This window comes from Phoxinus phoxinus (assembly GCF_949152265.1).
Source record: "Phoxinus phoxinus genome assembly, chromosome: 5".
NCBI lineage: Eukaryota > Metazoa > Chordata > Actinopteri > Cypriniformes > Leuciscidae > Phoxinus > Phoxinus phoxinus.
The window spans coordinates 40,285,638-40,429,816 of NC_136880.1; the positions used below are offsets into that span (position 1 = coordinate 40,285,638).

A 144,179-nucleotide genomic window follows, 5' to 3' on the forward strand; every position below is an offset into this window, starting at 1 on the left:
TTACACCACTGCATCCCACGCTTTACACCACTGCATCCCACGCTTTACACCACTGCATCCCACGCTTTACACCACTGCATCCCACGCTTTACAGCACTGCATCCCACGCTTTACACCACTGCATCCCACGCTTTACACCACTGCATCCCGCGCTTTACACCACTGCATCCCTCACTTTACACCACTGCATCCCTCACTTTACATCACTGCATCCCACGCTCTACACCACTGCATCCGTCACTTTACACCACTGCATCCCTCACTTTACATCACTGCATCCCACGCTCTACACCACTGCATCCCTCACTTTACATCACTGCATCCCACGCTTTACACCACTGCATCCCACGCTTTACACCACTGCATCCCTCACTTTACACCACTGCATCCCTCACTTTACATCACTGCATCCCGCGCTTTACACCACTGCATCCCTCACTTTACATCACTGCATCCCACGCTCTACACCACTGCATCCCTCACTTTACATCACTGCATCCCACGCTTTACACCACTGCATCCCACGCTTTACACCACTGCATCCCGCGCTTCACACCACTGCATCCCACGCTTTACACCACTGCATCCCACGCTTTACACCACTGCATCCCACGCTTTACACCACTGCATCCCGCGTTCTACACCACTGCATCCCTCACTTTACATCACTGCATTCAACGCTTTACACCACTGCATCCCACGCTTTACACCACTGCATCCCACGCTTTACACCACTGCATCCCTCACTTTACATCACTGCATCCCGCGCTTTACATCACTGCATTCCACGCTTTACACCACTGCATCCCACGCTTTACACCACTGCATCCCGCGCTTCACACCACTGCATCCCGCGCTTTACATCACTGCATTCCACGCTTTACACCACTGCATCCCACGCTTTACACCACTGCATCCCACGCTTTACACCACTGCATCCCACGCTTTACACCACTGCATTCCACGCTTTACACCACTGCATCCCACGCTTTACATCACTGCATCCCGCGCTCTACACCACTGCATCCCTCACTTCACACCACTGCATCCCGCGCTTTACACCACTGCATCCCACGCTTTACATCACTGCATCCCGCGCTCTACACCACTGCATCCCTCACTTTACACCACTGCATCCCACGCTTTACACCACTGCATCCCACGCTTTACACCACTGCATCCCACGCTTTACATCACTGCATCCTGCGCTCTACACCACTGCATCCCACGCTTTACACCACTGCATCCCTCACTTTACATCACTGCATCCCACGCTTCACACCACTGCATTCCACGCTTTACACCACTGCATCCCACGCTTTACATCACTGCATCCTGCGCTCTACACCACTGCATCCCTCACTTTACACCACTGCATCCCACGCTTTACACCACTGCATCCCTCACTTTACATCACTGCATCCCACGCTTCACACCACTGCATTCCACGCTTTACACCACTACATCCCACGCTTTACATCACTGCATCCCGCGCTCTACACCACTGCATCCCTCGCTTTACACCACTGCATCCCACGCTTTACACCACTGCATCCCACGCTTTACACCACTGCATCCCTCACTTTACATCACTGCATCCCACGCTTTACACCACTGCATCCCACGCTTTACATCACTGCATCCCGCGCTCTACACCACTGCATCCCTCACTTTACATCACTGCATCCAACGCTTTACACCACTGCATCCCGCGCTCTACACCACTGCATCCCTCACTTTACACCACTGCATCCCACGCTTTACATCACTGCATCCCACGCTCTACACCAATGCATCCCTCACTTTACACCACTGCATCCCCCGCTTTACACCACTGCATCCCGCGCTCTACACCACTGCATGACGCACTCTACATCACTGCATCCAACGCTTTACACCACTGCATCCCTCACTTTACATCACTGCATCCCGCGCTTCACACCACTGCATCCCATGCTTTACACCACTGCATCCCGCGCTCTAAATCACTGCATCCCACGCTCTACACCACTGCATCCCGCGCTTTACATCACTGCATCCCCCGCTTTACACCACTGCATCCCCCGCTTTACACCACTGCATCCCACGCTTTACACCACTGCATCCCACGCTTTACACCACTGCATCCCACGCTTTACACCACTGCATCCCACGCTTTACACCACTGCATCCCGCGCTTTACACCACTGCATCCCGCGCATTACATCACTGCATCCCGCGCTTTACACCACTGCATCCCACGCTTTACATCACTGCATCCCGCGCTTTACACCACTGCATCCCACAGTTTACACCACTGCATCCCGCGCTTTACACCACTGCATCCCGCGCTTCACACCACTGCATCCCACGCTTCACACCACTGCATCCCACGCTCTACACCACTGCATCCCACGCTCTACACCACTGTATCCCGCGCTTTACACCACTGCATCCCACGCTTTACACCACTGCATCCCACAGTTTACACCACTGCATCCCGCGCTTTACACCACTGCATCCCACGCTCTACACCACTGCATCCCGCGCTTTACACCACTGCATCCCACGCTTTACACCACTGCATCCCACGCTTTACATCACTGCATCCTGCGCTCTACACCACTGCATCCCTCACTTTACACCACTGCATCCCACGCTTTACACCACTGCATCCCTCACTTTACATCACTGCATCCCACGCTTCACACCACTGCATTCCACGCTTTACACCACTACATCCCACGCTTTACATCACTGCATCCCGCGCTCTACACCACTGCATCCCTCGCTTTACACCACTGCATCCCACGCTTTACACCACTGCATCCCACGCTTTACACCACTGCATCCCTCACTTTACATCACTGCATCCCACGCTTTACACCACTGCATCCCACGCTTTACATCACTGCATCCCGCGCTCTACACCACTGCATCCCTCACTTTACATCACTGCATCCAACGCTTTACACCACTGCATCCCGCGCTCTACACCACTGCATCCCTCACTTTACACCACTGCATCCCACGCTTTACATCACTGCATCCCACGCTCTACACCAATGCATCCCTCACTTTACACCACTGCATCCCCCGCTTTACACCACTGCATCCCGCGCTCTACACCACTGCATGACGCACTCTACATCACTGCATCCAACGCTTTACACCACTGCATCCCTCACTTTACATCACTGCATCCCGCGCTTCACACCACTGCATCCCATGCTTTACACCACTGCATCCCGCGCTCTAAATCACTGCATCCCACGCTCTACACCACTGCATCCCGCGCTTTACATCACTGCATCCCCCGCTTTACACCACTGCATCCCACGCTTTACACCACTGCATCCCACGCTTTACACCACTGCATCCCACGCTTTACACCACTGCATCCCACGCTTTACACCACTGCATCCCACGCTTTACACCACTGCATCCCACGCTTTACACCACTGCATCCCGCGCTTTACACCACTGCATCCCGCGCATTACATCACTGCATCCCGCGCTTTACACCACTGCATCCCACGCTTTACATCACTGCATCCCGCGCTTTACACCACTGCATCCCACAGTTTACACCACTGCATCCCGCGCTTTACACCACTGCATCCCGCGCTTCACACCACTGCATCCCACGCTTCACACCACTGCATCCCACGCTCTACACCACTGCATCCCACGCTCTACACCACTGTATCCCGCGCTTTACACCACTGCATCCCACGCTTTACACCACTGCATCCCACAGTTTACACCACTGCATCCCGCGCTTTACACCACTGCATCCCACGCTCTACACCACTGCATCCCGCGCTTTACACCACTGCATCCCACGCTTTACACCACTGCATCCCGCGCTTTACACCACTGCATCCCGCGCTTTACACCACTGCATCCCGCGCTTTACACCACTGCATCCCGCGCTTTACACCACTGCATCCCGCGCTTTACACCACTGCATCCCGCGCTTTACACCACTGCATCCCGCGCTTTACACCACTGCATCCCACGCTCTACACCACTGTATCCCGCGCTTTACACCACTGCATCCCACGCTTTACACCACTGCATCCCACAGTTTACACCACTGCATCCCGCGCTTTACACCACTGCATCCCACGCTCTACACCACTGCATCCCGCGCTTTACACCACTGCATCCCACGCTTTACACCACTGCATCCCGCGCTTTACACCACTGCATCCCGCGCTTTACACCACTGCATCCCGCGCTTTACACCACTGCATCCCGCGCTTTACACCACTGCATCCCGCGCTTTACACCACTGCATCCCGCGCTTTACACCACTGCATCCCGCGCTTTACACCACTGCATCCCGCGCTTTACACCACTGCATCCCGCGCTTTACACCACTGCATCCCGCGCTTTACACCACTGCATCCCGCGCTTTACACCACTGCATCCCACGCTTTACATCACTGCATCCCACGCTTTACATCACTGCATTTAACGCTTTACACCACTGCATCCCACGCTTTACACCACTGCATCCCACGCTTTACACCACTGCATCCCACGCTTTACACCACTGCATTCAACGCTTTACACCACTGCATCCCACGCTTTACACCACTGCGTCCCTCACTTTAAACCACTGCATCCCACGCTTTACACCACTGCATCCCGCGCTTTACACCACTGCATCCCACGCTTTACACCACTGCGTCCCTCACTTTACACCACTGCATCCCACGCTTTACACCACTGCATCCCACGCTTTACACCACTGCATCCCACGCTTTACACCACTGCATCCCACGCTTTGCATTGCACTTGATGTTAGGCTGGGATGCAGCTGCTTGGCCATGGAAACCCATTTCATGAAGCTCTCTACACACTGTTCTTGAGCTAATATGAAGGACACACAAAGTTTGGAGGTCTGTAGCTATTGACTGCAGAAAGTTGGTGACTTCTGGGTACTGTGTGCCTCAGCATGCGCTGACCCCACTCTGTGATTATACATGGCCTACCACTTTGTGGCTGAGTTGCTGTTGTTCCCAATTTCTTCCACTTGGTTATAATACCACTGACAGTTGACCGTGGAATATTTTGTAGTGAGGAATTTTCACAAATGGACTTTTTGCACAGGTGGAAACCTATCACGGTACCACGCTTCACTGAGCTCCTGAGAGCGACCCATTCTTTCACAAATGATTTTATACAACTGTGACCATGGAAGTGATTGGAACACCTGAATTCAATGATTTGGAGGGGTGTCCCAATACTTTTGGCGAAATAGTGTTTACTAATTATTTTACACTCATTACTAATATTTTTTTCATAAATCAAGACCAATATCTTATGTCATTTTACTTCTCAGGTAGCAAAAATGTATTGATTTAAGTATGTTTAGATATTTGTACTGGGGGAAAAAGACAAAAATTCCAGATCAGTCTTTTTTCTTTTTTTGAAAATGGTTTAAAAGTAAATCCTACATCGATTTTATTCGATATATAAAAAAACCTCCTCAACTGACACAAATAGAGGCCGAAACACAATTAATTATTCATCAAAATCACTATAGTATGACCATGACTGAGAAAATGACATGTGAGTCATTAATGCATGCACCTATTTAAATGATCTTGAGTGAGAAATATGCGTTTCTCCTCTTTAACTCAAAACACAAATTGTTTTTAATACCGCATCCCCAGATACGGTGTTTTATTACGCGCCTCTCGCTCTCTCTCTCTCTCTCTCTCTATCTCTGCCTCTCACTCTCTCGCTCTCTCACTGTCTCTCTCTTGCTCATCTGCTGTCTGAGCTTAACATTAAAATGCAATTAACTAATTGCCTGGAGAGGTGAGGAGCATTATGGCTATGGAAGTACCATGATGATCACATTCACTCTAATTTCCCAGGATGCATCATGGGCCGAGCTACTGTCACGCAGTATGCTTTAATTTCTAGTCCATCTAAAAAGTCTTCATCATGTGCATACAAATGCCCAGATGATCTTGCAAAAGCAGATCAGTGGTTTTATCCACAGTGCTTTCTAACAATTAGTAAAAATAGAGGGGTCCAGGCATTAATTATAGACTGTACTTTTATCTACGGAATGTATTATGCACATCTGAGATAATGTAATTTTAACTGTCGCATAACAAAAGCTGATTTCCAACTGCGGCACATTAAGCAGTGATGATAGTGTTTACAGATCTAAAGTCTATCATCACAGAGAGGGGTGACGGCTTCAGACCAATTCAAGACAACGATCAGAAACATCCAAATATGGACATGTCATTGTTTTTATACTTTGTGTACAATGTTCTGTTCAACAGCAGTGTCCACACTACAGGAATACAAATCAATAGTAACACTTTACAAAAATGTCTCATCTGTTAACATCTGTTAATGCATTAGCCAACACAAACTAACAACAAGTAATATTTGTATGTTGAGTGCTTGATTCTGATTGGTTGATGGACGTTCTAAGGTGTGCAATTATTTTCAAGGAAATGCATAGTTAAAGGTGCAGTACTCGATTTCTGAGAAATGCTGTTGAAAGTGCATTGCACTGAACAGCTCAACATACAACAGCCAATCAGCAGTAGGGGGCGTGTCCAATCATGATGGGGGAGGAGAGAGAGTGAGCCAATCAGCAGTAGGGGGCGTGTCCACTCATGATGGGGGAGGAGAGAGAGTAAGCCAATCAGTAGTAAGAGGCGTGTCCATTCATGATGGGGGATGAGAAAGAGTGAGCCAATCAGCAGTAGGGGGCGTGTCCACTCATGATGGGGGATGAGAGAGAGTGAGCCAATCAGCAGTATGGGGCGTGTCCACTCATGATGGGGGATGAGAGAGAGTGAGCCAATCAGCAGTAGGGGGCGTGGACACATGATGTGGGAGGAGTGAGACTGAGCCAGTCAGCAGTAGGGGGTGTGTCCACTCATGATGGGGGAGGAGAGAGACTGAGCAATCAGCAGTAGGGGGCGTGTCCACTCATGATGGGGGAGGAGAGAGACTGAGCCAATCAGCAGTAGGGGGTGTGTCCACTCATGATGGGGGAGGAGAGAGAGTGAGTCAATCAGCAGTATGGGGCGTGTCCACTCATGATCGGGGATGAGAGAGAGTGAGCCAATCAGCAGTAGGGGGTGTGTCCACTCATGATCGGGGATGAGAGAGAGTGAGCCAATCAGCAGTAGGGGGTGTGTCCACTAATGATGGGGGGAGGAGAGAGACTGAGCCAATCAGCAGTAGGGGGTGTGTCCACTCATGATGGGGGAGGAGAGAAACTGAGCAATCAGCAGTAGGGGGCGTGTCCACTCATGATGGGGGAGGAGAGAGACTGAGCAATCAGCAGTAGGGGGCGTGTCCACTCATGATGGGGGAGGAGAGAGACTGAGCCAATCAGCAGTAGGGGGTGTGTCCACTCATGATGGGGGAGGAGAGAGACTGAGCCAATCAGCAGTAGGGGGTGTGTCCACTCATGATGGGGGAGGAGAGAGACTGAGCCAATCAGCAGTAGGAGGTGTGTCCACTCATGATGGGGGGAGGAGAGCAAGAGGGAGATTGGAAAAAAGACTGTAGAAAAGAGAGATGGCTGAGAGACATTGCCAAAGAGAAAAGCTCAGAGGAATATCACTGGACAAAGGAGGGTTATGATCAGGCAAGAGCGTGTCCAATAAAGAGCGTAGGATAAAGAGACATCCACTCTTGCATTGTGTGTTTGTGTTTTGCAGAGCAATGAAGTGAGGGGCGTGTTTGTTTGGGTTGATTTCAAATATCAACAGTGTTTCTCAGAAATCACTTACTGCACTTTAAAAGTGGTTCCAGTCGGGTTTTGGCCGCATTACAGTTCCAATATCACTTTGCCATGAAATTTCAGTTATTTGAAAGATCCTTACAGCCTAAACAGCAAAAGAACAAAAACCTACAAAGACATTGACCAGGCAAATACATATAACAAACAATAAGATAAAGATGACAAACTATTTCCATGTATATTATTGACACTCCCAGTTTCTGTTGATAAAAAGTTTGAAAACAATCACTTTATCATAATTACAGTGGAACATAGCAGATAAAATATAAGCTCAGTCTTTGAATATTGAGTTGTTCAAGACGAAATCGTTGGCAACCACTGATTAAAATAAAGGTTATAGCTCTTGTAATCCATAGGCATCACAGGAATGTGCTCTGCCATTTGGAAACCTTTATTTTAACAAGTGCAGGTGGCACCAAACATGTTTGAGAAAATGTCACGGAATGATATTTTAACAAGCAGTGTAAACAACAGGTCTAATGATCTCTGCCGGGTTATTCTCTCACTTACTGAACTCAGCTGAACAGGAAGACGAAGAGGAAGAGGAGGGATGAAGCCACTGCTTCCACATACATCTACAATGACAGAAACTAAATGGTTACTGCCATGAAGCACACAACTCTATTTTAACATCCATTCACACCACTGTGCAAAGATTCACAATCAAACTCATTCAGTGACCTTTTTACTAAAAGCAGAGCTCAGACTAAAATAGAGGCATTTTTTCCCATGTACTTTGAGGTAGAAAAGGAGTCATTGCGCACAAAGACAATAACATGTGAACCCGTCGTGAAATCATCTCAGGAAACCGCAGACACTGCGCAGTGAAAACCTGCTTCCCTGTTGTTGTCTCTTCCCAGCTCGTTCCCATGGTGATGCGGGCTACACCATTTACTGACATTTGGCCACAAGTTATTTTGTTCCGCTCTCCTCTCTTGAATCGCCCACTTGTCTCCTCGGTGAGAAAGTCCAGGCTAGCAGTGGGCGTCCGCACGTGGATCTGTTAAACACAAGGAGAAGCGTGGAGAAGAGTGTAATATACCCAAACGTCAACCTGTCACAAACGCCCACCGGCAAAGGACACCTGCGTCACCTTTGGCCATCACAAAGGTCAGTCGGGTATTACGAGCGTTTTGCCTGAGATGAGAGAGAGTCTGCGGGGTCAACCAGAGAGTTAGCTGAGCTTAGAGAGTAATTTACACAGAATAAAAGCCTTTATTTTCCTGCCAGAAACAAGACAATGGCAAGAAAATGTTCCATTTCCTTTCCTTTTCAAGTGTTTTCCAAAGGTTTCTAGTCAAAACAATACTTGAACTTTAGATCAAGTTGTGCTTGACATAGCGTTGACCTAGCAGACGAAGAAGTAAAGCCCTTCAAATATCATGCCCACAAAATCACAATCTAAAAATGAATGGAACTTCAAATAAACCATCCGCCTTATTTTGCACCGTGAAGGTAAGGCATGGAAGCCCATTTCTGCTACAAGAGAACACAAAAAGTCGAAAACATGACATGCTAAGTCGTATTTATGAGATGAAACGTGACCCTGGATCACAAAACCAGTCACAAGTCGCACGGGTATATTTATGTCAATAGCCAACAATACATTGTATGGGTCAAAATGATTGATTTTTCTTTTATGCCAAAAATAATTAGGATATTAAGTAAAGATCATGTTCCATGAAGATATTTTGTAAATTTCATACTGTAAATATATAAAACATGTATTTTTGTTAGTGAATGCAGCACAATCGAGAACATAAATGCAAAAGTTTAAAGGAGATTTTCTCAATGTTTCGTTTTTTTTTGCTCCCTCAGATTCCAGATTTTCTAATAGCTGTATCTCGGCCAAATATTGTCCTATACTAACAAACCATACATCAATGGAAAGCTTATTTATTTAGCTCGGGGTCACAAATGTCAAAATGATGACATACTAAGTCAAAATTGTAACTTAAAGACCCCCTGTGGTGAAAATCAAGGTTTTAATGTTATGTCTATATCATGGTGTTTAATATGCTTTAAGACAAACCATGTACAAATTCATAAGTCAACACCATTGCTGAGTATTTTCTCCTTAAAACTCCTTTTACTTTTTGACCCCTGGACTTACGGCTATATGTAAATTACGATGTTATGACGAACTGTAGCCATATGCCTTTCTCCACTGACGCTATAAGTTGTTCAAAGCGTTTTCAAGGATTGTTGAGATAGTTAGAAGGCAGCTGTCTGACTCTGAGATTGTGATCAGGATCATGGTTCATGTAACTTTAGCAACACATTATTAGCTGTTTGATAACATAGTCAAGCCAAAGGCTAAATATATCAATTACCGTTCTGTGTCCGACGTTGCAAAGAGCGATACATAAAAATGCGTTACCCTTCTGATACATCTTGTATAACGACTGTGTAGGCATTGGTGGAGGCAAGGCTCATTTGTGGAGACGAGGGTCATTTGCATATTCATGGCTCTGCTTATACTAAATAAGGCAAGGGTTTAGTTACATTCAAGCTATTTTAAGGCATGAATAAAACAAATTCACAGCGGAAAAAAAACGTTTAATATGTAATTTTGGTGATCAAAGATGAGTTTAAGGGATACAAATATTGACTACAGGGGGACTTTAAAAAATAATAATTGACACTGAAAAAGTAGAAGGTGAGACAAAAATGCATAATTTAAGAGTGACATGGTGTCATAATTTCAACTTTCGAAGTCATATTTCTGAGATGAAAAGTACATAATGACATATCAAGATGAAAAGTCGAAATAACTTTTTTTTTTTAAATATGACAATCATACTAAATCAAAATTATGGCATACAAATTATGACAAAAAGTCACATCACAGACTTAAATCTCATAATTATGACTTAGTATGTCAGTCTTAGTATTGTCATGATTAAGATTTACAAAAATATTTCTCTTATGGAAATTGGCCTCCATACTATTTTCTTTGAATGTGCGAGAATTTTTATTCATCAGCCGATAGGTAGAAAAATAGCAAAAGTGCAGTTAATGATACAACTATTTGCGCTACAAACCAGTGCGTTTATAATTTTGACAATACATTAAAAATAATTTGATAATACCAGTTTGCAATAAGCAGCATTTCAAGCTGTTTTGTACAGCTACAATAACTGGAAGCAGATGACACCAAGAAGCCTTGCACATGCAAGCTTACAATTGGCCATGTCCACTCTTATATTAAAAATAAGTATAGGAAAATACTTGTTTGGCTTTCTTATTTTGGCTTCTACTGTGATGTGACAAACAAGATGGTTAAAGAAGAGTTTTCTCAATTAGTGGTGCTTACTAAGCCTAACATCTTTGCTGTTGCTGTTGAAGTCTCATGCCACACAATTTGTGCTAAAACATGATATCTCAAATTGAACAGCTTGTTGACGTGTGCAATAACTTTTCTAAGGATTAGACTTACCATTTCCACTTGGCAGATAACAACAACAACAAAAATCCCATAAACTTTGAAGAGGGGAGCCGAGCCATATCTATAGAGACCAGAATGTCATAGACTTAACCGTATAGCAACCACTCAGAACACCCTAGCAACCATATAGCAAGGTGCTAAAACGTGAAGTGTTGTCAGTGCAGCAGTAATACAAAAATTGATGTGCCTGGGACCCAATGATGCTTGTGTAAATTGTGAAGAGAAGAAGACCAAGCACCGAACCCTGAGGAACACCTAATAGTGTGATTTAGATTCCACTCGCCTTAAAAAACCCACGAATGATGTACCTGTCGAAAGCTACAGAAAAGTTCATGATATGTCCATGTATGCTGGACACTCGTTTGCTGCTCTTCCTTCATTACTTTGTCCAATTCATCCATAAAAAAATAAATAAAAAAAAGATAAATACATGTATACACACATATTCAAATATACACTGCTGTTCAAAAGTTTAGGTTTTTAAAAAATATTTTTATACTTTTATTCAGCAAGGATGCATTAAATTGATCACAATTAGAGTAAAGAAAGTTATGTTACAAAAGTTTCCTTTGAACTTTCTATTCATCAAAGAATCCTGAAAAAAATAATCTCATGGTTTCCACGGAAATATGAAGCAGCACAACTGTTTTCAACATTGATAATAATCAGAAAAGTGTATTGAGCAGCAAATCAGCATATATGAACGATTTCTGAAGGATCATGTGACACTGAAGACTGGAGTAATGATGCTGAAAATTCAGCTTTGATAACAGGAATAAATTACATGTCAAAATATATTCCAATAGAAAACAATATATTATTGTTTTTACTGTATTTTTTATTAATAAATGCAGCCTTTGTGGGCATATAAGACTTCTTTCAAAAACATTTAAAAATCTTCCCGAACCCCAAACTTTTGAATGGTAGTGTATATACAGAACATACATACATACATACAGGTGAAAAATGTGAATATCGTGCAAAAGTTCATTTATTTCAGTGATTCAACTTAAAAGGTGAAAGTAATATATTATATAGACTCATTACATGCAAAGTGAGATATTTCAAGCCTTTATTTGTTATAATTTTGATGATTATGGCATACAGCTTATGATAACCTTTTCATAATATTCTAATTTTGAATTTGGGGTTTTCATAAGCTGTAACCCATAATCATCAAAATTATAACAAATCTAAACTTGAAATATCTCACTTTGCATGTAATGAGTAATATATTAGTTTCACCTTTTAAGTTGAATTACTGAAATAAATTAACTTTTGCACGATATCCTAATTTTTCTTGTTTCACCTGTAGATAATTAATTAAAAACAGGCATAATTTCAAAAGTTTTTTTTTAAATCCTGCAAAACATAAATTCAGTCAAGTGTGTTCAAACTTTTGACTAATAGGTTAAGCCGAATGCAGTTTTGTGTAGTTTTTAACAAGCATCCACAGTCAACATGGTTGTCAATATTGAAATGTTCAAATGGTACCAGATTCAAACACCACATAGACAAAAAAACAGCATTTAACGAAATCAAGATATTTTGCTCAAGAAAAACTACTGTTGAAATACAGTAGGCATGAAGAAAAGTTTAGATCCGTAGTTCACTTAGAGGAAAAAAGACATTGGACAGCTGTAGCTGCCGGTGCTAAATGGCCCCTCAGGGATTTATAAAATCATATTGTACTGTAATCTTTGGATACGACCTATGCACTAGAAACTGTGCTTTTTATCTTCTAAAACAATATCATCTTCAACACTGTCCAAATCTGTAGCAATACTCATGAATCAAACTAATGTATTTAATACGAAGAAAATACGCAATAACATGTATTGTATACTGCATTTGTAGTTTATTGACGACATCTGGTACAAAATGTGTTGGATACCATTGTCACAACATCACATGAAAGACAAATTAAGTTAACTAACAAAAGGTAAGTTCAAAAGTACAAATTTAGTTATTTACAAAATGTATAATTGGAACCATTATGACCAGATCTCATCCAGTTCTGTCATGATTCGGAGCGAATTTGCTAGGTTAAGGCATATATGTGAATTCACAGTAAATTTGAATCCTTCTAACATTTATTTTAGAAAAGAGATATAATTATATAGATATACTCATGTTATATTGCATGTGATTCCTTATCAATGATGATTTATTAATAAACTATACACTGCATGTAATGTTATACATGTGTGGTTTTGCCAGCTGTGATTGACAGGAAAGATCATTCCGATTACAGAATTGAAAAACTAAAGGACAGGTAATCAATCCACTCACGACCACAGCGCGGCAGGCTGATTATGTAAGAGCACGCACAATTACCCTGCTTTTATGCTTTTAGCCTTAAAGGTGAAGTGTGTCATTTCTGAGGCACTAGTGTCACCAAATGGAATTGCAAAAATAATGACCCAACCAATGGCAGAATCCCTGTCAATCAAACAAATAGCCCTGTCCCAAACTCGCCAGTGGGTCAGCCAATACTGCTGTGTGAATATGGTCGAGATGCTTAAAGTAAAGTAATGTAATGACAGCACAGCCGTGATTCGTTTAAACTTTTGTGGAGGAAATTTAGGGATCAGCTAATAAGTGGACCTGTTTAACAGATGAACAGAATCGAGTCAAAACTATTGGAAAACGTATATTGTTAGACATTTTAATGGGATAAAAACAAACAGTTGAGTCAACCTTTTCTCCATTGACAGCAACAGGTAAGCAGAAGTTTGCAAAATAACTAACAAAACTGTTGTTCCCAGTAAAGTCAATTGTGCCCTCTGGTGGCTGATTTAGCACATTTTCGTTTAATAAAGGGGTAAATATTTAACTTAATACTTTAATAGATTAACAAAGCAAAATTAGAATTAATAAGTAACTCACTTTCCAGGATGCCTAAATTGGCAACACTTCATTTTACAGTGCCCATATAATGAATAAAAAAAAAAAAAAAAAACTATGTGCTATTACACACAGCACTATGAAAAAAATGACATTAAATGTGGTTTATTAGTATTATTCAGAAGTAAAACTTAAAAATAAAAGTTCCAAAAGGGTATTTTCGCAGTGATTTTGTGAGAAGAACCATTTTGTGGTTCCTCAAAGAAACTTTTAGTGACCAGTTCTGAAAAGAACCATTTTTTCTTGGTCTAAAGAGCATTTTAATAATCAGAAGTACCCTTTTCCACTATACTGAAACTTTTGTGGAATGGAAAGGTTCCATGGATGTTAAAGGTTCTTTATGGAACCATCACTACCAATAAAGAACCTTTATTTTTAGGAGAGTAACATAAACACTGTAATACAAAGTGTGACCAACATATTTGCGAATCTGTTTGTAATTTACATCACTCGATCCTATGTCATTGTAAGTGGTCATATAAAGCCAGATTAGAAATAACCAATCAAAGCTTTTGTTTTTACATCTATGTATCGAAACGACATCAAAATGGCATTTCTAAGGCACTTATTATTGTGTAAACACAGCACTAACTACTACTAGCCAGACAGCATTTAAATTATACAATATTGCACACAAAAACCCACAACATTGCATTTAAAAAACTTGATATTTCAAGTTGTGATAACTCACCTCCCAAATGGATTCTGCAATATTCAGAAAACATTATGACTTGGTATATAACTGTTCAGCTGCAGAATTGCTGTTTCCTACTGTAATGTACATGTTTGTCAGTCATTTGACTGTATCCTCATCATTAACATTAACACACCTTGATTTGTGTTTCATTTGATCCAAATCTATGCACCACATGGGTCAGATCCCACAGGGAATCATACTCTAGGGTGTGTGTAGTGACTTGCGGATGTCTAACAGCAGCGTTTGGTGGAGGGAGGAGGCTGTCGTGTCAGTTTGAAGGAATCGTGACTGTCCGCGTCTGTGTTCTCCAGCGGAGGGATCTGTCGACCTGCACACAGATGCAAGAGCATGAACAATTATGCCACATCTAGTTAGTGTGTGCGCATGTCATTGCATTAGATTAAATACAGCGGCCACTAGCATAATGAAACTCAATCTTTCAAAACACAAACTGATGTCAAATGTGACACAGAGGTGATGGAGATGACTAAGAAATATTTGCAACAAGTTAAAATTAGCGCTGTCGTCGCGGACAGCTAGAATTAAATACTCCACTAAAGGAGCTATTTTAACTTGCATAAAATTATTAATGTGCAAAGCCCTGAAATTTGGTGTCGGTAAGAGTTTCTAATGATTTTGAAAGAAGTCAAAATTTATTTGAAGAAGAAAAAAAAAATTCAGGAAAAATTTAATATTGTAATATATCATTTAAAATGTTTTGCTTTGCTGCTCAAGAACATTTTGGATTATAATCAATGTTGAAAACACTTGTTTTTGAACAGTTTATTTAAAATAGATATCTTTTATAACATTATATATGTCTTTACTCTCACTTTTGGTCAATTAAATGCATCCTCGCTTAATAAAAATATAGTTTTCTTTAAAAAAAATTAAAAACTGTCCCTAAACCTTTTCGAACAGTAGTGTAGTTATTGAGCATTCATGTGTTTTTATGTAAATTGGCATTTCACCATTTTATAAAAGCAATACATCACTCAAAGCAATGAATTAAAGCTAGTTTGACCATGTTTGAAAGGTTCATAGTGTGCCTAACAACCCTGGAAAACACCACCTTAGAAGACGAAATTGGGTCACAAACTATCCATTTGTGTTCAACAGAAGAAAGAAACTCATACAGGTTTGGAACAACATAAGGGCGAGTAAATGATGACAGTTTTAATTTTTGGGTGAACTATCCCTTTAAAGGGGACATATCATGAAAATCAGTTTCTAGTGCTATAATCTGGTGCCCGGTGCATCTACCAACCCAGAAAACGTGAAAAGTGAAACCCGGTAACTTTGTGTGAGCCTTTCTCTGCAAGCATGTCAAAAAATAAGCAGATCAGATTTCACTCCTCTTCTGACATAGGAAGGGGATCTTATTATAATATTACCGCCCCTTTAATCTGCACATTTCCACTTACGGCGCCGCCATTTGGTTTTAGCAAGCGACAGCAGTGTAACCAGTTCTAATGCAATGGCAAAAGTTTCAGCAAAGCATGAAAACTGTTCTGTCGTTGCTGCACAGACGAGCACTGAATACTATCCAGCTGTGCATTTTTTTTGTCAAATAAAGACCTCAGGGAACTCCACAACAACTACATAAATGTATCCACTAACCATTCAGAAACATCCATGTGCGTCTAAAAGTTGAACCTCTTCCTGAGTCTCTCCATAAGGATGCACTCCGCTACTGTTTCTGAAATTTGACTGAAATTCGTGTTTTGTTATTGCCGAGTATGTAAAGTGTAAAGGGTAAAGTGTAAAGTCTTCTGAACAGAGGCGGGGAGCAGCAGCTCATTTGCATTTAAAGGGACACACACAAAAACAGCGTGTTTTTTGTTCACACCCAAAAAGGGGTACATTTGACAAGCTATAATAAATGATCTGGGGGGTATTTTGAGCTGAAATTTCACAGACACATTCTGGGGACACCATAGATTTATATTACATCTTGTGAAAAGGGGCATAATGTGTCACCTTTAAGCGACTTTTCTATTAGTAGAGTAAATCACTAACTTGAGAATGCTTCACAAAATACTGGAAAAAGAGAGTAAATGAGGGAGAAGATGACACAGTGTCAAAAAAAACCCCTGCAAAAAACGTTCTCTAGCAATGCCTATAGCTGTAGTGTTTCGGGTTTGCTACGGTGGGTCAGGTGTAGCGTGGACACTTGACTAGTTTTAGTGATACTTACTGATTTTCTGGAACAGCTCCTCTACGTTAACCGCATTTCTGGCACTGGTCTCCATAAATATGGCAGCAATTGACTCTGCAAAATCTTTCGCTTCTTTAGTTGGAACTTCCCTAAAATAAAAAAATGTTTTTTATGAATATGAGTAAATAATGACAGCAGAGCGGTTCATTGAAAATAGACTGCCTGCAAATGTTGTGTAATTATACAGACGCAAAGACAGACAGTCCAGTTCAGGGTGGGAATTAGCACCCGCCACCAGCCAATGGCGGGTACTTTTTCAAAGTGGCGGGTGACTGACTTGTATACCAGCCACAGTGGCGGGTGCGAACGACTAGCGATCGTCACTTCAGTCGATAAAAACCTGAATACATGGCAATTCGAGCGTCTTTTATAGGTAGAATGTGCTCAGTTCGGCGGGCTACGCACCGATTGGTTCGTGCAGTTACGCCACTCTGCCATTGGTTCGTGCAGTTCCCACTGACCAGCCAATAGCGCGCGAGTAACGTAACATTCTCATTTTCCACTAGATATTTTCCTCTACATCTCATCAGCAATTTCGATTTTGGCACGCTCTGCATCAGCTGACCGATGTGACATAACTGCCAGATTCAAACTGTGCTTTCGCGCTATGGCTGGCGCCGGGCCAAAGACGGACGCGCTCAGTGCTTGTCATATACAACATAAATTATGTTTATTTTAGGTTTCAGACATTTAAATGCATGTAATTTATAGCAAAACAATACATTTATAGTTTGTAAAATACACAATGGTGTCTATGGAAGCAGCAATAACAATCCATTCAAATATATTTGCCGACGTGTTTTATTCATATCAGATACACAGTCGGCCATATTGGCCCAACCCTATTACTGAGAGATGAGTCAATATTTGTTTTTCATTAAACATGTAGGCCTACGTTTACTGTAGAATATGACCAAACACAATTTTTCCATGGTCTCGCAGGCTTTTTTTCACATCACTTTTTATTTGCCTACATTAATAAAATATGTGTTAATAAAAAATAAAAAAAAGATTATTGAAGCAATGCAAAACATGCTAGTGCACTTTCTTTTATAAATTTGAATTGGCTGGTAAAAAAATAATTTCCCACCCTGGTCCAGTTTATCCATTAGGATTTGACTGGATTGCAAGTTATTACATTTTGATGAAAGATTATACTTTAATTTCTTTGGAATAACCTGCACTTATGAATCATGCACATTAAGAGCAGTTTCTGTTTTAAGATTGTCAATAGGGTCAGTTTTGATTTCACGTCAACTTCAAGTACAATTATCACACAATATACATGTATAATAAGACATGAAAATCTAAGCAGGAGCGGCTGGATCGGTTTTGGAAAAAAACTTCACACAGAATATAATACGTTCTCAGAGAGAGAGAGAGAGAGAGAGAGAGCAAGAGGGTTTTATCAACCTGATGTCACCCAGATCGTTCTTATTTCCTGCTATGGCCACAACAATATCCTCTGGCCCATGTTCCTTCAGCTCCTTCACCCACTTCTTTAACGTCTGGAAAGAGTCCTGCAGAAACCAGACACATCACAACACATGCAACACAAAAAACACAAGCTGCTGTTTCATAGATCAGAGAAACAACTGAGATACAAAAGAGATCTCATAAAACCACTTTAAAAACATTTTGTTTCCTCCAACAATTGACCCTTCGCAGGGAGCTTGATTGACAGGTGATCTGACCAATCATATTTCGCCATCCGCCATTTTGTCTGACAAAGCAGTCAGGAGAGTTAGTAGATTAACATGGGAGGATTTGAACTTGAGAAGCGGAGTGTACTGACGCCTTTCCGCGGTTAAAACAACATTCCTTCTGATGTTCATTCATGTTTATTTGATGCTATAAATGAACTAGAAGGAAGAGATGATCGGTTCACGAGCAGCTTTAACTGATGCTCTACAGCGATCTGTCATGACACATTAAAGAGCCAAAAAACGCTATTTATTGTTTAAATTTCTTTAAAAAAATTACCAAATTTGAAAGGTGAGACTGTTTAAAACGTTTAATATAAAAAGTAACCGAAAAGTAAGCTGGTCTGTCCTGTCTGTCAGTGTCCTCTCTGCTCCACAATGTGTTTTTCACTGCGTGAGAACATGTGGTGTGTGTGTAAGAGTGGCGTAGCATGTCGGACATAGCAACAGTAACTAAGGGGAGCGGGTCTTCGCGAACGGTCAATTGTGAACAAATAAATGATGCATTGTAAAATGAGGTATTTCCGTAAACTGCACCTTAAACACAGTTAATCATGCTTTTTAAATAGAAACAACTCGGAAAGGAATTGCACAAACACTATGACGCAACTTACGAGCTTTGTGATGTCATACACAATGACGGCTGCCGCAGAGCCTCTGTAATACATGGGAGCCAACGAATGAAACTGGAGAAAAACAAGATACACTTTGTTAATGTTGGGAGCTTTTAAAGATTGTAAAATTTCATTTTGATTACTATATTAACATAAATGTTATGTTTTAAATGAGGCAAACATCACTATTGCTCATACTTCAGGCAAGGTTTGCACCGGAAAACACCACTCACGTTTTCTTTAAAAAAGCATGAAGTTACTGTAAACAGCATTAATGATAAATCAAGCATATTAGGATCACTTGAGCTGGCTTTGGTTCAGAAAGAATGCAGGAGATTTGCTGTAAAGAAGTAGATGGTAATTACGTCTGAGCGAGTTCAAAAGGGAACGCATTTTTTCAGAGCGATCTGAACAGATGCACATGCTATAGTGAACAAAGACGTGAACCCAAAGTCATGCCAGCACTTCTCAAACTTACACACACACTTCCACCACACCCAATGAGTCACACTTCCAGTGAACTCTGAACTGTGAGTGTATGTTGGAAACTAAATTAAATTTCTCTGAATACTAACTGATGACAAATGTCTGACCTAGAATTGTCTCGCATCCTTTAATCTTGTGTTAAAGGGATAGTTCATCCAAAAATAAATCATTTACTCACTCACAAGATGTTCCAAACGTAAATGACATAATTTTCTTTTTTGAGTAAACTATACACTGACAGAAATCCGTTGTGTGCATAATATGTGGGTGGAGAACAGAAGCTGAATGCTATGGATCATGGGATGGATGGAGTGGGAGTTATCAGCTATCTCAGAACTGAGGGTGCTTCGTTTATTATTTTGATTATTTGTGTGGTTGTATGAAGCTTTGAGACAGAAGAAGATGCATGAATCTGCTCAAAGATCAACTAAACACAAATGTATGGAATTAGAAAGAAAAAGGGTGAAATAACACATTAATGAGTAAAGCACACACATGTATGATATTGGCCACAGAGGCTGCAAAAACAAGGTCAGACACACTTTTCATAAAACATTCTAACCTCGAATTTATAAATAAAACATTCTCACCCGTTCCTGCCCTGCGGTGTCCCAGATCAGAAACTTGTGAAGTTCATTTCCACATGGGACGGTCTTAGTTAAAAATGATGCGCTGAAAAACAAATTATTATCAATATCATTATGATAAAAATATGGTAATACAGACACAAAAAAAGTCAATGTTTGGATTTAAATAGGCAAATTTGTAAGAGTCTATGATTGGATCATTATTGTCGTGATTATGTTTCATGCACCTCTTGATGGAAATAAATGTTGTGATGTTATTTCCACCAAGAGGTCAGGACTTGACATTAACTTTTTGAGGCACTAGTCCTTCGGACAAGTAAATTTATGTTTCACTTGTCCATGCACAAAAGTCACTTGTCCGGGTATAGATTTATAATTTTATCATTTATTTTTGATAAATGCCACTTTCTACCCGGCAGAGGCTGATTTACCATGGGATACTTTAAACCGTGTAGCTACTTTACATCTGAACATTAGCTAATATTTAACTATGTACATTTAACCAATACAAATACTGTTAATGCTTGTTTACAGTACACGGATGCCGACGCTAGCTAGCTAACGTCACTTACTTGTCAGCCGGGTTGGGTTTCCCCCGACAGACGCCACAGACCATTACTCCATCTTATAAATAACCCAGTCTAATTCATTTCCATTTGGTTACAAATTTTCGTTCCCGTTTTAATTCGTATGGTGCTGTTGGTGTAACTGTAAGGTGACTTGTTTTCTGAGTTTTTCCTGGCGCTTTGAGGCAGGTAAAAATGTTTCAACTTGGACCGAATCCTGATTGGCCAATCAAAGCATTCTGAGTTGGACGCTGGTTCGACGGATTGTGAAAAAAAATAAATAAATGTGTTTGTTTCAAATCGGTACAATTAAATCTGTAAAATAGACTTAATGAGTGGCACATAACGTGAAGTAACATGGCATTTTATTTTGTTTGAAATTTAACTTGTCCATTGGGACAACTAATTTTCACTTCCACTTGTCCTACAAAAATGTCGAGCCCTGAGAGGTGCATCAATATTTGGTCCAGATCTTGTATTGAGAATGCAAGAGTCCAGCACTGTGTAAAGTCTCCTCCAGCACATCCCAGAGACGTCACTGAATTTAAGCTCTGGACTCAGAGGATCATCAATTCATGTGTGAAAATAATTCTTCATGCTCCTCACAACCATTCTTTCACAGTTTGATCCTGATGAATCTTGACATTGTCATCCTGGAATATGATCATGATGTGTCTTCCTACATGGGTGTTTAAGAAATGAAAAGCTACACACTCCATCAATTAGGGTTAGAAGAACTGTTGCATGCTAGAAACATAATAATCACTGCAATAATGATCCAATCATAGACTCTTAAACATTTGCCTATTTAGATTCAAACAGTGCCCTTTTTTTGGCCGGACAGTGTGTATTAAATGCAATAATAAAAATGAACAATAATCAATAAAAAAGCAAAAATGCACAATGCCCTAAACTAATATTATACAGACATCATTCAAAGAGGAAATGACAATGTTAACCATAACTAAAATATGCACACACAAAAATCAGACAATATTTTGCAAGAGCTTCTGTGTAAAGTGCAAATGGTGCAAAACAGAAAAGCTAAAAATATTCTCTAGTCTAAAAGTAATGACTAACCCACCAGAGAAACCAGCATGTGCTGATGTAAACGAAACTGAGAGGAAACAAACAAACTGACTCGGAATCAGCTGTTCAAGACAAAACAGGACTCCGTGTTGCATCCGGAGTGTTTGACTCATAAAGGAATATTTAGACACAGATTCATCCAGCAGAGCAGAAAGTGGTGGTCTCATGCTTCACCTCAATCATGTGTAAATCCCTATAAATATGATATTTAGTAAACAGATGTCCATACCCTATCGTTGGACTGATGTTGTGGTCAAAGTGATCTTGAACGAATCGACACACAATACTTGATTTCCCGACTCCTGTGTCCTGTGAGTATGAGAAAAAGAAAAACAAACAGATATCATAAAATACCAAATACGTGAATATTGACGTCTCACTGATAAAGCGCCTCACTTTGATGTGTACTTAAAGGGATAGTTCACTTTGAAATTAAATTTTGGTATGTTTTATCTTACCTGAAGTGCATCCAAGATGTAGGTGTCTTTGTCTCCGCAGTAGTTTCAATTTTGATATTTTTAGGTCAAACCGTTCTTGTCTGTCTGTCAGTCATATAGTGCAGGTATATAGGTACTGTCTCCAAAAGCATGCAGAGATGTCTCTAATAGCATGCAGAGAAAAGTCCAAATAAAAAAATTCCCCATCGTAAGTGCACATTGATGGCCTAAGCTCGCGCGAACTCATCCGGGAGTGTTAAGTTTTCACTTATTCCCAATTTGTAAGCCTTCTATCTTGACACACTACTCGCTTCATTGTTCAGGTCAATCAAAGGCATACGTTGAGCCGTACAGCCAATCGCACGCGTTTCTGCTGAGTTTAAAAATGCAACGTCCAATCGAAGGCGGTTAGATAAGTTTCCGGGGAAGAAATCGTGTGTAAACAGATCACTTGGACGTGGTTGTGTAAAAGAGATAAAAACAATATAAATACTGTTCGTTTTATCACACAAACCGCTTGTTTCGTGTCTTAGGCCATCAATGTGCACTTACGATGGGGAATTTTTTAATTTGGACTTTTCTCTGCATGCTATTAGAGACATCTCTGCATGCTTTTGGAGACAGTTCCTATATACCTGCATTATATGACTGACAGACAAGAACGGTTTGACCTAAAAATATCCAAATTGAAACTACTGCGGAGACAAAAACACTTACATCTTGGATGCACTTCAGGTAAGCTAAAACATACCAAAATTTAATTTCAAAGTGAAATATCCTTTTAAGTAATGTGTGACTTCAAGTGACAGTAGAATGACATGTGACTTCACAAATAACATACGACTTCACAAATAACATACAGATGGTACTCAACCAGAATGAGACTTTTACCGCCGCCGTTCCCGCGGCGGTAAAATTGCGGGGGTGTATTTGCTGGCTTTGACCGCTAAGAGGCGCTACAATCGCAGACTTTGAAAAGTGTCAGTTTATTCTCTCTCTATTGTGTAATCTGCCGCCGCGCCGCGGCTCATTGAGAGTGATTGAAATGTGGTAAAACAGATCAATTCAAGTTAAACATGTAGTTAAATGAATTCATATAATCACAAGACTGAAATTAAATGTAGGCCTAATACATTTAATAAATAATGAAAACATTTCAACACAAAACATTGCAATAGAAAAATATTAGGCTACATCAATGAGGCTTTGCAAGAGCAACGTCTCATCAGCGGACCGACGGTAGCGCAGTGGACAACGCAACAGCACGAGCTTCACGGAGCTTCAAGCGATGAGAGATCGAATCTCACTAGCTTTGGCTGACAGCGTTAAATGTTTTACCATTCTTGATGCTTAGATGGGTAACTGTTTATTGAAGTCAAGCGTTTTGTTTAATTATCAATGGCACATTACAACATACATTTGCTAGATTCCAGTAGAGCCGCTGCACAGACGACAAAACTGATGAAGGAAAGATTATCAGCCGATCGCGTCAGAAAATGAAAATGGAAGCTATCTTTAATCTGCTAAATTATTGTTTTGTGAATCATCCACGAAATTGAGATGACTGACAATTGATACCCGTCATAGCAAAGGAAGAAATTTTTAAAAACAGATCCTGGACATTTCAAGGTTTAAATAAAGTGTCGGGGCAGTTTATTTAGCCTATTTAAAACAGGGTTGCATCGAGTTAGAGTTTATTTTCTAAGTAAGAAACAGAATCTTATTCTTGTGACATTTTAAATCTGTATTGCCAAAGAAATTGCAGCTAAATAAACAATTAAAACAGTAGGCTATAGTCTACAAAACGAAAATAGTTCAAAGCAACATAAATTAAGATTTTCTTTGCTTCTCTCTCGCGCTGGATCTCTTTTATTTAGTTTATGTCTCCCTGCACTGCGCGCGCCGGGTCTCTCTCGACATTAAACAAGATTTCAGGGTAAAACCCCATTATACAGCTGATAATACTGATGTCGCTGTGTGTCATCCAGACAAATCACGAAAAAAAAACTGTAACATGATTGAGTCTTGCTTCAAACAGAATGCCTGGTTGAATTCACCTTACAATAAAACGAGGTGGATCGCGAATAAGCGCTCTGTATCTGCTGCTCACTTGCATTCGTTTAGTTGGCAAGAACGCGTTTCGTCGATAGTTCATGTTTAGATAATGCCAGATTGTTGACAAACACACTACTCAAACGTGTTAAAATTCTACAAAACCAGTTGAAACAAATGGGTTGAACACTTCAACTGAAAGTGTGTGTGAAACCCCTTTAAATACAATAGCCTACATAAAACTACAATATTTATAATTTAAGGGCCTACATTTGGACACATCGAGAGATTTATCTTTAAAAGTATTTTGCCTTTGCCTGGTCATCAGGCTCACTCTGCATATGAAAGACAGAACATTTAACACCTCCTGAACCCCCAACCCCCCACAGGCGATCTGAGCTCGAGACCGACTCAAAACAAAGTCGCAATTCACACTTAATTCTAGACATAGCATTAGGCTAGTAAAGTGTTGATAATGAAATAATTTAATTATTTAGGCTACATGTAGGCTAATAGGCTAATATTTCTGTCATAAAAGTTTATTAATAAACATTTAATTATTTCAATAATTGAGGAAATAAAACGCTACCTCGGTTTGGGCAGCTTTTTCCAAGCAAGCCTAAATACAAACGCATGTTAATTTGTTCAAACGCATGTTCATTTGTTGTCATGAATACAATGTTCAACTCAATGTTAAATTCCACGGGGATCTTTGGATCAACCAGGGTGCGCGATTTGTGAATTATCTATTATTTTTTTTATATATATAAATCTCGAACCACAGTGCTTTGTGCTGCTGCTAAACTAAATAACATTTATATAATATTTATGAACTTAAATGAAACAATATCGCAACATTTCGACAAATAAATTATCTGATCTATTTTTACAATTTAATTCAGGGCGATTTAGCCTAGACTACATTTAATTATAGCGAGATTTTCACCCTTGTCCGTTCATCATTGGGAAGCGCTCACAGCTTTTGAGTAGATCTGCACCTCTCGGTTTCATACGGATCACCTAATCAGATAACATTTATTAAATATTTAGACATTTAAAAGCTTTAGACATAGCCGATTTCTTATCGTGACTGAGCGGAGGAAAGTGGCTTTCGGTTCATTTTTGTGACGCGCAGTTCCCGAGACAGAGACGACAGATACACTTTTGAATAAAAGTTTGAATATGAATACAAGTTTACAGTTTTGACCGATGTAGGCTAGGCTACTCTACTCTGATCTGTATGACTAAAAAACTACGGAGTAGCCTATTAGGGCCTAAGTTATTTTAGCTGTCTGTTATGAGAAAAATAAATCCAAATGAACGCGCAGCCGCGTCTGTCGAACACTAATTCAACATGCCAGAATAAAAGAACAATGGATAGCGCCACTCGGTGTGGTGTGCCAAAATACTTAATTAAAAACTTCAATATTTCATTCAAAATAATCTCAAAACGCTTTGTGACATTTTGAAAGCCGTGCATGCATTAAGGCACTGGAACCATGAACTGAAACTGGTTCTGATTTTATTGTTTGTCGTTTAAACGTGCCTGTTGCATATCTTTATTTTATATATTTTAAATGGTCTATTGGTGAAGTAATTTATAGCATTGGTTACTGTGGAGGGAGGGGGGATTAAAATAATTCAGCAGAAGCAGGGATGTTTAGACCAGAAGGAAATCCCCGTCCCCCCTGGCAAATCGCACCTTATTAAAACCATGTTTTACAAACTCTATATGAACCAAAAAAAAGGCTATCCTGTATAAAAAAAATGTTTTGTTTGTTTGATTGTCTGCATTAATAATAGGCTATGACATGCATTAATAGGCTAATATAAAATGTACAATAATCTTTGTTTGTACGGGATTCGAACCCGTGTCATCCATATGACCGATACGTAAGTTCTACCACTCGGCCATGAATATACTCATTTAGAAAAGCCCGGTTTATCCAATCTGTTCCAGAAAAGCGCTCATCATTCGTCTCATTCCTCAGTTGAGTAGTAAACAAATAATCAGCTTCTTTGCACCTAATTTATTTTTGTTCGTTATTTTTGTTATTATTATTATTTTATCACGCTGCTCCCAACGGGCAATAGGCTTATGTCGCCCACCGACGTCTAGGTTACAATTTGAAATAAAGGCTATATTGTTCTCGTCTCTATTTTAAAATTATGATTCTATTTTTCTGTCCTAAACAATGTTCTATAGTAGCCTATTTCATCTGTTAATTGACATTAACCCCGCTTACATTTCAAAATACGGCAATAGCTGCTGTTTTGCACAATGTCCCTCTGCGCCACCTGGCGGTCATTTCGCGAATGACTTTGAAATGCGACTGGATTATTTTTACCGCGGTAGTTTCGCCGCGGTGCCTGTCGCGGCGGTAATAGGCATTCTGGTTGAGTACCATCTGTACAACAATACTACGCAGAGTAGACTACATCTGTAGAATGCATACCTTACCCTGCAAGAAACTTTTCTAGATGTATAAAATACCTGGATGACCATAATATACAACTATAAGTCACTTTTTTTTAGAATACTGTACCCCATAATGCAATGCACCTTAAGTTTTCAGTGTGACGAGTGAACCAGAAGTAATATGAAAAAATATGAGACAACAGCAACTTGAATCATTATTTTATCTGATTGCTAGTAGGCTAAATTATATTTAGTGTGTCATAGTGTACTACTAATACTAACGGCTTACTGTATACTAGTACAGGAGTATACTGTAGCCTAATACTGCCTAATATTTTTATTTTAAAGTATGTAAAACAGTATGTCACTAAAAGTTTCAAACTTCAGTAAGATACATTGTTGACACATGACCTCATTACATCACGTCATTAGATTAATCCAGTCTTAACTTTAGGTTAATTTTAATCAAGTCATAAAGATGTTAAAAATCCGTTACAAATTAGGCCATCTGGGAATTCCATGTAAACTGAAAATCTGCATACTATGCACACACAGTATGCATACTGCAGAAACACGGTAGTGTGCTCTTACAAAGTAATGTATCCTGTTTTAGATTCAGTTTTTTAAGCAGTATGCAACATGCACTATATACTGCAGAGTACGCTAGAATTCCATTTCGAACACTGCCAGTCTCCAGCAGGCGGTGACGTCATGGCCGCAAACATTCCAAAAGAATGAATTTATGCGAAAACACTTCCAACTTTGAGAGCTCCAACTCTCTCATAAAAAAACAAAAACAAATAAGTTATTTGTGTTAGCATTACACGAAGCTTTGCGTGACGGTAAAACATCTCAACGCGTTAATTATGAGAAAAGGAAGCAGGAATCATCAGTTCCAGTCAGTCAGTCAGCCTGTTTGTGTGTGTGTGTGTGTGTGTGTGTGTGTGTGCGTGTGTCGATGGAACCTGAAGCGTTTGAAGCCGCAGACAGACATACAGACAGAGGAATCTCAACTCACCCCTAGCAGACAAACTTTCAATTCCCTGATGGCCATTGTAAAAGCACGTTATGGCAACTGAAGCATTATTCTAACAGTCTCCGGTCTTGTTCTGTCGACTCTCATCTATCCCGGTCACAGCAGTCTGTTCATCTGTAAAACACAAACTCTGACCATCTCCCTCCCAGAACTAACGGAAACCCACTGGAGAAATTCGGCTAAGCTGTCACTCACATCACGTGATGACATAAGCCCCGCCTTTAAGAGAGAGGCGCACTGCTAAACGACTCATAAGTCATAACAACAACTATTCTAATTCTAATAACAATAAAACCGAGAGTGTTCTAAACAATGATCCATAATTGGCATATAGTTTTATCATTCTAAAGTAGTCGTTTAATTATTGAAGTTTTCTCTGCACGGTAAAGTACACTGATAATTTGTGCAAATCAAACAAAACACAGTTATAACCTGTTTAGACAGAGACAACCTTCATCTCTAAGCTTCTTGTGTTCAATTATACCTCTTTCTATACATAATTGTGTTAATAAATCACTAAACACACCATACAGCATCATCGCAGGAGCAGCAAGAGGTCGATCCATGATATTCTGCATTTCAGTGAAAAACTTTCAAACTTAAGTTACTGTCCAACCTATAATTTTATTTAGATGGCAGCTTTCCGTTCGCAATGATCATGAGCTACAAAAGCTTTGTCTATAATATGAAAAACTAGGATTTCCAAAAGTAGATGAGCAGGTAGGTACGTATCTCTTTGAGATTAACTCTAGCAGAGAGACATTAAGGGGAAAAGAGCTTTTTTTTTTTTTTTTTTTTCATCTGACATAATTGACAATCAGTCCGTCAATAGCTTTGATTAGAATTATACAGTATTGAAATGCATCTCACTTACTTGACATCATGACAAGAAAGAAAGAGGGGAAAACAAACAAACAAACAAAGCAAAAATGAGGGTGGAAATGGGTTATATCTGAAAAAGAATAATAATCATACACAATCATCCAGTAGTACGTTAGCATTCAACAAGACAAAAATTATAATAATAATAATAAAGTGAAGTTGACAGAATATCAGTATTAAAAAGAAAAGAATTGGTAACAATCTAGTGCAAGTTTCCACTAAAACATCAATCAGTGTCAGAACATCTGTAACAACTGTGCCCAAGCTTCAGGAGCGGCTGGGTTGATCTCACAAAAATTCATATTCAAAAGTTCATATTTCACCCCAAATCAAAAGAAAAATAAGACCTTTTGCAGATAGAAAACAAAGCCTTTTTTAGCGCTACCTAATTGATTAATCACAATTAATTTGCATCCACACTCTAAAAAATGCTGGGTTGTTTTAACCCAATTTTGGGTCAAATATGGTCAAACCCAAATGTTGGGTTAAAAATGGAATTATAAAATGTAACCCAACAGCTGAGTTTGTCCACATTTGACCCAAAGTTGGGTTAAAACATCCCAGCAGTTTTTAGAGTGTAACATAAAAGGCTGTTAAAATATATGTGTGTACAAATCTATCTAATATATATATATATATATATATATATATATATATATATATATATATATATATATGTATATGTGTGTGTATGTGTGTATATATATATATATATATATATATACACACATACACATTATAGAAATAAACTTTTATGTCAGATGCGATTAATTGATTTGACAGACCTACTTTTTTCCATTGTGACTTTTTTTTCATGACCATTACTGTCAAAAAAAGTATTTTATTTATGCAAAATATTCTTTTGATTTTGCGGTTAAACATTTATTTTTGAGATTCAGCGCATCACCTACACTTATTAAAGCATCCCATACTACCCCTTGAAATTCATCATTAATCAAAAATATTCTTGTGCTTCGTGAAATTTGTCTTAAAAAGCAGAGTGACAACGTGAAAGCACGGAAACGAACAAAAATGTTACCAACTCCACAACAAACGTTCTAGAAGTGCACATCTGCACACTTTAGTGCAGTTACAGGCCTATATATGATGACTATTAAATAGTGAGATTTAGAATAAACGTTCAAAACGGATTCCTTTGAATATCTTAATAGGTAAAAATACAATCTGGTTGCATTACAATGTCTTCAGAGTAATTCTTCTGTGCGGCAGCACACACACAGTCACCTATGGCACAGTGGTTTCAGAACACACACTTCATTTTCACTGATCGAGGATCTAGACCTCGACCTACGACTGGAGAACTGGCAGCCCGCCAGGATATCTGCACTTTTTTCCCCACATTGGTAATAGACATCCAGGATACTTCTCTGTGTACTTTCTCATTTGAACTAAACTGCATAAATAAAAAGTGAAGCATTTGTTAATAATAACCAATAAGGTAAATCTGCATGTTAAGCCAGGCGTGTAAAAAGATGATTGCAGTTTTTGCACTGAATGTCACATAAATACAGAAGATACGGGAGCTTTCACACAGGCTGCAATTACATTTGCTGCATCATAACAACCTATTATGCTCAATATTTCATGGCTTAGTTTCTTTGAAATGCTGAGGTGAATAAAAAGATGTCCAGAGGTTACATTTAAACCCAAATTGAAACGGAAAAATATTTTTGCATGAAGAAAATACAAACTAGTGTTAGGACCATTAATTATTATTATTATTTTTTTTTTTTGCATTACAGCATTATTTTCATGACTATTAAAAACATTTTTTTTTTATTTAAATCAGTATAAAGCCAGTACAACAAATAATGCTGTTATGTTTTTTTCTTCACATTTCAGTAATGAGATTGATGTTTTATGTTCATTAAGGTAATGAGAATTATGGGAAAATCTGCTTAATTGTCATGCTAATAATTTTAGAATGCATATATATATATATATAAAATTATAGTCCTAAAAAAAGCGTAATTTTCTTCATGCAAAATATAATAAAAAAATGTTTTGGGGGATTGTGGGGTGCAACATGAGCTGGACAGATAATATTCACTTTTTTAAACAAAAACCCCTAATACTCTTAACTGTTTGGGGGAACAAATGAAGAGAATTACCCTGTCCATTTAGGCACGGGTCAAAGGGCAGATCTAATAAATCCGAGCACTCACAAAGATCTGATTGTGCTGCTGCAACTTCACACACAAACTTAAACGTGTCAAAAGAATCCAATTTCAGTCTATTGTAGATAATGACCAATCAGAAATGTTTCCAACACTCGTCTCTCTTTTGACCTACGTTTCACAGATTGAGTCCGATCACATCTTCCCTCTGTTATCTGCTGTCCAGTTTTCTCCCAGTGTAATGAACACCTTGTTGACCCTTGATGTCACAGTCATGTGATAAGCAAACACAAGAACAGCTGAAGTGTTTCATGATGGTCAGATGGTTTACAGGTTGGCCTCCCTCTTGTCTTTGCTGGGCGATGGCTTCATAGCATCTTTTCCAGGCTTCCCATTGGTCGAGGCGGCAGCTGCAGCAGCAGTGGATTCTATGGCGACTGCTGCGACACGTTTGATTGGTTCATCCGCTTTAGAGCGTTCCTCTGGGCTGGGCTGGGAGGGCGGGGCCTGTTCGGCGGAGGGCGGGGCTATGAGCTCCTGCTGTAGCTTGTGACTCTGAAGGAGGCGGAGCTGAACACGCAGTTCCAATATGGCCTCCTGTTCCTCATGGATGGCCTGATTCAGATGAGTGTTTTTATTCTGCAGAGAAAACCAAAAACATACAGCTCTCATCATGAGACTGATACACAGAATCAGTTCTTTTCTTCCCTATTGTGACAAGTGAAATGGCTTCTCAAACAAGAAAAACTGTTGATTTTCACCATGGGGAATTAATTGGATCATTGTTGTTTGCTAATTGCTGCGATCTCATATGAGTGACAGGTTGCTGGAGGCATTTCTGTCCCGCCTTCACACTGATGCACTCATCAAAAGAGAAGAGATGTCATTGTGAGGGAGAGAGGAAGTTAATATTTTTGATTAAACATTATGAGGGCACATGAACAAAAAATAATGATGAGCATGGATAAATAATATAATACTGCAATATTCCATTAAAAAAGTGTTCATTCAATTCAATTGCTTTTGTGATCACAGATGTGTTGACGTCACAGTAAGGGGACATTTGGAACGGCTTATTTTCAGGCGTATTTTTGCAAACCCCACACATGACTGGTGACGATCTGCCCTATTAGCATAGATCACACCCTGAGTGAGCCATATACAGTCTGCCATGATTATATCCTCACTTTAGCACCTATTGATATAATGTCAGCGCCACATAAACATTAAAAAAATTCTGTTTTTAGATGTACTAATGAACAAAAGAGTATCCATAGACTCCCGGCATTCCTGCCACTGAGGACACATTGGATTAAGTTTTATGAAGCAAATGTGCCGAAGAAACTAGGTAAAGTCTTTTTTACACCTGACTGCTTCGCAAACGAGGGTCAGTTTAAAGCTGGATTTGCACAAAAGTTGATTCTGAAAGATGGGCCAATACCGACATCCTACTACAGTTCCCACATGAGCACCTGTACAACAATTTATGATGGAACATGCTAATCGATAAGTTGAATAAAGTTAACTTCACACAACAACTACATAAATTCATCAACTGAACATTCAGAAACGTCCTAAAAGTTGTAACTCCTTCCTGAGTCTCTCCATCTGTGTCTGGCAATGTAGCTGAACACCACTACTGACGATTTCTGACATTTTGGCTGCGTGAGATTCTCCGGTTTTGTTGCGAATCACGAGCTGTAAAAGCTCTTCCCTCTTCTGGAAAGGGGGCGGAGAGCAGCAGCTCATTTGCATTTAAAGGTGCATACACAAAAACTATGCGTTTTTTGCTCACACCCAAATCGGGACAAATTGGACATGATATAATAAATCATTTGTGGGGTATTTTGAGCTGGAACTTCACAGACACATTATGGGGAGACCTGAGACTTATATATCTTGCAAAAAGAGGCATAATATGTCCCCTTTAAAGCTAGCAGCAGTAACTAATGTCAATTAAATAAAATGTTCACAAATCTTGTGTTCCTTCTTCTCACCTCTAGTTCTTCGTTCTGTTTCTGCAGGTCTTCCAGAATCATCTGCAGCTCCTCTTCATCTTCACTCTCGCTCTCGCTATCTGATGAATACTCCTCTGTTTCACTGCGGCCCTGCTGACGGCTGTGTGTGTGTCATTTCAAGCAGAAAAATGGAAGATAAAGAGTAATGACGACCCTTGCATGTTTCAGATCTGCTGCACAGCAGCCATAACTATAAAACCAAAACGTTGCTTCCCACAGAAATCAAATGAATACAAACAAGCATAATAATTAGCAACAGATTTCCCTGTGAGTGAACTCTCACCTTTGTATATCTGCGATCTCACCACGCAATCGTTCAATTTCTTCTTTCTCTGTGGCGATTTGCCGCCGCAGAACCTGCTCCAGAGATATCAGTTCCTCTTGCTCTGTTAGGATCTCATTCTCCTGCAGGGGGCGGCAGAGAAACAAATCAAACAACACACAGACAGAATCTTTGGCTGCATCCAAATTCACATACTACACTTTGTAAACTCTTTTTTTCTGAGTGTGTAGCAGAACAGTAGAATTTGGCCTGAAAAAAGGCCCTTTTGTCACATCCTGCTTACACGACTTACATGACTGCCATCTGTACATTTTCTGTGACTTACTGTAGGTTCATGTTACAAACGGCTGTTTAAAGGAACATGCCGACTTTTTGTGACTTTAGCTTATTCAGCGTATCCCCCAGAGTTAGATAAGTCCATACATACCCTTCTTATCTCCGTGCGTGCCGTAACTCTGTCCGACGCACCCACTAGCTTAGCACAAAGACTGGAGGTAAACGGCTCCAGCTTGTACATTGTATATTCACAGCGTGTACAAATAACAAGGTCACATGAGACGCAGCCATCTTCTAACCGTATACATACTGGGAACTGTATTCTCAGAAGGCGAAGCACTGCTACTTGGGCGGAGTGATTAGTCAAGTCAAGTCAACTTCATTTATATAGCGCTTTTAACAATGTAGATTGTTTCAAAGCGGCTTTACAGTGATTAGTGCAACACTCTGAGCGAACTTTCTGCTCCTCATCACGGGGCTTCTCAGGCGCTGAGAGCAAATCACTCCGCAGAAGTAGCAGTGCTTCGCCTTCTGAGAATATAGTTCCCAGTATGTATACGGTTAGAAGATGGCTGTGTCTCATGTGACCTTGTTATTTGTACACGCTGTGACTATACAAATCACAACATGTAAATAGGAAAATATTGGCGTTATTTTGTCACTTATTGGGATCAGTATGCTAGCTGGAGCCGTTTACCTCCAGTCTTTGTGTTAAGCTAGGCTAGCGGTGGGTGCGTCAGACAGAGTTACGGCACGCACGGAGATGAAAGTGGTATGTATGGACTAGGGCTGTCCGTTAAACGCGTTATTAACGGCATTAACGCAAACCCATTTTAACGGCATCAATTTTTTTTATTGCGAAATTAACGCCTAGCAAACTTTGTCGTTTTTTTCACATGTTTTTGCAACAACACCGGATCTAGCTAGACCAGAAACAAAACAACATGCACGCCGCACACACTTGTTTGTGCTTGCAAACCGGCCAAAGAGTGCACGAGAAGCGTCTAGGGCGACTCGTATCGCACATCGGACGCGCACTTTCTCAGTTTATGGCCAGCAATAAAAACGCAGAACGGCGCCGTCGTTGTGTGTACACTCATAGACAATAATGTGCTCGAATTTTAAATACAAGGCGCTGCGCTTCTCGTCAATGCAGCACATCCAGTCTGAAATACCACTTGATGGTCAAGCACACACACAGCTGATGCGTTTCTACGCCCACCCGTCAATATCAGTAACGTTACCTCATCAGTATTTCTTTCACCCTTTTATTGATGGACAGTGTTACATTGTGTGAGAGATTATTTGCTCCAAGTGAGAATGTTAGTGTGAAATTGAGCACAGTATATGCCAATGTTGTTTTCAATAAAAAACATTTGCACAAAGCAAGCCGATCCACTTTTCCATATTGATAAGAGCATTAAAATGAGAAAAAATAATGGGACAAAAAGAAATCAAGAGACATTTAGAATAGATAACAATGTGTGATTAATCGCGAGTTAACTATGACATTAATGTGATTAATCACGATTAAATATTTTAATCGTTTGACAGCCCTAGTATGGACTTATCTAACTTTGGGGGATACGGTGAATAAGCTAAGTCAGCGTGCTCCTTTAAAGTACAATGCAACCATTTATTGCTTATCACTGACCAGCTGATTTGTCTATCTGTCAGAGAGCTGTTTGAGTGTGGATCCAGCATCTAAAACGCAGTGAAAGTGGCAGTAGCGTCTGAACAGGTGGTCTCACCTGAGCCAGGAGAAGATTAATGACTTCCTCCTCGTTCTCAGACATCTCCTCCTTTGATACGTCCTCTTTAGACAGGCTGGCGATTTCCTGTGCGATTTTAGTCTCGCACTCCTGCAGATTCAGAAGGACAGAGAATAAATGACACATCAGGACGTTTCTGGGAGTGCGGCATGATAAATAATGTGGTTTAAATTAAAGTTTATAGTTGAAAATATTTGTTTTTAGTGGCCAGTTTCTTAAAGAAATGGAACTACAATAAAGTTGGTTGTGAGTAATCTGTTCATTCATATACACCAACATTCAAAAGTCTGGAGTCGGTAAGATTTGTTAATGTTTTTTAAAGTCTTTTAAGCTCACACAGCTTCATTTATGTGACCAAAAATACAGTAAAAAAACAAATTGTCACATGATACTTCAAATATCACTCCAATATGATGATTTGCTGCTCCAAAAACATTTCTGATTATTATTAATGTTGAAAACAGTTTTGCTGCTTCATATTTTTGTGGAAACTGTGATTATTGATGAATAGAAAGTTCAAAAGAACAGCATTTAATAGAAATAGAAACCTTTGGCAACATTATAAATGTCTTTAGTGTCACTTTTGATCAATTTAATGAATCTTTGCTGAATAAAAGTATTCATTTAATTTCTTTAAAAAATAAAAACCTCTACTGATCCCAAACTTTTGAAAGGTAGTGTAGTATAGTGCATTACTCTCAATCTCTCTCTTTCCTTTTCAAAATTATTTTATTACTGATTTTTCAACTAAACGTATTAAAGAAATATAGCAGAAAATAAAATAAAAAACAGAACAATGGCTATACATTATTTACATTACAGTACTCAATCCATTTATCCCAATAAATTATAAATGGATCCAATTTAAAGGTTCTTCCATATTGTATATTTCCTTAATTTCTACCCATTCTCTCTCTTGCTATCTCTATTTGGGTTTATAACTTTTCAAACTCTCATTTTATCTAAAACATCAAAAATATTCTCTGTAAGGATGCACATCTAGTTTTCTGCTAAACTCATCAGTTGTATTTGATGCTTCTCTTGCTCAGATTCTGTGTGTTCTGATGTGCAGTAAAGCAGGGGTCAGGGGTCAGAGTGTCGAGCTCTTGCCTGTCTCTTGGCCTCGCGGAGTTTGCGTTTCAGCGCGGTGACGATCCGCTGCACCTCCCAGAGTCTCTCCTCCTTGGACAGATCTTTCACACCGGCCTGCAGATCTCTGTGCAGACGGTTCAAGAGGAACTCCTGCAGAAAGACATGTGGACAGATGTGAAGACCCATAAGAACAAACACAAAATCACTAGTGATGCACTGAAATGTATTTTTTTACTGAAACCGAAATTAAAGCAACACCAAGGAACTTTTCCTCTTCGGTCGCCCTACAGGTTGGAAGCAGGATTGTCCATTACCGCTGTCGTAAATAATTTAGCCTACCGTCGCACGCACGCTCACTGTTTATCGGGCGCCGGCTTAGGAATGAACAATGTCCACAGACAAGGTAGAGTATGTTGCATGATTTTATGAAAGTATGATGTATTGCGACATCAGAAATGAAGAAAAACAAAATAATGACTATTGTAACGCTTGACGTAAAGCAAGTCAAATTTGTAGTTTTCTTATGTCTCATTAGAACTACAGAAACGCGACCCGATCTGGCAATCTTACAGTGTGTGTACAGTTTTCACCGTTAAGATGAAACACTGAAACGATTTTGGAAACATTATTTTAAGGTAAAACATCTTCCTTAGTGTTGCTTTAAAGTTTTCGGTCCCACTTTATATTAAGTGGCTTTAACTACTATGTACTAACATTGAAATTAATAATTTGATACAATGGACTTATTGTGTACATATATGTTTTTACATTGTACTTATATTTTAAAAATACCTGCTTGTAATTACAGCGGTAATTAATTTATGTAATTACATTTGTAATTACACTGTTGACCCTTCCTTACACCTTAAACCACCCTTAAACTTAAACATACCAGCACACCTGTCCTTAACCTTACCCGTATCACACCTCAATAGCAGCAAAAGTATTTTACAATACAACATAAACACAATAAGTACATTGTACTTATTTTTCTATGTAAGTACATAGTAGTTAAAGCCACTTAATATAAAGTGGGACCAAGTTTTCATTTAGCCGAAGCCCGAAACCCAAAACACAATTAAAGGCATCAACTTTGTATCAGATGTTTTTCCTAAAATTTTGTAGGAGAAATAAGAATAGACACAAATTAGTTACCGGTAATAGTTTTCATACAGTTAGAGTTTAGAGCTATAAAATGTGCATAACAGTTCAGATCATCTGGTATTGGAAAAATTTGATTAGAAATGTTGGAGTTTATATTGAGATATCTAACTCTTGATTGCCAGACACAAGTTGAGACATTATTGAGATCTCTTCTGAAACTCTAGTAGAGAGATTACTGATGTGTTTTTCTCAGGAGGAAAGAGAAACAGGAAACTGAGCATGAGAAAAATTGTAGCTTTAGATTCACACACTGAAGCGTCACATCAGGGCTGTTCACGCTGTTCCAACTGTTTTTATTTCCAGTCTCTCCACACTCACAGAGTTTGGATTCATCTCCTGTTTTGAATATCACGTGTGTTTCCCTGTTCACAAAGGACACATTTGCCTTTGACACATTCAAACTATTCATTTTATGTAAAGCATAAAACAAAACTTCTTCCATGTTACAGGTTCCTCTTCCAGGTAGAAGATACAATGTGAATCTATTTTTGAATGAAATTAAGTACATTGCTTTTTTAGTACTAAAAGTCTTTATGCATAAATTAAAAGCACTACAACAAATACTTCTATGTTATTTTTTAATACAGATGTTGTTGTTTTTTATTGTTTTTTTTGCATTAATGAGATTTGGAAGGAAAGCGCAAAATTGCATTTTCTGAAAAGGTGCATTATTTTTCCTTCATGCAAAACAATTTCTTTCTTTCTTTCTTTCTTTCTTTCTTTCTTTCTTTCTTTCTTTCTTTCTTTCTTTCTTTCTTTCTTTCTTTGACCTGTTGAAGGGTTTTGTGAGATTCACACGCTTGAAGGCATTTTTAAACTACATTGTACAGAGAAAAGTAAGTGAGGATAGGAGCAGGCTTCACTCAATGTATATGTTTAGAAACTTTAAGAGTGCTGGCCTGGATAATTAGAATTCGTAAAGTAGGAAAAAATGCTGCACTATGCATAAATACTTTTATTTGTACAGATTGTGCAAATAAAAGTATTTACCGGTATGCATAGTGCAGCCTCTTTCCTACTTTACAGAGCAAAGTAACTAAACAGTTGATGGTTGCCATTGACTTCCATAGAATGGGAAAAAATATATATACTATGGAAGTCAATGGCAACCATCAACTACTTGGTTACCCACATTCTTCAAAATATCATCTTCTGTGTTTAGCAGAAGAAGGAAATTCATATGGTTTATTTACTCATATGAGGATGAGTAAATGATGAAAGAATAAAAAATAAAAAAATCCTTTAAGACTTTTGAAGGGAAAAATCAGTTCAAATATCTGTCCTGTCCCATGTGTTTCAGTCCTGTGAATCACCTGTCTGCGGATCTCCTCTTTAATGCTCTTCTGGGTCTCCGGTAGCGTCGGCATGGTGGCCATATTGGACCAGCGCAGTGGATGGACGACCGGCTTCAGAGGCACATCACCGAACAGCTCACGGACATGTGTGAAAAACACGTACAGCACACGGTTCCCGATCTAGAAACCAGAGAGTGTTGTGTCATACAGGAATATGCAGTCATAGTAAACCTTAAAAAAGGTTTATGGGAGTTACATTTATGGTGTTATTGCCCAATAATGTTCCACCCCCCTCTTCTCCACATCATTTGCAGATGCTTCTCAAATAAAACTGACCCCAAACAAAGACCTCATTAGCAATATGAGGGCACCTCCATCCTACATGTCCCCTGTGGGACTGTAAAGTAGGACAACCTTCAGTTCGAGAGCAGAAACACATCAGAAACTCTCCACTGGAACAGTGAGTGTATACCGTGGTTTTATTATACTAAACTTCCCATCAAAGAATCTTTACTGTGCAGTGTACATCCATACAGGGTACAAAAGCAGCTTTTTGCCACACCTGTACATAATGTATTGAAAATGTACAAAATAGTACATATGGAAAAATAATCTGTATTATTTATGATATTTAATCTGAGAGGCAATATTATTGAGTAATATAAGAAACTTGAAATGTTGAATTTAAAATAATAATAAGTCTTGCTAATCAATCAAATCATATAGCCTAAGGATAAATGTTTATCCATAGGCCTAAAACAAATATTTTGTAAATGTTTAACACATTATATATAATTTAGTGAAATATTTTTTACTTTTTAATATACATATTATATATATATATATATATATATATATATATATATATATATATATATATATATATATATATATATATATTAATAATGTATCATAAATTGTATGTAATGTGTTGAATATTTACAAAATATTGCAAATGGAAAAAGGTCCAAAACTGTTCATGATATTTACTCAGCTAAAGCTAATTTGTTTTAATGTGAGAAAAAAGGAATGTGTAGAGTGATATGAGAAACAACTAATTTATGAGAAAGAAAAAATAATAACAACAATACAAATTAGTCTTGTTAATATTTGGAGAACTCAGAATAAAATGAACAGAATGATCAAATCTAGAACTGATGATCAAAACATCACCTGTATATTCTAAGCTCACCTGTACAGTGGGATTGAGTACAATAGAGATGTTCTGGATGTTCATCTTGGTGTCGATTTCGCGGGCGATGACGTGGTCCATGTGAGTGATGAGCCAGGCCAGGAGGAGTCTGCTCCCCGAGGGCACTTCCCCCAGAAGCCTCTGAAACTCCTGCAGCTTCTCTGCCTCGCTGGGCCGCCCGCAGGCCTCCTCGAAGCGCAGGACCAGTTCCTTACCCAGCAGGTTATCGGGCAGCTCTCGCAGGTACTGCTTCAACAGGCTGGCCACTGTGTGTGGATCATACTCCTCCAGACATGGACACTCCTCACGGTCGTACGCCGCTTTCAGCTCGTCAACCTTAGACTTCATACCTATAGAAACAACACCAGAGTGTCAAAAGCTGCAAGGTACATTTGATTTTGACTTTTTATGTCTGTGAAAAGAGCAGATAAAAGAAAAGCTGCTGAGGCACATGTATTCACTGTCAGATGTTCGTAACACATTTTAGATATTAGTTTCCAAACATTCGCTTTGTGTCAGCAGTCTAGCATAGCTTTCGTTGACTAATACTCTTTTATCACAAGAGGACCAAAAAGAGATCCAAGCCCACTAATGAGGTAGAGATGATTAAACAAATTTGTTCAAAAGTTAAAATTATTGTCTGCAATAACTGACTTCAAGTGTAAGTTGTTCACCCAAAAATGAACATTATATCCATCCTAGGTTTATAAGACATTTTAATCTTACAGCCAAACACAATCAGAGTTATATTAAAAAATATCCTGGCTCTTACAAGCTTTATAATGAGAGTGTATACAGATGAAACTCGAAAAATTTGAATATCGTGCAAAGGTTCATTTCAGTAATTCAACTTAAAGGTGAAACTAATATATTATATAGACTCAAGCCTTTATTTGTTATAATTTTGATGATTATGACTTACAGCTTATGAAAACCTTTTCACAATATTCAAATTTTTCGAGTTTCACCTGTAGTACCATAGATTTTGAAGCCCAAAAAAGCGCATTCAACCAACATAAAAGTAATCCATACAGCTCCAGAGGGTTAATAAAGGCCTTCTGAAGTAAAGCGATGTGTTTTTGTAAGAAAAATATATTTTTTTATGATGGATGGGTGCACTTTTTTGCACTTCAAAATCTATTGTACCATTCACTCCCTTTATAAAGCTTGGAAGAGCCTGGATATTTTTTTAAATAACCCCAATTGTTTTTGGCTGAAAGAACAAAGTCATGCACCTAGGATGACTTGAGGATGAGTAAATTATGGGATCATTTTAATTTTTGGGTGAACTAACCCTTTAAAGTTGAAACCAACCCAGAATATTCCTTTAAATAAACAAACATGACATTTCAGTTCAGTTCACAGGAAGTAGAAGAGGGTCGTACCAGAGACACGATAGATGCCTTCACATTTCATGCCGTAGCTCTCGATGTAGTCCACACACTCTCTGAAGACGGCCGGGAGCTGTATACCATCGTACAGCGCTGTTCTCCTCACCGCTTCCACTAAAGGCGCTCCAAAGATCGGCCGCAATGTCGTCGTCATCGCCGTCGTCGTCTCCGTGATCACAGGTTCAGGCTCTGTGCTTGGCTTTTTCTTCTTTTTCTTCTCTTTCCACTGTTTCACCACGTCCGCTGCCGTCAGGTCTTTAGACTTCTTTTCCTTGGCCTTCTCCTCTTTAGGTCCCTTCTCCTTCACTTTAAAATCCTTTTCTTTCTTCTTGGAGAAACTGGGCTTCTTGAAGACGTGGATGCCCTTGGATCGCTTCATCTTAGACGGGCTCTCGGCCTCATCGGCAGAGCTGTCCTCCTGGAAAGCGGCGTATCCCTCAGCTACAGGGAGAGGAGATAAAAAAGAAGAGATAAAGAGACTAAACCAGAAGAGAAGAGAAGAGAAGAGAAGAGAAGAGAAGAGAAGAGAAGAGAAGAGAAGAGAAGAGAAGAGAAGAGAAGAGAAGAGAAGAGAAGAGAAATCTTTCTTCCAGGACCTGATGCTGCTAAAGAGAAAACGTCCTATTAACAGCTGTGCAAAATTTACTGTCTCACCGTCTGTGTCTCTCAAGGTTAGGCGAGACTGAAATGAGCAGAACGAAAGGCACAGAAAACTGCTCTAAAGAGGTCAGCTAACAATTTAGCAATATCCCCCCCTGTGCCAGTTCTTTTTTTAGTGATCCATTTCCTCGTCCTGACACCGACTTCTCCCCGAGCAGCACAGTATTCGGCTGCTCACGAACACCCCTCCTCAGCCACTGTAACACACCTACAGGGTGTGTCCTTAAAGCTCCATCACTTCCTGCTTGTGTGCAATAGGCTGCTGTAAGGCAGCTAAATATAGTGGCATGCAAAATAAAGAATTCACTCTGAAGCGGCACAGAAACTGGAGCATTTGCACATCGAGGGCAGAAGGGCATACTATGAACTAGAGCTGGGTTATTTAGCTACAAAAAAAATATATGTATATATATATATATATATATATTTTTTTTTTTTTTCTCAGCCTTTTGATGACATTTGATACATACAGTTAGCCTAGAAATCTAGACGCACCCTAGCGGCAGCAAAATGTATTTTGCAGCCAGGGCAGTCTAGCAACTCTCCATAGACCTTCTAGCTGCAAAAACCTAAATTGGGTCAGGACTCAGGCCAATCACGTTGTGTATAGAGTCAGCGGGCGGGCTTAACATATGACGACAGAGTTGCGACGGCTGCCACTTGAAAACAAAGAATGGCGGCTGCGGATGGAGAACAGAGGTCTTTCGAATCGGCTTTGGCCGCGACTCTGGAGGACTTGGAGTTAAGTTTTTTTTCTTTAAGAAAAGAGCAAAGAACGGCACTTAAGTCATTCTTAAAAAAGGAAGAAGACCGCTCTGACTACGTCACCTTCTTCGTTGCTCTGGTTGGTTGTAGCGCTATCCTATTGCGTGCAGAGGGATTTTGAGAGACAACCGTTTATCCCGCCCCTCGGATTAAGCCGCGTCTATGGAGAGTTGCCAGACTAAACATCTTGATGTAAGTCTGGCTTGCCAGGGTAACATACAGTAGTAATACCAGTCAAAAGTTTGGGGTTGGTAAGATTTTTTTTAGGTGTTTGAAAGAAGCCTCTTTTGCTCACTAAGGCTGCAATTATTTGATTAAAATTACTGTAAAAACAGTAATTTTGTGAAATATTATTACAATTTAAAATGTTTTCTATTTGAATATTTTTCAGGTAATTTTTTCCTGTGACCAAAACCGAATTTTTAGCATCATTACTCCAGTCTTCAGTGTCACACGATCCTTCAGAAATCATTCAAATATGTAGATTTGCTGCTCAAGAAACATTTATGATTATTATTAATAATGAAAGCAGTTGTGCTGCTTAATATTTTTGTGGAAATTATGATTTAATTCCTTTTTTTCAGGATTTTTCTTTGATAAATCACAAAAAGACATTTGTTTATTTAAAATAGAAAACATAACTGCCTTTTCTGTCCCTTTTCATCAATTTAATGCATCCTTGCTGAATAAAAGTACTAATTTCTTGAAATAAACAAACCTTACTAGTACCATAATTTTAATTTCAACCAAAAATGTGCTAAAAATAATCCAGGCAAGCAAGAACACAAGCAACAAATCTATTTCCGCATTTTAATTTATATTAATATTTAATATGCACATATAGTTTAGAAAATTAGCACACAGAGTGTGATTTATGCTAATTAACATAAACAGTCAAATTTGTTAATTGTGTTGATGCAAATGAATAACTGAATCATAATATTGATTTGATTGACAGAGACAAACCAAAAGAATCTTAAAAGCATGTTTGCTACTGAAATTCAAAACCATAGATGAAAGACAAGAAATGATTGTGACACAATCGAATGACTTGAAAAGCAAAGATCTACAGTGGCTCCAAAAGGCATTCAGATACTTCAAATGTCTGAATATGATTGCACTAAATAATAAAATATTAAAATGTTTCAAGATTCGAAACAAAACAACTTTTTGTTAAATGTTTTGCATGATAAGTGTGCCTGTGCTTTCTCTATTCCCTTTCTTTTTATGTAATAACATGTAATAACAAAGTCTTTATTTACATCAGAGCATCAGGCCTTGTTGAGTGTAAATATGGAGTGTGTGTGTGTGTGTGTGTGTGTGTGTGTGTGTGTGTGTGTGTGTGTGTGTGTGTGTGTGTGTATCTTACTGCGTTTCTCCTTCTTCTTAAACTTGTTCTTCTTCTTGTTGTGCTCCTTCTCGTCATCGGACACCACGTCGGGCGGCTCATGGTGGTGTCCGTCGTGAGGGGGCGAGGGGTCGCCCGTGCGGTACAGACCTGGGAACTTCGTAGGGCTGATCTCTTCAGAGCTCGGGGTACGTGCCACACCCCCGGCATGCTCCGCCCTCCTCTGCTCCACAGGACTGCTACTGGGTGGCAGGAAACACTCCGTCATCTCTGCGCTGCCCTGCTATTGGCTCCTCGCAGCACGATGCCCTGGGATTGGCTGTTCGCTCTGATGACGCATTACCTCTCCATGTCACCTGAACAGGAGAAATATAGACAAGTTGTTTAAATACAATTGCCATTTTTATTGACACTCTTTCTGATGCACAATGGTGAATCTGAAATGTAAGAACTGCGCAAAAAAAACCTACACTGTGTTTGTTGAAACACATTTTGAGCACATGAACCTCTCATGGCAGCATGTTTTTTTTTTTTAAGCAGCAGTTTTCTTAAATCAGATGAACAGATAACCTTCAAATAGGGGTCTCTTAAAACCCCTTCTGTAAACTGTATGACATTATGTGCTACTAAATGTTCAGATCTGCTAATGTAACTTTTTAACACTGAAAACACTGTCCTCTAGTGACCATAATGCTTGTTGCATCTTTATTGCAATAACAGGATCCTAGAACTCTGTCACTAAAATTAAAAAAGGGGTTTATTGGTCGAGAAGTACAAACTTCAAACCACAAAAGCCACCTTCTTCATATCCAACAATATCAAAAAATTCCTTGATCATTTATTGAATTATTACAATTTATGATTAAAGACCCAACAACACCAAAAAAAAAAAACTGAAATTAGAGAAAGCTATGAAAATTATGTCATCATTTACTCACCCTCATGTTGTTCCAAACCTGTATGAGTTTCTTTCTTCTGAACACAAAAAAGGAAGATATTTTAAAGAATGTAGGTCACCAGACAGTTAACGGCACCCATTGACTTCCCCTTTTTTTTTACTATGGAAGTCAACGGCTACCGCCAGTTGTTTGATTACCAACATTCTTTAAAATATCTTCTTTTGTGTGTTCAATAGAAGAAAGAAACTCATACAGGTTTGGAACAACACAAGAGTGAGTAAACGATGACAAATTTATCATTTTTGGGTGAACTATCCCTTTAAATAAACTCTCTCAGTTTCATATTGTAAACACTAAAAATATAGTACCAACTAGTAGCACTTTGAGCTACAATCTTTGTCATCTATACATTATTATTTTACTTAAGTAAAAATAATTAACTGTAGAAGCATATTTTGTTAGGCCCACATCCACAAAAGCCCATTTGTGTCCATAAATACCAGCAAAAGCTCAAACATTACCAGCAAGATTAGATCTCATTAAAACCAAAAAAGGGGGTGGAAAAATAAGAATGCAAGTTGAAAAAGTACAATCATATCAGAAGCGGACGGAGCAAGTTATTACATATCAATAGAAAAAAATACGGGAACCAACTTTTTTCTTTAGAATAACTCATCTCATCTCAAATGAATAATCTCAATTAGATCTAAAACATGTATTTAGATAGTAAATAGGGTCACTTTTGAGTTCGTTCACTTTAAAAGAGTTCAGATCAATCACAAAAGTCTCTAAATCATGATAACATACATTTATATTAACAATATTCATAGACAACTCTTTTTTATCTGTATAAGGTAGTTTAAACAACTCTGCTGTGTGACAACTGAGTACAAAAATGAAGATAATTAAAAGGTGCATGTAAAATGATTATATATGTGTGTATGAGAGAGAGAGAGAGAGAGAGAGAGAGAGAGAGAGAGAGAGAGAGAGAGAGAGAGAGAGAGAGAGAGATTATTTTAACTGCGGGCCCTGCCCCTAATAAATCAACAAAAAAATCAACAAAAAGAATGTAAGGTGATAAGCAATCACCTTACATTCAAAACAGAGGGACACGGCTTTAACTCACACAACCATAGTGATTTAAAGGCATTTCGACAGATTATAAAGAAAAGATTTTCTCCACTAAAGAACAGAATAAATCTTTCCTGACAGCAGCTGTTTCGTTGAATTGAACACAAGCCAGACCATATGACAGATTATTTTAAAAAACAATGAATGAAACGGACTTAAAAGATGCATTTCCACCAAGAAAACGTTTAACAACAACAATGATTATAACTAAATATTCAAAAGTAATAAAGGGAGATTCATAGCTTAGCATGTCTGCTAACGAACCTCGGATTTTATGGACAAAGTCGACATTTAAAATTATTAAAAGATTAATACGCTGTATGAACGAGAAAATAAGACATCATGCTGATAAAATATTAGAGAATAATTATACATATATTAAGAAAAATAATCCGTGCACAAACCTTCTATGACAATGTAACAGCTGCACTTCCTGTAGCTTGTTTACGTCCCATCTGACACGCGCGCATGCGCAGTTGCAGCCTTCTTGAATTATGGGAGCTCGAGTTTGAGTTCTCTATGCACTTGCCACCTTTTTATTTTTAATATAATGTTTGGATAAGTTTGAGGACATTATTTCTCGTTTATATCACAAACAATAAAAAGAAGATGTAAGGATTTTGTTCTACATATAGACCTACTATCTCTTTCTATAAAATAAATATGTTCAGTGTTTTCTATGCGCCAATAGGCCAGCAGATGTAGCTGTTGAGCAACAGACCAACAGTGCAGTATTACAGTAATATAACTGTGAGTTCATTCATGTCTATGTGGGGAACATATGTTCCTTAGTAACAGAAAAACAGACCTTCCTCTGGTTAGATCATTTTAGGGATTGCCATGAAATCACATTAATGATTCAGGCATTATCGTTTTGTTTATGGTCGTGAGAAAGATTATCTGAGACGCCAGATAAGAGTTTGGACAGATTGTACAGCATCCATCATAAAACTGCAGTATACATGCTTAACTGTATGAGTCAGTGGTTACAGTCGAAACTGGTACCAGTGTTATTTAATATTGAGATACTAATAGAGTTTTTATTCACATTTTGAATTAGTTTTCCTTTTTATATTTTCCATTAAAATTTTAGTTTTAGTCATTTTGTTGTGTTTTCGTCATTATTGTAAAGTTACTATTTTTATTTGTATGTATGTATGTCGTTTTTATTATTTATTATTTCAGTTTTAGTCATTTTAGTACATCACAACTAAATAAAAAATACAAAATATTGTTTTGGCAACTAGCTAACTTTCCATTCAAGTATTTAATTGTTGATTGTTTTTTTTGTTTTGTTTTTGCCTGAAATTGTTTTTACACCACCTTACTTGACCTTTGACCCTCCTTCCATCTTGATAAAACCACATGACAATAAAACCCTTTAAGAGCGTCTGGCAACCATATTCGGTGTGTTTCTTCACTGCATTTGGCCAAACATTGCTTTCAAAAATGCATGACAGCTCTGATGTGTATTATAACAAATACCATGGAAATACATGAACGTTATTGTTTCATTTTTAAAAAGTTTCTTTCTGCATTGGATTTATTTGATGCCAGAGCTGTTTAAATTGGTTTCTGTTCTAAAACACACACACACACACACACACACGCACACACACATCAAAATGAAGGCAACACCTGACACACACAAACTCATACAATCACACAAATAGATAGATAAAATCTAAATCATTTTCTCTTCTTTTTAATCTCAATTCCTCTTTTGTGCATCCAGGATTTGGAGCGACGAGTTAATTGGTTTTCTTGACCTTTTTTGTGTGGAAGATTCTCTCTGAAGCATTTCTGTGGAAGAATTGTTCTGGTGTGAGACTTGAACTGCTTAACTTACAGACGCCCCACCGTTCACACACACGGGAGTCAGGAACATCAAAGATCCTCCTAATACCTTCAGTTACAGTGAACAAACAGCAAAGCCTCACTGTGTGTTCGACAGAGCCAATATGACCTTTGCCCTTGAATGTGAGCGCGTTTGAAAGAGCGTGCCTTCAGGCTTGTTTGCAGGCATGTCTGGAGAGGCATAAAGAAATATATTCTGATCCAGTGTTGTTTTAGGTTTTATTATAGTTTTATTCATATTTTTAATTGTTTTTCAACTTTTTTTTCATATTTTCCATTTTCATGTTCATTTTATAGTAAGTTTAATTTTCAGTTATTTTATGTCATGTCGTTTTATTTAATTATTTTAAATATTGCTATAGGTTTAATTTAGATGTATTTAATTTTTAGTTTAATTATTTTAGTGCTCCGACTAAAACTTATTTCAGTTCATTGCCAAGGCAACATCTCTAGTTAATTTTTTTCAACTAACAATTAAGTTTATTTTAGCTTTATTTTAATTACAGTTTTTTCCGACTGCTTACACACAAAATATTTTTATGTCACATGATTTTTGAAACCTCTCACTCAAAGTGCAAAACTACACACCAAATGTCCAAAACCATAAGCTATTAATCAGCCTTTGACTCAGTTTTCAATTGCATTAAACACTTTTTTCAAAACACTACACACAATTATCTTCCTAACACACAAAAATCTAGCAGGAATTTACTTGCTTTCCTTTTCCAAACACAACTAATCAAAATGCTACACTTATTCACCAGGTCACACACACACACACACACACACACGCGCTCCTCACATGTGCAAACACTAATTGCTTTACTGATCACTAATCACTGCTTTACTGTAGTATAGGCCTATAAACAGGTCAAAGGTCAGATTACTTGTTTTGAGCAATGGATGACCCCACACACAATTGCGTTCTTTACTGTATTGCAGTTTTTCTCGATTGTTTACACACATTTTCTGAAAGCATGCCTCATATTCTCAGAACACACACAAATCAAAAAACACACACAATGGCAAAACCCCTCAATTCTCCTGCAAAATTAAACTTTACAAATGACACACACAAACCATCATATGAATAGACATTTATAAGAACCAGTTGAACACTGATGAGCTCAATGGAAAACACTTCTTCTCCATTCATCATAATGACTGAGGCCTTTTTTTTTTTCAGTGTTACACTTACTACAGACAGTAGTACATACATAAGTGTGTTGTAAAATATTTGAGAATATTGTTTCTATACTCAGAACACATAAACACATCCCAAAGTTGCACATTCAGTGGTCCTACATACAAAACAACAGAAGAATTTACTGTATATGTAAATTCACCCCCCCCCCATTATTCATCTTAAATACTATTTTATTTAATGTCAGTGTATTTAAACAAGTCATCTTTATTATTTTCAGTCTGTGACTTTTAAGCTAAAAGCTTGGCAGACGAGATTTGGAGAAGGCAGATCTGAAAAGGTCGCGAGATTGGAAAAGAACGAAAATAGCGCGAGACGATTGATGAAGAGCATTGTTGTTGCTATTGTTACCGAGATTGTTTTAAGGTGTTGCAAGTGTACCTGAAATAAAACCCGACCCTAAATCTTCATAAAACGCACGTGTGGACCTCGTGTGTAACATATACAGTTACAGTAAAACTAAATTTGCTCCACTGAAGAGCTCACCTGTTGCCCTTTTATGCTAAAGCTCTGATTGCTGATTGTAAAACTGTGTGACGGGTGTTTGCCCGTGTGATAGTCAGTGTGCATGTTTGAATGGCAGTGTGTTCCTTGTGAAAACAAGAGATTTTCTGCATGAAAATTGTGACAAATGCAGAGAATGTTTTGAAAAAAGTGTGTTTTAGAGCTGCAGTTTGAGTGTAAAGCAGGAGTTGTGCTTGTAGTTTAGCAGAACTGGTTCTGGGGGTTGGTGAATGAGTTACATGTTGTGGTCATTGTGTCTCAAGTACCAGTATTTGTGTGTAAACAATTGAGAAAAACTGTAAATATTTTCTGTTTCTACATTGCATTGGTGTTTACAGTGTACTTGTTACCCCTCTCAGTGGATTACTTTCACTGTAGAACACTGTATTGAAATGTAGATATTAAACCAAAGAGCTTTAGATTTAGAACAGCAGTGTTTACATGGTACAGTATATCCAAAAATTCACTATTATGAAAGAAGTGTTTGCCATTTGATGCAAATGCTTCATTCTGACGTGTGTTTATGGCATTTTGAATGCAGTGTTACATTTTTAAAGGAGATGTGCGGCATTTTGCATGGCAGTTTTGGGAATTGTGTGTAGAGTTTTGAAAAAAGGTGACATAGTTTGAAAATGTGTGTAAGCAGTTGTAAAAAACTGTAGCAGAAATGTTTTAATAGTTTTAGTTTTAGATTTGGTTAACGATAATAACTGACCTTATTTTGTTTGTTTGCTTGTTTTTAAGTAAACATGCTGACAATAAACATCATGGGATAATGTTTACCCCAAAGAAAATTCATTTCTGTAAATGCTTTTCTTTGTTTTTACAACCTGAGTTGAAATGTTTTTATCTGGTAATTGACAGTATGTCACATAGAGCTCCAGCTGTATTGAATATTCATTCATGTTCAACTACTAGATGAATATTGTTTAGTTAATCACGTTTAGCAACACCAACAACTAAACAGTTGTTAAAAGTGTTTCTTGCACAAGAAAAGTATGCTGATTTTTGTCAAGCCAAACTAAATAATCGCTAAAACATGTCTGGAGTTTGTTCATGAATTATGTAACACTTTTCTCTGTTTTTCTGATGAGTATGGGCAGTTCCCAATATTAGCCTTATCCTCTGTGATAACGGCTGGGACACATACAGGATAAGCGTGCACTGATTGCACAGTTCAGACTTATTCAGCTTACGGTTTCGGTTTATCTGTGTGCCAAACCTCAGGTTAAGAGTCACGGAGACTGAATCTTTGCACATGCAGCATGTCTATTGCAGATTTCAGTACACACTGCAAGTCTACAAACATTTTCATGCAAACAAATTTGTCAAATACAAACAAATCATGGAATTCAAAAGAGAGATCACTTCTAATGCAACGCAATGAAAATGCAAAGAAATCAAATAGAGGTTTTCTCCCAAAAGTCTGTCATACACCTGTGGTTGGCAGTGACATGAATATTGTTTTGCAAATATTCCTGTAGTTTATTGTACAGACTGATCAGATGCATTTTAAACAATTGCAAAAAGCATCATTGGCCAACTTAAAAATGAACTTTATGGCAAAAACAAAACAAAAAACAAAGCAAATTTCACTGTTTTTGGCCCTGGCACATAATGTCCAGCTATAAAAATGATGTGATCAATAAGTTATGACAATATATATATTTTACTTTAACTAATCAAAATAAGTTAAGCAACTTTCAACTTTTTTTTTAAATAAGTTATACAAGATTCAACTATTTTTTTTTTAAGTCAGTTTAATGTAATTTAAGTTGAAATGACTTAAACATCCAAGTTGATTGTAATTAAAAATGTAAGGCAGCAACTTTTTTTTTACAGAGTAACATAATCTCACTAATCATATCATGTGAACGAGTATTCAGGTAAAATCACTCTATCATTCTGACTGGATTATAAGAGCAGGCTGATGGCCTCGCATGCAAGGAAATATTGCACCTGAAAGAACCGTTTACTGGATCATCAAGAACTTCAAGGAGAGATTCAACAGCAGTGAAGAAGTTTCCAGGACATCCAGTCCAGACAGCACCAGAATGTCTCCTCCATGCCACCACCAGTGCAGAGCTTGCCAAAGACACTGCCATGAATGCAAGAACAACTTCTCCCAACGAACCAGGAGGAATTGGTGATGATCTGAGCATTTTCCAGCATGACGCAGCACCATGTCTCGAGGCAAGAGTGATAATGAAGTGGCTCAGAGATCATTAGGGCTGAGGTCATACCTGAGGTCAATCCTCAAATTGTGATCAACTCCGGACACTAATAATGCAAAAAGTGATCGGCATTATTCAGGATTTGGCCCAGAAGCTGATATGCCAGAGCGAATGGCAGGTTTTGAAGAAGAAGGGGCAATATTGACTCTGTGCATGCAGTATATTCAATGTTTTTTGCTAATAAAAGCCTTTAAAACGTATGAAATGCTTACAGGTGAAACTCATCATTACATATTATATATTATATAGACTCATTACATGCAAAGTGAGATATTTCAAGCCTTTATTTGTTATCATTTTGATGATTATGCAAATCAACCCATCTAGCTTTGAGTCTCACTTCACAAACATCCTTGAAACTGCTCTTTAGAGGTTGATTCAAGTACACTCTAAAAAATGCTGGGTTGTTTTAACCCAATTTTGGGTCAAATATGGACAAACCCAGTCGTTAGGTAAAAATTTTATAATGCATTTTTAATCCAACGTTTGGGTTTGTCCACATTTGACCCAAAATTGGGTTAAAACAACCCAGCATTTTTTAGAGTGTATGCCATGGTTTACAGCTTATGAAAACCTTTTCACAATATTCTAATTTAAAATTTAGAAAGCTGTAAGCCATAATCATCAAAATTATAACACATAAAGGCTTGAAATATCTCACTTTGCATGTAATGAGTCTATATAATATATTAGTTTCACCTTTTAAGTTAAATTACTGAAATAAATGAACTTTTGCACCATTTTATAATTTTCGAGTTTCACCTATCATTGTTTTTCAGTATACCATAATATAATCTACAAATAACGAAGCAGCAAACTTTGTGAAACACAAACTTTATGTCAAAGATCTCAGCAATGTCTCAGACTATAGGATATGCCAAGATACCAAAGACTTATTCAAAAGTGAAAGATCTCCAAAAGAACTCAATAATCGATCCGCATTTGTTTAGCTCTCTTATTGCTCTCACTGGAAGTCAACTATTAACCCATCAGGATCTATTTTTATCTATATTTTTTTCAGAGAAACATATGAGACAAAGTTGACTCAAAACATAACAAAAAAGGATTTAACCTGTTAAATATGATATTATGCAATTACATTTAAATTGAATAAATTGTAAGTTTAGTTGGAATTTATTTTATTTTAAATAATTACTTTATATATTATTTATTTATTTTTATTTATTAATGTATTTATTTTAATTTTATGAATTAAACAGTTCATCATACATCAACAATAGTAAAAAAAAAGAAAAAAGAAAAAAAAGAAGGAAATAACCCGTTAATATGATATTATGCAATAATATAAGACATTTAAATTTAGTAATTAGTAAGTTTAGTTGGAATTAATTGTATTTTAATTAATTAATTTATATATTATGTATTTATTTATATATTTTTATTTATTAATATATTTATTTTAATTTGATGAATGAGTTCATCATACTTCAACAATAGTATAAAAAAAAAAAAAAAAAAGGAAATAATCCCTTAAATATAATATTATGCAATAATTTACTCTGGTACAAAACATCTTTTCATAAGATTAATGTATTTTGTACATTTTCCCTGACAAATAAACTAATTAAATAATTACATTTAAGATATTTCTCCTTATTTAGAACCTTTTTGGCATAAAGTGTTTTTTAAAATGGAGTCAAGAACCCTAGAGTTCTATATAGAAGAAACCCACTGAACCTTTTATCTTACAGTGGATGTTTCCACTTAATTTACATTTCATTTAGACAATGATGTCATCCTCTCCTGTTTTGGTGTTTATTTAATTTGATGAGATCATCATCCTCTCCTCACTGATAAACAGAATGCAGATCCTGTCAGTCAAAGCCCTGTAAACATTAACAATCCAATTGAATCATAGGCTCATTATCTGGAGTTTATCTGGAGTTTCAACTTTGTCCTAGAACAGAGAACACATCCAGGAACACAACTGTGAGAGGACAGATCCACACGGACATACTGTATTGTTCTCTCTGGATATTAATCATCAGTTTTCTTGTACATGGATTCTAGTGCCTGGAACATGGCACTTCTCTCAGACAAGGTGAAGTATTGCATTCTCATTGCTTTTACTGTGATTTTCATTGTTTGGAATGGGGTCATTATCAGGTAACGGTGCCATTTTTATGCTTTGATTTAAAAAATAATAATAATTTGAAAAGGTTAATGCCGAACCGGCCCACCTCAGGCCCAGTACAGGGCTGTAAACGCCACACTGGCCACCATAACTGGGTGCGTCCTCCAAAATATGGTATGCCTAAAATGTATATATGTGTGACCCTGGATAACAAAACCAGTCATAAGTCGCACGGGTATATTATAATTTTTTATTTTATGCCAAAAATCATTAGGATATTAAATAAAGATCGTGATCCATGAAGCTATTTGGTAAATTTCCTACCGTAAATATATGTAAAAAATATTTTTGTGAGTGAATGCAGCACAATCGTGAACATAAATGCACAACTTTAAAGGAGATTTTCTCAATGTTACGATTTTTTTGCGCCCTCAGATTCCAGATTTTCAATAGTTGTATATTGTCCTATCCGAACAAACCATACATCAATGGAAGGCTTATTTATTCAGATTTCATGTGATGTATAAATCTCAATTTTAAAAAAATTACCCAAAAGACTGGTTTTGTGGTCCAGGGTCACATTCATATTTAGAAAAATAAACAAGTATATATACCAACAGTATCAGAAATATATACACACATACCGATCAAAAGTTTGGAATAATTGTGATTTTTTGAAAGAAGTCTTTTATGCTCACCTTATGCTCTTATGCTGTAAAAAAAAAAAAAAAAAATACAGTAAAAAAGTGTAATGTATTCCTGTGATCAAAGCTGAGTTTTCAGCATCTTTACTCCAGTCTTCAGTGTCACATGATCCTTCAGAAATTATTCTAAAATGCTTTTTAAAAGAGACTTTTTAAAAAAAAAATCAAAAAATGATTCCAAACTTTTGACCGGTACTGTATAAATAGTATACAGTAGGATATATGATATACAGTATATGAATGGGGACATGCAAAATGTTTGATGATCCAATGTAAAACATTTCAAATCGTTGTTCTCCTTTTCAAAAAATGTTTTACAACACAAACAGAGCCATGGCACTGCTTTTTGAGAATAACCCATGTGGTTGAGCTTGATGATCTGAAGATTAATAACCCAGAGAAAAATGATTGTTTTGGAAGAATTTGATTAAAAAGATGTTTGAGACATTATTGAGATCTCATGAAACTCTAGTTGAGATATGTGTGAGATTACGGGTCTCTTTCGCTCAGGAGAAACATTCAGGAGCAAATTTGCTCTCCATTTATATCTCATCAATCGAGAACAAAATAGCATCCTGGTATTTTGAGGTTTTATTGAACCAGTGTATTTGCTGTGCTTGAAAGCGTGTGGAAATGACAATAATACAAACCCCGAGGATAATTATCTTTTCCTAATTAGTCTAGTAACTCATCGGCATGCACGTAAACAAGAATAAACCCAAGGCTCCTCTCAGAGTTGTTCCATTAACACAAGACGAGGCAGAGAAAGTTCAACAGATACTCAATTACACTAAAATGTCGTAATTACTCTCACACACTCATCCCTGAGAGATGTTTGTTCTGTCCGTGTTACTTTGCCGTCTGTAATCTTGATTTAGTACAGCCATCAGTTTATATACAACCTCCCAAATGAAACTGGAAGTTAAAGTTAGCTCTTTTGCATGTTGAACTTTCTTTTGTTTGATGACAAAATGCAAATCAACCCATCTAGCTTTGAGTCTCACTTCACAAACATCCTTGAAACTGCTCTTTAGAGGTTGATTCAAGTATTGTGTGTGACTCTTCTGTGCTATTAGCACAAGCCATACAAAACTTTGCTCAGATGAGATAAGCTTATCTTCACTGCTAAACCGCATGACCAGGAGCGATCCTGTCAATGAAACACAAATAAACTGAAGGTTGAGAGAACATGCCCGTCTGGGATGAAAACTAATCTGAGGTTTAAAGATCCCAAGGGTTTGGTATTCGTTGGAGAAATTGATCTGTTTTGGTAGTAGAACAGATCAGACCGAGAGAAATAGCGGCAGAGAGAGAGAGAGAGCAGCTTGATATTTGTTTGCATTTTGCGATACGGCGCAGTTTCTTGGGAATAAATGGAGAAGGAGGAAGCGAAAGGAAAGTGACTATCAAGAGAGAAGAAAAAACAACGCCAGGCAGCGCTATTTAGAGAAACTGCTTGTCAATAAACTGACAGCAGTGACCAAAAAAAGCAACATTTAGCGCCAGATCGCCTTTTATTTAACACAAACAAACTAAATTAATACTCTGCTCAACTAGAGTTGTTTATTTGTTATAGATATATCTGACTGTACCACGAAATGTTTCAAAAAGTCACTTTTTTCAATGACGTACGACTGACATACGACTCGCATGACAGAATGTACGATCTGTCCGCTCACGCGGCAGGTGCAAATGCACGTATCAGATTCATATCAGATTTATTTCCACATTTGAATGACGCCAGAAACCTCAAGTATGACTGAGCTTACGACTTTTACAGGTTTGTGGGTTTGTAAGTCTTGCACCCAGCCGCAGCAGACTTGTTCATAGGCTTCTAATGACTGAAAGCTTCTGAACTCTTGCATCTTGTAGCCACTGAGACCATAAACCAGGTAACGTTAATTGACTATGTCTGGGTGTGTGAAAGGTGCTAGTGCTTCTGGGTCTTTCGTCCATCCTGTAGCTGGCAGGTCGTACGGGTCCATGCTGTTGATGTCAAGCAGTTTCTCTAAATAGCGCTGCCTGGCGTTGTTTTTTCTTCTCTCTTGATAGAGTCACTTTCCTTTCGCTTCCTCCTTCTCCATTTATTCCCAAGAAACTGCAGCATATCGCAAAATGCAAACAAATATCAAGCTGCTCTCTCTCTCTCTCTCTGCCGCTATTTCTCTCGGTCTCACTGTTGAAGAAACCATGGCAAATGGCAACGGATAACGTATCCTGCAAAGATGGCGGCACCTTCCCAAAATGCAACGCGGAGTGAAACGCGTGACATCACATTCACATTCTCTAGTTTACATGTTTACATTTCTGACTTTATTTCTCAGAATTGCGAGATATAAAGTCAGAATTGCGTGAAATAAAGTCGCAATTGTGTGTTATAAAGTCAGAATTCTGCCTTTTTTTATCGCAATTGCGACTTTATATCACGCAGTCCTGACTTTATAAAACAATATCGAGTTTATATCACGCAATTCTGACATATTTTCTCAGAATTGTGAGATATAAACTCACTATTGCGAGTTATAAAGTCCAATTATAAGGGAAAAATACTGCCTTTTTTTTTTTACCTCAGAATAGTTTATATCTCACAATTCTGACTTTATAACACGCAATTGCGACTTTATATCATGCAATTCTGACTTTATATATCCCAATTGCGTATTGTAAAGTCATAACTGCGAGATGCATGCAATTCTGAGGGGGAAAAAAGTCAGAATTTCAAGTATATTTCTTGCAATTGCGAGTTTATATCTCATAATTCTGACTTTTATAACACACAATTGCGACTTTATATCACGCAATTCTGACTTTATAACCTGCAATTGCGACTTTATATCACGCAATTCTGAGATAAAAGGTCAGAATTCTGAGAGAGAAAACGTCGCAATTGCCTTTTTTATTTTTCATTCTGTGGCGGAAACAAGCTTCCATAGTTTTCAGTCTGACTTTTTCATACCAAATGAAACCTTTCCTTTTGGAAACCCGTCAATAAGCCACAGCCGTCCATGCAAGGACAAAGGAAGGTTGAATTGCTCGTTTATAAGTATTTCTACTTTGGTAAATTTTTCTAAAATTGAAAGTGTTTTTATTTTGGGAAACTTACGTTTACTTCACTACATTCCATAAAAACATGTCATTCCCATGTCAAAAATATGTTTAAAAACAGCCAATGATCAGGGCTGATTATATGTGTGAAGAAAATCTCTCGTGTTGAATTTAGGACAAGTTACCGCGACACATTAACAGTTAAAAAATAGCGATGTCCGATTCATTATTTAATTAACCTGTTTAATTGGTTCAAAAATTATACATCAAATATGCACCAATTTTTCTTATTAGATTCATTGATCAGTACTTTTTATTTTTAATACATAATAAATAGGCCTACATTTAAAAATCAAGCACTTTTGTACATTTAAGTAAAACTTAAAATAAGTAGGCTACTTATACTTTTGCCGGAGTAATATTTGAATAGAGTATCTGTACTTTTACTCAAGTACTTGATTCGTGACGACTTCACTATCCAGCTAGATGCAACCTCAATCACCCCATCAAGGTCGGTCAGAAATCTTGGAGTAACATTTAATGAGCATCTGACCTTCACAGACCACATCACAAAGACAGCTCGATCATGCAGGTTTGCACTGCACAACATCAGGAAGATCAGGCCTTTCCTAACTGAGCATGCAACACAACTTCTCGCCCAGGCCTTGGTTCATTTAAAAGACAACTGAAAATCTCTTCCGTGACACTTGACATAAAAACAAAAAATGTTTTCCTTTAATCCTCCCTTGTTTGGCTTATGCTACTCTGAGCAATGCCTGAACTTTGTATTTTGAGCACTTCTTGCGTTATTTTTGCCTCTTCCCGATGACTCGCTTGCTGTAGTCCTCAGCTTTGGATAAAAGCGTCTGCTAAATGACTAAATGTAAATGTGACATTCGTCCACCACTGTCTTTTATAGCTCAGGAAACGTCTCACTTGTTTTAAGCATCAACTTTGTCTCGGGTGGTTGTTTGTTTGTTTTTTAAGCAAAGTGTCCAAGTGTCTACTGGAACGCTAGATGAGAGATTTGTTTCATGAGAAAAATCAGAGACTAAAGTCTTTGTGCCAGATTTACTAAACAGGGTAAATTAGTATAAAAAGAGTGCAATTCTATAAAAGCGGCGGTGGGAGTGTAAAGTTCTGCGTTTGATCTACTGACGACACACACATGAAAGAACACGGATGCAGCCGGATCATTTCCGTAATGACCAGCACAATCTCCCAAGAGCAGCGCAAATTAGCATCTGGTTTAAGACATGCTTTATTTGGGTGGTAAATAAGGGCACAAACACCAGTCAAATGACGAGTGCAAAACTTAGTAAATAAAAACTAACCCTGTCAACGCCTTTTCGGCGCATATTTTTCACTGTGTGTATTTAGTAAATTTCTTTTTTTAACACCGAAAGAGGGTTTGTAAATCAGGCCCCTTATTTGATCAGTTTTTATTTGTGTCTGGAAGAAACAATTGAGATACTGAAGAGAGACAAATAATATAGATAACACATTGCTTAAATTGTTTGGTCTTGGCAACATTTGATTTCATATTTCAACGTTTTGACTGCAGTTCTTGATATCATCTGTGCACACTTTGAAACATTGCATTGTTGAGATAAATATTAGGCTACTGCTGCATGTTTTTCAGAGGATAAATCTGAGCGGCAGGAGATTTACAGTAAGCAAAGGTCTCGATTTTATCTCCAACAAATCTAATTGGTGTCTGCAAAAAGCAATGGAGATCAAATGAATAGATCTCATTAATGATTTTCCTTCCCGAAGGCATTCATAAATTCATTGAGGACTTTGGTCTACCGAGATAGAAAGAGTACATTTTAGAAGTTTGGTGACTAAATCCCCTTAGCAAAGATACATATTTGAGTTTTTCTAGTAGAAAAACATCTAAACACTGAAATCAAGAGACATTTACTTAAGAATCAAAATGTTTTCTGAAAAATCAAAAAAAAAAAAAGTTTTTTCTTTAAATTAAGTTTTTCTTGTTTTAAGCATAAACTCATTTAATTGATATACATTTTAAGACTCAATATCTTAAGTAATTTCCCTTCTCAAGTAAATGTATCATATTCAAGAATGTTTAGATATTTGTACGGGAAAACAAGACAGAAATACACAGGAAGAATTTCTTTTTTTTTAACAACCTAATTTAATTCTGCACAGATAGCTAATCAACTAAACAATCTTAAACAGAAAACCAATAAAAGAGTGACTCAAAGCCAATCTTTTCTGTCTCGTGTGTGATTCTGAATCAGACTAACTTCTCAAGGATCGAGTTTACTTTCTCTGGCAGAGCTAGGGAATCCAAACTCTTGGTTGTTAAGAGCATGATATTATTTTTCTTTTGTATTTCTCTCCTTTCTGAGTTAGACTTGTCAGATGTAAAGCACGATCTAGGTCACAGTTTTTGTGTCCTCGTGCTCATTATATCAGGTGCATGGCCTTGTCACATGAATTCATTCATTTTGTCAACTTTTCCTGACACATTTGATGATATCCTGTTGCTTTATGCTGTAACCAGGCTTGAAGAGAGATGTTTCTGTCGGCTGTGTCACAAATAGCCAGCTGTGCTTCAAATGTCATCTTCTTTACACTAACTACAGGTGTTCTCTGCGCTACAGCACTAACAACGACACTGAAGACTTTCAAATGAATACTTAATACTGCCCGACGGACATGGTTAAACTTTAATGGTCGAGCAGCTTCCTGCCTCACTCTTTAATACATTGTGGAGGGAAGTTTTACATTCAGGACCCCAGACATGCGGAAGTAATGAAGACACTTTCTGAAGAAAATCTGAGTGGTCACCACTATGTTGTAAGGTGGTTTAGAAGAATGCTTACTAACACAAAAAAAAACATGGACAAATCCAGTAATCTCACATGTCTTTCTCAACAAAGTCTCAAACTGTGCTCAGATTTGCTATGGTCTATGGATTTATCCGGATAGGCTACATTTGACGGTAACTCTACGCTTTGCCGTTCCCCAAAAAATATAGTGTTTTTGTCCTATCACACCCATGGTTGAAGAATAAAAAATGTGGTGTTTTTGTCCTATCACACCCATGGTTGAAGAATAAAAAATGTGGTGTTTTTGTCCTATCACACCCATGGTTGAAGAATAAAAAATGTGGTGTTTTTGTCCTATCACACCCATGGTTGAAGAATAAAAAATGTGGTGTTTTTGCTTTTTTTTTCAATTTATGAAGGTGCTGTAAATTAACCCCTTAAGCGGCACCCCCCTTTTTTTAAATAGACATGAAAATGCACATTCCGAACTTACATGGTTGTAATTCGAGAATGCTTTGGAATATAGATGTAAGATTGGTCTTGTTTTAAAGAAAACATTTGGCAGATTTTTGTAGAAGTGAAATAAATTAAGGAAGTTAAAATATAAGCTTTCAGTGAGATTTAGTTTGGGCGCAGTACCACACTTCTCCACTAGTTGACATTACTACCCATATAAGGGCGCCTCCATTTCCAAATGTTGTTTGAGTCTGAACCATTATTTTTACAATTTTCATACAATTTATGAAGTAGACATCCTATTCAGAAGTATAGGTTGATTTGGCAAAAGTTTGGCAGATTTTAAAATGAATTAAATCTCTAAGAAACACAAAAATAACACGTATGTGCATTATAGCTCGCTGCAACATCACAAATGGAGAATTTATTCTTTTTTCTTTTTTTCTTTATATTTAAAACATTTTCAGACCTTTTTTTCTTTAAGAATTGAATAGATGCTATCTTTTGAACTCTTGGCATGAAAACAAACTGAGGTTTCTACCATTCTTTCATGATTTTTCATGTTCATCACTATTTCAGAATAAAGGTCTGAACACGCCTTAGGAGTATGACAATATTCTTGTTGCAAATTGATAAAGTACGGCTCTTCTGTAATTTTTTTGAAAATCATGTAAACTAGAGATTTAAAGCTTTCAAATGATATATAGTTTGTCAAGATTAGTTTAGGTTTAGTATAGGATATTACTGTTTTAAATATGTAATGGCGGTATAAAGGGGTTAAATCACTCAATATTTTGTTATTATTGTACAATATATAATATTTTTATATGCAATTTACCATTAATACAGACGCTGCTGTGCATCTGGCATGTGACCTCAACTCAGGGTTCAGAAAAAAATCATGAGTTTCCTACTCGTAATTACGACTTTGTAGTGACGTCCAACTAGTAAACATGATCTTTCCGACATGACTTGAACGCACTAAAAGACAGAACGCCATTGCTTTTGTGAACGGCACATATATGTGTATTAAATGCTTAAAACTTAAAAAGCTGTATTTGTTCACCTGGTTCAGATGTTTGATTAGCCTGATCAGCTGATAAGAGCCTAAAACCCCTTCAAAACCAGCAAACCAGATTAGCATGGCCAGCTAAAACAAGCAAAGCACATTTATTAGATGCTGTTTTTAGGATATTTCACCTTGTTTAGATGGTCAGCTAGCTTTTCTCTAAACCTGACCAGCTGATATCTGCCCAAAACTCATCAAAAACCAGAAAACCAGATCAGCTTGTCCAGATAAAATGCTATTGGTGGATCTCACGTGAGTGACAGTTTGCTCCGCCCTTAACACGCCATCAGAGAAGAGAAGTTGCTGCAAGAGGGAGGGGAAGATTCATGGTGATTTTATTGTGTGAAAGCACCTTAGGAATTGACTTACATTTGTTTTTCTCCCACATTTCCTCCATCTCTTCATCTTTTCCTCTATGTCTCAGGGTTATTCCGGGATTGAACTCCTAGACCTGCTCCTCGAGCCCCATAAGATCTCTCTGGAGAGCAATGGTGACCTCCCTGCGTGGTCAATCACAGATCAAAGCGTGAGTGACATGTTTATCTGATCAATCACAAGACAACCGTCCTACTGAGAGCACACTGAGAACATTTTATTTTTTAGTTATTATAATAAATGAGGCACCCTGAAAGTCTTCTTGTAAACACGGTGACAGCACATGACATGTCAGCCCCAGATTTATCTGATATGAAACTGTGTTATTCTAAAACCTTTTGGGAACTGTTGAGAAGATTTCTTGTGCTCACCAAGGCTGCATTTATTTGATCAAAAATACAGAAAAAACTGTTATATTGTGAAATATTATTACAATGTGAAAATAACTGTTTTCTATCGTGATATATTTTAAAATGTAATTTATTCCTGTGATCAAAGCTGAATTTTCAGCATCATTACTCCAGTCTTCAGTGTCACATGATCCTTCAGAAATCATTCGGATATGATGATTTGATGTGTATCTATTTAGGAAAGTATTTGCACGCTTTAATTTCCCTTGACACGTGCTGCTACAGTACATGAGGGAAATTGATGGATGTCATGGCTGGTTGGATTAATTTGTTAAAGATGCCATTAGTAGGCCTACATACTAACAAGGGTGCAAAGCAATACTGGAGACATGAAGAAAACGTGCTACTGTTGAGCAATGAACAATTCAAGACAAACTAGGACTTATTAACTCATCGAAAATGTAATATTTGTGAGCTTATTTAGCAAGATGACAAAATGTACCTACTTTAAAATAACCACATTTTTGTTGGACAGAAATTGTGATTACAATATTTGCATCAAAATATATATTAAAATTGTATATATATTTATATATTTTATAAAGGGAAATATTTTTCTTATTTGGTGTGTTATATATTTTGTATAAATATAGATGTATTTTTGTACAATTGTATTCTCTTACACTTAAAAAAATAAAGGTCCTTCATTGATGGTTCCATAAAGAAACATTTACATCCATTCCACAAATGGGTCTTTATAGAGGGAAAAAATGTATTTAGATTTTTTTTTTAATGTTCTTGCATTATTTTTGCCTCTTCACGATGACTCGCTTTCTGTAGTCCTCAGTTGTAAGTCGCTTTGGATAAAAGCATCTGCTAAATGACTAAATGTAAAGGCTAAATCGCTAGTTAATACCACTAACAAGGCTCAAAATAGCCTCACACTAACACGGTAGCATAATGAGGGTCCCTGCATGCAAACCGAAGCATTGAGAACTTTGTAAATGTACAGACAGTTTAATAAGAAGATATCTTTATAAAGAGAGTACATTACGCGTATACAGGCAGGAGCCATCTTGGAAAACAGTCACGACTAGTCGAGCCACGAACACCGTGCTATGTTAGATTTCACAAACTTAATTCCTATCGACCAGCTCACTTGGCACGGCGTTCATGGCTCGACAGGTCGAGACTGTTTTCCAAAGACGGCTCCTGCCTGTACGCGACGTGTACTGTCTTTATAAAGTATCTTATTATTAAACTGTCTGTACACTTGCAAAGTTCTCTATGCTTCGGTTTGCATGTAGGGACCCTCATTATGCTACCGTGTTAGTGTGAGGCTATTTTGAGTCTGGTTAGTGGTATTAACTAGCGATTTACTTTTGCCTATTCTATGCCCCATATACTAGCATTATAATCAGTTTTTAGAGATAAAACTCTTTACATTCGATTATCATGAAAAAACATCCCAGAGAACGATCGAGTCGGCAACCATGTGTTATTAACCCCTAGGTTCATTGTCCTTTAAGATCTGTTCACTTTGAGGTTCTTTGGGGAACCAAATATGGTTCTTCTATAGCAGGGATAGGCAACTCCGGTCCTGGAGGGCCACTGTCCTGCAGAGTTTACCTTCAGCCCTGATAACAACTCACCTGCCTGTATCTAGCAATCTGAAAACATTGATTGCCTTGTTCAGGTGTGTTTAATCAGGGTTGGAGCTAAACTCTGCAGGACAGTGGCCCTCCAGGACCGGAGTTGCCTATCCCTGTTCTATAGCATCGCTATGAAAACCCACTTTATTTTTTTGTAGGAGAAATCCAGCATGTTAAAGTAAATGTAACCTGAGATGATGTACTTTAGAGACACACATGACCCGTCTGCAATGTGTGTGTATCATGGTTGTGCATGTGTGTTTCTGCTGTATTTATTCTCTGTGATTTGTGTCTGTCAGTGTCACGATGAAGGTGTTGTGGATAACTTCCTGGACTCCCTGCTGTCGGAGCCCTGCTCTCCTCTCTGGGTCCCTTCACCCTGTGACAGTGGAATCAGTGACGACACCCCGTCAGACCACCTGGACAGCCCCCCACCACCACCCCCCACCAGCCCGCTCTTCGACTCCATCTTCCTCCCTCAGCATCCTCATCTTCTTCCTCAGCCGGCCGCTCACGCCGCAAACACAGAGCCGGATATCTCCATTGATCTGGGTGAGATTTCACTCTTCAAACAGCAGACTTGTTGATTATTTTACAGTCAAAACAACATCAACAGTCATTGTCAATACAAATTTAAAGAGTACGGTTAGGGTAAATTATCCGTTTATTACTGTAAAGCCGCTTTGAAACAATCTACATTGTTAAAAGCGCTATATAAATGAAGATGACTTGACTACACAATAAAGTAGAGATGCACAGATGTATCAGCTAGTAATCGGTAACGGCCGATAAAAGCAATTATTTTCATTATCGGTCATTGGCTGATTGTTTAAAATCATGGTCGATTATTTCCTGTCAATCAAAAGGGGGCGGAAAAACCACATGTTCTGCAAATCTCGTGTTGAATTTAAGACAAGTTAACGCGACAATAACGCATTCACAGTTAAAAAATAGCAACGTTAAAGCAGGCTCTATTTGACCCTATATGAATTGCCTGTAGATCAAGCCAGGGTTGCCAAATCCACAGTTTTTCCCTACACTAAACATTATTTGTAGCACGCCTCCCATCCAATAATTGCAAAGAGCTTTGTGCTTTGTAAACAAGTCTCAGCTTTGAAATTATGTCCATTTTATAATTTTATGCATGAATGTCAGAAGGTAGCCTATGTTAAAAGATACAGTACAACGAACTGAAATTAATCATGTCTCATACTCGTTTAATCAGTGTTTTTTCAACCATGGAAAGACGTCAATAATTTAATGTTACATTTAACTCAGGAAAGTTATGTTCACACTTCAGTTCACAGGTCGTTAGTTAGCTATTAAAAACACTAGACAGGAGCTTATTTACTGGTAATTAATTATATAAATAAAGTATTAATGAAATCTACTGTGCAGCCGAGTTGCATAGGCTACAAACATTTCAGTTTTTATTTGAGATCAAGAAATCAACTCAACTCTGTAAGAAAACATACATTTTTGTTTTTGTTAACACAATCACAGGGTTTTTATTGTTCATATATTCTCTGAGTAGGCCATATTGATGCTCATTCGCTGTAATAGGATACAGCAGCAGGACAGGCAAACAATTGTTGATCAATTTGATTAGCCAGGGATGTATGTATATCTTGATTAGCTGATATTGACCTACTACAAATGTTTGAGTGGGAAATTGCAGGCTATCGCATTTCCATTTATTGTTTCAAATTACAAAAACCTGTAAGGCTTGCAAAACCATCAGAACACACAACAAACTTTCAAAGCTTTCTGAGTTCAAAGCCTGAGTCACTGTAGTGAAGAATCAACCCTTAATATACATTTTACTTACTGCTGCTAAATGTGTTTTTCAAATGTCTTACTGTACTACAATCACATTACAAACTAGAATAACCACTTACAACACCCTATCAAACACACTGGGCGGGGTGTGTTTCCCGTACAACTACGTAACTCGCTGCTTCACTGCCATAGTACGATGCATCGTTGGAGAAATCAAGCTAGTCACGAATGTTTCCCGAAACCAAGTTGTCGCAAAGTGGTCGTTCAACCACCTTCGTTTATGACGATACGCACGTGGTGGAGTAATAACTTATTTTTAATGAAACTGTTTGAGATGAGAACTGAGAACACCTTAGCATCAGCACAGTAATCCCCTAGACATCATCTGGAAATGTGATAAACACTCAGAATACCTCAACAACTGCATAGCAACACCCAGCAACCACTTAGAAATGTGGGTAAAGACCAATTGGAACCCATTAGTGCCAACAACCATCAGAACACATTGGCAACTGCACAGCAATGGCCTAGCAACCACCTACAAATGTGATAAACACCTACTGTAGAACACCGTAGCAACTGTATAGCAACAACCTAGCAACCTCCTAGAAATGTGATACACACAGAACACTTTAGCAACTGCATAGCAATGCCCTAGCAACCACCTAGAAATCTGATAAACACTTAGAACACTTTAGAAACTGCATAGCAACAGCCTAGCAACCTCCTAGAAATGCGATGAACACTCAGAACACTTTAGCAACTGCACAGCAATGCCCTAGCAACCACCTAGAAATGTGGGCAATGACCCATTGGATCCCATTAGTGCCAACAACCATCAGAACACATTGGCAACTGCACAGCAATGGCCTAGCAACCACCTACAAATGTGATAAACACTTAGAACACCATAGCAACTGTATAGCAACAACCTAGCAACCTCCTAGAAATGTGATAAACACAAAACACTTTCGCAACTGCATAGCAATGCCTTAGCAACCACCTAGAAATCTGACAAACACTTAGAACACTGTAGCAACTGCATAGCAACCACCTAGAAATGCGATAAACACTCAGAACACTTTAGCAACTGCATAGCACTGCCCTAGCAACCACCTAGAAATGTGGGTAATGACCCATTGGAACCCATTAGTGCCAACAACCATCAGAACACATTGGCAACTGCACAGCAATGGCCTAGCAACCACTTAGAAAAATGTGATAAACACGCAGAACACTTTAGCAAAAGCCTCGCAACCACCTAGTGGTAAACTCTCAGAAGAACCTAACTATTTGCTAACATCCTAAAAAACACCAAAACTCTATACCATGTAGCAATGTAATAACAGAAACTTTTTGTTTTTGTTTCTGTTAACAGACAACAGATCTTTTTGTCTGTTGGTCTTCAGACAGTGTGAAGGAAACGTATTCTGTGATGTAAAATGCTTGTGTGTGTGTGTGTGTGTGTGTGTGTGTGTGTGTGTGTGTGTGCAGCAGATTGGGAGGCCTGTCTGTTCACTGACGGTCTGACAGACTCTCAGTGCACGAGAACTCAACCAACCCCCGTTTACCAGCTCACTGTAAAAGACCTGCTGCTCTCCAACATCGGAGAACCAGTGAGTACTGACAGAACATGACACCATGTTGTGTATGTGACTAAACAGTCCTGCTGTGACATTTAATGTGAAACATACAGCTGAGTGTGACATCCAGGGATGCTATTGGCAACCAGGAGAGGAGAGAGACAGGGAGCAGTGGAGAAAACAGGAGATGTCGAGGGAAGAAATAAATGACAGAGAAAGAGAGAAATGCACAATAGCTCTAAAACCAAGTTACTTTGACAATGGTTTAAGGCTTGTAAGAAAACTAATTTTGATTTTGGCTAAAATTGAAGGTAGCTTATTGCATGCATTGGTCACTAAGATATGCAAGCTTGTTTCCGCCACTGAATAAAACAATTTAAAAGACAATTGCGACATTTTCCTCACAATTCAGACTTGTTTCTCTCAATTGCAAGTTTATATCTCGCAATCCTGACCTTTTTTTCCCCTCACAATTGCCGGATACAAACTCGCAATTCTGACTTTTTTTTCTTGCAATGCAAAATTCTGACTTCTTTTCTCGCAATTGCAAGTTATAAAGTCCAATTCTGAGGTAAAAAAAAAAATTGCGCAAAAAAAAAAACTCGCAATTGCAGTAGCGGAAACAAGCTTCCATACTAAGTCGTCAATCCCAGAGTGACAAAAAAAAGTTTCATGAATTCTTTTTTTATCAACAATGTGAGTAAGTTTATAAAAAAACCAATATTTTGAACAAAAAGCTGAGAAAAATCATTTCCCCCGTCCAAAAGACTAAAATGTTTGTTTCTGCTAATTCTTCGCCTGTGTTTTGATCCAGAGTCTGTACTCTTTCAGAAGATGCGTTATAGCACCCCCTATTGTAAAACAGCGAAAACACGGAAAGCCAGAAAAATCCTTCAATAGGCCAATTGTAATTGCCAAAGAAATATGTATTATTCTAAATTCCCATTACGTACACACAGTTATATAGGCTACGTATGCATTCACACATGTATATATATATATATATATATATATATATAAATTTATGTATGCATGTATGTATGTATACACACACCGGAAAAAGTTTACCCAGCGTGGGCCAATCCGGAAGCCAAAAATGTGTGAAATTGGCCTTTGGCGGGGAAGCGTTGTCTCATAAATGACGGAAAATTCTGTAAATGGCAGGGAAAGAGTTAAGAGTGCATTATCTAACAATGCCCCCTTAGAAAGCAGAGGCCTGTGTAGACAGTAAACAGCGTAATAATGTGCTTTGAACAGATAAAAGCATGTTGAGGGGCAATGTGTTCAATCAAACATAGCGTAAACAGCTCGTCCTGTAGCATACAGGTAATGGCTTTGACCTGTAAACATCACTGGGCAACATAAAGCACAAGAGAGAGCTGTTAGTGCTTTTCACAGTGCTTTAATACCTCCACAGATGCTGTTTTAGTGTTTGGGTTGATGCATGATGCATTTATGCATTGTGATGAATGCTGGATTAAATCAAACAGATGAACAAATGTATGTGCAGCACTTCTGTTGTCATGATGCATTGCATTGATACTTGAGACTGAGAAGGCGTGAACAGGGTTATTTTTGCAGCTGACCTTATTTATGGGAGGAGAGTATTTAAATTAATTATGCAAGTTGATTTACTAAGGTTTGCGCTTGTCAATTTACTTGTATTTGCACCATGATTTACCGCCCCCCAAAAAAAAGCACGTCTGCTCGGTTGTTTCAACCCAATTTGGGGTAAAATATGGACAAACCCAAACGTTGGGTTAAAAATGTAATGTAAAAATTTAACCCAACGGCTGGGTTTGTCCATATTTGACCCCAAATTGGGTTGAAACAACCCAGCATTTTTGTAGTGTAATGATTTGCTCTGCTCTTGGTAGATTGTGTTAGCCTGGGAAAACCCTGATGAACTTCCGGCAAATTTGAGATTTGCTCTGCAAGTCCATTCAATTTTTCCAAATCGAGGCACCAATCACAAACGTTGAGGCGGGTTTTACACGATGACGATCGCTCTGATTGGTTCTAGGTCTATCCAATTGCGCCCAGAGGCATTTGAGCGACGCCCGTTGGTGACGCCCCTTTGGAAATGGGCTGTGAATGAACCTTCCCCAGACCCACTCTCAGTCACAACTGAGAAGGGTCTGGTGTCAACCAGGCTAAGATTGTGTTGGTCATTATGGAAATGATCCGGGTCTTTAATTTGTGTCGACTGTAGATCACGTGCAGAACTTCCCACTCCCATCGGTGCTTTTTTGGAATTGCGCTCTCAAGCTAATTTGCCCTGTTTAGTAAATCCAGCACTAAAGTGTCTTTAATCATAATCAAAATATATGCAGTTCCTAAAGTTTTTGAACAAGAGCATGAAATGAAATGTGTGTTTCTGTGTCTAGACAAAACCCTCCGACCAGCAATCCCAGCAAGAACTGATGCTCAATGAAGATGAGAAGAAACTTTTAGCCAAGGAAGGAGTCAATCTTCCCAGCCAACTGCCTCTAAACAAGGTGCATTGAACACACACATGTTCCTGAATAAGCCAAGGTCACATGGCCACATGTAATAATCTATCCATGTCCTGCACGTGTCATTGCTCCATGTCTCTACATTGCTGGAAGCCAGATCAGACATCAGCAGGGAGGAAAGAGGCTTTTATAGAGGCTGAGATGAAGGAAGTCAGTGATGAAAGGCAAAGGCAGCTCTCGTCGTAATAACACATTCAGCCGCAGAGGTTTTTCCCTCTGTGTATACGATAATGATAATGACATGATTAAGCTGATTTGATTCAACTCACATGTCGACCTTCTACTAAAATCTGTATCAAAATAAACGTTTGAAATGTAGACACTTGTGCCATCTCAATTCAAGATGAATTCCTCTTAACCTTTTGTCTGGCTTGTTCTCTCGTGTTTTTATTAGTACGAAGAAAAGATTCTGAAGAAGATTCGAAGGAAAATCCGAAACAAGCAGTCGGCACAGGAGAGCCGCAAGAAAAAGAAAGAATATATAGATGGACTGGAGGGCAGGTAAACACAAACAGACACACACACACACACACACACACACACACACACACACACACACACACACACACACACACACACACACACACACACACACACACAGACACAGACACAGACACACACACACACACACACACACACACACACACACACACACACACACACACACACACACACACACACACACACACACACACACACACACACACACACACACACACACACACACACACACACACACACACACGTTGGGTTTTCATGTTTGGGGACTTTCCATAGGCATAATATGATGACTTATGATGACATTTATACTGTATAAACTGTATATTCTATCCCCTAACTTTCTGCATTTTTACATAAAAAACACACATTAATTTATAAGTGGTTTTCCCCAAGGAGACCAAAAAATGTCCATTTACATAACATAGGAAATACCTGAAAAAACACACACACACACACACACACACAATTTCAGCTTACAATTTTTTTTTTAGCTCGCGTATGTAGAATGAGAAAGCAGAATTGGATACACTACAGTTCAAAAGTTTGGGGTCAATGTTTTGTTTTATATTCAGAAAAGACATACTAAATTAAAGTGACAGCACACTATTTTACATTGTTACAAATATTTCTATTTCAAATAGATTAAATGCAGTTATTTTGAGTAAATCAACATTAGAATGTTGTCTGAAGGATCATGTGACACTGAAGACTGATGATGATGATGATGATGCTGAAAATTCAGATTTGATCACAGGAGAAAAAAAATATTGTCTCTCTTTCTCAAACTTTTGAACGGTATTGTATATTGTGAACTATTGTGAATATACTGGACAAGACTATCCAGTCCTGTTTGTGCTACAAGTCTCAATATGACATCAAAGAAAAACTCATTAGGAAGTAAACTTGCAGTGAAGTTGAAATTGAGGTTGAAAGTCATTAAAAACCCAGACTCGAACTTATCTTAACTTGGGATCAAAGGAATCGAATATCCTCGGAGAGGCTGGAGAAATTATTTAGAACACACTGCTGCACAAACTTCGGGAATAAAATTGGCCTTTAAGGAAGAGCCTGTGGGTTTATCTGTCCAAAGGACAAACTCATTTCACAGCAGGAGCTGCAGTCATCAAACGCACCGGAGCCGTCTCGCAGTTCTCTATTCACACTCACAAATCAGTCGAGTAAACTTACACACACCGTCAGCGTCAGCTAACAGACACCTGTGATTGCACTGTCCTCAAAGAAAACAGACAGCTCATTTTCTCCTTTTCATACTTTGTCAATAAACATAAAATTATTCAAGAAAAACGCAATTTAAATATATTAGCATTTTCTTAATTGGATTGTAATTTAAAAAAACGATTGGCCCTAAGTATATATATATATATATATATATATATATATATATATATATATATATATATATATATATATATATCTTACCACCATTATCTAATGTTATTGATGCAGCAGCACCACACACACTATGTCACCTTTGGCTTTCGGCTTGCTTAGTTGGGGACATTTAATTTTCAACAATAGTATTGATCTGCCTGCATTGACTCCATTATATTATGGTTTTCTTCAGAGCAGCCATATATATATATATTAATTAACTAAATTAATAACTTTTTTACAACAAAAATCAACCACCACTGAACTTACATAAGGTTGACTATGACGCTATTTTCTTCTAAATCAACAAACTTTGTTGCATTATTTTCCTGTTATCACTGCAAAGCTGCTTTGAAACGATCTATATTGGAAAAAGCACTTTATAAATAAAGGTGACTTGACTTGACTATATAGGGAGTGTTTGTGTGTGTATGTAGCCTACACATGCTGCTGTGACAGACTCTGTGTGTGTGTGTGTGTGTGTGTGTGTGTGTGTGTGTGTGTGTGTGTGTGTGTGTGTGTGTGTGTGTGTGTGTGTGTGTGTGTGTGTGTGTGTGTGTGTGTGAACACATGCTGCTGTGACAGACAGAGGGTGTGTGTGAGTGTTTGTAAGTCAGATTCATCACTGTGAGTAATTTGCCAATATACTCTGGTCTAGGATGGCTGCCTGCAGTGTTCAGAATATGCAATTACAGCGGAAAGTCATCCAGCTGGAGAAGACCAACACGTAAGTCTCGTTTTACAACCACATCAGATCCGCTCCGCTCTGACAAGGCTATAAATCAGTGGTTCTCGACGGGTTTTGCAGGAAACTAAGGGTGTTTTCACACTTGGTTCGATCGCCTGGTCCAAACCCGAGTTCGATTGCTCCCTCTCCCCACTTGATTGTGTTCACATTATATTATTTAGACCCAAACTGCAGGGCGTCTGCATAAGCGACGGCTGTTTACCGCTGTTGTTTGGTAGCAGGAGGCGGTGGCAAAAGCATAGCGCCGATCACTTTACTTTTATACTTTTGTGTTTTAACCTGTCGTTTTGTTCTCAGAACATAATAGCACTTGCGTCTATCTGCCGTGAATGTAATGCAAATGTTTTAAAAACTGTGTGAGTCCATTACTGCTGAAGGCGATACGAAATGACATTAAATGAATTATATATTCTCTCTGCTTGCAGTGCGTCAGTCAGTTGTTGGGAAAGTGAGTGAGACGGACACAAATACACAGTTTTATCGGATCATACGGCATCAATAGCAGTTCACTTCAACGATTTAGTACGGTTGCGTTCATATCATTAGCAAACTGGAGTTCACATGAACCGTACCCCAGACCACACTTTAAGCAGACTCGGGTATGGTCAACGGGTGCGCACCCGAGTTCAGAAAACAGTGTTCACATTATCCAGACAAACCGAACTCTGATGTCAGTCGAACCCCCCTGCAAACAAGCCCACACTGGCCCTTTACGGGCCCACTTAGGGCTAGCCTAAGGGCCCCTAGCAGGCTGCCAGCGCAGGGCCCATGAGAATCTTCATATCTCTGTACCATCATTAACCTTACATTTTGACCTTCTCAAATAAATGAAAAGCCTATTGTTTTATTCCTAATATGCAGGATTCAAAATTAACTAGGTTGGTAGATTTTTTTTTAAATCAGCCAGATTTTTTACCACCACTTCAATTGCATTATACACTGTTAATTTTAGATTATATTACAAACATCATATCCAGTAAAAATAATAGGCTTTTTAAAGTAAGAATTGTTCTTAGAGTTTTTAATGGATCATGTGTTGTCTTGTAGACACAATACAATTCATTCTGAGCAAAGGTATAAATGGAAGGTCTTATTGAATTTCACATAAAATTTTTAAAAGCCAAACCGTAATGAAAGTGGCCTACCTAAACAAAACCTGCATGGGCCCAAAGGTACAAAAGCTGCTCTGGGCCCGAACGGGCTGGCCCACAATGGGCCATCATGGGCTTAATGTGGGCAGCCCGCTAGTGTGGGCTGCTCACAGATAGCCCGCGGTGAGCCCAAATCTGGGGGCCTCGCCTAGGCAAGCCCACACTGGGCCTGTTTAGGTTAGGTGTGGGCTGGCCCTAGCCCACCGTGCCCGCAAAAAGCCAGCATGGGCCCCGCAGGGGCATGTTTGCAGGGCCTGGTGCACACCAAAAGTGCTGGTGTGAAAGCACCCTAAAATGTCCTTATAAATAAACTAAGGGTGTGTTTACACTTGTAGTCCGGTTTATAAGCTCTTCACGAGTTCTCAGCTGGTCAGAATACCATCATATGTAGCTACACACACACACACACACACACACACACACACACACACACACACACACACACACACACACACACACACACACACAACAAGTGCATTTAGCCCAGAAAACAGCATGGATTTGGATGTTTGGTGAGTTCCGTCTCAAAATAGGCAATAGTCCTACGTCATAAAAGCCGACCAATCAGGTTGTGTTTTATATGGTTTCCAGTCCAAATATTTAACAATTCTTAAGTCAAGATGCATTTAGATAAGTAAAATGGCATAAGATATACCGGTAATGTCATGCTTTCTGAAAAAATAAATAAAAAATATCTAAATTAAGTGAGTAGCCTTTTTGTTTAAAACAAGCAAAATTATCTGCCAATGGGATAAGAAAAATAAAACAATAAAATAAAACTTATTTTATTCTATTCTTTGCATGTTATTATTTGCATTTAGCATTGTTTCCCCCTGCTCTCTTCGATCAGAACGTGGCCCACCAGTTGAGATCCACTGCTGTAAAATATGTAGGTTTTATAACCTGCTCATGCACACAGCTCTTTAACTGTGCTATAAACCTGGCCCTCCTGAACTCATGTTCTATTATAAGACCATTTACATAACGTCTCTTCTTTCAGTCTTTTATTGGTTATTTTACAGGCTATTTAAGATGCCATGAAATCAGCTATTAAATTTAAAGGAGAAGTCTAGTGAAAACAGTCATAAAATGGAGCAATAAACCACGATTGGCTGTGTGTTATAATGATTTTTACCACAGTTGAAGGGTGTTGTTCGGCAAGATGCAAAGACAATTGGTTTGTTATATGCATTCAAGACCCCAGGCCAGAATATGTCATACTGAACCAATCAGCACTGTGAGAAAATGTTTAATGCAATTCAGTTTTGATGCTTTTTGCAAGGTTTACGCCATCAGTATTTCACTCAGAATTTAACATGAAATTTTTTTTCAGAATCAGCCTCATGTCAAATAATCCTATGAATCCTTAATATAAATAAATAAATATATATTCAACTTAAAAGGTGAAACTAATATATTATATAGACTCATTACATGCAAAGTGAGATATTTCAAGCTTTTATTTGTTATAATTTTGACTTACAGCTTATGAAAACTTTTCACAATATTCTAATTTTGAATTTGGGGTTTTCATAAACTGTAAGCCATAATCATCAAAATTATAACAAATAAAGGCTTGAAATATCTCACTTTGCATGTAATGAGTCTATATAATATATTAGTTTCACCTTTTAAGTTGAACGAGTATATACGAGTTTCACCTGTATGTATATATATATATATATATATATTAAAATTTTTTACATTATATATATATATACAGTATATGAGAGAGAGAGAGAGAGAGAGAGAGAGAGAGAGAGAGAGAGAGAGAGAGAGAGAGAGAGAGAGAGAGAGAGAGAGAGATGATGATGATGATTCATAATTTATTCAGAATTGCTGTAGAATCAGTTTGATACTTGTTTGATCCTATTAGAATTGGCTTCACATTGATAGTATTCAAAAGAATATATTGGTTTGATGGACTTTTAAAACGTATTTTATCCCTCTTGACATTTTTTTTAAAACACTTTGCTGCACTCTGAAATCCTCCACTCTCTGCATATTTGATGAGGCCATTTCCTTTTACCGTGACTTTACACTTCCAAAAGTTCACATCAAATGAAAGTTTTGCTACTTCCTTCCTCTAACTCATAACGCACTCTCTCCATCTCTCTGTCAGGTCTCTGGTGGAGCAGTTACGTCGCCTGCAGTCTCTGGTGATGAACGGCTCCTGTAAACCGGCTCAAACGGGAACCTGCATCCTGGTAAGATGACAGCGGAGGAGGAAGGAAGGGAAGGAAATGAAATGAAAAGAAATAAAGGAATAAAGGTAGCATATGCTTTGAAGGAACCCGCTCCAAGGGTTTTTAGAACAAGCACAATCAAAGTAAACATTGACAGAAGAGGTAGAAAAAGAAATCAAACAAATCTTCAGTGACACATCGACCAGAGCAGAAAGATGTCAGCCGTGTCGTCAGAAAAGTCACTTTCCTTCTTCATTACAACTGATTACATCATTGACTGCTCATGAAAACTGTCTGCCACCTTCCATTAGAGCTCCACAACATCTCAGACTGTGCTCACATTTGCAATCAGAAGTCAGAGATATCAAACATTTCTTCCAAATAATCTCAGCTGTGCTCTTCACATACTCCTCTGAAAGAGAATTAAAGAAGACCTGTCGCTTTTTAACATTTTAAACTGTCTTTAGTGTGTAATGTTGCTGTTTGAGCATGAAAAAGCTCTGCAAAGATACAAAGCACAGAGTCCCTCCAGCGGGATATATTCTCAATATCAGTATCCACGTTTCCATTGCGAATTGAAAATACACACAATGGAAACACGTGAATTTAGCAAAAACTCCCATTTATCGCAAAAAAGTTTTTACGCTCACATGAGGTGGTTTTTCAGGGTATTCGAAAAATAAATATTTTATAAAACTGCAATGGAAAAAGTTTTTGCGCATTTACAGTCACCTCTAGAGGCGCGTAAACACGTCTCTACATTGACTTAACATTGAAATTCGCGTTTGGTGTGAACACAGCATTAGAAGGTGCCGTGTGTTCAGACAGAATACGAGACAGAGTTCTTTATTAAATTCATAAAAGACAAAAGAATTACAGGAATACTGGATTCTAAACCTCAAAGAAATGCCATTATCAAGACCTCGAAGCAGAAATGAGGGAGAAACACCCTCCCATGTGCCGCTCACAGTATAAGGATCTTTCCTTACCATTAATGCTTGGATAACACGTCTACGTCTCCTTCCGTTAATAATAATAATAATAATGTCTAGTGCGGTGGCTGTGATAAACCTACCAACGTCCGTTGGCATGATTTTTTAAATGACTTATTGCGAGAGGAAAAAATTACGTTTTAGTCACATAAGATTGGTTATTAGAAACGCCGTCATTTCGCAATAGTTTTGTATCGATATTTAGAAAACAAATCGCAAAAGTTTTGCGCAAATCTGTAATGGAAACGCGGCTACTGTCACTGATTCTGAACTCCCTGAAACGCCTCCATTGTAGTCTTTAGTTTTCTTCCGGGAACGAACATGTCGCAATATTCCTCATTTAAATAATTCCCGCCCAAGGCATACGCTAAATAAAGAGGCGGGCCTGGTTGAGTTCGTTAGCAGTGTGTTGAAACTTGCAATTATGGGAAGGGGCGGGACATTTCCCAAACACACTTGAAGCGGTTGACCAATCACAACACGCTGGTCCAGCCGACCAATCAGAGCACAGTGCGCTTTTCAGAAGGAGGGGCTTCATAGAGATAGGAACAAAACAGAGCATTACTGACAGACTGGGAAGAGAGGTGCTGCAACAATAACAAATACGGGAAAAATAATCTGTTTTTGAACATTCAAGCATGAAAGCATATTCTAGTAGACCCCAAAAACAAAATCAAGACTTTGTAAAAGGACATAAGTCCTCTTTAAAATGAAAAGCATTGACAGTGAAAGTAAATAAACCAAAATAAATAATAATCAGTTTGTGTTTTGTGTTTGTGCTCGCTGCGGTCCGTGCTCTGTTGAGATGTCCCAGTCGAACTCTATTAATAAATTCAAGCATCAATCTCTCCCTTAAGCATTTGAATGAATAATTTTGAAAGTGACTCGGGAGGCACCGGTTGGGTATTTGAATTCAAATGAACACAGATGCCATGAAGATAAATGAAGTGAACTGTCTGGATAATAGAATATTGCTGACGGGTGTAAAGAGCAGACTTTATGATTTACAGCATCTCAAAAACATGTTTAGAAAGGAAAGGGGTGAAAAAGAGGGAAGAGGGATACAAGAAAATAAGTCATGGCCAGGATAAAAAAAGGAAGGAAGGAAAGGAAAATGAAGGATCGAATGTTATTATATTAACGACCCCAAACTTTTAAAAAGCATTACATGTAAAAAAAAAAAATTTAGGGATATTGCATATTATAATATAGACATTTATTTGTATCTCTCCTGTGCATGTGGCAGATAGAGAACGAGAAGGATCTGATGATTATAATGAAAGTGTTGATTATACAAGCCTGTTTAATGGATGTAGGTCATACGCTGACCCATATAGCAGGACTTGTTTATTTACTTCCTCTCGTTTAATATTCCTTCTTTTCCTAGGTGCTGGTCATCTCTTTCTCTCTCATTCTCATCCCGAGCCTCCAGCCCAGGAGGGCCGCGGACCCCGGGGACTTCAGCACTGCCAAAGGTTCGTCAACATCAACAGCATTGCGGACAGCATCATGCAACTGTGAATTTGAATTCATTTACATATGCTTCCGAACGCATTCAGAAAACTGTGTATCTACCAAACATCTCTGTTTGCCATCTGAGGCGTGTAGTGAATGACGTTTACTGACCTGAGATGTCAATACAAACATATACCGTATTTTCCTAGACTATAAGTTGCTCCCAGAGGCGTGCCAAGGTTGAGGGGGGCCCCAGGCAAAATTAATCAATGGGGCCCTTCTAATATATATTTTTGTAAATATATATTTTTTACCTAGAGATATAATTATACAGCATAAAAAAGTAGTCAAAACACATCTAACAGAACATGAATTGTTTATTGTTTACAACATTAAAGTACTTAATTAAGAAAGGAATTTAAGTAGCCTAATGCTCCTATAAAGAAATATAGCCTATTGTTAGGATCATAATTTTATATTTTATTATTATTATGTTAGTTTATCAGATAATAGTTAACTTAACTAATTTAGTTCTTTTTTACATGTGTTTTACAATGCAGTACAGACACTTTCCAAGCGATGTTGCTGTGTACCAAAGGTATTCTATTTCAGCCTGCATTAATAATACCATTTATTACATGGCTTGGTTCAATTAAAATGTAGAATGCGGTCTGTTATTTCTTGATAACAGATCGCTGCAGAGTATAACAGACCGTTGCCATGAAATAAAAAACAGAGCGTTGCTATGGACTCACAGGATTCTAACTGTAGAGATGGAGCGCACTATTTTCTTTGGCGGAAGCTTAGCGGAAGCAATACAATCGTAAACTATCAATAAACTCCTTTTTAAATCAATATTTTGTTTCAAAGTAATGATTTATTTGGTAGGTAGCCATGTAATAAGCGTTGTAATGTATAGCAAGTCGGTAGTTAAGAACAAGGTTGTGTGCTTTTTTTTTTACATTTCTGAATAACATTCTGATAACAGATCAATCGAGATAGGCATGTCTTTTCTGTAAAGCTTATTTAAAACAATACGTATTACTGTGAAAACTAGATGTGAATTGAACAAGGAAACAATTTTTGTCATTAACGTTAATTATTATTCTTAACATAAATTAAGTGCAGTCGCGCACCCGTTTTTAGGTGGGAGTGAATGGAATTAATGAGCTGTGTTTATTGAAGATTAAATACACTAGAGCAGACCTGGGCATTGTACGGCCCCCGGGCCACATCAGGCCCTCTGGCTATCCTTGACCGGCCCACGTAATGTAATTGGTAAATAAAAGCTGGAGTCCGTAATTTTTTTTTATTTTCTCAATATATAAAAAATTCGATATTGAGTGTGTACATCATGAATCAATGTTCCAAACCGTGTTTGTGTCTTATCCTGAATCACTATGCTACACCTATAATCAGTGTTTATATTCAGACTATTTTAGGCCGGTCGAGTCGGCACCGCTGCAGAGTAACACTGTCCCTGAGTGACTCGTCATAGACATGAGAGAAGTAGTTCCGGCTGCAATGTTCTTCCGCAATACGCATGCAGTTCTGTTTAATAACCGCTAGAGTGCCAAAAGTTATGGACTGCTGTCAAGGCAACTGATTTTGTTTATTTTATTTACGTCAGTCACAGTGTGTGTGACCTGCACCTTCACTCAACTGTATTCACGCTCATGCAGGACAGCGTTCAAGAAATGCGAGTTTACCGTTAGCCCTTAAATATGTCAGCTAAAAAAAGAAAGTTTTTGTGAATGTTAATTAAATAGTTATATAATTGTGTGTTGTGTTAATTTAATTAATTTCATTTACTGTTTTTCTTTTGAGAGAGATGTAATATATTGGGCAGAACTGAGTTAAGTGTATTGGTCCGGCCCTCTATAACCGCCCCAGTTTCTCATGTGGCCCCTTGGGCAAATTAATTGCCCACCCCTGCACTAGAGCCACTCGGTTTTTTATACTCTCTATTTCAGAGTACTTGCATTTTAATTATGCATTGGTATATAAAGACAGTTTAAACAAATTTGAATAAAAGTTTTTTTTAGACAATTCTGACCTACCCTACCTTTAATACATGAATTCATGCATTTCTGGCTATGATTCGAAAATAGCTATAGAAACCTGATAGATTCGCGAGTAAGCAGCGGCAGTTAGAAAAAAGCGCCAAAGGCTGCAATAGTATAAACAGCATTAAGAGAGGGGGCCCCACTAAGGGGTATGCGGAAGTGTGGCGGCGTCACTGCTTGTGCGTGCTATATTAATAGGAACATTTTTGATTGTTTAAATGATCGATCCTCGGGGGCCCCCTCAAAATGCGGGGCCCCAGGCAATTGCCTGCCTTGCCTGTCCTATTGCAGCGCCTCTGGTTGCTCCGGCCTATAAGTCGCATCAGTCAAAAAGTGCATCATGAAGAAGAAAAATATATATATAAGTCGCACTGGACTATAAGTCGCATTTATTTAGAAATTTATTTCACAAAATCCAAGAACAGGCATTTAATCTGGAAAGGCAAGTTATTCAGCTCCACAATAGCACACAGAACAACAGCTGAATAGGTGTCCATTATGTTAACGTAACACATTAACAGTTATTTAGCTGCACAATAGCATAAAGAACATATACTGGGAGGCTGAATAGACTAAATTAACATTAGCCAGTGAGTCCAACAAGTTCACCAAGCTCCCGATCTCATTCCACATCACTGAATACATTGAGTTCTTCCTCGTGTCGCTTCTGAACAACTCCGCTAACTAGAGCGCCCTCTCGCGGCTGTAGACGGTAATGTTTTCTCTTGGTTCATCTCAGTCAGTATGTATTCATTTTTTTATATAAGTCGCACCTGACAATAAGTCGCAAGACCAGTCAAACAATAAAAAAAAAGTGTGACTTATAGTCCGGAAAAAACAGTAATCTGCTGTTTTTAATTTAAAGAGACTGTATAGTACAGACACATAAGCACTATAGGGCTCTACATCAAGGCGTAACCTGATTTATATTCAGGTTCTTGAACAGGTTAAAGTGGGAGGCTGCAGCATTGAAGCGAACAGACAAGCTCACATTTGCACGTCTCAGGCTCTTCTGTTCTTTTAGAGCAGTGACAGCGATCAGAAAGCAATGGGGCCGTGGCTGTCAGACGGTATACAATGCCTGCTTTTCACAATCTCAGAAGTTCAGAACGGTCCCCTGCATTCGTTTTTCATGTGGCACGTGTTTTCTTCTCAACTCGTGTTTGACCTTTCTCATACTCTGCCTGGTTTAATCTCTGACAGTGTTGGTTTCGATGTCTGCTTGCACCCAACAAAGCAAGGTTAGGCACAATAGTCGGAGATGCTAAAAACGAAGTACCTCTGGTACCTTTTATTCTCTACATCTAGAAAGCATCTGGTGTTTTAAAGCAGGGGTTTACAAACTGGGCTCCAGAAAAGGGTTCTAAGGCTACGTTCACACTGCCAGTCCAAATTCGATTACTTGTGTATCCGAATCTAAAATTATTGACTGTCCACACTGTGTATCGCATCTGTTCAGATCCGATTTGTGTGTCCATGCCGCTCTTTCGTTTTCTGGAATATATGCATTGCATGGTTTCTATGGCAAATATGTTGCATTGGTAGGTATACGCCAAACATGGAGCAACATGGAGGCTTTGCAATACAGATAACTTATTTACAACATGACAATGTGCATTCACCGCACTGGATTACTGTGTTTTATGCGGCAGAAACAAAAGAGGCTTTACTCCACGCCATTGTCTCCACATGTCTCCTTTACTGTAATTTTCTGCTCGTCCGGCACTTTACGACAATTTTGCATGTTTCCTATATAACAACGTCTGAAGTTTACGTTTTACGTGGCTTGAGATCAGACTGAAACAGATTTCCAAAAATGCGATTTGAATAAGATTTCAAACCACATATGGATGTAGCTTGAAACGGATTTGTAATTCATGCAGGTCACACTTGCTAATTCTGATTTCAATCGGATTTGCACAAAATCAGATTTGGACTGACTCAGGCAGAATGTAGCTTAAGAAGTCTGTGGAAAAATTTGACGTGAAAAATGTTTTTACAAATTTTACAAAATGACTGCTTTAGAAAATGTTTGATGTAGTGTATACTATACAAACATTTTTTAATTAAAAAAACAACACTTAGGCTACATTTTTAGTAACATCTATCATTACTATCAAAGAGCAAAGTAAATTCAAGAGTAAATTCATATAAATAGTTTTTTAAATATATACCGTTATTAAAAAAATATATTTATTTTTAAATGCACATTTTTTAAATTAAATTAATATTTAACAAAATTACCAATGTATCATATATACATCATACTATTTCTCAAACAATTTATACATGGGAGTCTTTATACATGAAAATATATAGTCTGCCATTATATTTTAGCAAGAGGATCCTTATATTTGGGGGCGCGTTTCCATTTCAAATTTGCGCAAAACTTTTGTGATTTTTTTCTAAATGTCGACAAAAAACGATTGTGAAATTATGGCGTTTCCATTAACCGATGTTATGCGACTAAAACTTCATTTTTTCCTCTCGCGATAAGTCATTCCAAAAATCATGGCAACGGACGTTGTTAGGTTTATGTACGTATATGCCAGCCACTGCACTGGCAATTACTATTAATCGAATGAGACGTGTGTGTGTTATCCAATCATTAATGGCAAGGAAAGACCCTTATACTTGAGAGAGCGGCACATATGAGGTGTTTCTGGGTGTTTTTCCTTCATTTCTGCTTCGAGGTCTTGATTATGGCATTTCTTTGAGGTTTAGGCCCTGTTTACACGAGAACGCTCGCGGGTATTTATCGGATGTGCCTTTCGTTTACACGGCAACGGCGTTTTTGGGGCTTAAAAACGCAAAAAAGTGAAACCACTCTCCAGAGTGGAAATCTTAAAAACGCTCCACCATCGCATTCCCGTTGAAAGGGTAAAAACGCAAAAGTCTGCTAAACTATGAAGGCGTCGCGTATGTGTTTACGTCACAGGCATGCGCCAGTACAGGAAAATAACAAAACATTATCAAAATAAAATATAGCATTAATTTAATTGACAAAAAAATAAAATAAAAATCTGTCATTTTTGAGCGACACGCGAAGAGCACCGAGGGTTAAAGCAGCAGCTTTACCGCATTAAATATGAAAAACTGTGTCAGCGGCTCTTTCACTTTCAGTGCTTCACATCGCCACCTAGCCGCCTGGAGTGCACACTACATCCAATTTCACACACTTTTGCGTCACCATATGCACGCAGATTTCCCCCCAATAACGCTCGTCTAAACGCAGAATAAAAAGTGATAACGCAACGCCACTTTTGCGTTTTTATTATTTTGTCTTTCATGAATTTAATAAAGAACTCTGTCTCGTATTCTGTCCAAACACACCGCGTCATCTACGTCAGGTGACCTGTAAATGCGCAAAAACTGTTTCCATTGCAGTTTTGCAAAATATTTATTTTTCGAATGGCCTGAAAAACCACCTCGTGCGAGCGTAAAAACTGTTTTGCAATGAATGGGAGTTATTGCAAAATTGGTGTGTTTCCATTTGGCGTATTGTCAATTCGCATTTTCAATTTGCGCAATTTGAAGGGTAATGGACCCGCGGTTCATCAAAAACTTTGAAACCCCTTCATTAAAAAACCCAGAAACCAAAACACTGATCTGAAGAACCTATAATGTCGCAATCTAGAAATTATTTTAATCTTCAGAGAACTGTATAGCTCAACTCAACTTATATAACTCAAGAGCACTATATACAGCCAAAAATTATGCTGGATAGAAAATTATGTCTAGAACCTAAAAGTACTGTAAAGTACTATTGAAAAACACTGTTTTTACACAGAGAGTTCAACCAAATGTAATTTTACCCTTGTATACTTTCAGAAAAAAAGGTACAAAAACTGCACATTTTGCTCCTTTTTTTGCGAACAGACATTTCAAGACATTTTCGACATTTCCAAAAGGTACACTTTTGTATTTGAAGGTGCATATTAGTACCTAAGAGGAACACAAGTGTACCTTTTGAAAAGGTACCGCCCCAGTGAAAGCTTTTGTCCCTTTTTTTCTGAGAGTGTATCGTTCTGACTCTAACGGCTGAGAAAATGATGACAGAATAAACCCAAAAGAGCGTTACAGTATGTCCAGACATTTATGATGTTATGTTTCTTAAATCTACTATGCCAAGATCCAGTTTGTATTCTTATGTATGATGGAACTGCTCTCGGGAGAAAGTTTAATTCTATGTACATACAAATGAAAAAATTGACTGACTCTGAAGCCTCCCGGAGACAGAACACACTGAATATGCAGCAGTGAGTCACTGAAATGATGGAGTCTGTTTTCCTCTTCCCCGCTCTCCTGCAGTTCAGTCCAGGTCACTGCGCTCGGTGATGGAGGTGTACAGCATTCAGCCTGGCTACTCAGTCAACAGGGATGTGGAAGTGTCCTCGTCCCCTCACAGCAAGCTTCAACTGAGGCCTGAGTACGCCGACATGAACCCTCTCCATCACAACCACAGCTACAAAGACCGTGAGCATCACCACAGCGACCCCATCACCGGCCACACTGCCTCGCTGAGCTGGCTAACACATCAGGAGAAAGACAGGAAGTGATGTAACCGACTGGCGCACATTACACCAGACTTTTGACTAAGGAAACTTCATATATGAAGTGACCGACCGTCTGACGGACATGCAAAGCTTGCTTGTGGGTTTATCTGAATAGATTTGACCACAATAACAGACTGGGATGGAAAAAAATTATTCAAATAATGATGCAGCAGTCAATGCAAAAAGTTGTACAGAAAACACTAGGATAGTGTAAAAGGTTGCAGGATTATGTGAATAGATTTACCCCAATATCAACTGAAATATGGAAACATAAATCAGTCAAATAATGATGCATAGGCCTATGCAAAAAACTGTACAGAAAACACACAAAAATTGTAAAATATAGTAAAATGACGCAGGTTTATCTGAATATATATTTTTTACACAAGTAACAATGGAATGGAAAAATAAATATTTCAAATAATAATGTAGCAGCCTATGCAAAACGTGCAGAAAACAATGTGTAAAATGTGTATAAAAAAGTACATATTTTGGGAATAACGTGCCTTATAACTCAAATTATGTGACAATTTTTTTATATTCAAGCGTTCATTGCATTAACATTTGTAAACATGACTCTGTTTTCAGTTCTACTGCTACTTAAATTGCATAAAACCAGCCAATCCGCTTCGATTAGATCGAGGAAGTGTTTTCTGTGCAAATGCATCAGTGAGCCAGCATTTGAATCCACAGATTTGCAGGAAAATCAGATGCTGGCAATTGTTGCCATTGGGGAAAAGATTAATCATTCGGAAATGTCCTAAAACGGCACATCGCATCAAAAGCGAAAGTTCCTGCCAAGCGTTGTGTGGATCGCCGTGCCAAGATCACATCGCTTCGGCCGTTTAATAACTCAGATTAATGCGCAGACAGCTAATCTCATTCGTGCAGAATCAAGCACAAGCACAATGTACCAACACACGACTCTGGGTGTTCATTCCAGATGTGAGTTTATGTCCAGCAATATTTTTTTTACTTAATTTACTTTTTTTTTTATTATACTTAATCCTTATCTGAGGGTTAGTTTTTTGTCAGTAACTTTGTTCTCTAAGGCTGCATTTAAATTCTGAATTGTTGACTATATCCAATTTTTTTTATGACTAGCATACATCTTTTACCAATAGGCTATCCGATATCTGCATTTACACTATAGGCCTACACTTACCGAAACAACTCAAGGAAGACTGACAAGGAAAACCTTAGGCCAAAAAGGAAGTAAAAACGGCGCGTTTTGCAATGGACGCAGATGAAATGATAATACAAGCTTTTGCTTTCCTCACCAGGGCTGCGTTCCAGTCCAAAATTGTCATGCCCTTCACTCGCTAACTTCCATCCGTCTCGTTCACTCGGATGTACCGTCATTGCTTACGTTGCACGAGTGCCATTTCTGGCGGAAACTGCCATCGGCTGAACTGGAACGTCCTAAGCCCTTGCCCAGATAGCAGACAGACGTCGATTCAACGTTGATTTTTAGTTGTAAAGGTCAGTATCAATCAGAACATCAGAATCAGAATATCAGAACGTTATTACGTCGAAAATAAAACATCGATTCAACGTTGAAATGCGGTTGAATGGCGTGTCTGACGTTGATTCAACGTTAATTCGATGAGCAAAACGATGCTGTTTCGATGTCACGTCAACGTCGTTTCCACGTTGATTCAATGTCAGTTTGCTATCTGGGTGATCACTTGGAATCAGCGATGGAGTTGATGTATTATTTTTTTTTTAAATCCCTTTAAGAATTTGTTTAATGCAGCATCCAAATGTATATAGGTGTGTTTGGGTTGTTTTAAATAAAAAATATATAATTAATATATCATAGAGTTGTTTGTTGTGGGGGTGATTAGACGAGATCTGTGGTGGTGACGTCACAATCGTACTGCATTGTGGGACATATAGGTGCCTGAAGTGTACATCTGAAGTAGACTCGCTCCCTCTGTCAAAATCTAGGGAACGAGTGTCTGTCTGTCCATATAAACTTCCCTCGTCCACTTCGCGAAGTGGAACGCACTTCAAAATGGCGGCAGGGATTCCCCCGAGGGGAAGTGCTTAGGGAAGTTCGTGTCTAAAAGTGGACTGGAACACAGCACAGGTCAGCAAAAAATTGGGATTGAATTTGAGCCTTCATCCTTATTGCGCCATTGAAAAGTGTCATGTGATCGCGGTTGGTGTCCACCTGAGTTGACGTCACTTTTTCAATGACGTACAACTTGCATTGACAGGGGAAATATCCGATCTGTCCGCTCACTTGGCAGAAGCAAATGCACACATTACCGGTATATTATATATATATATATATATATATATATATATATATATATATATATATATATATATATATATATATATATATATATATATATATTTATATATATATATATATATATATTCATATCAGGTTTATTTCCAGGCCTGAAACTGATCGGAGAATATCAGAATCCACAAACTTTTTTCCTGCTTACACGCTTGTGGGTCAAATCCGATCTGTGCCACATGGGAGACACAAAATCGGAATTGAGTCCCTTGAAGCATGTAATGTAAACGTGGCCTAACTCCCTAATTCGCTGCACAGAACTCCCTCGAGTGCTCTCGCGGTCAAACGCGGTTCTTGAATGCTAAACGACACTTTCACTTTTTGTTGCTCCATTAAATATATGCACAATCCATTTAGTATTCCAACAGGCAGCAGCTGTGAAACCTAAAATTACTGCAGAATAATAAAGCAGTGAATATGGTAGTTTGTTCAAGCAGGGGTCCACCTCTGTGAACCTCCAGGCAGCTGTTGCCTGACAATAAGGAGATGTGTATAATTGGACCCGTGGAGTATTACACGTCCCGAGGCCGAAGCATTCATCAGCGCTTCAGGAGTGGTCAAGGCCACGCGCATGCACAAGTGTTTCAGGTGCGGAGCCGAATGTGTGTGTTTTAGAGGTGAAGGAAAGGCAGAGAGGAATAATAATTACTGTTTCGCACAAGGTCAGTCCTTTTGCTTGAAAGCTGCTTGAGTGGAGCCACCGGAAATACAGTGCAAGAACGAGCAGTTCTCCTCTCATCTGGGGTTTTGTCCTTGTACGTTTTTTGATTTTTTTTTTACATTTTATACTGCAGTGAGTCTTTAGAATATTACTGATCAATTAAATTGGTACAGTATTATGAGAGTGTGGCATTATATTCTCCAAGATAAATTCGGAAGCTTTCAAGGTTTTACAATAATGTAGGCCTACTCCACATTAAATTGAATGTATTTATTTCCTTCTGCTTTGTATTTTTTTAGAAAATATTCCAACCTAATGGCGTCCGGTTGAAAATAAATGACCTCAGGTGTTGCTATGTGTGGGTGATTCATGGGAAGTTTATTTGAGATTTGAAAATCCTCTGTGGTATAATTAATTTGTTCATTTTGCATTCGCAGGCTCAATTTATGTGTATCCAGCAATATCTGAGCTTTAACAATGAGCTTTATACATATTTATACATGAGCTTTATACATACAAGATATCCATCTTTAGAAGTTGTGGATGCATGTTCATCTGCAGAATTAATATCTCCTTTCATATAGACACCAAGAGCCAGTCTCTCTTAATTAAAGCTCTCAGTCACGAGGCATTTTAATCAGGTATAAAGGTAGCAACTATTCATTTTAATTTAAAAATGACAAAAATCTAAACAATAAACGAGTAGCCTAGCCTACATCATAAAACATCTTCCAAACAGTTTTTGCCTGCCCAAAATCACTGCATATGGTAAGCCTATCATTTTTTATATGGTAAGCCTATCATTTTTAAATAAAATGATTATTTATTTTTATGTATTGTGTTTATTTAATTCATTTGTGTTGAGCCTTCCATGTATGTTTATGCCATTTTGTAGTATTCATATATTGTTTTCAATAAAAAAAAAAGTAAGTCTATAATAATTTCCACACTTTCATCATTGTTATGTGCCTGTTAACAAATACAGCATATCCGTAAATAAAGGAAAGAAGGTCAGGCTACTACATGCATTAACCAAAACGTGAAAGTGACATTGGTAATAAATCATGAATCAACATTGTTTGATGGCATCATATTCGCTGTGCATTGTTCTCAAAACATTGTTTGTTGGTATCAATGCCAATCTCTAAGTCTATTTGATTATAAATTGCCGAGTTATAGGCTAGTTTACACCATTACCTGAATAGCAATTGGCAAACTTTTTGTAACGTTATTTTAAAATAGTTAATTTCAACAAGTCAAAACAACAACGGCATATAAGCTGCTTACCTGCTCATATGAAATACAGTATTTTCAGAAATCCCTCTTTCGTTATTGGGAGAGTTTTGGATTTGAACTCGTCGCAGTAAAAAGACTGTCATCATCACAGCGGCGCGCCTCAAGCCATCATCAGATTCATCCGCACAGCCGAAGCACAACTCGCGTCATTACCAAAACAATATTCCTCCGCAGTCCGCATGTTACTTGTTTATTGCTTCAACCGAGGGCCAAAGGCAGGCTGTAATGTATCTTTAATAAATAAATAAAAAAAAACATTAAATTATCATATTTTGGGGATTCAAAATTATAATTGATTAGTGTAAAACTGAATAATTATCCAGTTCTTATTTGATTCTTGTTTGGTCCCATTAGAATGATTTGGGATTGATTAATAATTATGACCCTGTGTACATTCCTCATATATCTTGACTGGTTCAATGCACATCAGGGTTCATCAGTAGGCCTATAGTTTGTGACATAAAACACATTTGTAAATATTTCTATTTTATTTGCAAATCTCATTTAATTTATTTGTGAATTTGATCTTTTTACATTTGTTTGTGAATCTCAATCAATTTATTTGGAATAGTGCAACAATTCTAACCCCGTACCATCTGGACTAAACGCTCAAGAAGAGCCGATATCTCAGAATCTGCGCAGTCAAAGCCAGTTGTCCTGGACTGAACTCAATTAGTGCATCAGCTTGAGGAAAAGCCGATTGACCCTCCTCCTCGAACATGATCAATCACTGTCTCACAGAGCCCAGGCCGAGTCGTTCGCTCTGGATTACAGGATTCTTCTCAAAGAGCCGAGGAGGATGGAGTGTGTGGAGATCACGGACTGCTCTGATCTCTCTCTCTCTCTGATCTCTCTCTAACACTGCATTCCCTTTGCATTCCAGTACACTTGATATGAAGTCTGAATACTGACCCATTTTTACAGGCAAAAGCTCATCAAGTAAAATGTATAAACTTAATGTCATTTAAAGAGTACAAATTAGTTTGGTTGTGTCACAGTTAAGTAAATTTGAAACAATGTAATTCATTTGGTCTGAGCAGATGTTTTTGATCATATGATTTCTGCTTCATACTAACATGAAAAATAAATATTTCAGCATTTCCTATTTTCTATTCTCTAATAGTCTTGTTGTTTTAGGAATATAGTTTAAATGGTAATCAATTTAGAGTTATTTTTTTCCTGTCATCAATTTAACTTCATTCTGTTAGACCCTTTAAAAGTCAGTTCATGCAACATCCTCCAAGTGACATTGTTTTGAGTGGTAAAAAATCAGGATCATATCAAATCAAAATGATATACGAATATATAAATTAACAACACAAAAAAAAAAGTGTCACCACCACTATTTTTTTTAGCACTTGACAAAGCATGATGAAATTGTCTTTTCAATCGTTTCAGCAAATAATGACCTAAATATCAGTCTTTGTTTTATGTTCAAGGATTTGCTAATAATATTCATGAATGTGCTGGATGTAAATATGCATGTACAAGGAAAAAGGAACACATCAATTCAGAAAATCCTATAAAAGTTTAGGAATATGCATTCTTAGATTATGTTATTAAAAGTGCACACACAGAAATGATTTTCAGGAAAAATGGTTTGAAGACGGATTCATTCATCTTGGCATAAATCTCCCAGAAGAGTGAAAAACTAGGAAATTCAATGAATGAACTTGTGTTCCAGTTACTGTATTGCTTCAGTCAAAAAAGCGGCTTTTGTTTCAACTACAAAAATTCACTCTTCACCCAGCCCACGATTCTAGTTTAAGACGATTTTCATTTTGTATGTGTGTCTGTCCCAGTTTTTATTAGTGAATATTTCTCAGGGTGAGATTATTTTTTAAAGAATGTTTGATTATAGACACTCTCTAAAGTCTTTGCTAAAACAAGCTATTGGACATTTCCATGTTATTAACCAGGAAAAAAAAAGTAATTTGTGCAACACAATTGGAACCTGTTTTTTTGTGTGTGTGTGTGTGTGTGTGAGAGAGAGAAATATGCCTTAAAAATAATTTCAGAAGGATTTCTTAAAATATGAAACACCATATAAGAGTAAAAAATATTAATAAAATATCTGTTTAAAATGTATTGTAATTGTATTGTGATATTTTAATGACAATTGAGCACATCCAAATTACACATTTATAATCATCTTAATGTAAAAACTCTAATCATAGACATGTTTTATGCCAATACTGTAATTTCCAAAAGCAAGCTATTTGTGGAATTTCAGTCTTGTAGAATTTATTGATTTAGCAGATGCTTTTATCCATATACTCAATGTCTGTTAAATAATAAGTTAAATGATAATAAATAAATAAAACTATATTTATGTTCTCCCTTTTAACGCTATAAGTGCCAACATCTCTATGCGACAGTGGCAGTCTCCCCTATAAAAGCCAGTGATGCTCCACGAGCTCCTTCAGGTGCGGAGAGTCAGGAGAGAGAGAGGAGCAGCACAGATTCACGCAGCAGTCTCTGAATCTGGGAATATTAGGATCGCACGCTGCACCTGTAGGATGATTTTTAGGGAAACATTTGTGCAGCACATGGAATGTTATAGAAATCGTATGGGTGCGTAAAGCCGTGCCATGCAGGGGAACAGCAGCGCGTTGGCACCGGGTTTAGCGTCGTGCGGTCCGGCACTGGACGAGGACGATGCGCTGTCGAACCGGACTCTCCAGAACCTGTCGCTCCGCTGCTGGCTCCAGCTCCTCTCCAAAGAGTCCGCGCAGGAGCTCTACGGCGACAGCTCGAGCATGGCCATGCGCGTCGTGATCGCGCTCGTCTACCTGATCGTGTGCGCACTGGGGCTCGTCGGGAACCTGTTGGCACTTTACCTGCTCCAGTCGCGCCACAGACTCAAGCAGTCGTCCATCAACTGCTTCGTCATGAGTTTGGCCGTGACAGACCTGCAGTTCGTCCTGACCCTTCCGTTCTGGGCCGTGGACACACTTTTGGACTTCAGATGGCCGTTCGGAAAGGTGATGTGCAAGATCATCAGCTCGGTGACCACCATGAACATGTACGCGAGCGTGTTCTTCTTAACGGCCATGAGCGTGGCGCGCTACTGCTCTCTGTCCTCTTCCCTACGGATGCAAAGTCCCAAAACGGCCTGGGCCGAGGTCAAGTGGGCCAGCTTGGGGATCTGGCTCGTGTCTGTGGTGGCCACCATCCCTCACGCGGTGTACTCGACCACGGCGCAGGTGTCCGACGACGAGCTGTGCCTCGTCCGCTTCTCGGACTCCGGTAGCTGGGACCCGCAGCTGCTGCTCGGTCTCTATCAGACCCAGAAGGTCCTTTTGGGTTTCGTGATTCCGCTGGTGATCATCTGCGTTTGTTACCTCCTCCTGCTGCGCTTCGTTCTGCGGCGGCGCGTCAGCGGCATTCCCGGCTCGGACAGCGAGAGAGGGCGGCACAAGCGCCGCTCCAAAGTCACTAAATCCGTCACCATCGTGGTTCTATCGTTCTTTCTGTGCTGGCTTCCCAACCAGGCGCTGACCCTTTGGGGAGTGCTCATCAAATTCGACCTGGTGCCGTTCAGTAACGCGTTTTACAACGCGCAAGCTTACGCGTTCCCCATCACCGTGTGCCTGGCGCACACCAACAGCTGCCTGAACCCGGTGCTGTACTGTCTGATCCGACAGGAGTATCGCACCGGCCTCAAGAAACTGCTGTTTCGAGCCACTCCGTCCATCCGGAACCTGGCCAAACTGGTGTCCAGGAGGAAGAAGGTCGCGGAGGCTCCGCCTGGAGTGGCTGTGGTGCAGATGGAGATCGGGATGTGACGTTACCAATAAGCAAAAAGACACTGAGACTTGTTTGAACTTTTAAATGCATCATCGTATGCCTCTGCAACGTGGATTTATCATAAATAGCATTGCATTATCATATAACCATTAAGTTATACAGTTGGACACACTTTTATGTTTTTTTTCTTCTTCAATTTTCCCATACAAATTTAAGGAAATATACTTAAATCTTGAGGATGAAACACAAATATCTATCTATCTATCTATCTATCTATCTATCTATCTATCTATCTATCTATCTATCTATCTATCTATCTATCTATCTATCTATCTATCTATCTATCTATCTATCTTTCTTTCTATCTATCTATCTATCTATCTATCTATCTATCTATCTATCTATCTATCTATCTATCTATCTATCTATTTATCCATCCATCCATCCATCTTATTTATTTTACAGTAATTTAATGGGTGAATTAAAGCAGATAGTGATGTAAAAGCATTTAAAGTGTCCAGCAGGAATGCAAAAATTATAATTGTTGTAGTTTCCGTTCACAACTATAGAATTTTATCCAAATATGAATATTTCTACTTCTGAAAATCTTGAAAATGTGAAAAGAACCTATTGTTCTAAAAGGACAGAAAAATATTGACTGTATTGTTGGACCTTTAGAGGAAACAGTCATGAGGAGAGAAACTGTTTTCTAAACTGTCCTGAAGCACTTTGAATAGTTCAGTCCGTCTCTTAAAGTTTTCATTGCGGACACAAACCCTGCTGGATGCGGTGTGAACAATCTTCACATCATCTAAACAACAGCACTCAAAGCTTCAAAGCAATGTGTCATTTTTGAGAAGAAAAAACAAAACGTTTACACGTGTTTCCACTTCAGATGCATCTTCTAGTCAATTGCAATAGTTCACTTTGCTGACTTGTACAATGGCAGTGTAAATAAAACCGTTTCAAGCAAATATTTTTTGGTTGATTATTCCATTTTGTTCAAATGATAAAGTCAACGAAATTAAGGAAAATTGGAGGTTTTGTCGGGTACTCTAAAGATGTTTGATGGTATGATGCGCGCGGCAGCGGTTCGGGTGACACTAATGTAAAACCAGACTTCATTCGCCCAGTGGAAAGCATATTTACATATGCATTTATGTCTGAATTGGTCCTATCCCCGATAGTGCACTATAAGACATTCACCATGTAGAAAGGAGTAAATGCGTGAACAAGTGACCGATTTCAGCCGCAGCTTCAGCGTCTATTTATAATGTAGGGGGCGGAGCTTCAGATTCTAGAGAGCATTTGATTGGACAGAAAATCTGATGAGAATCTTAAGTGTAGAGATGTCATCATCAAAATCATTGATCCATATTGGCAGAAGTGAGAGACTGTAAGTTTTGAATGCTTACAGTATATCTACTGAATGTGAATTTGGTCATTGTTTTGGAGCTTATATAACAGTAAGACTAGTCATACTAAAAAATGAGTTTTGATTTCATGGGGACTTTAATGCAGCATTGCTGAAAGTCAGTAATTTCAAGTTCCCAGCAAGCACAGAGAGTAAATCTAAAAATTCTTTGTTTTTAATTTCTTGGGAAAATATTTATCCAAAATATCTCCTTTTTGTTTCACAGAACAAAGTAACTCATGCATGATTGAAACGACATGAAGATTTTCATTTTGAGTAAACTATTATCCCTGAAAAAATCAATTTCCAGTGTGTGGAACCTTTGCCCACAATCAAATCAGGTTTAGCCAAAGAATTATTATTATTTTTGAGTGATTGTGCATTAACATTAGCCCGGATTGTAAACAGGTCAGTGGAAAGAATGGGAATTGATGATGGGGTTTCTACGACACGCGTCTCGCTTGATGAAAGCCATAAAGCTTCGTGCACACAGAATAATAATGCAATAAGCTGAATTCTGTTCACTTTGGAGAAAGATTTCACTGCTATGATTGTGACCCCTCATCTGACGTTCATCACTGTGAGCTGTCAGTCTTGGTTAAGTCTTCTCATCTCTCCACATATTTCATGTGAGATGCACAAACTCAGGTCATGAAGGGCTCTTCATTAATCATGTCTGTCAACTGACAATACAGTTCTTAACTCTTGCTTCTGTTTGTGTGAATCAGTTTCAGATATTACAGCTGTGAGTGACTGAACAGTAATATAATGGTTGTGATTGAGGAGATTCCCTCCTTCCATGTAAAGCACTTTGAGTTTGAATAAATGGAATGAATTATTATAATAAAACTATAACCCCAATACACTGGATCATATATATATATATATATATATATATATATATATATATATATATTTACATTATTATAAGCATTTAAATCTACACATTCCGATTTAGATTATACCTTGAATTTTAAAAGAGTGTAGTGGCATTGCTTTAAAACAGAGCTGAGTTGATTTATTTTGGGACTCTGTGGTAAATCTTAAATGTGTTTGCCTGTTAGCAGGAGCTCTGGACAGAATTGCTCTGTGCTGGAAGCGTAACCTACATTTTTCATGGACTTCAGGAATAAAGCAGCATAGCAAATGCATGAGCTTTGGTTTGATTCAGTCCAACCAAAATGCAGCACAGCTAATGTAGTGTAAATATCGTAATAATCAGTGCCATTATAATCATAGTTCTGTATGACTGGCCTCTTTGTATGTCATTGTGTTATTATCTTGAATAAAAATGTTATGGACAAACCTTCTCAAATTATTTTGAGACATAAAAAACTAAAAAAAAAGTAAAGTTGTGTTTTGAAGAAGAAACATTCTTTGTGATTTAGTAACTTAGGCCGTGTTTACATCTGGTATTAAAATGCATTTCGGTCGACCGGATCACAAGTGGACAAGGGAGACACATTCCCGTTTAGCCTACACCTGGTGTTTTAATCCGTCTCTTTTGTCCACTTTCAAACACTTCTGTCCTGATTTCTTCGAGGTGAGGGTCTATGGACGGGTAAATGTGTGTGTTTTTTCAGATCTTTCGATCTAATGGACAAAATAAACTAAACACAATTTACAATGCAACCGGAGACAACAGAACAACATACGGAGAGCATCAGCTTTAGTTTCAGCCGAACACTGAGTGTGTGTTAGAAATCAGGAATGATGAGAGAACATTGTGCTTGATGCGCTTTTCATCTTCAAACCAAACTTGGGTCTCCAGCCGAACAAAGTTTAAATCCCGTCTGGCCCGTATTCCTATAATGTTATGCATTAAGTCAGTAGGCGAAGACAGTCTTTTGTGGCTGTTTAAACACATTCGACTACATGAGTGTTTACACTACGAAAGCAATCCGGTCGAATGTGTTTTCAACTATCTCTAGAAGTAATAGAAAGTGGACAAGCTAAAAATGTTTTAGACCCCGTTCACACCTGTATTTAGTGTCGTCCACTTGTGATCCGATCCACCAAAGCGCATCTTAATACCAGGTGTAAACAGGGCCTCACTTTGGGATTTTTCAGTGAATTTCTTTGCAAGTTACACAGTTATGCCAGTAGTCGGCGACACATGACTGCAATAAAAGACAGGACAGAAAGAAGTGTCTTTAAGAGTAAACCATTTAATGATTCACTCAACCGATTCGCTCAAACACACTGATTCCCTCAACTGACTCGTTCATTCAAGACCAAATGTAACTGGCTCCAAAATGTAAACTACTATTTACGGCGGACTTCTGAAGCATGCATCCAATAGACATTTTCCTATTCTGTGAAGCCATGTGAGAGGATGTATATTAGGTCACATGACAATGACAATATGACGAATGTAGTTCGCTCGGATTACAGTCATACAACACACATTTACAGAACTTTTTTTTTTACGGTCGCAAAGTAATAATGCGTTCAAAAGCGCCTACTTATGCGATTTCGGACGCAGATACTGTCTTTATGAGTGAGTCATTAAATAATTTATTCGATCGATTTGTTCACAAATTAATGTTTAAATTAAACAAGTATTAAATGTAGCTAAAACACACATCTGTAATGTTTCGATGGCTCACCATCAAAACAGCAACCAGCGTTCGTGAATGCTAATGACTTAATTTGCAGTCTTAACACATCCCTTGCGTTTGTAAATCTGTTTGAAGCGTTTGGCAGTGCTGACAGTGTTACTCACCTCATCTCTCGCTGGATTGCCAGAAGAAAAACAGTTTCAGAAGCTGCTGAAGTGACAGATGCTGGGAAGATAGAGAACATGTTGAGAAGAGCTTAAAAACAGAGTGCCGAAAAGGTTCAGTTCCTCTGATTCCTGCTGTGAATGCTGTAATGGAGGATAATTCACTGCAATTAAATGCACATTATCTGCTGTGATGCTTCTGCTTTGATGGATGGTCTCAAATGCTTTACTAATCTACACCAGTTTGGTGTACAATCATTCATAAAATAGGCCACTGTAAAAAAGATAAGTTGACTCAACTTAACTAAGTCAAGTCATCTTGTTGCTTTGACTGAGTTAATTTGAGTCAACTTATAGTGTCAAGTTTATGATGCATAAACTTGACACTATAAGTTGACTCAAATTAACTCAGTCAAAGCAACAAGATGACTTGACTTAGACTTGACTTAGTTAAGTTGAGTCAACTAATCTTTTTTTAAAACAAAAGTTTTCAAAAAAAAAAAACTTGAAATATCGTGGTTATGTGATGCAAGATTTTTTACTCTCATCCTCACACAACCATGTAGCTTTGCACTATAAAAAATAAAATGGCTGAAGAAGGCTGTGTTGAGATGAAACATGTTGTTCAACACTTTTATGTCAGATTTCAAGGCTTAGTCCCAGACTAAAATGCATGCTTGATCTGTTTGAACTGAAAGCAACTTGCACTGATATATATATATATATATATATATATATATATATATATATATATATATATATATATATATATATATATATATATATATATCTTAAAATTTATCAGTGCCATTGTTTTGTCTCAAGATGCACACAAGTAATTATTTTTTAAAGGCATGTTTATAAAATATATATATGTCCTAATTAAACTAAGGTCTAATCCTGGCTCAATCTAAGGCCTGTCTGGGAAACAAGGCCTTAATGTTTTAATGACTTAGCCTAGCCTATTAAAGGAATTTTATGCTGTGCCTTGTAATATTTGGTCTATATTTTTTTTCATATAACTATTTCATCCAGATAAATGTAATAATTTTACAATAAATCTAAACATTTCAAATAAATTTTCTTAATTGAAATGGAATGACATTAAAAAATAAGACTGGGACAAGCCTTGTCTGTGAAACTGGGTGTTGTGTGGTGAAGCCAAATATAAATTTCAAATAAAGTCACTGAACTGACAAATTATAAACTATTATTACATGGCTTGGTTGAATTCTAATGTAGAATGCGGTCTGTTATTTCTTGATAACCACTGCTAAGTACTATAACAGACCGTTGCCATGAAAAACAGAGCGTTGCCATGGACGAAGTAGACACGGAACGAATTATTTTCTTTAGCGGAAGCCATATAAATAGTTTTTAAATCAATAAATTCCTTTTTAAATCAATCTTTTGTGTCAAATTACTGATGTATTTGGTAGGTAGCCATGTAATAAGTGGGATAATGAATAGCGAGTTGGTTGTTATAGCGAATACAACTCCCTTAAAGTCGGCATGAAATCAAAATTGACCATATTTACTTTGTTAGAGGATATTACTAGTCTTGTGGTGAACAATTAATCCATGCAAGTTAATTAACAGAAAAAAATAGTTTGCCGTGGTTATCTTTAATCAAAGTCTGAAAAGTTACTTCCGGTCTGGAATGGTTCTTCTTCTGATGACGTAGGCTTGACGGCTTGGGTTGCCTAAACGCTTAACCTCTCGCCTCAAACCGTTACTCTGCTATGGGCGAGAGATGGAGAGGAGGAGCGCTAAAGTAAAACCCTGCCCTCTGTTCAATATTCCCTTTCACTCTGAAATGCGTCACAACACTGGAGAAAAGTCGTTTACAACTTCCGGTTCACGCGGACTTTCAGGCTATAATTCAAGACCCCTCCGCTTCGCGTCGGGCTCATAATCAGCCTGTCGGGAGTTGTATTCGCTATAACAACCGCCCCGCTATACATTATCCCTTACATATTTTTTTATACCTCAACTTCATGATGAAGCAGCCTTGAAATAAAGAAACAAAATATATAGTGAGGGTCATTATGGGATCATTTAATAATTCACAGTAGCTGTGATATCTCCATTCACGACAGCTCCACAGTGACTTCTCTACACATGATCAATATCCAGATCAAATCACGTCTTTGCATGAAAGCACTGGCTGTCAGACCAGGCCAAGACAGTTTCATTTGGTTGGTGTGTTTGCTGTCCTCGTTGTCTGTTAAGTTTAGCATCACTGTGAGGCAAATGCAGCTTTCTTTGTCAGAGCTGTCTTGCCAAAGAGAATAAAGTCTCATGTGACTATACCCTTCTTGAATAAAGGTTAAATGAAAAATGAACTGATGTGTTTACTGCAGGAGCGTAAGAAAGAAGAGATGACCCGCTTTCCAATTTTGAAGTATTTGCCATTTAAAAGTGTCGTTCTTGTGAACCAGGGGATGCAGCCGCTGTTTGCTTAAGTTCTTTTGTTTGTGTTTTTTTGCTAAGGTCATTGATGCTCTGCTGTCAGTTTAATCCGGAGCTCAGAGTGGAATATCTATAGGACTGAGAAATATGCTGTTAATATCATGGTTTGATGTTACAAATTTAGAATTAAAGTGGTATTAGTCACAACATAATACAAAAAAATAAATTATAATAATATAAAATAAATTCTTAATTCTAAAACCATTAAATGAGTCATATAATATGTTTGCATGTATTCCTTTTTCTTTAGTGTGTTATGTTGTGGTTTGTGCATGTACCTGCAAAGTTACAAAGCTCAAAGTCTCCCACAAAATATATATGTAATTGAGAATTTAAACCCAGATCCTTCAGGTTACAGTCTGACTCTCTAACCATTCGGCCACGACTGCACCTTGTATTTGATCACTAAGTACACTATATCAAATGACTCATTTGAATGTACATAGTATTTAAAGACACCTAAAAGTGGGACTGCTAATCGACCAATCAGCTTGCAGGACCATAGATCTAAATAAATCCTAAATCCTCTAAATCCGAAAAAAAATCTGAGCTAACACAAACACACAACATATGTAATACACAACCTCCAGCCTTAAAATGCCTTTTAAATGGTTTAATTTGAAGAGGGAGCAAACAAGCAAACAAGAACACAAATGGCCTGTCTCTTAATTACCCAGGACTCCCTGTGAGACGTGATTCCTCGCTGTTGCTAATTAATGAGTCTGTGCACTAAAATGAGTACTTAACCTTTAACACACCTTGTATGAAGAGCCATGAAGTACTACCGCTCTCTCTTGAACTTGTGCGCTTATTATGCAGGAAGCAGAAAAACCGTGATTGTAAACGATTGAGAGTTGTCTTTAAGAACAGTGACATTTGCTCCCTGTGGGCTGAGATTATATAAACTACAGAGTGAATACTCCAGATGACTTTATATGAGAGCTGTTAGCATTCATATTCAGATCTCAATGACAGCTGCTCCCAAAAGATCAGCCACTGCCAAACATGTACACTAGTTAAGTACTTGCAATGTGAGCACTTGACATTAAAAAAACAAACAAAAAAACTCTCCTTTACCCTCCCTTGTTTTGGCTTATGCTACTCTGAGCAATGCCAGAACTTTGTATGTTGAGCACTTCTTGCGTTATTTTTTGCCTCTTCACGATGACTCGCTTGCTGTAGTCCTCAGTTGTAAGTCGCTTTGGATAAAGGCGTCTGCTAAATGACTAAATGTAAATGTAAATGTAATGTATAGATTGCATGGATCATTTCGACATCTAAATACCGGTAACACACAAAACCTGTGAGATTTTACTATTTTTTCGTTTTTTAAAGAAATTCATACATTGCTAAACAACAGTGTTATTTAGTTATTAATTAGCATTAAACTGAGCGCTATTACTAACTAGTTTGTTAATCAGAGTTTCTTGTTAGTTAATATAGCTACTAGAAAGTTAATATTGCGATACTTATTTGTTCCTGTGTAGTTACTCATTAATTATGGAACCGTATTCTAAAGTTACCCATGTTTCCATTATGTCGAACCACTGTCCATGATTTAATTGAGTTAAAGTATAATTTTTTTTAAATGTATGCGCCACTCACTGTAAAAAAAATGTTGTTTAACTTAAAAAAGCAAGTTACCTTGTTGCCTTAAAATTTTTAGTTCGTTGTTAAAAAATCTATTTAATACAATGAAGAAGAATGGTTTAATAAACAGAAACTCATAATAGTATGTTATCTTCACCACATTAGTTATCGAAGGTGATTTGACAAAAGATAAAAAGTTGTGATAACAAATCATGAAAATATTTTTTTACAGTGCTGTTAACAAAACAAAAAACTAAGAAACAGTTGGAAATATTTTTGTGTGTGTGTATAACTGAGAGCAGGACACTGTTTTGTCCTCAGAGCTTCACTTATTAATTGTAAATAGTATTGAGTCTCAGCTTTGTGAGCACGTTCCTATCTTTGTGTTAAGGAGTGAATTCGAAACTGTAGCCATTGCTGTCTGTAAAACCACTGAGGAAAACAATCAATGTCTCTCATTAAAGTAGAAGCTGACCGGTCATAGCTAGAGGACGTGACCAAACTGTTGATTTTATGAAGAGAGAGTATAATGTCCTGAAACCAAGTTAAAAGCTTGCCAAACATGTCTTTAACCATGTGTTTCTGACGACCGAACAACAGAGCTCAACCCCACTTCCACCTTGAGGAGCTTTCATAAAGCAAACTCAAGCAAACATTCCCGTTTCCCAGCCGGCATTGATGTCTGTCTCTGGTCTGCTGGTCACTGGTGGCAGAGGTGAGCTCTATGAGGACACACAACAAAGATCCTTCACTCAGACTTTAAAGCAAATGCACAGAGCATCCATATGACAATCTGACACTCAGATCAGATCACTGCTTTATAATAAATAAATAAATGAAGATAAATACATGCTATAAACACTGTTCAAGTTGTGTGTTGGCTGCTAGAATACATCATTTTAAATTCTCATCCAGTTCCTGCAAAATCCTTTATTTGATTTCCTCAATAGCTCCACATGCCTCTGCTCTTCGTCTCTGAAACTGACACATTAAAACACAAGTAATTGCCTTCAAAAGATTATCATAATTGCTTCTGTGTCCCTTCACACCGGTCAGGCCATGACCTTTCCATCCGGCCTGGCTGGAGGATAGTGATCTGGTCCGAGCGGGTAGTTTAGCTCAGCTTTAGAGATAGCGCTGGACGTGGCTCTTGTTATCAGGACACGGTTGCGCTCTTGTCTCCCTGCAGACGTCAGATGATATCAGCCAAAGCTCCGGCCACGAGTAACACGGCAGTTTAAGAAGAAGCTGAAAAACACGCCTGCAGAAGAAACCTTTGTAAAATAACTACTACTTTTGCAAAGAAATCCCTGAATATATTCAGTGCTTAGTTGGGTTGAGATAGGATGGCATAATTGTATTAGGAGAGTCCAGAGGCAATTCCACGAGTCTAATCTGAAACGGGCCCAATATCTGCTTCCTGTGATGATTAATGTATTTAAAAGCAAAAATATCAGACTATACATCATCATCGCCCTCAGATCTCTCAAAATTGCTCTTCACTATTGCTCCTAACAAAGTCCTCCAGGTTATGACTAAAGATGAATCTCTCAATCTCATTGTTCTGTTACTGTCTTTATGAAGTCTGAATCTTGCCGACAGCTGCGGTTCTCTCACACGGTCCCAGCCACGAGACTCTCTGTGCATCCATTCATCCATCAATTTGTCCGCATCCTTGGAACCTGCCAATATTATATTTAATTCAAGGATGTCATGCTCATGCTTCAAATCAAATCATTTGAATCATGATTCAAAAGTGATATGGTCTGGAAAGTTTGCTGCTATGTTTCAAAGCTCGGGAGGTTTTATAGAGCGCTCAATGTGTGTTGTTTCAATGTCAACTTTTGTTTCTCCTAAAATGATAGACACAAATGCTATTAAATGAGTTATGAAATGAATGTGTAAAGCAGCTCAGATCATTTGAGTATGAGAAAATGTGTCTATTAAGATCTCGAACTTATGATTGCATACTTTAGTAACGAATATTATTATTTTACAAATCTGACTTGTGATGCAGCTTGGAATAAAGCACACTGTTCGTTCATTTGACCAGATGACAATTGGTCCCTCGACTGAGCCTGGGTTTTTCTCTCCATTTCTGTCATCTGATGGAGCTTGGATTTAGTTGGGGTTTAAGACACTTCATATATTTAATAATACCGTATTTTCCGGACTATAAGTCCCACTTTATTTCATAGTTTGGCTGGTCCTGCGACTTATAGTCAGGTGCGACTTATATATCAAAATTAATTCATACTGACTGAGATGAACCAAGAGAAAACATTACCGTCTACAGCCGCGAAACACTATGCTATCACTAGCATATAGGACACACAACATCATGAGAGACCGGTTCCATCCAGCACACGGTTTGTTTCGCCTGCTACCATCGGGCAGGAGGTACAGGTCTCCTCAAGCCAGAACCACCAGAATGGCCAACAGCCTCTACCGCCAGGCAGTCAGACTGCAGAATAAGCACCGCCTCCTCCTCCTCTCACTTAATCCACTCACTTAACATTACCCAACAACTGCAATACAGGTGAAACTCGAAAAATTAAAAGTTCATTTATTTGCAAAAGTTCATTTATTTCAGTAATTAAACTTTAAAGGTGAAACTAATATATTATATAGACTCATTACATGCAAAGTGAGATATTTCAAGCCTTTATTTATAATTTTGATGATTATGGCTTACAGTTTATAAAAACCTTTTCACAATATTCTAATTTTGGATTTGGGGTTTTCATAAGCTGTAAGCCATAATCATCAAAATGATAACAAATAAAGGCTTGAAATATCTCACTTTGCATGTAATGAGTCTATATAATATATTAGTTTCACTTTTAAAGTTGAATTACTGAATCATCTCTTTTCAGATAAACACATGACCAATTAACAGAGCTCCATCTGTAAACAATTAAGCTCATTGGAAGTAGGCCTACATAATTAGCACCACATCACAAACAGTTACACATTGTGATAGTTACAACAATCAGTAAAGATCCCCCTGAAAGTCGTGTGACCGAAACGTTGTGTGTTAATAAACATTAATTTTAAATTGCAAATAACGATAGTGTGCGGGAGTTCCTTATCTGCTAAAACGACTAACTTGTTTGGTCCTATTTTCCGACGCACCTATCACCTAGTTTGTTCACCAAAGTTGAATTACTGAAATAAATTTTAATTTGCATTTTTCGAGTTTCACCTGTATGTCGCTTTGCCCTGTTTTGTGTTGATCTCACTTAATCCGTCTATTATGCATATTATCCAACAATTGCAATAACTGTGAACTGGACTTTGCATCACTGCAGCACACAGACGTATACTAATTTTTCCTGGTTACAAGATTCTAGTCGCCTCATACACCATTTCCCTTGTTTGTTATGTGTCGCTGTGCCCTGTTTACAAAATATGCTATTGTTGATCTCGTGCACTTCATGAAATTGCACTGTCGATTGATGCTCTAATGTAATCTGATTGTATCATTGCAATGACAATAAATTATTATTATAATTGTATAGTGTCTTCTGCTCTTCATCCACAAATACATTTTATTCAAAGCAGTCAACCTACCAGTCAAAGCACATCATTTTCATTTTAATGAACCCACTGTGGTTTTCCTCAAATATAATCATGTTTATTATATGCTGGAACATGCTGTTCCTCTAATACTAATGCTATTCTTAAAATAGAATCGTTGAAAGAGTTGTTTAGCCGTCTCTCTCTTAGAATGGGTTCAGACGGCGAGTGCATGTTGAGCAGAAGGTGAGCCGTCACCTGTGTACTGCAGGATCAATGCTCATTTAAGTGAAACGAATGAAACTGGATGTGTCAGGTGTACATTGAGTTTACAGTAATTTAACGGGACAGTCTGTATCTGCTGAGAGTTAAAGGTCTTGTAGGCTCAGGTGAATTATATTAAGATCACCAGCAGTGCCAAGTCTTCTGACAATATGGATGAAAATCAAGGATCTTGGGAGAGCGGCACAAATATTTTGACGTCCTCTTTAGAAAGAGCATTCTGAACCCTGTGAGAGAAGTGAATCCTCCTCCCATGATTTAGTGTGCTAAACCCACCAAAGTGACAGAAATCGAGGTCTCTTAGGGGCTATTTGCATGACACCTATACTAAAAAAATGTATGCCAAAAAAGTTTTCATGAGTTTTGGCCGTTTATTTAGGCCTTCACGACAACAGCGCTTGGGGGTTTGAAAACGCAATCTTTTGAAAACGGTGCAAAAAAGTGCACGTTTTTGAAAACTATACTGTTATCGTCTCCGTGTAAACTACAAAAACGTAAATTTGTGAAAATTGTGACGGCATGCACATGCATATTACGTGTTCAGTCTATGAGGCGCACGTGTATCTTTACAAAGCTACATCGCCGGCCTGTAAGCATAATACAGCGTTTTTAGTTGTTTTCGCAGATCGGAAATCACTGGCTGACGATTTCATCAGTTCAAAACGACAAGGAACAATATTATTTTATAGAATGTAGTGGGATAAAAAGTACAATATTATGCTTTGGTATGTAGTGAAGTAAAAGTAAGAGTGTCAGGTGTGGGTGTGATGGAAGGAGCAAGGACTCAGGAGAAATAATGGGCTTTATTAATAATACGGCAGCCAACGTCACAGTATGCGACAGAACTTGCATCTGCGTCGAAAGTGCGACCTATGTTTACATTTTCATTGGGCTATGGTGATCATGGATGCATTCAGAGTAGCAGTCGCATTTATGTTGGAGCAAACCCTTTTCGTCTGTTTGCATTTTGCAAATACAGTGATTCGTTGCTGTTGTTGCTATTTTCGGGATTCTGGTTGGCTAACGTGGGCTTGAGCTTCTCGTTACACTGCCACCTTAAATACACGGGTTCCTGTAAACAAACACTTTTCTGAAAACTGTCAGATGTGCACGATGTTATTTTTGAAAACGGAGAGGGTGAAATGTCCGTTTATGAAAATAGCCGGCCACGAGTAAACGTAGCCTAAGTAGGGAGCAAACAAGGCAGGTAAGAGGAATGACAGGTGCGGCAAATGAACTAATAATCAGGAAGCAAGATGGGCGGGGTTAGACAATTGACAGGAGAGCACATGGCACAAAGAAACATAGGCTACATGGGAAACCATGTGCTCACACCACAAAGAAGACTAAAACACAAGCACAGTGAAAACAATTACAAGGCATGTGCTCACAAAACGAGACACGCACACGCAATGATAAAACTCATAAGCTATGTGTTCACACAAAACATAAAACGAATACGTAGTCAGTGAGAACACTCACAGACTGACATGAAAGCACGCGGCCGGTGTAAACAAACCGCGTGCTACACAGAACAGACAACACAAGAGAGTCTGGCCAATGAAAACAAACCAAACACACCAAAACACACAAGACATAAGCGCACGGTGAGTGAGAGGACACACAACCTGTGCACTCACAATAAAGACAGACCAGGGAGAGCGAGTGTCCGAAGCCCAACACGAAACCGAAACAGAACTAGACATGAGTGCCGGTGTTGTGCCGAATTTCGACCCCAGCCAAAATTATTACCCCCCTAGCATTGGTAGGTTTAGGATTGGTTGTGGGGGAGGGGTTAGGATTAGGCAATCAGGTACTGACTTCACCTAGGGGGGTAATAACTTAGCAGGGGGTCGAAATTCGGCACAACACCGGGATCCGAATACCACGCTCCCAACGTGAAACAAGACATGCAGACAAGAGAGCGCGCGCTCACACAACGACAAGACAACACAACACGGCAGTATCAGGGCTCTGTCACAAAACCAACCTGACAAAGAGTTTCTCAAAATAAACATACAGATACTTCAAAAAAAATTAAGTACAGTATCAAAGTACACTCTGGGTTGTTTCAACCCATGTTTGGGTCAAATATTGATAAAATCCAACTGTCGGTTTCAATTTTCACATTACATTTTTAGACCCAATGCTTGGGTATGTCCATTTTTGACCCACCCATGGGTTGATACTGTTACTGTAAATACAGTTCTTGATGCATCATTCCATTGTTTGAATCAGTATTTTAGTTTGGGATCTTTAAAGCACCGGTATGTAAATGTGGATTTAACTTGATGTAACTGGATTTTGTTAAATGCATGATGTAATTTTTTTTCTCACATAAACGGTGGGATATCCGAGATCGTTCCTATGGCAACAGGCTGTAAAGCTCTTTATTTTTTCATCTGCTGGAGAAAAAAAGAAAAATGATTGACATGTAAAAAACAGTCAAGTGCAGCCAAATGAACATGACATGCAAAGCAGACATTATTGTGCATTTTTTTAAAATAGATCTGCAGTATCAGTATTACTCAATACATGTATTTTTTTATTAACTTTCTTTATAAGTTCCTGCATGGTGTTATTGTGAACAAATCATTGATAAGAAATATTTTTCTTTGTAATCTTTGGTAAAAATGCAATGACGTCTCTGCTTTTCAGATGATGTCACCGATTATTATTTTCTAACTACTCCATATTATCCATTATTAAATGGATCTCTGATGTCCTAAAATTATTTTCTTGGCTTCTTTGGCCTGCTTATCTGAAGTTAATGTCAGAAATTACTCGCACAAAGCTGTTCCCATCAGTTCACGGCATAAAAGGCGGGCAGTGAAAATAGACTGGCTTTAAAGCCATTACCATTTGATTGAACTGACCTTTACAGCGATATCAAACCTTCTGTACTCGACGCATGAAAATGAATGAGCCCGACAGCAACGCAGGGCCATTCTGTGTTCAGATGAGTTGGGAAACATGAGAAAAACAAGAAAAGTAGTAAATTATCTCATAATGCATACTTTAAATGTATTATTATATTAAATACACGTAATGTATACTGCCCAATCAGCATAAAAACACAAACTGTCATTAGAAAGGAACAAATTGGGGTCACACTTTAGATAGGGTCAAATTCCCACTATTAACTAACTATTAACTACAACTTCTGCCTCAATAAACTCATAATTACTGCTTAATAATAGTTTGTAAGGTTAAGCTTAGGTATTGGGTATAGAATTGGATAATTGATTTATACTAAAAAACAAAAACATTTATTATATATATTTATGACTACACTTTGAATTTATGAATATACTAAATAAATGTTATATATATATGCAGTTAATAAGTTATATTATATCTTTATAATATATATAATTAATTTACAAACATTACGGGTCATTCTCAGTAAATGGAGCCGCGTGAACATGAAAATTTCATACACACTATACAAAAATTATATGATCAATAAGTTATGACAACACAGCAATTTTCAACTTTTGTATGTCATACAATATTCAACTAAACCCAAAACCAATTTTTTTTTTTAAGTCAGTTTAATGTAATTTACGTTGAAATGGCTTATACATCCAAGTTGATTGTACTTGCAACTTCCTTTCCTGTGTATATAAAATTGCAATGTTCAAATGCAAGACAAAAAGTATAAGGATGTGTTGTTCACAATGTTGGAAACTTCAGGTTTACCTACTGCAGAAGAAAAGTGGAGAAAAAAAACCCCAAATAGAGCGAAAGAAAGAAAATGAGAGACTCAATGTTTACGTGACTTAATTGAACATAGTTTAGACTTTGTTTCTTCTGCCTGATGTTTTCTCTTTTGCACTCCGACTTCCGACTGTTTTAACTCACTGATTCAGAGACGTCATTAATCTGACCTGCCAAGAAACAAACCGCATTAGCTTTCGTTTTCTGTCTGGTCTAGACACATTCGTCACACGACTTCATCTGTTTGCATAAATCTAACACGGAATAATCTTTTAAGACCTCTGTCATGACTTCCACCCACACCGTCACTGCGTTATCACTCACAACACCACATTACAGGTGGGCGACGCTTCCCGTCAAATTAAACTCAATATGAGTAACAAACCTACACGTTTTCTACCTTGCTTTGTTTGTGAACTTTCTCAAAAAAAAGAAAAAAAAGAAAAGTGGAGCCATGTTACCATCGCTTAAAAGCAACAGAAAACCTTTATATGGTTCCCACTCAATAATTAGTTACAATGCATCTTAAACCATATCAGTTACCACAAAGGTTATAGATTACAAATTAGAGTTTGCGAGCAATAACCTTGTGGACTGAATGAGGAGGTATCCATAGCAACAGGAGGAGGTATCCATAGCAACGGAACAAACTTTCATCCACAACAAAACTTTGGTCATCAGACTGTATTGCAGTAAACAGTCATATAATATGGATTGCTGCGATGGATACTATGAGAAAAGCCGTTTTTCAATATGCTCAATATTTTTCTTGTCTGTACTTTTGTTTTTGTGAAACATCATCAGTCGACGCCCAAGTACTGTTCCAATTCAAAGTGCAGTTCAAATTCCCAGATGTGTTCTTGCTCTGTTCCCTTTATGGAGGATTCATCAGGAGGTGACGTGTGGACATGACACATTGCTGAGTATTTTCTCTGCATTTTTGGTATTTTTATTTTCAATGCTTGTGAACCGAAGACAAAAGAGATCAACGTGTGATCGTCAACGAGTGGATCTCTGAGCTGGTGTGAGTGAGTGGAGGCGGGGCTCATTTACATCATATTTCATATTCATAGAACCGTGCATACTAAATGAAGCAAAGGTGTAGAGTTATATTCAAGCTATTTTAATGCTATTCAATAAAAAAATTTTTTTTAAATATGTCATTTTTGGTGATCAAACGTGACTTTTGATACAATTATTGACTAGGGAGACTTTAAAATATGTTTTAAAAGTTGTTTAATGTATTCCAGCCTTTAGCTAACGTTGTATCAGCACCAAAGGATATTTAAAACTCAACCAATTGAAACCCAGTAAGTATTACATGACAAAAATGTCTTTACACACACTCTGCCATTCAATATTTGTAGTGGATGGACGCACAAAGAACTATAATTTAATGGAAAATCCAAAATTCAGTCCTTTCAGACGGGCGTTTAAGATCTCACATGAGCAACATGACAAACAACCCAATCAACCACAACAATGCACATACAAATATCCACGTTGTAGTGGGGTGGCGTAGTCAACATGAGCTTTCATCAGAACATAGCTCAAAAATGACTTGATTTCCTCAGATGAGAGATGGAAAACCCTGTGGTTTCATATACCCCTGTTTTCCTCTGGTGGTACTGTATGATTTGTCTGATCTGTCTGCATCCACACTGCAGAAGTTGGTCTTTTGTCTATTTAATCCCAGTCACACAGTAAACATCTCTTTTTGTGTGGCTCCCCGCTGTCAGGAAGATTGTTTGTTCTGTACTGATCAATGAACTCCCACACTCGTGAAAAACACAGAGGACACTACATTACTTCTTTTCCCCCTAAAAAAAGTGTAAAAGGACAGAAACAAGCTGCCAAGAAAAAGAAAACAGCATGAGGTGATTACAACTTCTAGTTTATCTGTAAGAAAAGCATTTCTATCTCCCAGTCCCAACTTTTTTGAATGAAGAGGAAAAGCTCATTTTATTTAATTGCCTCTCTCGCATCTTTCATCGGAAAGACTATCAGACCTTTAATCGTGTCATGATGGGCTATTTACAGACATATGTCTGGCATCAATTTCTTATCCACTCATTAACATTTATCAGAAAGCACATCTGCATTATTCATGCGGAAATCTGTGTTTTCAGCTGTGTGTCATTTAAGTGTCAACTTTATCTCAGATGTTTCTAAAATTTAATTGGAGAAGCAAAACTGACACAAAAAACATTATAAAGTATAGTTCTTATCATTTAGTGTTGCAACAGTTTGGTGAGAAATATGCAAGTTGATTCTGGGATTTCTGAAAATCAACATGAAAATCTACAATAACAACATTAACAGAGCAAAAATAAGCACGGGGGACCAAGACTCGGGACCAAGGATTAAAAACAGAGACTAACGGGACCAAGACTCAGGACCAAGGTTTAAATACAGAGACTAACGGGACCAAGACTCAGGACCAAGGTTTAAATACAGAGACTAACGGGACCAAGACTCAGGGACCAAGACTCAGGGATCAAGACTCAGGACCAAGGTTTAAATACAGAGACTAACGGGACCAAGACTCAGGACCAAGGATTAAAAACAGAGACTAACGGGACCAAGACTCAGGACCAAGGATTAAAAACAGAGACTAACGGGACCAAGACTCAGGACCAAGGTTTAAATACAGAGACTAACGGGACCAAGACTCAGGGACCAAGACTCAGGGATCAAGACTCAGGACCAAGGTTTAAATACAGAGACTAACGGGACCAAGACTCAGGACCAAGGTTTAAATACAGAGACTAACGGGACCAAGACTCAGGACCAAGGATTAAAAACAGAGACTAACGGGACCAAGACTCAGGACCAAGGATTAAAAACAGAGACTAACGGGACCAAGACTCAGGACCAAGGTTTAAATACAGAGACTAACGGGACCAAGACTCAGGACCAAGGTTTAAATACAGAGACTAACGGGACCAAGACTCAGGGACCAAGACTCAGGGATCAAGACTCAGGACCAAGGTTTAAATACAGAGACTAACGGGACCAAGACTCAGGACCAAGGTTTAAATACAGAGACTAACGGGACCAAGACTCAGGACTAAGGTTTAAATACAGAGACTAACGGGACCAAGACTCAGGACCAAGGTTTAAATACAGAGACTAACGGGACCAAGACTCAGGGACCAAGACTCAGGGACCAAGACTCAGGGACCAATGCCCGGTTGCATAAAGCACCTTAAGTTTTTCCCTTAAGTATGACACTTAAGGGGCGATTTCCCCTTACCTAAGAGAATAATTTAAGGGTGTTGCATATAACCTCTTAAACGATTCTCTTAGGTAATGGAAACATTTAAGTGTTTCACGACAGCGATCCTGGATTCACGTTATAAAAGTCTGTTGTTGCCATAGATACGCAAAACACTAACACTAACGGGAAAGAGCTCCCGCAACCCGGTGAACATCTCCCACTATCGTCTGAAAACTCCCAGTTGCAAAAAAACGCAGTGCTATAAGCAGTTGTAACACGGCAGGTAAAGAGTGGTTGCGATGTGTGACACGGTCAAGGTCGCCGTCTAGTTTGTTAGTGATGTCAAATATTGCGCGTCGATCAAAACGGTATTCTTGCAACAATTTTTCATCGCTAATGTGGTGAGGTGGTCCTTTTAAATAGGACTCCGCCCCAGGATTATTGGCAGCATTATTTGGACTATATAAAGGGTGTCCCCAGAGTGGTAGGATATTGCGTCATCCTCGCGTCATCTGGGTGTTGGCTGCCGGTGCTCGTCTGCTCGGTGTGTGTGCTGGTGTCTGGCGGGAGGGACGAATTGGGTAGCTGGATCATTCTACATCTACCTCGCTGCTATAGTTCCATGTGGGGAAAAGGAGAACTGATCGCACGCATAACTCAGTGTGCTGTGAGGGATTCGCGCTCTACTGCTTGAGTTTACAGTCACATTGCTGCTGTAGTTCCCAATCGCTCGAACCTGTAATACGCCGTGCGGTGAAGGGCTGAGTGGCTGCTACTCTTCTGTTCGGTAGGTCCATTGTATTGTTTATATGCGGGCGGGGGACTGAATTATTTTGCCGGTGGATGACGCGTGAATTCCTCTGATGTAGTAGGTGAGAGGAGGGACTGGTTTGCCGGATGTGTGAGTGAAAGCTCTGCTGGTCGGTATGTAAACCCACTCATTTTTCTATGTCCACCTTACATTGAAAGTATGGTTTTAATCTTGGTTCTCGTGTGTTTTAGGCCATTGAATTGGGCATTTAATTTCCTCACAACGCCACACTAAGATGGTCCAAAGGGTTCTCCCTATCCCTAAAAATTATTCTTGGCACATAATGATCTTCAGCTGGTTCCATAAATTCAGCCATGTCGTCTTATTTTTTTGTCCGCGTTACTCTTAAGGTTACGATTTCCAAACCTTATGTTATACTTAGGGAAATGACCGTTAAGGGGTTTTATGCAACACTTAACGCTTTTTAAGGGATTACTTAAGAGAAAAAAACAGCATTTAAGGGAAATTATAAGTGTTTATGACGTTTCACTTAAAAAAAAACGTTAAGTAACACTTAAGGGTATTTTTCTGCAACACCCTTAGGTTTAAGGGAAACATAAGGGCGAACTTAAGGGAAATTTTCACTTAAGGTGCTTTATGCAACCGGGCACAAGACTCAGGGACCAAGACTCAGGGACTAAGACTCAGGGACCAAGACTCAGGGACCAAGACTCAGGGACCAAGACTCAGGGACCAAGACTCAGGGACCAAGACTCAGGGACCAAGACCCAGGGACCAAGACCCAGGGACCAAGACCCAGGGACCAAGACCCAGGGACCAAGACCCAGGGACCAAGACCCAGGGACCAAGACCCAGGGACCAAGACCCAGGGACCAAGACCCAGGGACCAAGACCCAGGGACCAAGACCCAGGGACCAAGACTCATGGACCAAGACCCAGGGACCAAGACCCAGGGACCAAGACTCAGGGACCAAGACCCAGGGACCAAGACCCAGGGACCAAGACCCAGGGACCAAGACCCAGGGACCAAGACTCAGGGACCAAGACCCAGGGACCAAGACTCAGGGACCAAGACCCAGGGACCAAGACCCAGGGACCCAATCACATTCAAAATCAAGAACCCACAAACACTGAAACAAGACACAGGGTTTAAATACAGAGACTAACAAGCTAAACAAGAGGGCATGGCTAATATGAAACACCTGGGGAAACTATCAACATAACAGGGAACTGCAAAACATGGGGCAGGACAGGGGAACACAGGTTGAAATCATAACAGGTTGCTCTTTTATTTCTCAGAAGACTTAATTTAGTTTGTTGTTAGGTCTCATTTTAGTACAAACTTTGTATTTCCTTCCGACAAGCAAAAACAGACAAATGGGTCAATATTTGTCATACAGAGAGCTAAAAATAATATAGATAGCAAATCAGATCATTTGATTTGTCTAATAATTTGATGAGAAATGTTTGAGTTCATATTAAGATCTCTGACTTTTGATTGAGATTAAATTAAGTCCAATATCTTAGAAAATGTGAGATGTTGCTGAGATCTCTGAGACACTTGTGAAATTAATTGTTATCGTAGGAGAAACATTACTCCACATAATCTCATTACACTGTTGGAGACATAATTAAAGTCAATGTGAGCTTGAAACAGACATTTTACTTTATATTCCCATGAATATAAAGTCCTTCCCCGTTAAATATATCCAATTTCAATTGCAAATGAGCCAGAAGTGAAATGGGTTGCAAACATTCATGTTGACTTTAGCGAGATCTCATTTGTGATTTTTCTTCCCTGAGAGTTACGAGTAAACTTACACAGGCAGATAAACTGTCGTGCGTTGCGTGTGTTTGCTGACAGGCCGCGGCGATGACCTAGAGAGAAGCTTCGCCACGTATTGATTTTTCATCTGGGCATTCAAAGTTCAAGCTCAAGGAAGAAGAGAACAAGAAAACATTTACAGACACGGTCCACAGCCATCATGAGTCGAGGGTGAACACACATCAACACCGACACCAGATATATACCAGCAGTCTCACAAGAGGAAAGGGCAAATTCATCTAATTGATATAACCTCTTAATAATTATTTAAAGTGCCAGTATTATGCTTCTTCAAATATTACCTTTCATGCAGTGTAATATATTGCTGTTTGTGAATGTAAAAGGTCTACAAAGTTGTAAATATCAAAGTGCATGACAATTAAAGTAATTGTCTCCTAAAAGAAAGTCTTTCTGCTGCTTTGAATTTGACTCATTTGATGATTTTTGCTTTGCATCATGGATTGTTATTTTCATGTTTACTACTGTGAAGCTGCAGTGTCTTTTGTATAAAGTGCTATATAAATAAAGGCGACTTTCTCTTTCAACAACACTCCATAGTGAATCTTAAAAAACAAAAAACAAACAAAGTTGCTCTAAGTACCAATTGACCGTTTGCAAAGACCCGCCCGCCTTATTTACTGTCGCTATGTCCGACAAGCTACGCCACTTTCACGCCACACCATGTTCTCACGCAGTGAAAAATACATCGCGAGCAGAGAGGACACAGACACGCGCTGACAGACAGGACAGACCAGCTTACTTTTGATATTAAATACCGTTTTGTGGCTCTTTAATGTGTCTGACAGATCGCTGTAGAGCATCAGTTAAAGCTGCTGGTGAACCGATCATCTCTTCCTTCTAGTTCATTTATAGCATCAAATAAACATGAATGAACATCAGAAGGAATATTGTTTTAACCGCGGAAAGGCGTCAGTACTCCGTTTATCAAATCCTCCAATGTTAATCTACTAACTCTCCTGACTGCTTTGTTGGACAAAATGGCGGATGGCGAAGTATGATTGGTCAGATCACCTGTCAATCAAGCTCCCTGTGAAGGGTCAATTCAGTGTTGGATCTGACTGACATGCTTTTGAATGCAATGTGTGGATATGAACACATGCTCTATGTTTATCTAAATAATTATCCTTATTAGTAAGGTTTAATTGGATCACCGAAAGTCAGCTGCAAAATACATTGGCTAATACATGTATTTTGTGTTATTTAACATATTTAATTATTGCAGGTTTGAGTAATATTCAGAATTTACATTTCTCTGTTTTGTACAAGTGAGAATAGTACATGTCCAGAACTACAATAACCATAATGTTTATACAAAGTACACAACTACTATACACAGTAAAAAAAAGTAATCTGATTGTGTTACTAATGCACTACTACCCCCAATAATGTCTGCATAACCAAGAAAAAGGGTTGTAAAATATATATAAAAAAATATATTTTTGTTAGCTGGGAACACTCCTGTACATTCTGCCCATGAAGCTTCAAGCTCATATTACCTTTAAATGTGTCGTAATGATGCAGAGATTTGTCTGACCTTGAGATGTAACCTACATTTATACATTCATCAGCTCCATAGTGAGAAAGCCATAGACATTTCATCTCTGCACTGTAATTAGACACAAAGGCTTCTCATTAGTGATTGAAAGTCAGCATGGCCTGTCTGCTTGCATAATGAATATATAAGTGAAGATGGTTGTTTTATCCTGAAACTTTGAAGTTTAGCACAGACTCTTTGTAAAAGGAATTACATTAGCTAAACACAAATGCTTCATGCACATGCAAACAATATTTACATGCACATGAGCAATGTGAACACTTTTCCTGTTAGTATGCCCAACAAATAAAATAAAAATATGCATCTTTGTGATTGCTTTGTGATTATTGCCTTGATGCCAACAGCATTTCTCATCAGTCCCATTCAGTCTAAGTACGTTGGCTTTGTTCATGATCTGGCAATGTGAAAGTGTCACTGTCACTGTCCAATATTCTGCAGTGGAAGAAAAACAAATCACAGTTTAAGCAGAATTACAGAGAGCCAAGCAGACAACCAGATCAACACACTAACAAAAGACAGAAAGTGAGAGATGGATAGATAGTGAGTGACTCTGAAAGAGCAGGATATGGACGGACAGACAGTGAGAATCAATGAGAAGAAAAGAAGCAGAGGTGAGAGTAGCCAACTGTGACATATGGAGCTTTTTGAGAACCAACAGAGGAAATGAAAGAAGAGGAGAGAGAGAGAGAGAGAGAGAGAGAGAGAGAGAGAGAGAGAGAGAGAGAGAGAGAGAGAGAGAGAGAGAGAGAGAGAGAGAGAGAGAGAGAGAGAGAGAGAGAGAGAGAGAGAGAGAGGCATGGAAAAGCAAAAGAAGATGCTGTCAATGTCATTCCTGCATAGCACATTATCATGTTCTCATCATGTCTTCATATATTGAACGAAATATTAAAACAATTTAAACCTTGGAAATCAAATTAGGTTATTACAAGTACTCAACTGAACACAAGTTATGTATACATCATACAACTGATTTGAGTCTAATTTTATCATGTCCAATTTATGTTTCAAAGATGTTCAAGCATGTGATCTTTGAATTGGTACACTATATAACTGACACTTTATTATCCCATGAGGCCATAGAACTAAAGAGCTGTCAGATTCATGTCAGTTTTGTGTCACTAGAACATTTCAGCCTGTCTGATCCAATGATAGAAGCTGATGTGATATTAAAATGTCAAAAAAAATGATCAAGTCGACATCCTCATATAAACCACGCATCAATCTCTTACTCTTTATGAACATCCTGTTCATTTGTGTGCCAGTGTACTAGGCCTATATAATGAAACTTATAATTACTAGTTGTTTGAGCTTGAGCATATTTCTAAAAGTCTGACATGTATAGACACAGTTTGATTAACTGAATAAATGAAAATACTGACATTATTTATTCACCCTCATGTCGTACCAAACCTGTATGAACACAAGATGCATAAATGTTGGTATCAAACAGTTTTGGTGATCATTCACTCCCACTAAATGGACAAAAAAGGGAGGCATTTCTCAAATGATCTTCTTTTATGTTTAAAGTCTTGAAATGGAAGTCGCAATTGTCTTTTCTTCCCTATATCCGAGTGAAACGGCTCATTAACAAGAAAAAATGTAGGGCGGGACTTGATTTTGTCAATGGGGAATTGATTGGATTGGTCGATCTCATGTGAGTGACAGGTTGCCCCGCCCTCGCGCCAGTAAACACGTCATCAGAGAAGAGATGTTGAAGAGGAGGGAGTGGGAAGTTATTTCGATTAAAGATTACCAAGCACATGCATTTAAATAATTATGTGCACGCTTTTAACACAAGTATAGAATTTCTTAAAAGTAACTGAGTTAAAAAGGTTCTTCAGAAAAGAAATGACGTGTTATCACTCACGCCACAAACATGCGGCACGTGCCGTGATAATGTTATTAACTCACACTAAACCAGAGGACATGAATGGAGAATACTGGAGTGGAAAATATCATGCAATGGCTGTAAAGATGAGGAGGGTTATTGTTACACAGTGATGATATATAGAAAAGAGATAAATGCTGAGAGGTCAGACACTTACCGGACAAACAGTGTCAGTCACCCATTATCCTGATGAAAATGTATATTTCAGATGTTCTTTAACGTCACGGGGATATTTTTTATCTTATCCTACAATTCAGAAGGGACAAAAAAAGAAAAGAAAAAAAAAGATGAGTAAATTGTTGTTATATGGTAAGAGTATAGAGTTTTTTAAATGATCATTCAGTCTTAGAAGAGTGTAATGAAAAATATTTGAGTTTATATTGAGAAATATTTGATCTCTTTTTAGGGTACGGAAAAGTTTTACCTTTGAGTTTTCCATGTTCAGACGACACCATTGTCAAAACGATCTCTGGAGACTATGACGGCGTATTACGTGTTCAGTCTATAGTGTTTCATCGGCATCTAATGGCCTGGCAGCAGAATACAGCGTTTTTAGTCGTTTTCGCGGATTCGTGTGAATGGGGATCGTTTTGACAATGGTATCGTCTGAACGCGAAAAACTTCTATGTTTTAAGCATATCGTTGTCGTGTAAACATACCTTTAATCTCATTCCTGTCTAAGAGAAGTAATTGAGATAAACGGATCTCATTCCCGTGGGAAAACTGCCACATGTGTTGTCTCCGTGGTACGCTGCAAATGAGGTAATGAGGATGGCATTTTATAATTTTCATTTCATTCTGAAGGTGAACTAGCCTGGCTCCGCCCTCCTACGTACTTCCGCTCAATTTTAATTTTCCTTCAGAATTACGTCTGGGATTGTGGTGTATTCTTTGGTTTTCTCCAGTCAATTTTTAACCGGTCCAATCAGCGAACAGAGGGAGTGGCTGAGAACGATGACGTTGAGGTCGCGCGCTAGTTTGAGTCGTCATACGTCACGACCAAACGTCAGCGATTGGTTATGGCAGATCCAGAGTGACTCTGGGCAGATCCAATAGTTTTAAACTTCAACAGAGTACCAGCCTTCAAGGAAGTTAACGCTCGTCAATGGAGAGAGGCCAGACTCTCTGTACAAATGAAATGTAGAGAGTCTGTTAGAACCAGGCTAAAGGTGACCAGTGCTAGCATAGAAATCTAGACACACCCTAGCGGCAGCAAATTTTATTTTGCAGCCAGGGTGGTCTAGCAACTCTCCGTTGGCTTTCGAGCTGGAAAAACCAAACTCTAGTCAGGCCAATCACATCGTGTAGAGTCGGCGGGCGGGCGGGCTTAACATAACGACGACAGAGTTGCGACAGTACCCTGCTACTTGAAAACAAAGAATGGCTGCTGCTGCTGGCGAACAGCGGTCTTTCGAATCTGGGTTGGCCGCGACTCTGGAAGACTTGGAGTTAAGCTTTTCTTTGAGAAAAGAACAAAGAACGGTGTGGTGCCGAATTTCGACCACCGCCAAATTATTACCCCCCTAGCATTGGTAGGTTTAGGATTAGTTGTGGGGGAGGGGTTAGGATTAGGCAATCAGGTACTGACTTCAACGAGGGGGGTAATCATTTGGCAGGGGGTCGAAATTCGGCACAACAACGGCACTGAAGTCATTCTCTCTCTGACTAAGTCACCTTCTTCTTGCTCTGGTTGGTTGTAGCGCTATTCTATTGCGTGCAGAGAGAATTTGAAAGACAACCGTTTATCCCGCCCCTCGTATTGAGCCCTGCCAATGTTGAGTTCCCATACCCAACATCTTGATGTGGGTCTGGCTTGCCAGGCTAGACCAGTGCATAATTGCTCAGGAACTTTTTAAAGCTAATTAGTTAAAGCTAATCTGGAGCGCTGCGGTCTGTGCTGAGAGCGCTTTATTGCTCAGTGAATGTGGAACGGCAGGGAGGAATAGTGCGGATCTGCAAAAAAGAAAACCAGGAGCAGCGGGAAGATATGTAGATGTCAGAACATATTTTCCAATGTGCAATTTTTTTTACAACCCACATAAACACTGCAAGTCAATGTGATAAACAAATGTATATACCTAAATGAATTATATGAAATATGAGTTAATTTGTGGAAGTTGTGATTTTAAGTTGTGTATTAAGGTTTTAAAGTCCCCCTGTAGTCAATAATGTTATCCCTTAAAACTCATCTTTAATCACCAAAATGACATATTAAAAAAAAAAAATATAGGAAAAAAAATGCTTCATGCCTTAAAATGGCTTGAATGTAACTCGACACCCTCGCTTAATTTAGTATACGTGGTTCTATAAATATGAAAAATGAGCCCCGCCTCCACTCACTCACAACAGCTCAGAGATCCACTGGTTGACGATCACACATTGATCTGATTGGTTACAAGGTAGTTTGTGAAGTCAGAAACACGAGCGATTTCAAACCGTGTTTTTGATTTTGGGCTGTTGCAGACGAAAGATGATCAATCGTGGCGATTTCTGTGGTCGTGTCTCCTAAACGCTGGTCCTACGCCGTACAGTGAGAGAGGCTCAAAGAAGGCTATTGTCACAATCTTGTGACCAAAGCATCAATCTTTGGTCCGATCAATCTTCAATCCTCAATACAACTATATAAGGAAAACCCGTAACGGCAAAGATGGCGGTTGTATGCACATGTCCCGCCCCTCCCGCTGGAAAGCCAATCATCTGCTTTTAACAGTCACGCCGGGAAACATTTAAGCCTATCGTCTGGTTCCACTGACGCATGCGCACAGTTGAGGTTTCGCGAAAGCAGAGACGAACCCTTGCGCATGCGTAGTAAAAGTATAACCTGTGGGGAAAAAGGCGTTTTAAACCTTATTTTGGGGCAAAGTCATCCAATTTTTTCAGCGATTTTTTATCATATTTTACTGCTGTTTCTATACATAGAGTTTTTATGTCCCGGTGACCAGTGAAAGTGCAGTTCTGACTCTCTGCCCATTCATTTAGATAGGAGCCAGGTCTTGTTAGTCCGAAATAGCTGCCCGGAGGCGTTGCCAAGATGGCGGCCGAGTGGCACAACTTGCTTAAAAGGACTTTGGTTTGCTGCTACGACCTACAGATACTGACTAACCAATAAAAATCAACATGAAATGGCATATTGATCAAAAAAACATGGCGCTAAAACTAGTCCCCTCAAGCTTCATTTGCAAGATTGGCAAGCCAAGTAGGCCTCTTTTCCCTAATCATGACGTGTCTTCAATTCCTCCTCTTTTTTAGCTCACATAAAAACCAAAAGTGCGGATGATCTTGCTCTATTTGTTTACCACTAGCTCATGCTGATGATATTTTATTCTTCTATATTATCTTGCGTCGTAGCCTATACGATTCAATATGTGTCATAATCGTACAGTCTACATGTCACACCCAAGTTTATTAGATCCATGTCATACAGTGTGATTTTTAATTATCTTAAAGGATTAGCGAAATCACACAGTCTTTAGCAGGCGGGTTACATGCATAAAAACTGAATGAGAACTGAGACATAAAAAAGAAGCGAAAGGGCATTCATCAATAAAGATAAAGGAAGCTTCCGTGTTCCTTCAGACAAAAGCAAACCCCTGCTGCGTCTTTGGAAAATTCCACATCCGTAAGAGCAAAGCACGGATTTCAATAAGGCAGGAGGTGCGAGAGCAGGAGAATATAAGTTTACAGATCAAAGCATCTCTCCAGCAGAGAGCAACACATTCAAAGAGCTCAAGTATCCACACGACTTAAAATACCTGCCCACTGAACAGCGGATTATACCTGAAACGCTGTCAGAAGAGCCCTAATCCCTAATCCCATCCATTTCTGATGTGCTTTTCACTCCATGTGAGATTTCATAACGTCTTTAATTTCACTTAAAGTGTCAAATGTGAAAATATGAGATTTTATGAGTCGTGTATCATGGATGTGTAGCCTATATAAACTATCTAGAGAGCCTAATTTTGTATTGATTGTGCTCTATATAGATAATCATACAAAACCCTTAAATTACTCAGTACTGGGGCTGTTAAACGATTAATCGCATCCAAAATATTAGTTTGTGTTTACATAATAAATGTGCGCGTACTGTGTATAATTATTTTATATATATGAATACACACACATGCTTGTATATATTTAAGAAATATTTGCATGTTATACTCTACATAGATTTATATATAATGTATATTATAAATATAAATATTGTATATATAAATAACAAATGTTTCTTAAATATATACATGCACGTGTGTGTGTGTATTTATATATACAAAATAATTATACACAATACACACACATTTATTATGTAAACACAAACTTTTATTTTGGATGCGATTAATCACGATTAATCGTTCCCTACTCAGTACAGTTACTTTTTAAAATAAATATATGATTAACATAAAATTTTAAACAAAGTGTCCTAAAATCATTCTGAAAATGTAAATAAAGGTTTACTCATAAAAAAAGAAACCCATGTCTATAAAAGAAAATAATCGTACTCACATTTTTCATGCCCATTTCTGCCTCACAAGAAAACAAAATCACAAAATATCATATTAAGTCTTCACTAAGTCTAAATTATGACATCACAAAGTCTAAATTATAAAAAAAAGTCATAATTATGACATAGAAAGACCCAATTTTTTATCTCATAATTAGTATGTCATAACTATGACTTGACATAATTTTGAATATTTATGTCTGATTTATATTTTTTTGATTGTGTTTTTTTTTTGGTGGAAATGTTCTTCCATACAAACTCCATGCCGCTGAAAAATATATGCAATGTTGGCTACTAATATACAATACTTATACTTATAAACTCAATAGGGTATTATAAACAGAATTTCTCAAATAGAAGTTTTCCAGCATAAATCAGCAACTATAGACTACATTATTTAAAGGTATTCTATTTGTTAGGATATTGATCTGTTGTTGTGAAGTACATTTTATACATGATGGTTCCCCTTGAAAACGGAAACTTTCAGCAACTAGCAGCGGCAGCAGCGTTTAGTGGACTAGTCTCACACACCATCCACGAACCACTTTATTCAGCATGCTAAACGCTTCCACAGCATCAGCTCTCAGACTTATAAGTGCCTCACATTTCAACCCCTCAAACATCACTTTTCGAACCATTTGCATAATTACATGTGATAATGCACGTGGAGCTTTGAAAAGAAGGAAATTGGGTTCATTGTTGGGGGAAGTCAATTGAAAAGAATTACACTTCAATATGAGCAATTTATTCATAATTTCAAGTACAAAATAATCAGACATAAAGTTTCACTTTAGCAGCTCACGTGAATAATTAAACATATGAACTGAATCACATGGATGGATTATGAATCCTTTTAAATACAGATATAACCGGATGATAGAAACCATCCTTTTTTTTTACTCCAAAATACGCCAGATTATAGAAATAAAATGGGTTGCAATTTTTCTCTCTGCACGTTGAGAGTGATGAAGACAACAATTTTGTCAAAGGCCTACTTAAAAAAAAAATTTGTTCAATGTTCGTTTAACAAAGTTGTATAACTGCAATAACTTTTTTTTATTTGAATTGTAAAATGTAATTTATTTCTGTGATCAAAGCTGAATTTTCAGCATCATTACTCCAGTCTTCAGTGTCACATGATCCTTCAGAAATCATCCTAATATGCTGATTTGCTGCTCAAGAAACATTTATGATTATTATCAATGTTGAAAACAGGCATATTTTTAGATACTTTTTTTCAGTATTCTTTGATGAATGGAAAGTTATAAAAAAAACAGAATTGATTTGAAATAGGAATCTTTTGTAACATTATAAATGACATTACTGTCTCTTTCATCAATTTAATGCATCCTTGCTGAATAGAAGTAAAAATCTCTTTCAATAATAATATATATTTTTTTTAAAACTTAATTACGGACTTAATTACAGCAATAGTAGGAATGTTGATTGACAGGATGTTAAAGATACACTTGAACTGAATTTGTCCTAAATAAGCTAAATAAAATCATATTTTAATGGATGAGACAAGAAAAATATGTTGCTTTTGTGGATGAGTCAATAAGATCTGATAAGCAGCTGAACAGATGAATGAAGCAACTTTGCTGAAATGATTACAGAATTGTGTGCATTTCAAGTGTTGAGGCAATTACATGTAAAGATTACCTTTAAACAGAACTACAGTTCCTCCGTAATCAATGTTCCCGCATGTCTTTCCCAACTTGCGGTCTCACACTATCAGCAAGCAGACAGTCCCTGAAGAGGCTCCTTCTGCGGAAGAGGTTATTCATTTTAAAACAGCCGAAGAGGCCATTTTCCTTTTTAACCAGCTTTGTTTTGTTCTGCTATTTGCAAACTGCAGTGAACCTTTTCATTTCAATTTGAACTGGCCGGAGGGCTTTGTGTCAGAGCGACTCCTGGTGATGCAAAGGAAGTGTTTCTCACTGTGAGATAAGGCAACACTTATGCTCGCGGCATCTCTGCGACAGCGGAGGCGATGTGTATGGTTTCCAAATTGGCTTGAGGTATTTTGAGTCTTTCTATATCTGAGGGCAAATGGCTGTGACTGCATCTGAGCCAAGGATCATGGGATATGCCTGATGTGATTTGCAGAAGCCTGTGCTGCTGTTTCTCGAATCGAATCGGCTCATTAGTGCAGTGCTATGACTCAAAGACTGCGTTTCATTTGTTCAAAAGTGATCTTTGTCAAACTGGAAGTGTTCACTGCTCCACACACTCAGTAGGGGTGTAACATCATCAATACAGATGCACTCGAGTCATGCAAATTAGGGATATAAATATTATAATTAAACTTTATTTAGAGTACTTCTTTATTGCACAATGCACATTTCTTAATATTGAGCCTAAAATTAATATCACTATTAGTAAGGATAGTTAGCCTGGGTTTCCCCATACTGCCTTTGCGCAGCGCGATTTTATTCTCGCTGAAAGGCAGTCTGGAAACCATGGACCAGATTTTCGCCTCGTTTAGGGAACCAATCACAGAACGGGGAGGGAGCAGCAAGACGATGACGACATCTTTGCGACACAACTAAGCAGTTTGTTTATATCTATGGAGTCAACATGGGAGCAGACACGCAGCTACCTTTTAATGCAGCCTTAGATATTGTTCTAAGTAGTTTAGATCGCAATTTTATTTAGAAAAAAGAGCAGCGTTTGGCGTTAAACCATTTCTCTACATACGTCATCTGGTATAATGGAAACGATTGGCTATGAGCTACGTACAGGCGCATTTGATAGACATTCTTAGCACCCAATAAACGGCGCCGGCGCATTCGTAAACCACGCCTCAAATACGAGAAAATGCACATGTGGTTCCCAGACCCAAGTCTCAACGAGAATTGGGTCTGGCGTTAGCCAGGCTAAAGGATAGTATGAACACTGTACGATGTCAGTCTTTAAATGCAAGATATTTAAAGTCTACCTAAAGTATACCTATACTTGCAGTTCCATTTTAGCAAGTATATACAAGTATATATATAATATATATATATATATATAATATATATTGCATTAAGTACAAAATTAGTTATCAAAATCAGTCGTTCCATTTAAACAGTGTGCGTTTAACAAAGTGTTCAGTGTGTGTTGCGCACTGGCGTTTCAAAATGCATCAATGCTACTCGGGAATGCCTGGTCATATAAAACTATATAAAACTTGCAGCAACATCTCCTCTCTTCTATTATGATGTGTTTACTGACATGAGGGCGGGGCAACCTGTCACTCACATGACATCCACCAATAGCAAACCACAACCATCCAATCAATTCCACAAAATCAAGCCGTACCCTACATTTGTCCTTGTTACAGAAGCCGTTCGACTGGGATATATGTCCCAAGACTATCCATTTCACTCTGAGGGACTTTAATGGTAAAACACCACCTACCAGTCCAGATATATACACTTTTATAGCTTATAGTGAAAATTCCTATACTGAACGAAAAAAAAACAAAAAAAACATTGCCTTGTTTTATTTAGAGGACCAAACTGAGTTGTCATTTATAAAAATACAGACAAAATAATTATAAATAACAGCAACTCTGGAAGTACAAATGGAGATTTTCCAATTTCCATCCCAGTTGTATGGAGCAGGTTTGAGGGGCAGAAATCTGAGGAGTTTTCTGCTGATATCATGAGAGCCCTTGAGAAGGTTGTTGGGTAATAAAGTGTAAGGTGTTAGTATTCTGCGGACGCAACAGGACTGGTGAACAGCCCCGGGAGAGATGTTCATTCTGAGATAGGCTGGATGTGGAGGCCTGGAAATGATTGGAAAATGATCCAAGCTGTCTAAGTGTTGAACAGCAGGTGGTCTGAGCTTGCAACATGGCAATTCAGAAGTGCCAACAGAGAACGCCTTCAAATAAAGCTATTTCTGCAGTGTCATTTTCTGGTAGACTGAACAAAATTCTGCAAAAGAGATGTATAAGATGTGTTTTATCCTTAAAGTCGGCATTAGTTGCGATAGTCTTTTCTTCCCTGTTGTGACATATATCCCAGTGAAACGCCTTTTTGAACAAGAACAAATGTAGGGCTTAGGTTGTGGTTTGCTATTGGTCGATCCCATGTGAGTGAGAGGTTGCCCCGCCCTCGCGCCAGTAAACACATCATCAGAGAAGAGGGAAGGGAAGTTATTTTGATTGCAAGGCACACGTATTAAAAAAAAAGAAGAAGATGTACACATATGTCATCATTTATAATAAATAATGCAATATTCCATAAAAAAAAAAAATAATAATTAGGAGATGAACAAATAACAAAAGCCAGATGGATTATATTAGATACTCACATTTTAATGTGATTTTTCTAAAACAATTATGTATGGATAATCAAGTATACCTAAATTGTGTCCAGTAAGTGTTCGTCTTGAAATAATATTAACAATATAAAAGTTATTTTTACGTTTAAAGGAGGCATTTTTACATTTATACTGAAAGGCTTTAGCTTGCTATGAAAAAGTATAAACTATCAATCAGACGACAGAAGGCATGTAGGAGATAGTGTGCAACAGGTTTTGATCATGTTGATCATTTAGCGTCCTTAAATTAATATCAAATATATCAAATATGAGGGTTAAAGGCTGCTTATTGGATCAATAGAGTATAGATGTCATATTATTGAGAGATTAAGGGTTATCCCATTGGTAGACATTTATTTTTGTTGTAAGCAAATATCACTTTTAATTTTATGATTAATTAATGAGATTTTATTTTATAAAATTTATTGAGTTTGCTTCTCAAGTAAATATGTCTAGATTTAAGAAAGATACACTGTAAAAAGAAAAAGTTGGTTTAACTTAAAAAAGCAAGTTACCTTGTTGCCTTAAAATGTTGAGTTCGTTGTATAATTAAAAATTTTAGTTAATAAAATGAAGAGGAATGGTTTAATAAACAGAAACTCAAAATAGTATGTTATCTTCACACATTAGTTATCGAAGTTGATTTGACAAAAGATAAAAAGTTGTGATAACATATCATGAAAATATTTTTTTACAGTGTATTTGTACTGGAAAACACAAAAATACTGAGGATTAAATATTTGTTTGCAGCGGCCAGATCAAACCAACACCGAGCAGCATCAAACATCTCTAAAAAGTTGTGCTTCAGTCTATTATGAACTACACACAGAGATCGATCTGTGGACAACCACTTCAATGATTTAGCTATTGTGATGCCTGGAAAATGAACCAATTGAAACATTCTGAAGGGGATGAAATAGAGGACGCTATATTCTTCTGAGACAGCACGTCCCACTTCTCAAGGTCCCTGTAGGGGTTTTGTCAGAGCTATTGTTGACTAAAGGCTTTGTGCTGCTGAAAGTATCTCTGCAGTCTTTTAAGGGTTCGTGTGGTGAACATACTGGGGTTTCTGGAAGGAATCCATGCAGGCAGTACAGCGTGTACAAGGACTTTGTTCTTTGTATTGTCAGAGTTCTCAGTCTATCTTTGATCACGAGAAAAGCGTCTGCTGACTTTCCTGGAGCTCTGGTCCCCAGTGCGATCAGAGCACGAGCTATAGGCGGTCCTGAAGCACGCTTTCCCCGTGCCTCTGTTGTTTCATTTGGGGTTTCTGCATGAACAGGCAATGACACAAGAGGGTTAGAAAGGCATTACATTTTTCTTTCAGAAGAAGCTGGATCACTAAAGGACCGTCAGAACAGTCTTGATGGCACCTCGGGGGCATGTTAACAGTCTCAGCGGCAGCCAGACGGATGGTTGACTTCTACTGTCCTCCTCACTCATCAGCCGGACGGCCAATATCCAACTCCAAAACCCTCAGTTTAATGCAAAGGCTTTCAAAGGCTCGTCTAATTCTGTGGCTTGCTGTTATTTTCGGCATTGGTCCATTCTGTGAGATAATACGTTTGCTAATATCTGCCTTTCTAAGGGAGCGACGCATTTAAAATGAAACCCCACAAATGACTGACTTGTGTGTAAAAGCATCTATTAAATGCTTAGATGTAAATGTGTTCGTAATGCTCTGAATAGGCAGTAAGCTACACGATTGAGTTGATTCCAATAGAGTTTAAGCTAACAACTCAATAAATACATATCATGCACATTTTGACTAAGTTGTCAATTTTAATTTAGTTTACACCATTATTTATCAATAGTCTCTGGTATTGAATGAAATATATTATTTTTCTTTGCCTCTATCACATGGCAGCAACTCAATGCATCAAGGCATGTAGACATGATCAAGACGATCTGCTGGAGTTCAGACTGAGCATCAGAATGCGGAAGAAAGAGGATTTAAGAGAGTTTGAACGTGGCATGGTTGTTGGTGCCAGACGGACTGGTCTGAGTGTTTCAGAAACTGCTGATCTACTGGGATTTTCACACACAGCCATCTCTAGGGTTTACAGAGAATGGTCAGAAAAAAAGAAAATATCAGTGAGCGGCAGTTCTGTGGGTGAAAATGCTTTGTTGATGCCAGAGGTCAGAGGAGAATGACCAGACTGGTTGAGCTGATAGAAAGACAACAGTAACTCAAATAACCACACGTTCACCGAGGTCTGCAGAAGAGCATCTCTGAACACACAACACGTCCAACCTTGAAGCAGAAGAAGACACACACTCCTGTCAGCTGAGAACAGAAACTGAGGCTACGATTCATAAAATTAGACAATAGAGGATTGGAAAAACACTGCCTGGTCTGATGAGTCTCGATTTCTGCTGCAACATTCAGAAGGTAGAGTCAGAATTAGGTGCAAACAACATGAAAGATCATGGATCCTGCCTTGTCTCAGCGGTGTAGGCTGCTGGTGGTGTAATGATGTGGGATCGATTTCCTTTGCACAGCAAGCCAATGGCAACAAAGGTTGGGAGAACCCAGGCTCAGTCGGGGGGGCAGTTCTGCTCTGGCCAATGACCGAACAGTGTATGATTATGATTCAGGCAGCATTACAGTTCAGACTCACCGTCCGGCCACTTTATTAGGTACACCTTGCTAGTACCGTGTTGGACCCCCTTTTGCCTTCAGAACGTCTTCGTGGCAGAGATTCAACAAGGTGCTGGAAACATTATTCAGAGATTTTGCTCCATATTGTCTTCGCATCACCGTTTCTGCAGATTTGTCAGCTGGACATCCATAATGCAAATCTCCCGTTCCAGCAGCAAATCCCAAATCTGCTCTATTGGATTGAGATCTGGTGACTGGAGGCCGTTTGAGTTTAGTGAACTCACTGTCATGATCAAGAAACCAGATGAGCTTGGAGACATGGCCCATGTGTTCATAAAGGGACGGTCATGGTCAAACAATACTCAAGTACCGATGCTAAATTGGTAAAAGCCCAAAGTTGGGGACATTAAATGTAACATTTAATTAAATATTCAACAATAATATTGATCTGCCTGCATTGACACCATTATATGAGAGCTGAACAATGACATCACGGTTTTCTCCAGAGCGGCGCTATATATATATATATATATATATATATATATATATATATATATATATATATAAATTAAACGAAATTAATAACCTTTTACAACAAAATGAAACATCACTGCACTTACTTAAGCTGGACTGTGACGCTATTTTCTTCTGTAAACAAACTTTGTTGCATTTTCCTGTTATCTCTGTAAAGCTGCTTTGAAACGATCTGTATTGTAAAAAGCGCAATGTAAATAAATGTGACTTGAGTGTGTGTGTGTGTGTGTGTGTGTGTGTAAAATAACTCAAAACACTAGTCTGCTGACAGTTTCAGCTTCTTTTTTTCTCTCCTTCATGAAAAAAGTACAAAAACAATGAACTTACACAGCATGTCTCTGAAGACAGAAACAAAATAATCGATAAATGTCTCATCAGTGTAAACTAGTAAACGTTGTGAAGCATTATATGTTACAGAACTAATATGGCGAACGCCTGTTCTCTCAAAACACACTTCCCAAAATAAAACAAAATATTGAAAAATATGTTGCATAAAGACAAAGCCTATTTTTAGGACCAGTGCCAAGTTATGGTTTTTGCATTGTGGCATTATAATTAAGCATATCCCCCATTTGACAAATGTATCATTCTAATTGTTAAAATAATTACACAGATTATAGTTGTATTTGTTGCACAATCATAAATACATTGAATTATAAGAATCTAATGAAAATAATTGAGATTATAAAAATAATAGTATGAAAAGTAAAGCTGCACTGTGGGGAAATGTGCTTAATTGTCATTAAAAAAAAATTTGTCATTTTTTTTTAATATATATATGGGAGTGAACTATAAAAGACATGTAATGTAAGTGAACTTTATTTTTACAAACCTGATTTATTTGAGGTTAGAAAAGATCACATTATTTTACAGTACAAAACCATGATTCACCAAAACCTCTATCCAGAATAACTGCAGAGATCAGCTGGCAAATAAAATCATACACACTAACTAGCTGTAATATTACACAACTAATGGCCCTATGACATCACTTCCTGCTCGGTGTGCAAGGAATCTAACAGGTTTGAGTCCAGGCTTTCCTCATGACGATGTAAACACAGGGCATTTGGTGACCGCACTTCCTGAGGTTTGTCATTCAGTTTGTGATAGTTCTCTAAGAAGAGGGTTGTTCAATGTCCGTCTGCGCTTTGATTGGTCGAGAGTCACTTAACGCGGTTTCCTTTCCCTCTTCTTTGGTCTCTTCTTCTACTTTAACATCTTTCTTGCAGTTTATCTCTTCACCCTGCTCTTTCTTCTTTCGTTTCTTTGGGACGGCGTGTTTATTTTCCTCTATCTTCAGCTCGATCTTTACTTCCTTTTTCCAGGCTCCGAAGGGGAGGATGTCCAGGTCTCCACCTGAGCTTTCACACAGCGTTGGCCCCGCCCACTCAGGAACATCCAATCCCAGCAGCTTCATCAGCTGACCCGTGACCTCATCGACGTAGCCATGGATACACAGGTGGGCGTGCTTGTCCTGCAAAAAACAAGTAGCACTGTTAGCTAAACAACCGAGAGATTTTAAAGGGATAGTTCACTAAAAATCACTGAACATATAATATAAGATGATGAACCTTGTTGTAAATAAAAAGGTTCCATAAACAAATTGTCAATATGACTTGTGATCTCATACAATAGCTTTTTGAGTATGACAATTTGAGCCATTATTCACAAAAACACCATCACGTACATTGTATGACTTCAGAAATTGGCGACTTTTCAAACGTTTATCATGCTTTATGTCCATCACTTTTTTTGTGTTCCACAGAAGGGGGAAAGTCATATGGATTGCAGGATTGGGTCATTTTTTATACCTCGGCATCCGTTCTTGCTTAGGTCTCCAATGCTGGAAAGCTTTCCTAATATTATATAATTCATTACTTTTATATAGCGCTTTTTTCAGCACTCAAAGCGCTTTACATGGAAGGGGGGAATCTCCTCAACCAGCACCAGCTTACTGGTGGAGAGGAGACGGTGATGAAGCCAATCAGTATATGGGGATGATTAGGAGGCCATGATGGACAGAGGCCACTGGGCAAATTTGGCCAGGATGCCAGGGTTACACCCCTACTCTTTTTGAAAGACATCCAGGGATTTTTTGTGACCACAGAGAGTCAGTCCTTCGGTTTAATGTCTCATCCGAAGGACGGCGCTCTTTGACAGTATAGTGTCCCCATCACCTTACTGGGGCGTTAGGACCCACATAGACCACAGGGTGAGTACCCCCTGCTGGCCTCACTAACACCTCATCCAGCAGCAACCTGGTTTTCCCAGAAGATCTCCCATCCAGGTACTAACCAGACTCAGCCCTGCTTAGCTTCAGTGGGCAACCGGTCTTGGGCTACAGGGTGATATGGCTGCTGGCGAGGGGCTTAGGCCATCCAGATATTTCTCTTTCTACAGCCTTTCTTCAAATCTCCCTTTTGCTCACTCTCTCTCCTCCCCTATCATGAGTGGACACACCCCCTACTGCTGATTGGCTCACTCTCTCTCCTCCCCAATCATGAGTGGACACACTCCCTACTGCTGATTGGCTCACTCTCTCTCCTCCCCCATCATGAGTGGACACACCCCCTACTGCTGATTGGCTAACTCTCTCTCCTCCCCAATCATGAGTGGACACACCCCCTACTGCTGATTGGCTAACTCTCTCTCCTCCACCAATCATGAGTGGACACACCCCCTACTGCTGATTGGGCCACTCTCTCTCCTACCCCATCATGAGTGGACACACCCCCTACTGCTGATTGGGCCACTCTCCTCCCCCATCATGAGTGGACACACCCCCTACTGCTGATTGGCTCACTCTCTCTCCTCCCCCATCATGAGTGGACACACCCCCTACTGCTGATTGGGTCACTCTCTCTCCTCCCCTATCATGAGTGGACACTCCCCCTACTGCTGATTGGCTCACTCTCTCTCCTCCCCCATCATGAGTGGACACACCCCCTACTGCTGATTGGGTCACTCTCTCTCCTCCCCTATCATGAGTGGACACGCCCCCTACTGCTGATTGGGTCACTCACTCTCCTCTCCCATCATGTGTCCACGCACCGTGCTGTTTATTGGCTCACTCTCTCCTCCCTGTCATGAGAGGCCACACCCCCTACTGCTGATTGGCTACACGTTTGTTGTGGTGCTCAGTCCAATCCACTTTCAACAGTTTCTCAGAAATCGCTTACTGCACACCTTTAAGAGTTTGATTCAACTGAAATGTAAATTTCCCAGAATAAACGGAACTATTTTTAATAAATCTGAAAAATCATATACCCATCCATCCATCCATCTTCTTCCGCTTATCCGGGGCCGGGTCGCGGGGGCAGCAGTCTAAGCAGAGATGCCCAGACTTCCCTTTCCCTAGCCACTTCCTCTAGCTCTTCCGGGGGGACACCGAGGCGTTCCCAGGCCAGCCGAGAGACATAGTCTCTCCAGCGTGTCCTAGGTCTTCCCCGGGGTCTCCTCCCGGTGGGACGTGCCCGGAACACCTTCCCGGGGAGGCGTCCAGGAGGCATCCGGAACAGATGCCCGAGCCACCTCAGCTGACCCCTCTCGATGTGGAGGAGCAGCGGCTCTACTCTGAGCTCCTCCCGAGTGACCGAGCTCCTCACCCTATCTCTAAGGGATCGCCCAGCCACCCTGCGGAGAAAGCTCATTTCGGCCGCCTGTATCCGGGATCTTGTCCTTTCGGTCATGACCCAAAGCTCATGACCATAGGTGAGAGTAGGAACGTAGATTGACCGGTAAATCGAGAGCTTCGCCTTGTGGCTCAGCTCTTTCTTCACCACGACAGACCGGTACATCGTCCGCATTACTGTGGAAGCTGCACCGATCCGTCTGTCAATCTCCCGTTCCATCCTTCCCTCACTCGTGAACAAAACCCCAAGATACTTGAACTCCTCCACTTGAGGCAGGAACTCTCCACCAACCTGAAGTAGGCAAGCCACCTTTTTCCGACTGAGGACCATGGCCTCGGATTTGGAGGTGCTGATTCTCATCCCAGCCGCTTCACACTCGGCTGCAAACCGTCCCAGTGCATGCTGAAGGTCCTGGTCTGATGGGGCCAACACGACAACATCATCCGCAAAGAGCAGAGACGAAATCGTGTTGTTCCCAAACCAGACACCCTCCGGCCCCTGGCTGCGCCTAGAAATTCTGTCCATAAAAATTATGAACAGAACCGGCGACAAAGGGCAGCCCTGCCGGAGTCCAACATGCACCGGGAAGAAGTCTGACTTACTGCCGGCAATGCGAACCAAGCTCCTGCTTCGGTCGTACAGGGACTGGACAGCCCTTAGCAAAGGACCCCGGACCCCATACTCCCGGAGCACCCTCCACAGGCCGCCACGAGGGACACAGTCGAATGCCTTCTCCAAATCCACAAAGCACATGTGGATTGGTTGGGCAAACTCCCATGAACCCTCCAGCACCCTGTAGAGGGTATAGAGCTGGTCCAGTGTTCCACGGCCCGGACGAAAACCGCACTGTTCCTCCTGAATCCGAGGTTCTACTATCGGCCGTATTCTCCTCTCCAGTACCCTGGCATAGACTTTCCCAGGGAGGCTGAGAAGTGTGATCCCCCTATAGTTGGAACACACCCTCCGGTCCCCCTTCTTAAAAAGAGGGACCACCACCCCGGTCTGCCATCCCAGAGGCACTGTCCCCGACTGCCACGCGATGCTGCAGAGGCGTGTCAGCCAAGACAGCCCCGCAACATCCAGAGACTTGAGGTACTCAGGGCGGATCTCATCCACCCCCGGTGCCTTGCCACCGAGGAGTTTTTTGACTACCCCGGTGACTTCAGCTTGGGTGATGGACGAGTCCACCTCTGAGACCTCAGCCTCTGCTTCCTCCATGGAAGACGTGACGGCGGGATTGAGGAGATCCTCGAAGTATTCCTTCCACCGTCCGACAACATCCCCAGTTGAGGTCAACAGCTGCCCACCTCCACTGTAAACAGCGTTGGCAGGGCACTGCTTCCCTCTCCTGAGTCGCCGGACGGTTTGCCAGAATCTCTTCGAGGCCAACCGATAGTCCTTTTCCATGGCCTCACCGAACTCCTCCCAGGCCCGAGTTTTTGCCTCCACAACCACCCGGGCTGCAGTTCGCTTGGCCTGCCGGTACCCGTCAGCTGCTTCAGGAGTCCCACAAGCCAACCAGGCCCGATAGGACTCCTTCTTCAGCTTGACGGCATCCTTTACTTCCGGTGTCCACCACCGGGTTCGGGGATTGCCGCCTCGACAGGCACCGGAGACCTTACGGCCACAGCTCCGAGCGGCCGCTTCGACAATGGAGGTGGAGAACATGGTCCACTCGGACTCAATATCTCCAGCCTCCCTCGGGATCCGGTCGAAGCTCCGCCGGAGGTGGGAGTTGAAGATCTCTCTGACAGGAGACTCGGCCAAACGTTCCCAGCAGACCCTTACAGTACGCTTGGGTCTGCCGAGTCTGTCCAGCTTCCTCTTCCGCCATCGGATCCAACTCACCACCAGGTGGTGATCAGTTGACAGCTCCGCCCCTCTCTTTACCCGAGTGTCCAAGACATACGGCCGCAGGTCAGATGAAACGACCACAAAGTCGATCATCGACCTACGGCCTAGGGTGTCCTGGTGCCACGTGTACTGATGGACACCCTTATGCTTGAACATGGTGTTCGTTATGGACAAACTGTAACTAGCACAGAAGTCCAATAACTGAACACCGCTCGGGTTCAGATCAGGGGGGCCGTTCATCCCAATCACGCCCCTCCAGGTAACACTGTCGTTGCCCACGTGAGCGTTGAAGTCCCCCAGTAGAACGACGGAGTCTCCAGTCGGAGCACTTTCCAGCACCCCTCCCAGAGACTCCAAGAAGGCCGGGTACTCTGCACTGCCGTTTGGCCCGTAGGCACACACGACAGTGAGAGACCTATCCCCAACCCGTAGGCGCAGGGAAACGACCCTCTCGTTCACCGGGGTAAACTCCAACACATGGCGGCTGAGTTGGGGGGCTATGAGCAAACCCACACCAGCCCGCCGCCTCTCACCATGGGCAACTCCAGAGTGGTGAAGAGTCCATCCTCTCTCAAGGAGTGTGGTTCCAGAGCCTAAGCCGTGCGTAGAGGTGATTCCAACTATCTCTAGTTGGAACCTCTCAACCTCACGCACAATCTCAGGCTCCTTCCCCGCCAGCGAGGTGACATTCCACGTCCCTAGAGCTAGTTTCCGTGTCCAGGGATCGGGTTGTCGAGGCCCCCGCCTTCGACTGCCGCCCGATCCTCTATGCACCGGCCCCTTACGGCCCCTCCTGCAGGTGGTGAGCCCACGGGAAGGCGGCCCCACGTCGCTCCTTCGGGCTGAGCCCGGCCGGACCCCGTGGGGGGAGGCCCGGCCACCAGGCGCTCGCATACGAGCCCCAACCCCGGGCCTGGCTCCAGGGTGGGGCCCCGGCTGCGCCATACCGGGCGACGTCACGGTCCTTGGTTTATTTTTCTTCATAAAGGGGATTTTGAACTGGTCAGACTAAGAGTGGTTCAAAATCCCCTAAAAATCATATACATTATGGTTAAAAGTTTTAAAGAAATTAATACTTTTATTCAGTAAGGATGCATTCTGTTTCAAATAAATGCCTGGTCAGACTAAGAGTGGTTCAAAATCCCCTAAAAATCATATACATTATGGTTAAAAGTTTTAAAGAAATTAATACTTTTATTCAGTAAGGATGCATTCTGTTTCAAATAAATGCTGTTATTTTGAACTTTCTATTCATCAAAGAATCACGTTTCCACAAAAAATTAAGCAGCAGCACAACTGTTTTCAACATTGATAATAATAAAAAATGTTTCTTGAGCAGCAAATCATCATATTAGAATGATTTCTGAAGGATCATGTGACACTGAAGACTGGAGTAATGATGCTTTGATTAACAGGAATAAATTACATTTTAAAATATATTAAATTAGAAAGCAGCTATTTCAAATGGTAATAATATTTCAAAATATTACTGTTTTTACTGTATTTTTTTATCAAATAAGTGTAGTCTTGGTAAGCATAAAACTCCTTTCAAAAACATTTAATAAATCTTGACACCCCTAAACTTTTGAACGGTAGTGTGTGTGCTCCTTGAATGCATTTCCATACCATAAACTCCCCCTCCCAAAATCTGACATGTGGAATAACACGTTGTATATATGTCAGGCTTTAAATTTCAAACAAGATTTATACAAATTAAATCCAATTTGGGAACTGAGATGTTGATGTTGAATTGGAAGCCAAGACGTAAGTCGGCAAAAATAACCTTCAGATGAAACATGACTCAAACATGGGCCGATAACAACACATCTTAAAATTAATAGGATTAATCCATTAAAAAACATTCCATCCACATGATGAGATCAGAAAGGAAACGACAGACTGACGATACAAGCTTAAGAGAAAATCCATCGGACTATTTGACGAAGCTGCAAAGCTTCTTAATCAAAGTTGCTCAAATAAAGAGAATGAATGGTCAGAAAGGGTTTGGCGCAGCTGTGCTTTTGAAGGACACTAATCCGAGCGTGTGTGATGCTGTGTGCTCAGAGCTCACACGTGCTGACAGAGTGTGTACTTTTGTGTGGGTGAGGACTAAGATAAAGACTGTTAAAACCCTTCTGAGCTTCTCTGCTGTCTGCATAGTCACAATAATAACTGAAATTGATACTTCATTCAAAAGTTTGGGAATGATCAGATTGTTTCTTCTGCTCACTCACTGCATATACTTGATCAAAACTACAGTAAAAACAGCGATACTGTGAGATATTAACATAAGCATTTTCTATGTGACTAGATTTCCAAACGTAATTGTTGCTGTGATGCAAAGCTGAATTTTCAGCATCATTACTCCAGTGTCACATGATCCTTCAAAAATCATTTGAATATGCTAATTTGCTGCTCAAGAAACACTTCTGATTATGATCAATGTTGAAAACAGTTGTGCTGCTTCATATTTTTGTGGAATGCTTTTCAGGATTATTTGATTAATAGAAAGTTAAAAAATGAACAGCATTTATTTGAATTAGAAATCTTTAGAACAATTATAAACGTCTTTACTGTCACATTTGAACAATTTAACCCCTTAAAGGGATACTCCACTTTTTTTGGAAATAGGCTCATTTTACAGCTCCCCCAGAGTTAAACAGTTGAGTTTTACCGTTTTCGAATCCTTTCAGCCGAACTCCGGGTCTGACGGTAGCACTTTTAGCATAGCTTAGCATAGATCATTGATTCTGATGAGTCCAGTAGCATTTCTTTCAAAATGACCAACGAGTTTCAATATTTTTCCTATTTAAAACTTGACTCCTCTGTAGTTAAACCGTGTACTAAGATCGACGGAAAATTAAAAGTTGCGATTTTCCAAGCCTATATGGCTAGGAACTACTCTCATTCCGGCGTAAGAATCAAGCCAAGGAACTGTGCGGCCGTATCAAGGAACATGGGTGCGGCGTAATGATATGACGAAGCACCTGAAAATAGTCCACAGCTCGGTAACTTCCAAGATGACCGGGACTAAGTTTGTGTAGTTTTTAGGCGGCAAATTAGGTAAATAAATACGGTTCGGGATCAGCAACAAAGTAAATGTCATCTAAATCGTCTCTCACAAATGTCTCCATGCTACAAGGCACTGTGCAAGCAGGTTGTCACATTGGTTTGTTGACGGCAAGTGCTTCGTCATATCATTACGCCTGCTGCACCCATGGTACGCCGCACAGTTCCTTGATTCTTACGCCGGAATGAGAGTAGTTCCTAGCCATATAGGCTTGGAAAATCGCAACTTTTCATTTTCCGTCGATCTTAGTACACGGTTTAACTACAGAAGAGTCAAGTTTTAAATAGGAAAAATATTGAAACTCGTTGGTCATTTTGAAAGAAATGCTACTGGACCCATCAGAATCAATGATCTATGCTAAGCTATGCTAAAAGTGGTACCGTCAGACCCGGAGTTCGGCTGAATGGATTCGAAAACGGTAAAACTCAACTGCTTAACTCTGGGGGAGTTGTAAAATGAGCCTATTTCCAAAAAAAGTGGAGTATCCCTTTAAGCAGCACCCCCCTTTTTTTAATAGACATGAAAATGCACATTCTGAACTTAAATGGTTGTAATTCAAGAATGCTTTGGAATATAGAAGTAAGATTGGTCTTGTTTTAAAGAAGACATTTGGCAGATTTGTGAAATAAATTAAGAAAGTTAAACTGAAAATAAAAGTTATAGAAGTTTGAGTTTATGAAAATGTACAATGTTAAAAAATGTATTATTCATATTTTATATAAAAAATATATTTTCAAAACCTAGTGGACTCTAAAAATGCAAAAAAAAGTTGTGTTTCATATTTTGGGTTGATATCTCAGAAAATAAGCTTTCAGTGAGATTTAGTTTGGTTGCAGTACCACACTTCTCCACTAGTTGACATTACTGCCCATATACGGACGCCTCCATTTCCCAAATGCTGAATCTATTCTTTTTTTCTTTATATTCAAAACATTTTCAGATATTTTTTTCTAAAATAATTGAATGGATGCAATCTTTTGAACTCTTGGCATGAAAACAAACTGAGGTTTCTACCATTCTTTCATGCTTTTTCATGTTCGTCACTATTTCAAAATAAAGGTCTGAACACCTTAGGAGTATGAAAATATTCTTGTTGCAAATTGAAAAATTACGGTACTGCCAATACTGAATAAATGTAGTAATTCCTTTAAAAATCTTACTGACCTCAAACTTTTGAACAGTAATGCAAGTAACTATTATACACTGTCATACAAACAGTGCTCCTCAAGTGAGATTTGACAAATAATTTCAAAAGACATTATGCTACAAACATTATTTGTCAAAACTATAGTCAATTTTGAGTGAGACGTACATGTTTTGTAGGCTGAAGGTTGACTATAACCAGCTTTCCTCCCGTGCGTTTGGTTAGAAGAGGAAGATCTCCACTAGGTTTAATTTGAAGAGATGTACCCAACGTCAAGGCCAGGTCGGCTCGCCTGTGAAGAGAGACACAATATCTGTTGTTCTGTTCTCAGAATTGGTGAGTAGGTTCATTCACATTAGTCTCAGCCTCAGTCGGTACAGCCACAGGCCATCCGAGTCACAATACACACACACACACACGTCACGCTTCTGGAAGTGTGACTGTCCTTTAAAAGGTATTTTCCTGCTTCATTAGGACCAATAAAAGGCTTAATTCTTCTTAACCTTCAAGTGGTCATTATGTGCGCAATAAGTTACGAGAGGCTGTGCTGTATCGTGAATAAGTCACGGCTGAGGGACGTTGTCAGCTTCAATGAACAATATCAATGAGAACATCTGTTTACATAGCTAAGAGTGGTTGCTAGGGGTGCTGTGTAGTGATGGTGAACCGTTGGGTGAAGCGGCCATTATTCATGATAAAACACAGCTATTGACCAATCAGAATCAAGGACTGGAACTAACCGTTGTTTGAACCGTATCAAACAATCTGTTGTTTCTACATAGTTTCTTCTTTGATTTCATTCATTATTAATAAACATTTGTATCATTAATATGCAAAACCTGTAAAGAATATGTCTCAGTCATATTTTAACTCCAATCAAAATAAAAAAAATAAGAAATTATATTTCACATAAAGAAATAATTAAGATGTTTTGGACTGTTGTCATGGCAACTAATGGGCAAAAAAAAAATCCCATTCTCATTTTTGTAAAAAATGAAATAATAAATTGTACTGCTTTTCAGGGTCTAATATTATTTGAGTATAGTTTTTATTAATATTTAAATTAGCTTTTATTTTAATATTTTCAGTTTTTTAATGCTAGTTAAAAAAAGTGGCTTTGTCATTTTTTTATTTTTCTTTAATTTATTATTAGTTCAGTTTTAATAACTCTCACACTTGAAACAAAAGTTAAAATGTTTTAGTAATTTAGTTTTCATCTAATATTTAAATTTAATTTGATAAATTATATTTATTTAAAACTAACAGTTTTAGTTAAAAATAACTTTAACCTGCTGTTTTAAATAATAATAACAAAATATTACATTTAAATGCAGTGTATATAAACACAGTAAAACATTTGACGGTACTTTAAATGAAACAATATGGTAATGAGAGTTAGATGAGGACATGTGCTAATAAAATAAATGTCACAATGCAAAAAAATCTTACATTTAAAGTATAGAAAGTATGGTAAAATAAAAGAAAATTGGTATGGTAAAGTAAAAATTTCTCAAGAACCTTGTACTGCTGAAATCTCTTTATATCTGAACGTCATTAACTTTATAAAGTACAAGCTTCAACAGAAACAGTGCAATACTTACAGATTACTTACAATTCAATCACATATTCATAAAGAGCTGATTATCCTGCACACAACACAATGAATACTGGTTCACTAAAAGCTCCATTAATTATCCATTAACTACTGTAACTTAGACAAAGAACCACTTTCTATGAATGACTAAAAGAAAGAGATTGACTGAAAAAAAAAAAAAAAAAAAACTAAACGCACCAAATAATTACAATAAAACAATTTTTGTCAAAATTAATAATTGCAATCTTCTAAAGAAACCACAAGTGACCTCAGACCACGAGAGAGAAAATTGAAAGAGTGAAAGCAGTGAAGATGAGAATCCCCTTCGCCTGAACAGGAGCTGGTCGGAGTTTGATTGGTTTTCTCCGTCGTACACTCCGCCATCGTCCTGATTTCACCTGAACACATCATTAATCCCAGAATACCGTGTGTCGCAGAGGTGGACAAAGCACACAACTTCCTTACTTGAGTAAAAGCACAGATACAACTGGTCAAATATTACCCCGTTACAAGTAAAAGTTGTAAAGACCTATTTTTACTTAAGTAAAAGTACAGAAGTACTCGTTTTTAAAAGTACTTAAGTATCAAAAGTAAAAAGTAAATGTCAATGCATTGTTTTATTATTGTTGCATGTAATACTTACAGTACCTTATGCCTCTGAATTTATGCCTGCCTACCCTCATATCAATATCACATGTATTTCTATAACACAGTTCCAGTCGTGGGATTGAATAAGTCACTCAATAACGTCCACAACTTTCGGACACACAAATGGCTGTTCCCAGTTGTTTGGCTTTTAGTATGAATATGTTAGCCTTACTGTTATCTATAAGCTAGTGTGCTCCAAAACAATGACAAAATTTGCATTTAGAAGACCAAACCCAACGTTGAAAATGAAAATCAGGTTGATGTCAGAATCCAATGTCAGATTGACGTTAATCTCCAACGTTGGACAGACGTTGTATTGTGGTTGAAAATCTGGTTGATGTCAGAAACCAACATCAGTCGAGTTCTGACGTCAACCACACTTTCATTTCCAACCAAAATGCAACCAAAATCATCCCTGACGTTACTACTTTCTACTTAAGGACCTTGACAGAAATGTAGTGGAGTAAAAAGTACGATATTTGTCTTTCAAATGTGAAGTCAAAGTAAAAAGTTTCCAGAAAAAATAATACTCAAGTAAAGTACAGATACTCAAAAAGTGTGCTTAAGTACAGTACTCAAGTAATTGTACTTTGTTAGTGTCCACCTCTGCGTGTGTCCACTTTTGAAACCTAAATGCTTTTACCTAAAACACACGTCTATATAGGTGTGGTCACATTTCAAATACATTTTGCATGCAAAAAAGTTCCATTGTCTATTGTCAATAGTGAAGTATGAAGCACAACTCACACATTACTCACTTTCAAACCAAGCAGCTTTTTATCGGTCAACGCAGTGAATCCGCATGACCAACAGCAAAATCTGCATGGGGAAATCATTCGCCCTCATGCGAAATTCCAGATTGAAATGGATTCCCATCGAAATGCATGGATGTTTTTGCCCGCAAAAAATCCCAGAACAACGGTAAATTTGACCGCACCTTAAAGTGAACACAGGGAACACTCCACTTTTTTTGGAAATAGGCTCATTTTCCATCTCCCCTAGAGTTAAACAGTTGAGTTTTCCCGTTTTCGAATCCATTCAGCCGATCTCCGGGTCTGGCGGTAGCACTTTTAGCATAGCTTAGTATAGATCATTGAATCTGATTAGACCGTTAGCATCTCTCTCAAAAAAAATTACTCCAATTATAACTACTGTGCATTACAAAATAGAAAGGGAAAAAAACATATTCAAGGTCACATTTAATTCCATCAAACTCCAGTGGATTTTACAAGCGCGCGTGTGTGTGTGTGTGTGTGTGTGTGTGTGTGTGTGTGTGTGTGTCTAGACTGCAGTACGTTCACCATAATACGATTAAGCTGGATCTGGTGCTGTTGATACAATGATGAAGACTAAAGAGTATCATAAGGAATTCTGGTTCTGATTCAAAGTTATTTTAATACTTTGTAAGGAAGCACTTTCAGACACATTAAATCTAATAAGTGTAACTGAAAATGAAATAGTTATAAGTAATTATAATTGCAACACTGTGTGCAGGAAGTGAGGTCAAGTTTACAATGCATCACTGCCAGAACACACTGTAGCAGTTTGGCCATATAAATTAATGTATAAAATAAAGTCAAAAACTCATTTTAATTTTGCGATACCTTAACATAAATCATTATTCCTATCTCTGTACATTCCTGGGGACTCTTTAA

At 38.7% G+C, this 144,179-nt stretch overlaps 5 protein-coding genes across 5 annotated transcripts in view; 2 read left to right on the plus strand and 3 right to left on the minus strand.

Annotated features, from left to right (window-relative positions):
• Window positions 1–13,065: 13,065 nt before the first annotated feature.
• On the minus strand, window positions 13,066–28,203 carry rab31 (RAB31, member RAS oncogene family). The gene is made up of 7 exons (XM_079613740.1): window positions 28,019–28,203; window positions 22,322–22,401; window positions 20,441–20,522; window positions 19,365–19,436; window positions 18,461–18,567; window positions 17,027–17,136; window positions 13,066–15,157 (listed from the first exon to the last, which is right to left on the minus strand). Exons 1-7 carry the CDS (start codon window positions 28,052–28,054, stop codon window positions 15,060–15,062), a joined length of 585 nt encoding a protein of 194 aa, XP_079469866.1. The 5' UTR covers window positions 28,055–28,203; the 3' UTR covers window positions 13,066–15,059.
• A 1,516-nt stretch (window positions 28,204–29,719) lies between these two features.
• ralbp1 (ralA binding protein 1) lies at window positions 29,720–46,810 on the minus strand. The gene is made up of 10 exons (XM_079613739.1): window positions 46,747–46,810; window positions 44,334–44,668; window positions 41,534–41,980; window positions 40,149–40,498; window positions 38,975–39,136; window positions 36,516–36,647; window positions 35,385–35,495; window positions 33,358–33,479; window positions 33,054–33,174; window positions 29,720–31,695 (listed from the first exon to the last, which is right to left on the minus strand). Exons 2-10 carry the CDS (start codon window positions 44,578–44,580, stop codon window positions 31,384–31,386), a joined length of 2,004 nt encoding a protein of 667 aa, XP_079469865.1. The 5' UTR covers window positions 44,581–44,668; window positions 46,747–46,810; the 3' UTR covers window positions 29,720–31,383.
• Window positions 46,811–54,091: 7,281 nt separating this feature from the next.
• creb3l3b (cAMP responsive element binding protein 3-like 3b) lies at window positions 54,092–85,762 on the plus strand. The gene is made up of 10 exons (XM_079612811.1): window positions 54,092–54,203; window positions 62,733–62,834; window positions 64,985–65,237; window positions 67,959–68,080; window positions 70,435–70,545; window positions 70,958–71,064; window positions 73,115–73,183; window positions 76,478–76,562; window positions 78,921–79,008; window positions 85,366–85,762. Exons 1-10 carry the CDS (start codon window positions 54,162–54,164, stop codon window positions 85,611–85,613), a joined length of 1,227 nt encoding a protein of 408 aa, XP_079468937.1. The 5' UTR covers window positions 54,092–54,161; the 3' UTR covers window positions 85,614–85,762.
• A 6,231-nt stretch (window positions 85,763–91,993) lies between these two features.
• rxfp3.2a (relaxin family peptide receptor 3.2a) lies at window positions 91,994–93,729 on the plus strand. The gene has a single exon (XM_079612519.1). It carries the CDS (start codon window positions 92,473–92,475, stop codon window positions 93,667–93,669), a length of 1,197 nt encoding a protein of 398 aa, XP_079468645.1. The 5' UTR covers window positions 91,994–92,472; the 3' UTR covers window positions 93,670–93,729.
• Window positions 93,730–131,335: 37,606 nt separating this feature from the next.
• The window catches only part of sirt6 (sirtuin 6), a 30,727-nt gene continuing 17,883 nt past the window's right edge, over window positions 131,336–144,179 (minus strand). The window contains exons 7-8 of the mRNA XM_079612821.1: window positions 140,451–140,574; window positions 131,336–132,056 (exon numbers count right to left, since the gene is read on the minus strand). Of these exons, the coding sequence (XP_079468947.1) occupies window positions 131,697–132,056; window positions 140,451–140,574 (484 nt within the window). The 3' untranslated portion in view covers window positions 131,336–131,696. The remainder of the gene's footprint in view (window positions 132,057–140,450; window positions 140,575–144,179) is intronic.

Excerpts from the sequence above, each read along its gene's own strand:
- rab31 (XM_079613740.1), bottom strand. The coding sequence starts at position 28,054 with ATGGCCATCAGGGAATTGAAAGTTTGTCTGCTAGGG. Across the intron at positions 22,402-28,018 it reads TGAAAGTTTGTCTGCTAGGG|GACACAGGAGTCGGGAAATC; the intron begins GTGAGTTGAGAT and ends TCATACTCACAG. Across the intron at positions 17,137-18,460 it reads AACGATCTGGGTGACATCAG|GGAAGTTCCAACTAAAGAAG; the intron begins GTTGATAAAACC and ends TTTTTATTTTAG.
- ralbp1 (XM_079613739.1), bottom strand. The coding sequence starts at position 44,580 with ATGACGGAGTGTTTCCTGCCACCCAGTAGCAGTCCTGTGGAGCAGAGG. Across the intron at positions 35,496-36,515 it reads TCCGCGAGGCCAAGAGACAG|GAGTGCGAGACTAAAATCGC; the intron begins GCAAGAGCTCGA and ends CTGAATCTGCAG. Across the intron at positions 33,175-33,357 it reads GAGATCGCAGATATACAAAG|CCGTCAGCAGGGCCGCAGTG; the intron begins GTGAGAGTTCAC and ends ACACACACACAG.
- creb3l3b (XM_079612811.1), top strand. The coding sequence starts at position 54,162 with ATGGATTCTAGTGCCTGGAACATGGCACTTCTCTCAGACAAG. Across the intron at positions 70,546-70,957 it reads GCCAACTGCCTCTAAACAAG|TACGAAGAAAAGATTCTGAA; the intron begins GTGCATTGAACA and ends TGTTTTTATTAG. Across the intron at positions 76,563-78,920 it reads AAACGGGAACCTGCATCCTG|GTGCTGGTCATCTCTTTCTC; the intron begins GTAAGATGACAG and ends TTCTTTTCCTAG.
- rxfp3.2a (XM_079612519.1), top strand. The coding sequence starts at position 92,473 with ATGCAGGGGAACAGCAGCGCGTTGGCACCGGGTTTAGCGTCGTGCGGT.